The sequence below is a fragment of the Phyllobates terribilis genome, unplaced genomic scaffold, assembly GCF_046119375.1.
Source record: "Phyllobates terribilis strain yellow unplaced genomic scaffold, ASM4611937v1 Scaffold_4__5_contigs__length_816908805, whole genome shotgun sequence".
Classification (NCBI taxonomy): Eukaryota; Metazoa; Chordata; class Amphibia; order Anura; family Dendrobatidae; genus Phyllobates; species Phyllobates terribilis.
In genome coordinates this window covers 681,818,926-681,940,134 of record NW_027362764.1, presented here as the reverse complement: position 1 = coordinate 681,940,134, position 121,209 = coordinate 681,818,926, and the positions used below count along the sequence as shown (strand labels likewise).

At 42.7% G+C, this 121,209-nt stretch overlaps 4 non-coding genes and 22 pseudogenes across 4 annotated transcripts; all 26 read left to right on the top strand.

Moving 5' to 3' along the window:
- The first annotated feature begins 3,888 nt into the window (after positions 1–3,888).
- Positions 3,889–4,008, top strand: LOC141269819 (5S ribosomal RNA; annotated as a pseudogene).
- Positions 4,009–4,958: 950 nt separating this feature from the next.
- Positions 4,959–5,067, top strand: LOC141269941 (5S ribosomal RNA; annotated as a pseudogene).
- A 606-nt stretch (positions 5,068–5,673) lies between these two features.
- LOC141269577 (5S ribosomal RNA) lies at positions 5,674–5,793 on the top strand (annotated as a pseudogene).
- A 941-nt stretch (positions 5,794–6,734) lies between these two features.
- On the top strand, positions 6,735–6,853 carry LOC141267627 (5S ribosomal RNA; annotated as a pseudogene).
- A 620-nt stretch (positions 6,854–7,473) lies between these two features.
- On the top strand, positions 7,474–7,593 carry LOC141269415 (5S ribosomal RNA; annotated as a pseudogene).
- Positions 7,594–8,536: 943 nt separating this feature from the next.
- LOC141269618 (5S ribosomal RNA) lies at positions 8,537–8,655 on the top strand (annotated as a pseudogene).
- Positions 8,656–9,276: 621 nt separating this feature from the next.
- LOC141267281 (5S ribosomal RNA) lies at positions 9,277–9,396 on the top strand (annotated as a pseudogene).
- A 2,854-nt stretch (positions 9,397–12,250) lies between these two features.
- LOC141266356 (5S ribosomal RNA) lies at positions 12,251–12,369 on the top strand. The gene has a single exon (XR_012320396.1). It is a non-coding gene; the product is annotated as a 5S ribosomal RNA (ribosomal RNA).
- A 621-nt stretch (positions 12,370–12,990) lies between these two features.
- On the top strand, positions 12,991–13,110 carry LOC141269524 (5S ribosomal RNA; annotated as a pseudogene).
- A 941-nt stretch (positions 13,111–14,051) lies between these two features.
- LOC141266394 (5S ribosomal RNA) lies at positions 14,052–14,170 on the top strand. The gene has a single exon (XR_012320432.1). It is a non-coding gene; the product is annotated as a 5S ribosomal RNA (ribosomal RNA).
- Positions 14,171–21,516: 7,346 nt separating this feature from the next.
- LOC141268859 (5S ribosomal RNA) lies at positions 21,517–21,636 on the top strand (annotated as a pseudogene).
- An 8,563-nt stretch (positions 21,637–30,199) lies between these two features.
- Positions 30,200–30,319, top strand: LOC141267776 (5S ribosomal RNA; annotated as a pseudogene).
- An 8,570-nt stretch (positions 30,320–38,889) lies between these two features.
- On the top strand, positions 38,890–39,009 carry LOC141267775 (5S ribosomal RNA; annotated as a pseudogene).
- An 8,561-nt stretch (positions 39,010–47,570) lies between these two features.
- On the top strand, positions 47,571–47,690 carry LOC141268150 (5S ribosomal RNA; annotated as a pseudogene).
- Positions 47,691–60,776: 13,086 nt separating this feature from the next.
- Positions 60,777–60,896, top strand: LOC141267976 (5S ribosomal RNA; annotated as a pseudogene).
- A 941-nt stretch (positions 60,897–61,837) lies between these two features.
- On the top strand, positions 61,838–61,956 carry LOC141266733 (5S ribosomal RNA). The gene has a single exon (XR_012320760.1). It is a non-coding gene; the product is annotated as a 5S ribosomal RNA (ribosomal RNA).
- Positions 61,957–74,029: 12,073 nt separating this feature from the next.
- On the top strand, positions 74,030–74,149 carry LOC141268519 (5S ribosomal RNA; annotated as a pseudogene).
- A 921-nt stretch (positions 74,150–75,070) lies between these two features.
- LOC141268440 (5S ribosomal RNA) lies at positions 75,071–75,190 on the top strand (annotated as a pseudogene).
- A 621-nt stretch (positions 75,191–75,811) lies between these two features.
- On the top strand, positions 75,812–75,931 carry LOC141270095 (5S ribosomal RNA; annotated as a pseudogene).
- An 8,115-nt stretch (positions 75,932–84,046) lies between these two features.
- On the top strand, positions 84,047–84,165 carry LOC141266524 (5S ribosomal RNA). Its single transcript, XR_012320559.1, has one exon. It is a non-coding gene; the product is annotated as a 5S ribosomal RNA (ribosomal RNA).
- Positions 84,166–84,771: 606 nt separating this feature from the next.
- LOC141267716 (5S ribosomal RNA) lies at positions 84,772–84,891 on the top strand (annotated as a pseudogene).
- Positions 84,892–104,888: 19,997 nt separating this feature from the next.
- LOC141267808 (5S ribosomal RNA) lies at positions 104,889–105,008 on the top strand (annotated as a pseudogene).
- A 941-nt stretch (positions 105,009–105,949) lies between these two features.
- On the top strand, positions 105,950–106,068 carry LOC141268354 (5S ribosomal RNA; annotated as a pseudogene).
- A 615-nt stretch (positions 106,069–106,683) lies between these two features.
- On the top strand, positions 106,684–106,803 carry LOC141268220 (5S ribosomal RNA; annotated as a pseudogene).
- Positions 106,804–107,744: 941 nt separating this feature from the next.
- On the top strand, positions 107,745–107,863 carry LOC141268353 (5S ribosomal RNA; annotated as a pseudogene).
- Positions 107,864–108,478: 615 nt separating this feature from the next.
- Positions 108,479–108,598, top strand: LOC141268219 (5S ribosomal RNA; annotated as a pseudogene).
- The last annotated feature ends 12,611 nt before the right edge of the window (positions 108,599–121,209 follow it).

Genomic DNA, 121,209 nt, shown 5'->3' with positions numbered 1-121,209 from the left:
ATGATCACTTGGAGGACTCTGAGACAGACTGGTTCAAGGTTCTATGGTCTGATGAGACCAAGATCGAGATCTTTGGTGCCAACCACACACGTGACGTTTGGAGACTGGATGGCACTGCATACGACCCCAAGAATACCATCCCTACAGTCAAGCATGGTGGTGGCAGCATCATGCTGTGGGGCTGTTTCTCTGCCAAGGGGCCTGGCCATCTGGTCCGCATCCATGGGAATATGGATAGCACGGCCTACCTGGAGATTTTGGCCAAGAACCTCCGCTCCTCCATCAAGGATCTTAAGATGGATCGTAATTTCATCTTCCAACAAGACAACGACCCAAAGCACACAGCCAAGAAAACCAAGACCTGGTTCAAGAGGGAAAATGTCAAGGTATTGGAGTGGCCTAGTCAGTCTCCTGACCTTAACCCAATTGAAAACTTGTGGAAGGAGCTCAAGAATAAAGTCCACATGAGACACCCAAAGAACCTAGATAACTTGGAGAAGATCTGCATGGAGGAGTGGGCCAAGATAACTCCACAGACCTGTGCCGGCCTGATCAGGTCTTATAAAAGACGATTATTAGCTTTAATTGCAAACAAGGGTTATTCCACAAAATATTAAACATAGGGGTTGAATAATAATTGACCCACACTTTTATGTTTAAAATTTAGTAAAATTCAAATGAGCAACATAACTTTTTGGTTTGTAAGATTTATGCTTCTGTTCATAAAACCTACTCTCGTTTGCAGTTTGAAGGCTCTAACTTATTTGCATCTTATCAAACCAGCTAAATCTGCAGGGGGTTGAATACTACTTGTAGGCACTGTATATATATATATATTTTATAAACGTATATATAAATACAATTATACGCAATCTCTACTTAGACAAGTGTATATATATATATATATATATATATATATATATATATATGAACTATTAGAAACTATGTAACTACAATTTTACTGTATGAGATTATAAATAAATATTGAGACATTGTATTACATTTTGATACAACATTATAATTACAGTTTTTCCTTAGCCACTCCCTAAACCAAATCTTCTGTCTCTCTCAAATATCTCCAGGAACGCCCTATTTAGGAAAGACATTTTTCTATCCTTCAAAACCTCAGAGAACTGCCTGTTCTTCTGTCCACATTACATTACGTCACAGTGAGTTGGTCGTCTCACCTGTCTCTGTCCATCAGTTTCAGCCATTTTCCTTTTTAGAGAATCACAGTTCTGACTGAGAATTAACTCATTCTGTGGAGAGATGGATCTTTGCACTGGCTGATATGGCTTATAACATATATGAAATCTTCTGCGTATTTGATAGAGTTCACTATGGGGATGACTCAGTCTAGGAGAGTTTGATATTGGCTTTTGGTAAGATTTTACCTTTCCTGGTTTTATAAATTTAGCTTGATTTATTTTCTTTTCACGATTCTCATGTTTTCTAACAAAATCCAGCATCTGCGCAGATTCAAATAATGAATTTTTTTGTGATGCCATAACTTGGGAAACTGAATTTAGGAATTTGAATTTTTGTACAAAAGTTGTTATCATATGTTGTACTTTTCAATTTTTGATGAGAGCTTTGTACAACCATTCAAATATGGACATGCATGTATATGTACATTCCTTCCTACCAAACCTTAGTTTCTGCAGATCTTCTATGTTGGGAAAATCCTTTGTGACACAATAAATCAAATATCTTAATCTGTCCGAATCATTTTCCCATCCATTAGGAGAGTCATTTTCACAGGGCATTAAATGTAAACGTCTGGACAATGTCACAGGAATCCATATTTTAAATAATTGATTCCTCTCCTCATTGGATAAATCAAACTTATCAGAGAAGCTCTCAAATGTCTCTGAATTTCTACAGGCATGGATTTTGACATCATATTTTGGCATGATTTTGTATAATTTCAGCAAATTTTTCCTCATTTTAATTTGGAGTTGAGCCTGGGTAATTCCAGAACTCTCTGATATTTTTAGTGGCTCTTGTACGTCCGTTCCTCCTACGTCACTCACGTCTCCTCCCACATCACCTAGTATGTCGGTTTCTCGTATGTCAGTCATGTCTCCTCCCATGTCAGGTTTCTGTATGTCCGTCTCTTGGTCAGACCCAAGGTCACCTTCAGTTACAGACACGTGTCTTACTTCTTGTTCATTTTCCACATTACAGTCAGAATCAGTATCACCGTCTGACACTTCTACACTATTTTCCTGCTTAGAAATCTCTAACACAAGACTATGAAAAAAATCTACCAAATGTAGAATATTTCTCAATTTCTGTTTGTCTCTATTTACCAATTTAGAAGTTAACTGTAAATTCTGCAATTCACATTCTTTGTATAAACTGAGACACAAAACTTCTATGTCATCTCCTACATTACCTTTGAAATTAATATTACTTTGTTTAGCAAAAGAAGAAATTATATCCATATTTTGCTTACCTTAAGATTCCTTGGCTTCTCTTTATCAACACGTCCTGTCTTCAGTTCGTCTGATTCTTTTCCGGTGTGATTCTGTTCCTTGTTAGTACCTCTGCTTCCTGTCTTTCCTCAGTCTGTAGGTCCTTTCTGCTTCTCGTGACAAACTAGTGAATTTACTGACACGTGAACAACAGCTGTTCAGCTCGTCAGGACTCCCCCCTTGTTCACGGAAGAAATTCACTTACTTAATTTAAAAAACAAAAAAACAGGACTGGCTGGCTCACCATTGTAAAATAATAATCTTCCTGTATTTTTTTTTCTACTGAGGACTTCTCAAAGTATCAATATCACGATATTCTTATTAAAAATGTATCTATTTATTCTTGGATTGTCCATTAAAAAGAATCAGATTGCAGCAGGTACATACAATAATTAGTTATAAAGTAATTGTCCATTTGTCCATAATTAGCTTAATTGTTGAGATTCACCCATCTTTCCTTGGATCCTGGCTGGTAAATCATGTCTTTGTCCAGCATGTGTCCAGGCCTACATGTCATCTGCTTCTCAGCATGAAGATTCTGTGTCTTGTGGGGTGGGCAGAGCAAGAGAGCCCCCCCTTTCTGTACCATGGGCTTTTATAGCCAGTCGTATGGACACCTGTTCTACATATGGTAGTGAACCAAAAATACACACACAAATAGCGCATGTCAACTAGACACGATGGCTGAGGCATAGAACTCAGAAAAATGATTATCGATTAACATTCCAAATGAATTTCCATAAATAACCATTTAACAGAGACCGCCTGGGAATGCCAGGTGCTGTAGGCTTTTGCTTTTTCCTTCCTTCCACCAGCAGGGGGCACTCTCTTCTATGCCTTTTTTCCATTCCCTTTCACAAGTGCACACATTCATTCTCTTTTCTTTTTTTCATTTGCTTTCTCTCTTGTGCTATTTCATCTCTGCAAAATACCAGCATCCTTCTGATCACCGTGGGCCTCCAGCATTGTTGCTTCTTTACTTTTAATACTAGGCTCCTTTTCACCAGGACCAGCGTCTCCCGGGTGGCTGGAGGCAACCACCGGTAACCCCAAGCAGAAGGCCTTTGCAGGCAACACGACCCTCCCCCCTGAAGAGCAGCTCAAAGTCACTGGCAACCATCTCACCCTCTTCCTTCATTCACCCCTTGACGTCTCGCTCAGCCCCCAAGTTACGGGTCCAGCTTGCTCTTTCTGTCACATTACCGCGATGAAGGGTTTAGCCTGCAGGAGACCCTGCGCCGAGCCATTTTTGAAGACACCTGATGCGGCGGGTGAATCACTGCTAAATAAACCACACCTGTAGGGACGGCACAGCCTTTGCATGGACCCTTCGGAGCCCGCCCCGTCACGGCCAGATTGGTCGCCACCAAGCGATCCTGACAAAGGCTGGCCGGGTGATGGATCAAGCAGCGTCTACTGGCCATACCACCTTGGATACGCCTGATCTCGTCTGATCTCGGAAGCAATTCATGGCTGGGCTCGGACAGTTCTTGGATGGGATACCGCCTGGGAACACCGGGTGCTGTAGACCATTTTGACGACGTTTTTCCCTACTGCCCAGCTCGGCTAGCATGGAACGGCGCCTTACCGGACACCGACCTTAAGTAACTTAGATGATGGAAGCCCCAAGGCCTCTGAGCCAGTTGGCAGCTAAGTACGCTACCCTGCCGCCTTCACGCAGGCCTGACACCGAGCTCCTTGCCACGGCTAGGAGTGCTTATTGACTCCGCAGCTCGCCGTGTGGAAATGATGGCGTTAAAAGCACCCGGGGCCGTGAAGGGGCCAGGCTTTCAGCAGGTGCCCAGGGAAGGTTTTGGATGCCGGCCGCCTAGCGAGGGCCAGCAGAAGTAACATGTTTCTCTGCAAATAAGCTTGTGTAACCAAGCCAGACGGCTGTCAAAGAGCTAACCTCATTGCAAGGAAGGCAAGGAAGGAATTGGGGAGGGGGCGGGGGGTGATTCCTGCTAGGGCCCTGAAATCATAAAACAGGCAGGAGAGTCTGACGCATGGTGACGGAGAGGTTGTAGGGGCAGATAGGGGGTGTTGTCACGTGCGAGCACGTGTGTATGCTGGCTTGTGTGTGAGAGTGCTCTTCCTAGGTGTGGCGCGCTGCAGACAGTCAAAGGGATTGTTCCCTTTCATTAAAAGTTAATCCCCGGCTGCAGGCTATTAGAAAGCAACTAACCGCGCTCTACTCACCCTACCCGGGTCTACCGGTGAGTCTCGCCTCTGCTCCCGGCCTGTGGCATTGGCCGTGAAGCTGACGTTCCGTCGACAGCGCTGCAGCCGATCAGTGAGCTCAGTGGCTCTGAGTGGGGCGTTGTGTCTACAAGACCTTTTAAGGAAGCCAGCAAAAAAATTGATGAGAAGGGAAAGCACAAAAGGACCTGGTCTTGCTGAGCACTGGAAAGGGCAGCCGGCAGCCGGCAGCCGGCAGCCAGACGTCAAAGTAGAAAAACAGCAAGCTAGAGGCTTGTCTCTGCCTACGGCCACACCACCCTGAACACGCCTGGTCTCGGAAGCTAAGCAGAGATGGGCCTGGTTAGTACTTGGATAGGAGACCGCCTGGGAATACCAGGTGCTGCAGGCTTTTGCTTTTTCCTTCCTTCCACCAGCAGGGGGCACTCTCCTCTATGCCTTTTTTCCATTCCGTTTCACAAGTGCACACATTCATTCTCTTTTCTTTTTTTCATTTGCTTTCGCTCTTGCGCTATTTCATCTCTGCAAAATACCAGCATCCTTCTGATCATCGTGGGCCTCCAGCATTGTTGCTTCTTTACTATTAATACTAGGATCAACGTCTCACGCGTGGCTGGAGGCAACCACCGGTAACCCCAAGCAGAAGACCTTTGCAGGCAACACGACCCTCCCCCATGAAGAGCAGCTCAAAGTCACTGGCAACCATCTCACCCTCTTCCTTCATTCACCCCTGGACGTCTCGCTCCGCCCCCAAGTTACGGGTCCAGCTTGCTCTTTCTGTCACATTACCGCGATGAAGGGTTTAGCCTGCAGGAAACCCTGCGCCGAGACATTTTTGAAGACACCTGATGCGGCGGGTGAATCACTGCTAAACAAACCACACCTGTAGGGACGGCACAGCCTTTGCATGGACCCTTCGGAGCCCGCCCCGTCACGGCCAGATTGCTCGCCACCAAGCGATCCTGAGAAAGGCTGGCCGGGCGATGGATCGAGCAGCGTCTACTGGCCATACCACCTTGGATACGCCCGATCTCGTCTGATCTCGGAAGCAAAGCAGGGCTGGGCTCATACAGAACTTGGATGGGAGACCTCCTGGGAACTCCGGGTGCTATAGACCATTTTGATGAAGTTTTGCCCTACTGCCCAGCTCGGATAGCATGGAACGGCGCCTTGCCGGACACCGACCTTAAGTAACTTAGATGATGGAAGCCCCAAGGCCTCTGAGCCAGTTGGCAGCTACGTACGCTAAACCGCCGCCTTCACGCAGGCCTGACACCGAGCTCCTTGCCACGGGTAGGAGTGCTTATTGACTCCGCAGCTCGCCGTGTGGAAATGATGGCGTTAAAAGCACCCGGGGCCGTGAAGGGGCCAGGCTTTCAGCAGGTGCCCAGGGAAGGTTTTGGATGCCGGCCGCCTAGCGAGGGCCAGCAGAAGTAACATGTTTCTCTGCAAAGAAGCTTGTGTAACCAAGCCAGACGGCTGACAAAGAGCTAACCTCAGTGCAAGGAAGGCAAGGAAGGTGCGGAAGGAATTGGGGAGGGGGGGGTGATTCCTGCTAGGGCCCTGAAATCATAAAACAGGCAGGAGAGTCTGACGCATGGTGACGGAGAGGTTGTAGGGGCAGATAGGGGGTGTTGTCACGTGCGAGCACGTGTGCATGCTGGCTTGTGTGTGAGAGTGCGCTTCCTAGGTGTGGCGCGCTGCAGACAGTCAAAGAGATTGTTCCCTTTCATTAAAAGTTAATCCCCGGCTGCAGGCTATTAGAAAGCAACTAACCGCGCTCTACTCACCCTACCCGGGTCTACCGGTGAGTCTCGCCTCTGCTCCCGGCCTGTGGCATTGGCCGTGAAGCTGACGTTCCGTCGACAGCGCTGCAGCCGATCAGTGAGCTCAGCGGCTCTGAGTGGGGTGTTGTGTCTACAAGACCTTTTAAGGAAGCCAGCAAAAAAGTTGAAGAGAAGGGAAAGCACAAAAGAACCTGGTCTTGCTGAGCACTGGAAAGGGCAGCTGGCAGCCAGACGTCAAAGTAGAAAAGCAGCAAGTGAGAGGCTTTTCTCTGCCTGCGGCCAAACCACCCTGAACACACCCGATCTTGTCTTATCTCAGAAGCTAAGCAGGGTCAGGCCTGGTTAGTACTAGGATGGGAGACCACCTGGGAATACCAGGTGCTGTAGGCTTTTGCTTTTTCTTTCCTTCCACCAGCAGGGGGCACTCTCTTCTATGCCTTTTTCCATTCCCTTTCACAAGTGCACAAATTCATTCTCTTTTCTTTTTTTCATTTGCTTTCTCTCTTGCGCTATTTCATCTCTGCAAAATACCAGCATCCTTCTGATCACCGTGGGCCTCCAGCATTGTTGCTTCTTTACTTTTAATACTAGGCTCCTTTTCACCAGGACCAGTGTCTCCCGCGTGGCTGGAGGCAACCACCGGTAACCCCAAGCAGAAGACCTTTGCAGGCAACACGACCCTCCCCCCTGAAGAGCAGCTCAAAGTCACTGGCAACCATCTCACCCTCTTCCTTCATTCACCCCTGGACGTCTCGCTCCGCCCCCAAGTTACGGGTCCAGCTTGCTCTTTCTGTCACATTACCGCGATGAAGGGTTTAGCCTGCAGGAGACCCTGCGCCGAGACATTTTTGAAGACACCTGATGCGGCGGGTTAATCACTGCTAAACAAACCACACCTGTAGGGACGGCACAGCCTTTGCATGGACCCTTCGGAGCCCGCCCCGTCACGGCCAGATTGCTCGCCACCAAGCGATTCTGAGAAAGGCTGGCCGGGCGATGGATCGAGCAGCGTCTACTGGCCATACCACCTTGGATACACCCAATCTTGTCTGATCTTGAAAGCAAAGCAGGGCTGGGCTCTGACAGTACTTGGATGGGAGACTTCCTGGGAACACCGGGTGCTGTAGACCATTTTGATGACGTTTTGCCCTACTGGCCAGCTTGGCTAGCATGGAACGGCGCCTTGCCGGACACCGACCTTAAGTAACTTAGATGATGGAAGCCCCAAGGTCTCTGAGCCAGTTGGCAGCTAAGTACGCTACCCTGCCGCCTTCACGCAGGCCTGACACCGAGCTCCTTGCCACGGCTTGGAGTGCTTATTGACTCCGCAGCTCGACGTGTGGAAATGATGGCGTTAAAAGCACCCGGGGCCGTGAAGGGGCCAGGCTCTCAGCAGGTGCCCAGGGAAGGTTTTGGATGCCGGCCGCCTAGCGAGGGCCAGCAGAAGTAACATGTTTCTCTGCAAAGAAGCTTGTGTAACCAAGCCAGACGTCTGACAAAGAGCTAACTTCAGTGCAAGGAAGGCAAGGAAGGTGCGGAAGGAATTGGGGAGGGGGGGGGGTGATTCCTGCTAGGGCCCTGAAATCATAAAACAGGCAGGAGAGTCTGACGCATGGTGACGGAGAGGATGTTGGGGCAGATAGGGGGTGTTGTCACGTGCGAGCACGTGTGCATGCTGGCTTGTGTGTGACAGTGCGCTTCCTAGGTGTGGCGCGCTGCAGACAGTCAAAGGAATTGTTCCCTTTCATTAAAAGTTAATCCCCGGCTGCAGGCTATTAGAAAGCAACTAACCGCGCTCTACTCACCCTACCCGGGTCTACCGGTGAGTCTCGCCTCTGCTCCCGGCCTGTGGCATTGGCCGTGAAGCTGACGTTCCGTCGACAGCGCTGCAGCCGATCAGTGAGCTCAGCGGCTCTGCGTGGGGCGTTGTGTCTACAAGACCTTTTAAGGAAGCCAGCAAAAAAATTGAAGAGAAGGGAAAGCACAAAAGGACCTGGTCTTGCTGAGCACTGGAAAGGGCAGCCGGCAGCCAGACGTCAAAGTAGAAAAGCAGCAAGTGAGAGGCTTGGCTGTGCCTACGGCCACAGCACCCTGAATGCGCCCAATCTTGCCTGATCTTGGAACCTAAGCAGGGTTGGGTCTGGTTAGTACTTGGATGGGAGACTGCCTGGGAATACAAGGTGCTGTAGGCTTTTGCTTTTTCCTTCCTTCCACCAGCAGGGGGCACTCTCCTCTATGCCTTTTTTCCATTCCCTTTCACAAGTGCACACATTCATTCTCTTTTCTTTTTTTCATTTGCTTTCTCTCTTGCGCTATTTCATCTCTGCAAAATACCAGCATCCTTCTGATCAGCGTGGGCCTCCAGCATTGTTGCTTCTTTACTTTTAATACTAGGCTCCTTTTCACCAGGACCAGCGTCTCCCGCGTGGCTGGAGGCAACCACCGGTAACCCCAAGCAGAAGACCTTTGCAGGCAACACGACCCTCAACCCTGAAGAGCAGCTCAAAGTCACTGGCAACCATCTCACCCTCTTCTTTCATTCACCCCTGGATGTCTCGCTCCGCCCCCAAGTTACGGGTCCAGCTTGCTCTTTCTGTCACATTACCGCGATGAAGGGTTTAGCCTGCAGGAGACCCTGCGCCGAGACATTTTTGAAGACACAAGATGCGGCGGGTGAATCACTGCTAAACAAACCACACCTGTAGGGACGGCACAGCCTTTGCATGGACCCTTCGGAGCCCGCCCCGTCACGGCCAGATTCCTTGCCACCAAGCGATCCTGAGAAAGGCTGGCCGGGCGATGGATCGAGCAGTGTCTACTGGCCATACCACCTTGGATGTGCCCGATCTCGTCTGATCTCGGAAGCAAAGCAGGGCTGGGCTCGGACAGTACTTGGATGGGAGACCTCCTGGGAATACTGGGTGCTGTAGACCATTTTGATGAACTTTTGCCCTACTGCCCAGCTCGGCTAGCATGGAACGGCGCCTTGCCGGACACCGACCTTAAGTAACTTAGATGATGGAAGCCCCAAGGCCTCTGAGCCAGGTGGCAGCTAAGTACGCTACCCCTCCGCCTTCACGCAGGCCTGACACCGAGCTCCTTGCCACGGCTAGGAGTGCTTATTGACTCCGCAGCTCGCCGTGTGGAAATGATGGCGTTAAAAGCACCCGGGGACGTGAAGGGGCCAGGCTTTCAGCAGGTGCCCAGGGAAGGTTTTGGATGCCGGCCGCCTAGCGAGGGCCAGCAGAAGTAACATGTTTCTCTGCAAAGAAGCTTGTGTAACCAAGCCAGACGGCTGACAAAGAGCTAACCTCAGTGCAAGAAGGGTTATCCTTATCCTCTCTTGCTGACAACTTTATCTTCCAAAAGGTAGGGGAGAAAACAAGGGGATCTGCTACTTTGGATCTAATCCTTATAAACAGGGAGGAAGTGGTTGAGGAGGTAAAGGTGGCTGGGACCCTAGGAGGCAGCGATCATGCTATTATAGAATTTTGGATAACTAGAGGAGGAAGACATGTGAAGACTCAAACTTCAAGGTTAGATTTTAGAAAGTCAGATTTTAAGAGACTCAGAAAGAGAATAGGAAGGATCCAATGGCTGGATGTCCTTAAGGACAAAAATGTCCAGGAAGGATGGGAAATTTTTAAAAATGAGATTCTCAAAGCACAATCGTTAACAATCCCGAAAAGTAGGAAGAATGGGAAGCATTTAAGGAAACCAGGATGGATGAACACAGAACTTAAACACATGCTAAAAAGAAAGAAAGAAATGTTTATTAAATGGAAAGAGGGAGGCATATCTAAAGAAGATTATAATGCAGTCTACAGATCATGCAGGGCACGTATCAGGTTAGCTAAAGCTGACAATGAATTAAGGCTTGCAAGAGATGTCAAAAGCAATAAAAAAGGATTTTGGGGGTATGTCAAAAGTAAAAGAAAAGTCAAAGATGCTATAGGATTTTTACAGGATGAAAATGGAGAAATGGTAAGAGAGGATGTTGAGAAGGCCGAACTTTTTAATTCCTATTTTGCATCTGTTTTCTCTCAGAAAGAAAATGTAACATCAACTGATCTTCACGGTCCTTTTAAAGGAATAGAGGAATCCAAGTTATCTGTAAACAGAAAGATTGTGAGGGAATATTTAGCTAACATAAATGAGTTCAAGTCTCCAGGTCCAGATAAATTACACCCCAGAGTACTGAAGGAGATCGTAGAAGAAATTTTAGAACCACTCTCCATAATCTTTGAAAATTCTTGGAGAACAGGAGAAGTCCCAGAAGACTGGAGAAGAGCAAATGTTGTTCCTATCTTCAAAAAGGGGAAGAAGGTGGACCCAGGGAACTATAGGCCGGTGAGTCTGACTTCTATACCAGGAAAGATCTTTGAACAAATTATTAAACAACATGTATGTAAGTACATGGATAAGAATGAAGTGATTAACCAGAGTCAGCATGGGTTTGTAACTAACAAGTCATGTCAGACTAACTTAATTTCCTTCTATGACAGAATCACTGACTGGGTGGATCAGGGAAATGATGTAGATATAGTATATCTTGACTTCAGCAAAGCATTTGACAAAGTATCTCACACCATCCTTATTGAAAAAATGACCAAGTATGCAATGGACCAGGCAACTGTTAGGTGGATTCATAACTGGCTTAGTGATCGGACTCAAAGGGTGGTTGTAAATGGCTTCACATCCAGCTGGATGAATGTCTCAAGTGGGGTACCACAGGGCTCCGTCCTGGGACCTGTATTGTTCAACATCTTTATCAATGATTTAGATGAAGGAATTGAGGGTAAACTGATTAAATTTGCTGATGACACAAAGCTAGGAGGGATAGCTAATACTAGAGAAGAGAGAGAGAGGATTCAAAAAGACCTAAATAAACTGGAGCAGTGGGCAGCAACCAACAGAATGGTTTTTAACAGGGAAAAATGCAAAGTACTACATCTGGGCAATAAAAATGAAAAAAGCATATACAGAATGGGAGGAATAGAGCTAAGCAACAGTACATGTGAAAAAGACTTAGGTATACTAATAGATCATAGTCTGAACATGAGTCAACAGTGTGATGCAGCAGGAAAAAAGGCAAATACAATTCTGGGATGTATTAACAGAAGCATACAGTCTAGATCACGTGAAGTCATTATCGGTCTTTACTCCTCTTTGGTCAGACCTCATCTGGAATACTGTGTACAGTTTTGGGCACCACATTTTAAAAAAGACATAGACAAACTGGAGCAAGTTCAGAGAAGAGCGACCAGAATGGTGACTGGTCTGCAAACCATGTCCTATGAGGAACGGTTGCAGGATTTGGGAATGTTTAGCTTGCAAAAAAGAAGACTGAGAGGAGACTTAATAGCTGTCTACAAATATGTCAAGGGCTGTCACATTGTAGAAGGATGATCTTTATTCTCATTTGCACAAGGAAAAACTAGAAGCAATGGGATGAAACTAAATGGGAGGAGACACAGATTAGATATTAGAAAAAACTTTTTGACAGTTAGGGTGATTAATGAGTGGAACAGGCTGCCACGAGAGGTGGTGAGTTCCCCTTCAATGGACGTCTTCAAACAGAGGCTGGACAGACATCTGTCTGAGATGATCTAGTGAATCCTGCTTTGAGCAGGGGGTTGGACCAGATAACCCAGGAGGTCCCTTCCAACTCTACCATCCTATGATTCTATGATTCTATGAAAAGGACCTGGTCTTGCTGAGCACTGGAAAGGGCAGCCGGCAGCCAGACGTCAAAGTAGAAAAGCAGCAAGTGAGAGACTTGTCTCTGCCTACGGCCACACCACCCTGAACACACCCGATCTCATCTGATCTAGGAAGCTAAACAGGGTTGGGCCTGGTTAGTACTTGGATGGGAGACCGCCTGGGATTACCAGGTGCTGTAGGCTTTCACTTTTTCCTTCCTTCCACCAGCAGGGGGCACTCTCTTCTATGCCTATTTTCCATTCCCTTTCACAAGTGCACACATTCATTCTCTTTTCTTTTTTTCATTTGCTTTCTCTCTTGCGCTATTTCATCTCTGCAAAATACCAGCATCCTTCTGATCACCGTTGAACTCCAGCATTGCTGCTTCTTTACTTTTAATACTAGGCTCCTTTTCACCAGGACCAGCGTCTCCCGGGTGGCTGGAGGCAACAACCGGTAACCCCAAGCAGAAGACCTTTGCAGGCAACACGACCCTCCCCCCTGAAGAGCAGCTCAAAGTCACTGGCAACCATCTCACCCTCTTCCTTCATTCACCCCTGGACATCTCGCTCCGCCCCCAAGTTACGGGTCCAGCTTGCTCTTTCTGTCACATTACCGCGATGAGGGGTTTAGCCTGCAGGGGACCCTGCGATGAGCCATTTTTGAAGACACCTGATGCGGCGGGAGAATCACTGCTAAACAAACCACACCTGTAGGGACGGCACAGCCTTTGCATGGACCCTTCGGAGCCCGCCCCGTCACGGCCAGATTCCTTGCCACCAAGCGATCCTGAGAAAGGCTGGCCGGGCGATGGATCGAGCAGTGTCTACTGGCCATACCACCTTGGATTAGCCTGATCTCATCTGATCTCGGAAGCAAAGCAGGGCTGGGCTCCAACAGTACTTGGATGGGAAACCTCCTGGGAACACCGGGTGCTGTAGACCATTTTGATGACGTTTTGCCCTACTGCCCAGCTCGGCTAGCATGGAACGGCGCCTTGCCGGACACCGACCTTAAGTAACTTAGATGATGGAAGCCCCAAGGACTCTGAGCCAGTTGGCAGCTAAGTACGCTACCCCGCCGCCTTCACGCAGGCCTGACACCGAGCTCCTTGCCACGGCTAGGAGTGCTTATTGACTCCGCAGCTCGCCGTGTGGAAATGATGGCGTTAAAAGCACCCGGGGCCGTGAAGGGGCCAGGCTTTCAGCAGGTGCCCAGGGAAGGATTTGGATGCCGGCCGCCTAGCGAGGGCCAGAAGAAGTAACATGTTTCTCTGCAAAGAAACTTGTGTAACCAAGCCAGACAGCTGACAAAGAGCTAACCTCAGTGCAAGGAAGGCAAGGAAGGTGCGGAAGGAATTGGGGAGGGGGGGGTGATTCCTGCTAGGGCCCTGAAATCATAAAACAGGCAGGAGAGTCTGACGCATGGTGACGGAGAGGTTGTAGGGGCAGATAGGGGGTGTTGTCACGTGCGAGCACGTGTACATGCTGGCTTGTGTGTGAGAGTGCGCTTCCTAGGTGTGGCGCGCTGCAGACAGTCAAAGGGATTGTTCCCTTTCATTAAAAGTTAATCCCCGGCTGCAGGCTATTAGAAAGCAACTAACCGCGCTCTACTCACCCTACCCGGGTCTACCGGTGAGTCTCGCCTCTGCTCCCGGCCTGTGGCATTGGCCGTGAAGCTGACGTTCCGTCGACAGCGCTGCAGCCGATCAGTGAGCTCAGTGGCTCTGAGTGGGGCGTTCTGTCTACAAGACCTTTTAAGGAAGCCAGCAAAAAAATTGAAGAGAAGGGAAAGCACAAAAGGACCTGGTCTTGCTGAACACTGGAAAGGGCATCCGGCAGCCAGACTTCAAAGTAGAAAAGCAGCAAGTGAGAAGCTTGTTTCTGCCTACGGCCACACCACCCTGAACACGCCCAATCTCATCTGATCTTGGAAGCTAAGCAGGGTCAGGCCTGGTTATTACTTGGATGGGAGACCACCTGGGAATACCAGGTGCTGTAGGCTTTTGCTTTTTCCTTCCTTCCACCAGCAGGGGGCACTCTCTTCTATGCCTTTTTTCCATTCCCTTTCACAAGTGCACACATTCATTCTCTTTTCTTTTTTTCATTTGCTTTCTCTCTTGCGCTATTTCATCTCTGCAAAATACCAGCATCCTTCTGATCACCGTGGGCCTCCAGCATTGTTGCTTCTTTACTTTTAATACTAGGCTCCTTTTCACCAGGACCAGCGTCTCCCGTGTGGCTGGAGGCAACAACCGGTAACCCCAAGCAGAAGACCTTTGCAGGCAACACGACCCTCCCCCCTGAAGAGCAGCTCAAAATCACTGGCAATCATCTCACCCTCTTCCTTCATTCACCTCTGGACGTCTCGCTCCGCCCCCAAGTTACGGGTCCAGCTTGCTCTTTCTGTCACATTACCGCGATGAAGGGTTTAGCCTGCAGGAGACCCTGCGCCGAGACATTTTTGAAGACACCTGATGCGGCGGGTGAATCACTGCTAAACAAACCACACCTGTAGGGACGGCACAGCCTTTGCATGGACCCTTCGGAGCCCGCCCCGTCACGGCCAGATTTCTCGCCATCAAGCGATCCTGAGAAATGCTGGCCGAGCGATGGATTGAGCAGCGTCTACTGGCCATACCAACTTGAATACGCCTGATCTCATCTGATCTTGGAAGCTAAGCAGGGTTGGGCCTGGTTAGTACTTGGATGGGAGACTGTAAAATAATACTTTTCCTGTATTCTTTTTTTTCTACTGAGGACTTCTCAAAGTATCAATATCACGATATTCTTATAAAAAAATGTATCTATTTATTCTTGGATTGTCCATTAAAAAGAATCAGATTGCAGCAGGTACATACAATAATTAGTTATAAAGTAATTGTCCATTTGTTCATAATTAGCTTAATTGTTGAGATTCACCCATCTTTCCTTGGATCCTGGCTGGTAAATCATGTCTTTGTCCAGCATGTGTCCAGGCCTACATATCATCTGCTTCTCAGCATGAAGATTCTGTGTCTTGTGGGGTGGGCAGAGCAAGAGAGCCCCCCCTTTCTGTAGCATGGGCTTTTATAGCCAGTCGTATGGACACCTGTTCTACATATGGTAGTGAACCAAAAATACACACACAAATAGCGCATGTCAACTAGACACGTTGGCTGAGGCATAGAACTCAGAAAAATGATTATCGATTAACATTCCAAATGAATTTTCATAATTAACCATTTAACATTTCCCCCTTTTTTGAGAATAAAAGGACTTTAACTGAAACTTCTCAAAAGAAGATACATTCATCAATCATTTTTTCTTTCCTTCTTCCTTGGCAATATCATTAAATTTCCATAATAATAATAATAGTAATAATAGTATCAATATCGGATTATTGTTATATAATGATGTTAATTCATGTTATGGTAAGCCGTGACTAATATTCATTTAATATGTATAATTATACTTCCCTATATCTAAATTGAAGCAATCGCGGGTTCAATCGTCATCATCTGATGTCATCGGGTCGTCGTCTCGTCTTCTTCTTGGTTCTTTTATAACACAGTCTTTAGATGAAAACTCCTTTGAAATAAATTACAGCATGTAGATATTGTACAGTCCATAATTGTGCTCATTATTGTTCAGTCCATAAACTGTACTCTTTATTAGAAAGATCATGTGTGTCCGTTGATAAGAAAACAAAGTCCATGGATGAAATGTAGCTTTAATATCTGTGCAGTGTCACCTGGACTTACGTTGGATCGTCTTTGGAATCTTCCGTGTGTCCGCACTGGTCTCGTGTCACTTTTGGAACAGATGTGACGTCTTTGGTCAGTAAAGCAAGGGTTATCTTGACACTTTCCTGCTTGATATAGCACCATAACCAGTACTCAGTCCTTTATATACAGGACACATATGCCAGGTATTACCTGTTCACCAGCTTTCATTGAAGCGTTGCAGGTGATAAGAAACCACTTTAACGTGATGAAACTTGAACACAACACAGTACATATAGGATCATCGTCCTCTGCCATCCTGGTGATCAGTGGTGTGAATTGTATTGTATGTAATGGACACAGTCTATTATAACACTCAGCATTCACACCTGTTACCTTCTGAGACGTCCGGATATCAGTTGCTTCTTCTTGTAACTTTTGAGAATCTCTTTGATTTATAAAAATTAAAAGTCTTTATTAAGATAGAATTCATAATTGCGATGTCTTGATTGAAGTCTTCATTCCCTAATCTGATACCAAATCTGGCAGTTTTTCCTAACTTATAATATCACAGCGTACCATAGCAATCAGTAATATCCATCTAATTATTATCAAAATATTAAAATAAATTATGTTTGGAATAATAAACAATAATAGATAATAATTCATTATCAATCAAGTTCTCCATATGATAGAACATTTTTATGTCATAGGTGTAATTACCTTTTCCAACCCATAGGTGTCAGTGTATTTTGAAAAAACAAGTTTTTATATCTTTATTAAACCAATAATATCAAAGAATGTATACTCCTGAACCAAAATGAATAAATATATGAATGTATGAATGAATGAATGAATGAATAAATGAATGAAAGAATTGTTGTGTTTACTCAGAAAATGTAAACATTTTTTTCCTTAGCAATATATATTTAATGAAGCAATACTCTTGTATTAGACATTACTTTATTAAATATTAATGTGTTTTCTCAATTGAGATATTGAACTCAAATAAAATCAAATGAGAATTAAAAAATGAAAAAATAGAAAAATAAGAAGTATAAAGTAAGAATACAATTTTAAAAATGAAAAATAAAATTAAGAGTAAAAATAAGAATAAAAATAAAAATAAGGCCTTTAAATTTTAATGACAAATGCAGAGTAATTATATTCTCCATAAAAAATACCCTTATATCTCCATTATCTGGATGATTTCATATTTGTCATAACCTTGTACCACCAAAAAATATTAAATTATGCAACTTTGCATGTAATACCCTTCTTAATTATACCATAGTACCTTATTATTATTTCTTCTTTATTAAAATGTGTGGAAAATAAGTATTGATCAAAAGTCATTATGTAATCAGGATCAAAAACACATTTTCCCCCTTAATACCAAAAATATTATTTTATAAAATTTATGTATATATCAGAACCAAATTAAAAATAATTATTCTTCTAGAAATATTGTGCATAAATTTCATATCGATGAGTAGCATAGATTTGACTAAAGAGAGGTGTGTACCTATTTAGGTAACCATTAAAAATAATTTTATAGTTATTCAAGAATATTATCATGTGGAAAATTATTCTAAATATAAATTTGCTTTGTAAACCATTTTGATGTGTGGTTGCCCTTATCCACTATTAGTTAAATCAAGAAATAATAATTATTAAAGAAATATAGAAATATATATGTAGATAATACCTAATTATGTATTATAATTTCCTCAGAATTAAATATATTTTTGTACCTTCACATAAAGAAACTTTTTTTTTTTCAAACATACAAACATACGAGGCCTCTGTCACATCAATCACACTTAGCAGCTGCTGATTTACTCATCTGTCACCTTCACTCTGACATTCACAGATCTGTTCAACTCAAACATTCCACATATGAAGTTTTATATATATATATATATATATATATATTTAACCCAAAATTGTTGTATCCCAATTTATTAATGCGCATTGCCATATCAATTGAATATCTTTATATTTCTTTGAATATTCCCCAAGTACATATTATATAATATGAGAGTAAGTCACTGGAATTTCAGACACTTGAAAAAACTCTTGTCTTAGATTCTTTTTTCACTGGCTGCCCGGTCTTAAGTTACATCAGTTGAAAATAGAATGAATGGGATCCTATACTATGAGCTCAAAGTTCAAAGGCCGCAGCTGTCACACGTCATGCTGTAAAGCTACTTTAATTTGCACGAACACTTCATGCACAGAAAATATTAGCAACACAAAAGAATTAATAAGTATTACATATATATTATAGTTCAACTAGATATATTGTTATTATTTTAAAATGTTATACACATAAAGTCATGCAATTTTTTCACTTCCTGTGTGAATAAAGAAATAAATCCATTTTAAAGTTCTTTGATCAAATCCTGCTTTGGAAAGAAAACTCTAAGGAAATATAAGAAAATAAAATTAAATATCAAATTCATACAGAAACAGAATTATTTAAATATATTATACATATATTGGTTGGTTCTAATGTAATTCAAAATATTGCTACTTAAATTTATATATATGAAGCTCTAATTTATTAATTAATATATATATATATATTTTATAAACGTATATATAAATACAATTATACGCAATCTCCACTTAGACAAGTGTATATATATATATATATATATATATATATATATATATATGAACTATTAGAAACTATGTAACTACAATTTTACTGTTTAAGATTATAAATAAATATTGAGACATTGTATTACATTTTGATACAACATTATAATTACAGTTTTTCCTTAGCCACTCCCTAAACCAAATCTTCTGTCTCTCTCAAATATCTCCAGGAACGCCCTATTTAGGAAAGACATTTTTCTATCCTTCAAAACCTCAGAGAACTGCCTGTTCTTCTGTCCACATTCCATGACGTCACTGTGAGGTGAGTTGGTCGTCTCACCTGTCTCTGTCCATCAGTTTCAGCCATTTTCCTTTTTAGAGAATCACAGTTCTGACTGAGAATTAACTCATTCTGTGGAGAGATGGATCTTTGCACTGGCTAATATGGCTTATAACATATATGAAATCTTCTGCGTATTTGATAGAGTTCACTATGGGGATGACTCAGTCTAGGAGAGTTTGATATTGGCTTTTGGTAAGATTTTACCTTTCCTGGTTTTATAAATTTAGCTTGATTTATTTTCTTTTCACGATTCTCATGTTTTCTAACAAAATCCAGCATCTGCGCACATTCAAATAATGAATTTTTTTGTGATGCCATAACTTGGGAAACTGAATTTAGGAATTTGAATTTTTGTACAAAAGTTGTTATCATATGTTGTACTTTTCCATTTTTGATGAGAGCTTTGTACAGCCGCTCAAATATGGACATGAATGTATATGTACATTCCTTCCTACCAATCCTTAGTTTCTGCAGATCTTCTATGTTGGGAAAATCCTTTGTGACACAATAAATCAAATATCTTAATCTGTCCGAATCATTTTCCCATCCATTAGGAGAGTCATTTTCACAGGGCATTAAATGTAAATGTCTGGACAATGTCACAGGAATCCATATTTTAAATAATTGATTCCTCTCCTCATTGGATAAATCAAACTTATCAGAGAAGCTCTCAAATGTCTCTGAATTTCTACAGGCATGGATTTTGACATCATATTTTGGCATGATTTTGTATAATTTCAGCAATTTTTTCCTCATTTTAATTTGGAGTTGAGCCTGGGTAATTCCAGAATTCTCTGATATTTTTAGTGGCTCTTGTACGTCCGTTCCTCCTACGTCACTCACGTCTCCTCCCACATCACCTAGTATGTCGGTTTCTCGTATGTCAGTCATGTCTCCTCCCATGTCAGGTTTCTGTATGTCCGTCTCTTGGTCAGACCCAAGGTCACCTTCAGTTGCAGACACGTGTTTAACTTCTTGTTAATTTTCCACATTACAGTCAGAATCAGTATCACCGTCTGACACTTCTACACTATTTTCCTGCTTAGAAATCTCTAACACAAGACTATGAAAAAAATCTACCAAATGTAGAATATTTCTCAATTTCTGTTTGTCTCTATTTACCAATTTAGAAGTTAACTGTAAATTCTGCAATTCACATTCTTTGTATAAACTGAGCCACAAAACTTCTATGTCATCTCCTACATTAACTTTGAAATTAATATTACTTTGTTTAGCAAAAGAAGAAATTATATCCATATTTTGCTTACCTTAAGATTCCTTGGCTTCTCTTTATCAGCACGTCCTGTCTTCAGTTCGTCTGATTCTTTTCCTGTGTGATTCTGTTCCTTGTTAGTACCTCTGCTTCCTGTCTTTCCTCAGTCTGTAGGTCCTTTCTGCTTCTCGTGACAAACTAGTGAATTTACTGACACGTGAACAACAGCTGTTCAGCTCGTCAGGACTCCCCCCTTGTTCACGGAAGAAATTCACTTACTTAATTTAAAAAACAAAAAAACAGGACTGGCTGGCTCACCATTGTAAAATAATACTCTTCCTGTATTATTTTTTTCTACTGAGGACTTCTCAAAGTATCAATATCACGATATTCTAATAAAAAAATGTATCTATTTATTCTTGGATTGTCCATTAAAAAGAATCAGATTGCAGCAGGTACATACAATAATTATTTATAAAGTAGTTGTCCGTTTGTCCATAATTAGCTTAATTGTTGAGATTCACCCATCTTTCCTTGGATCCTGGCTGGTAAATCATGTCTTTGTCCAGCATGTCTCCAGGCCTACATGTCATCTGCTTCTCAGCATGAAGATTCTGTGTCTTGTGGGTTGGGCAGAGCAAGAGAGCCCCCCCTGTCTGTAACATGGGCTTTTATAGCCAGTCGTATGGACACTTGTTCAACATATGGTAGTGAACCAAAAATACACACACAAATAGCGCATGTCAACTACACACGATGGCTGAGGCATAGAACTCAGAAAAATGATTATCGATTAACATTTCAAATGAATTTCCATAATTAACCATTTAAAAGAGACCGCCTGGGAATGCCAGGTGCTGTAGGCTTTTGCTTTTTCCTTCCTTCCACCAGCAGGGGGCACTCTCTTCTATGCCTTTTTTCCATTCCCTTTCACAAGTGCACACATTCATTCTCTTTTCTTTTTTTCATTTGCTTTCTCTCTTGCGCTATTTCATCTCTGCAAAATACCAGCATCCTTCTGATCACCCTGGGCCTCCAGCATTGTTGCTTATTTACTTTTAATACTAGGCTCCTTTTCACCAGAACCAGCGTCTCCCGGGTGGCTGGAGGAAAACACCGGTAACCCCAAGCAGAAGACCTTTGCAGGCAACACGACCCTCCCCCCTGAAGAGCAGCTCAAAGTCACTGGCAACCATCTCACCCTCTTCCTTCATTCACCCCTGGACGTCTCGCTCCGCCCCCAAGTTACGGGTCCAGCTTGCTCTTTCTGTCACATTACCGCGATGAAGGGTTTAGCCTGCAGGAGACCCTGCGCCGAGCCATTTTTGAAGACAGCTGATGCGGCGGGTGAAACACTGCTAAACAAACCACACCTGTAGGGACGGCACAGCCTTTGCATGGACCCTTCGGAGCCCGCCCCGTCACGGCCAGATTGCTCGCCACCAAGCGATCCTGAGAAAGGCTGGCCGGGCGATGGATCGAGCAGTGTCTACTGGCCATACCACCTTGGATACGCCCGATCTCGTCTGATCTCGGAAGCAAAGCAGGGCTCGGCTCAGACAGTACTTGAATGGGAGACCTTCTGGGAACACCGGGTGCTGTAGACCATTTTGATGACGTTTTGCCCTACTGCCCAGCTCGGCTAGCATGGAACGGCGCCTTGCCGGATACCGACCTTAAGTAACTTAAATGATGGAAGCCCCAAGGCCTCTGAGCCAGTTGGCAGCTAAGTACGCTACCCCGCCGCCTTCACGCAGGCCTGACACCGAGCTCCTTGTCACGGCTAGGAGTGCTTATTGACTCCGTAGCACGCCGTGTGGAAATAATGGCGTTAAAAGCACCCGGGGCCGTGAAGGGGCCATGCTTTCAGCAGGTGCCCAGGGAAGGTTTTGGATGCCGGCCGCCTAGCAAGGGCCCGCAGAAGTAACATGTATCTCTGCAAAGAAGCTTGTGTAACCAAGCCAGACGGCTGCCAAAGAGCTTACCTCAGTGCAAGGAAGGCAAGGAAGGTGCGGAAGGAATTGGGGGGGGGGGTCATTCCTGATAGGGCCCTGAAATCAAAAAACAGGCAGGAGAGTCTGATGCATGGTGACGGAGAGGTTATAGGGGCAGATAGGGGGTGTTGTCACGTGCGAGCATGTGTGCATGCTGGCTTGTGTGTGAGAGTGCGCTTCCTAGGTGTGGTGCGCTGCAGACAGTCAAAGGGATTGTTCCCTTTCATTAAAAGTTAATCCCCGGATGCAGCCTATTAGAAAGCAACTAACCGCGCTCTACTCACCCTGAACATGCCCAATCTCGTCTCATCTTGAAAGCTAAGCAGGGTTGGGCCTCGTTAGTACTGGGATGGGAGACCGCCTGGGAATACCAGGTGCTGCAGGCTTTTGCTTTTTCCTTCCTTCCACCAGCAGGGGGCACTCTCTTCTATGCCTTTTTTCCATTCCCTTTCACAAGTGCACACATTCATTCTCTTTTCTTTTTTTCATTTGCTTTCTCTCTTGCGCTATTTCATCTCTGCAAAATACCAGCATCCTTCTGATCACCCTGGGCCTCCAGCATTGTTGCTTCTTTACTTTTAATGCTAGGCTCCTTTTCACCAGGACCAGCGTCTCCCGCGTTGCTGGAGGCAACCACCGGTAACCCCAAGCACAAGACCTTTGCAGGCAACACGGCTATGAGTGCTTATTGACTCCGCAGCTCGCCGTGTGGAAATGATGGCGTTAAAAGCACCCGGGGCCGTGAAGGGGCCAGGCTTTCAGCAGGTGCCCCGGGAAGGTTTTGGATGCCGGCCGCCTAGCGAGGGCCAGCAGAAGTAACATGTTTCTCTGCAAAGAATCTTTTGTAACCAAGCCAGACGGCTGACAAAGAGCTAACCTCAGTGCAAGGAAGTTGCGGAAGGAATTGGGGAGGGTAGGGGGTGATTCCTGCTAGGGCCCTGAAATCATAAAACAGGCAGGAGAGTCTGACGCATGGTGACGGAGAGGTTGTAGGGGCAGATAGTGGGTGTTGTCACGTGCGAGCACGTGTGCATGCTGGCTTTTGTGTAAGAGGGCGCTTCCTAGGTGTGGCGCGCTGCAGACAGTCAAAGGGATTGTTCCCTTTCATTAAAAGTTAATCCCCGGCTGCAGGCTATTAGAAAGCAACTAACCGCGCTATACTCAACCTACCCGGGTCTACCGGTGAGTCTCGCCTCTGCTCCCGGCCTGTGGCATTGGCCGTGAAGCTGACGTTCTGTCTACAGCGCTGCAGCCGATCAGTGAGCTCAGCGGCTCTGAGAGGGGCATTTTGTCTACAAGACCTTTTAAGGAAGCCAGCAAAAAAATTGAAGAGAAGGGAAAGCACAAAAGAACCTGGTCTTGCCGAGCACTGGAAAGGGCAGCCGGCAGCCAGACGTCATAGTAGAAAAGCAGCAAGTGAGAGGCTTGTCTCTGCCTACGGCCAAACCACCTTGAACACGCCTGATCTCATCTGATCTTGGAAGCTAAGCATGGTTGGGACTGGTTAGTACTTGGATGGGAGACTGTAAAATAAAACTCTTCCTGTATTTTTTTTTTCTTACTGAGGACTTCTCAAAGTATCAATATCACGATATTCTTATAAAAAAATGTATCTATTTATTCTTGGATTGTCCATTAAAAAGAATCAGATTGCAGCAGGTACATACAATAATTAGTTATAAAGTTATTGTCCATTTGTCCATGATTAGCTTAATTGTTTAATTGTTGAGATTCACCCATCTTTCCTTGGATCCTGGCTGGTAAATCATGTCTTTGTCCAGCATGTGTCCAAGCCTACATGTCATCTGCTTCTCAGCATGAAGATTCTGTGTCTTTTGGGGTGGGCAGAGCAAGAGAGCCCCCTCTTTCTGTACCATGGGCTTTTATTGCCAGTCGTATGGACACCTGTTCTACATATGGTAGTGAACCAAAAATACACACACAAATAGCGCATGTCAACTAGACACGATGGCTGAGGCATAGAACTCAGAAAAATGATTATCGATTAACATTCCAAATGAATTTCCATAATTAACCATTTAACATTTCCCCCTTTTTGAGAATAAAAGGACTTTAACTGAAATTTCTCAAAAGAAGATACATTCATCAATCATTTTTTCTTTCCTTCTTCCTTGGCAATATCATTAAATTTCCATAATAATAATAATAGTAATAATAGTATCAATATCGGATTATTGTTATATAATGATGTGAATTCATGTTATGGTAAGCCGTGACTAATATTCATTTAATATGTATAATTATACTTCCCTATATCTAAATTGAAGCAATCGCGGGTTCAATCGTCATCATCTGATGTCATCGGGTCGTCGTCTCGTCTTCTTCTTGGTTCTTTTATAACACAGTCTTTAGATGAAAACTCCTTTGAAATAAATTACAGCATGTAGATATTGTACAGTCCATAATTGTGCTCATTATTGTTCAGTCCATAAACTGTACTCTTTATTAGAAAGATCATGTGTGTCAGTTGATAAGAAAACAAAGTCCATGGATGAAATGTAGCTTTAATATCTGTGCAGTGTCACCTGGACTTACGTTGGATCGTCTTTGGAATCTTCCGTGTGTCCGCACTGGTCTCGTGTCACTTTTGGAACAGATGTGACGTCTTTGGTCAGTAAAGCAAGGGTTAACTTGACACTTTCCTGCTTTATATAGCACCATAACCAGTACTCAGTCCTTTATATACAGGACACATATGCCAGGTATTACCTGTTCACCAGCTTTCATTGAAGCGTTGCAGGTGATAAGAAACCAATGGAACGTGATGAAACTTGAAAACAACACAGTACATATAGGATCACCGTCCTCTGCCGTCCTGGTGATCAGTGGTGTGAATTGTATTGTATGTAATGGACACAGTCTATTATAACACTCAGCATTCACACCTGTTACCTTCTGAGATGTCAGGATATCAGTTGCTTCTTCTTGTAACTTTTGAGAATCTCTTTGATTTATAAAAATTAAGAGTCTTTATTAAGATAGAATTCAAAATTGCGATGTCTTGATTGAAGTCTTCATTCCCTAATCTGATACCAAATCTGGCAGTTTTTCCTAACCTATAATATCACAGCGTACCATAGCAATCAGTAATATCCATCTAATTATTATCAAAATATTAAAATAAATTATGTTTGGAATAATAAACAATAATAGATAATAATTCATTATCAATCAAGTTCTCCACATGATAGAACATTTTTATGTCATAGGTGTAATTACCTTTTCCAACCCATAGGTGTCAGTGTATTTTGAAAAAACAAGTTTTTATATCTTTATTAAACCAATAATATCAAAGAATGTATACTCCTGAACCAAAATGAATAAATATATGAATGTATGAATGAATGAATGAATGAATGAATAAATAAATGAATGAATGAATTGTTGTGTTTACTCAGAAAATGTAAACATTTTTTTCCTTAGCAATATATATTTAATGAAGCAATAATCTTGTATTAGACATTACTTTATTAAATAGTAATGTGTTTTCTCAATTGAGATATTGAACTCAAATAAAATCAAATGAGAATTAAAAAATGAAAAAATAGAAAAATAAGAAGTATAAAGTAAGAATAAAATTTTAAAAATGAAAAATAAAATTAAGAGTAAAAATAAGAATAAAAATAAAAATAAGGCCTTTAAATTTTAATAACAAATGCAGAGTAATTATATTCTCCATAAAAAATACCCTTATATCTCCATTATTTGGATGATTTCATATTTGTCATAACCTTGTACCACCAAAAAATATTAAATTATGCAACTTTGCATGTAATACCCTTCTTAATTATACCATAGTACCTTATTATTATTTCTTCTTTATTAAAATGTGTGGAAAATAAGTATTGATCAAAAGTGATTATGTAATCAGGATCAAAAACACATTTTCCCCCTTAATACCAAAAATATTATTTTATAAAATTTATGTATATATCAGAACCAAATTAAAAATAATTATTCTTCTAGAAATATTGTGCATAAATTTCATATCGATGAGTAGCATAGATTTGACTAAAGAGAGGTGTGTACCTATTTAGGTAACCATTAAAAATAATTTTATAGTTATTCAAGAATATTATCATGTGGAAAATTATTCTAAATATAAATTTGCTTTGTAAACCATTTTGATGTGTGGTTGCCCTTATCCACTATTAGTTAAATCAAGAAATAATAATTATTAAAGAAATATAGAAATATATATGTAGATAATACCTAATTATGTATTATAATTTCCTCAGAATTAAATATATTTTTGTACCTTCACATAAAGAAACTTTTTTTTTTTCAAACATACAAACATACGAGGCCTCTGTCACATCAATCACACTTAGCAGCTGCTGATTTACTCATCTGTCACCTTCACTCTGACATTCACAGATCTGTTCAACTCAAACATTCCACATATGAAGTTTTATATATATATATATATATATATATATTTAACCCAAAATTGTTGTATCCCAATTTATTAATGCGCATTGCCATATCAATTGAATATCTTTATATTTCTTTGAATATTCCCCAAGTACATATTATATAATATGAGAGTAAGTCACTGGAATTTCAGACACTTGAAAAAACTCTTGTCTTAGATTCTTTTTTCACTGGCTGCCCGGTCTTAAGTTACATCAGTTGAAAATAGAATGAATGGGATCCTATACTATGAGCTCAAAGTTCAAAGGCCGCAGCTGTCACACGTCATGCTGTAAAGCTACTTTAATTTGCACGAACACTTCATGCACAGAAAATATTAGCAACACAAAAGAATTAATAAGTATTACATATATATTATAGTTCAACTAGATATATTGTTATTATTTTAAAATGTTATACACATAAAGTCATGCAATTTTTTCACTTCCTGTGTGAATAAAGAAATAAATCCATTTTAAAGTTCTTTGATCAAATCCTGCTTTGGAAAGAAAACTCTAAGGAAATATAAGAAAATAAAATTAAATATCAAATTCATACAGAAACAGAATTATTTAAATATATTATACATATATTGGTTGGTTCTAATGTAATTCAAAATATTGCTACTTAAATTTATATATATGAAGCTCTAATTTATTAATTAATATATATATATATATATTTTATAAACGTATATATAAATACAATTATACGCAATCTCCACTTAGACAAGTGTATATATATATATATATATATATATATATATATATATATATGAACTATTAGAAACTATGTAACTACAATTTTACTGTTTAAGATTATAAATAAATATTGAGACATTGTATTACATTTTGATACAACATTATAATTACAGTTTTTCCTTAGCCACTCCCTAAACCAAATCTTCTGTCTCTCTCAAATATCTCCAGGAACGCCCTATTTAGGAAAGACATTTTTCTATCCTTCAAAACCTCAGAGAACTGCCTGTTCTTCTGTCCACATTCCATGACGTCACTGTGAGGTGAGTTGGTCGTCTCACCTGTCTCTGTCCATCAGTTTCAGCCATTTTCCTTTTTAGAGAATCACAGTTCTGACTGAGAATTAACTCATTCTGTGGAGAGATGGATCTTTGCACTGGCTAATATGGCTTATAACATATATGAAATCTTCTGCGTATTTGATAGAGTTCACTATGGGGATGACTCAGTCTAGGAGAGTTTGATATTGGCTTTTGGTAAGATTTTACCTTTCCTGGTTTTATAAATTTAGCTTGATTTATTTTCTTTTCACGATTCTCATGTTTTCTAACAAAATCCAGCATCTGCGCACATTCAAATAATGAATTTTTTTGTGATGCCATAACTTGGGAAACTGAATTTAGGAATTTGAATTTTTGTACAAAAGTTGTTATCATATGTTGTACTTTTCCATTTTTGATGAGAGCTTTGTACAGCCGCTCAAATATGGACATGAATGTATATGTACATTCCTTCCTACCAATCCTTAGTTTCTGCAGATCTTCTATGTTGGGAAAATCCTTTGTGACACAATAAATCAAATATCTTAATCTGTCCGAATCATTTTCCCATCCATTAGGAGAGTCATTTTCACAGGGCATTAAATGTAAATGTCTGGACAATGTCACAGGAATCCATATTTTAAATAATTGATTCCTCTCCTCATTGGATAAATCAAACTTATCAGAGAAGCTCTCAAATGTCTCTGAATTTCTACAGGCATGGATTTTGACATCATATTTTGGCATGATTTTGTATAATTTCAGCAATTTTTTCCTCATTTTAATTTGGAGTTGAGCCTGGGTAATTCCAGAATTCTCTGATATTTTTAGTGGCTCTTGTACGTCCGTTCCTCCTACGTCACTCACGTCTCCTCCCACATCACCTAGTATGTCGGTTTCTCGTATGTCAGTCATGTCTCCTCCCATGTCAGGTTTCTGTATGTCCGTCTCTTGGTCAGACCCAAGGTCACCTTCAGTTGCAGACACGTGTTTAACTTCTTGTTAATTTTCCACATTACAGTCAGAATCAGTATCACCGTCTGACACTTCTACACTATTTTCCTGCTTAGAAATCTCTAACACAAGACTATGAAAAAAATCTACCAAATGTAGAATATTTCTCAATTTCTGTTTGTCTCTATTTACCAATTTAGAAGTTAACTGTAAATTCTGCAATTCACATTCTTTGTATAAACTGAGCCACAAAACTTCTATGTCATCTCCTACATTAACTTTGAAATTAATATTACTTTGTTTAGCAAAAGAAGAAATTATATCCATATTTTGCTTACCTTAAGATTCCTTGGCTTCTCTTTATCAGCACGTCCTGTCTTCAGTTCGTCTGATTCTTTTCCTGTGTGATTCTGTTCCTTGTTAGTACCTCTGCTTCCTGTCTTTCCTCAGTCTGTAGGTCCTTTCTGCTTCTCGTGACAAACTAGTGAATTTACTGACACGTGAACAACAGCTGTTCAGCTCGTCAGGACTCCCCCCTTGTTCACGGAAGAAATTCACTTACTTAATTTAAAAAACAAAAAAACAGGACTGGCTGGCTCACCATTGTAAAATAATACTCTTCCTGTATTATTTTTTTCTACTGAGGACTTCTCAAAGTATCAATATCACGATATTCTAATAAAAAAATGTATCTATTTATTCTTGGATTGTCCATTAAAAAGAATCAGATTGCAGCAGGTACATACAATAATTATTTATAAAGTAGTTGTCCATTTGTCCATAATTAGCTTAATTGTTGAGATTCACCCATCTTTCCTTGGATCCTGGCTGGTAAATCATGTCTTTGTCCAGCATGTCTCCAGGCCTACATGTCATCTGCTTCTCAGCATGAAGATTCTGTGTCTTGTGGGTTGGGCAGAGCAAGAGAGCCCCCCCTGTCTGTAACATGGGCTTTTATAGCCAGTCGTATGGACACCTGTTCAACATATGGTAGTGAACCAAAAATACACACACAAATAGCGCATGTCAACTACACACGATGGCTGAGGCATAGAACTCAGAAAAATGATTATCGATTAACATTTCAAATGAATTTCCATAATTAACCATTTAAAAGAGACCGCCTGGGAATGCCAGGTGCTGTAGGCTTTTGCTTTTTCCTTCCTTCCACCAGCAGGGGGCACTCTCTTCTATGCCTTTTTTCCATTCCCTTTCACAAGTGCACACATTCATTCTCTTTTCTTTTTTTCATTTGCTTTCTCTCTTGCGCTATTTCATCTCTGCAAAATACCAACATCCTTCTGATCACCCTGGGCCTCCAGCATTGTTGCTTATTTACTTTTAATACTAGGCTCCTTTTCACCAGAACCAGCGTCTCCCGGGTGGCTGGAGGAAAACACCGGTAACCCCAAGCAGAAGACCTTTGCAGGCAACACGACCCTCCCCCCTGAAGAGCAGCTCAAAGTCACTGGCAACCATCTCACCCTCTTCCTTCATTCACCCCTGGACGTCTCGCTCCGCCCCCAAGTTACGGGTCCAGCTTGCTCTTTCTGTCACATTACCGCGATGAAGGGTTTAGCCTGCAGGAGACCCTGCGCCGAGCCATTTTTGAAGACAGCTGATGCGGCGGGTGAATCACTGCTAAACAAACCACACCTGTAGGGACGGCACAGCCTTTGCATGGACCCTTCGGAGCCCGCCCCGTCACGGCCAGATTGCTCGCCACCAAGCGATCCTGAGAAAGGCTGGCCGGGCGATGGATCGAGCAGTGTCTACTGGCCATACCACCTTGGATACGCCCGATCTCGTCTGATCTCGGAAGCAAAGCAGGGCTGGGCTCAGACAGTACTTGAATGGGAGACCTTCTGGGAACACCGGGTGCTGTAGACCATTTTGATGACGTTTTGCCCTACTGCCCAGCTCGGCTAGCATGGAACGGCGCCTTGCCAGATACCGACCTTAAGTAACTTAAATGATGGAAGCCCCAAGGCCTCTGAGCCAGTTGGCAGCTAAGTACGCTACCCCGCCGCCTTCACGCAGGCCTGACACCGAGCTCCTTGTCACGGCTAGGAGTGCTTATTGACTCCGTAGCACGCCGTGTGGAAATAATGGCGTTAAAAGCACCCGGGGCCGTGAAGGGGCCATGCTTTCAGCAGGTGCCCAGGGAAGGTTTTGGATGCCGGCCGCCTAGCAAGGGCCCGCAGAAGTAACATGTATCTCTGCAAAGAAGCTTGTGTAACCAAGCCAGACGGCTGCCAAAGAGCTTACCTCAGTGCAAGGAAGGCAAGGAAGGTGCGGAAGGAATTGGGGGGGGGGGTCATTCCTGATAGGGCCCTGAAATCAAAAAACAGGCAGGAGAGTCTGATGCATGGTGACGGAGAGGTTGTAGGGGCAGATAGGGGGTGTTGTCACATGCGAGCATGTGTGCATGCTGGCTTGTGTGTGAGAGTGCGCTTCCTAGGTGTGGTGCGCTGCAGACAGTCAAAGGGATTGTTCCCTTTCATTAAAAGTTAATCCCCGGCTGCAGCCTATTAGAAAGCAACTAACCGCGCTCTACTCACCCTGAACATGCCCAATCTCGTCTCATCTTGAAAGCTAAGCAGGGTTGGGCCTCATTAGTACTGGGATGGGAGACCGCCTGGGAATACCAGGTGCTGTAGGCTTTTGCTTTTTCCTTCCTTCCACCAGCAGGGGGCACTCTCTTCTATGCCTTTTTTCCATTCCCTTTCACAAGTGCACACATTCATTCTCTTTTCTTTTTTTCATTTGCTTTCTCTCTTGCGCTATTTCATCTCTGCAAAATACCAGCATCCTTCTGATCACCCTGGGCCTCCAGCATTGTTGCTTCTTTACTTTTAATGCTAGGCTCCTTTTCACCAGGACCAGCGTCTCCCGCGTTGCTGGAGGCAACCACCGGTAACCCCAAGCACAAGACCTTTGCAGGCAACACGGCTATGAGTGCTTATTGACTCCGCAGCTCGCCGTGTGGAAATGATGGCGTTAAAAGCACCCGGGGCCGTGAAGGGGCCAGGCTTTCAGCAGGTGCCCCGGGAAGGTTTTGGATGCCGGCCGCCTAGCGAGGGCCAGCAGAAGTAACATGTTTCTCTGCAAAGAATCTTTTGTAACCAAGCCAGACGGCTGACAAAGAGCTAACCTCAGTGCAAGGAAGTTGCGGAAGGAATTGGGGAGTTTAGGGGGTGATTCCTGCTAGGGCCCTGAAATCATAAAACAGGCAGGAGAGTCTGACGCATGGTGACGGAGAGGTTGTAGGGGCAGATAGTGGGTGTTGTCACGTGCGAGCACGTGTGCATGCTGGCTTTTGTGTAAGAGGGCGCTTCCTAGGTGTGGCGCGCTGCAGACAGTCAAAGGGATTGTTCCCTTTCATTAAAAGTTAATCCCCGGCTGCAGGCTATTAGAAAGCAACTAACCGCGCTATACTCAACCTACCCGGGTCTACCGGTGAGTCTCGCCTCTGCTCCCGGCCTGTGGCATTGGCCGTGAAGCTGACGTTCTGTCTACAGCGCTGCAGCCGATCAGTGAGCTCAGCGGCTCTGAGAGGGGCATTTTGTCTACAAGACCTTTTAAGGAAGCCAGCAAAAAAATTGAAGAGAAGGGAAAGCACAAAAGAACCTGGTCTTGCCGAGCACTGGAAAGGGCAGCCGGCAGCCAGACGTCATAGTAGAAAAGCAGCAAGTGAGAGGCTTGTCTCTGCCTACGGCCAAACCACCCTGAACACGCCTGATCTCATCTGATCTTGGAAGCTAAGCATGGTTGGGACTGGTTAGTACTTGGATGGGAGACTGTAAAATAAAACTCTTCCTGTATTTTTTTTTTCTACTGAGGAGTTCTCAAAGTATCAATATCACGATATTCTTATAAAAAAATGTATCTATTTATTCTTGGATTGTCCATTAAAAAGAATCAGATTGCAGCAGGTACATACAATAATTAGTTATAAAGTTATTGTCCATTTGTCCATGATTAGCTTAATTGTTTAATTGTTGAGATTCACCCATCTTTCCTTGGATCCTGGCTGGTAAATCATGTCTTTGTCCAGCATGTGTCCAAGCCTACATGTCATCTGCTTCTCAGCATGAAGATTCTGTGTCTTTTGGGGTGGGCAGAGCAAGAGAGCCCCCTCTTTCTGTACCATGGGCTTTTATTGCCAGTCGTATGGACACCTGTTCTACATATGGTAGTGAACCAAAAATACACACACAAATAGCGCATGTCAACTAGACACGATGGCTGAGGCATAGAACTCAGAAAAATGATTATCGATTAACATTCCAAATGAATTTCCATAATTAACCATTTAACATTTCCCCCTTTTTGAGAATAAAAGGACTTTAACTGAAAAATCTCAAAAGAAGATACATTCATCAATCATTTTTTCTTTCCTTCTTCCTTGGCAATATCATTAAATTTCCATAATAATAATAATAGTAAAAATAGTATCAATATCGGATTATTGTTATATAATGATGTGAATTCATGTTATGGTAAGCCGTGACTAATATTCATTTAATATGTATAATTATACTTCCCTATATCTAAATTGAAGCAATCGCGGGTTCAATCGTCATCATCTGATGTCATCGGGTCGTCGTCTCGTCTTCTTCTTGGTTCTTTTATAACACAGTCTTTAGATGAAAACTCCTTTGAAATAAATTACAGCATGTAGATATTGTACAGTCCATAATTGTGCTCATTATTGTTCAGTCCATAAACTGTACTCTTTATTAGAAAGATCATGTGTGTCAGTTGATAAGAAAACAAAGTCCATGGATGAAATGTAGCTTTAATATCTGTGCAGTGTCACCTGGACTTACGTTGGATCGTCTTTGGAATCTTCCGTGTGTCCGCACTGGTCTCGTGTCACTTTTGGAACAGATGTGACGTCTTTGGTCAGTAAAGCAAGGGTTAACTTGACACTTTCCTGCTTTATATAGCACCATAACCAGTACTCAGTCCTTTATATACAGGACACATATGCCAGGTATTACCTGTTCACCAGCTTTCATTGAAGCGTTGCAGGTGATAAGAAACCAATGGAACGTGATGAAACTTGAAAACAACACAGTACATATAGGATCACCGTCCTCTGCCGTCCTGGTGATCAGTGGTGTGAATTGTATTGTATGTAATGGACACAGTCTATTATAACACTCAGCATTCACACCTGTTACCTTCTGAGATGTCAGGATATCAGTTGCTTCTTCTTGTAACTTTTGAGAATCTCTTTGATTTATAAAAATTAAGAGTCTTTATTAAGATAGAATTCATAATTGCGATGTCTTGATTGAAGTCTTCATTCCCTAATCTGATACCAAATCTGGCAGTTTTTCCTAACCTATAATATCACAGCGTACCATAGCAATCAGTAATATCCATCTAATTATTATCAAAATATTAAAATAAATTATGTTTGGAATAATAAACAATAATAGATAATAATTCATTATCAATCAAGTTCTCCACATGATAGAACATTTTTATGTCATAGGTGTAATTACCTTTTCCAACCCATAGGTGTCAGTGTATTTTGAAAAAACAAGTTTTTATATCTTTATTAAACCAATAATATCAAAGAATGTATACTCCTGAACCAAAATGAATAAATATATGAATGTATGAATGAATGAATGAATGAATGAATAAATAAATGAATGAATGAATTGTTGTGTTTACTCAGAAAATGTAAACATTTTTTTCCTTAGCAAAATATATTTAATGAAGCAATAATCTTGTATTAGACATTACTTTATTAAATAGTAATGTGTTTTCTCACTTGAGATATTGAACTCAAATAAAATCAAATGAGAATTAAAAAATGAAAAAATAGAAAAATAAGAAGTATAAAGTAAGAATAAAATTTTAAAAATGAAAAATAAAATTAAGAGTAAAAATAAGAATAAAAATAAAAATAAGGCCTTTAAATTTTAATAACAAATGCAGAGTAATTATATTCTCCATAAAAAATACCCTTATATCTCCATTATTTGGATGATTTCATATTTGTCATAACCTTGTACCACCAAAAAATATTAAATTATGCAACTTTGCATGTAATACCCTTCTTAATTATACCATAGTACCTTATTATTATTTCTTCTTTATTAAAATGTGTGGAAAATAAGTATTGATCAAAAGTGATTATGTAATCAGGATCAAAAACACATTTTCCCCCTTAATACCAAAAATATTATTTTATAAAATTTATGTATATATCAGAACCAAATTAAAAATAATTATTCTTCTAGAAATATTGTGCATAAATTTCATATCGATGAGTAGCATAGATTTGACTAAAGAGAGGTGTGTACCTATTTAGGTAACCATTAAAAATAATTTTATAGTTATTCAAGAATATTATCATGTGGAAAATTATTCTAAATATAAATTTGCTTTGTAAACCATTTTGATGTGTGGTTGCCCTTATCCACTATTAGTTAAATCAAGAAATAATAATTATTAAAGAAATATAGAAATATATATGTAGATAATACCTAATTATGTATTATAATTTCCTCAGAATTAAATATATTTTTGTACCTTCACATAAAGAAACTTTTTTTTTTTCAAACATACAAACATACGAGGCCTCTGTCACATCAATCACACTTAGCAGCTGCTGATTTACTCATCTGTCACCTTCACTCTGACATTCACAGATCTGTTCAACTCAAACATTCCACATATGAAGTTTTATATATATATATATATATATATATATATTTAACCCAAAATTGTTGTATCCCAATTTATTAATGCGCATTGCCATATCAATTGAATATCTTTATATTTCTTTGAATATTCCCCAAGTACATATTATATAATATGAGAGTAAGTCACTGGAATTTCAGACACTTGAAAAAACTCTTGTCTTAGATTCTTTTTTCACTGGCTGCCCGGTCTTAAGTTACATCAGTTGAAAATAGAATGAATGGGATCCTATACTATGAGCTCAAAGTTCAAAGGCCGCAGCTGTCACACGTCATGCTGTAAAGCTACTTTAATTTGCACGAACACTTCATGCACAGAAAATATTAGCAACACAAAAGAATTAATAAGTATTACATATATATTATAGTTCAACTAGATATATTGTTATTATTTTAAAATGTTATACACATAAAGTCATGCAATTTTTTCACTTCCTGTGTGAATAAAGAAATAAATCCATTTTAAAGTTCTTTGATCAAATCCTGCTTTGGAAAGAAAACTCTAAGGAAATATAAGAAAATAAAATTAAATATCAAATTCATACAGAAACAGAATTATTTAAATATATTATACATATATTGGTTGGTTCTAATGTACTTCAAAATATTGCTACTTAAATTTATATATATGAAGCTCTAATTTATTAATTAATATATATATATATATATTTTATAAACGTATATATAAATACAATTATACGCAATCTCCACTTAGACAAGTGTATATATATATATATATATATATATATATATATATATATATATATATGAACTATTAGAAACTATGTAACTACAATTTTACTGTTTAAGATTATAAATAAATATTGAGACATTGTATTACATTTTGATACAACATTATAATTACAGTTTTTCCTTAGCCACTCCCTAAACCAAATCTTCTGTCTCTCTCAAATATCTCCAGGAACGCCCTATTTAGGAAAGACATTTTTCTATCCTTCAAAACCTCAGAGAACTGCCTGTTCTTCTGTCCACATTCCATGACGTCACTGTGAGGTGAGTTGGTCGTCTCACCTGTCTCTGTCCATCAGTTTCAGCCATTTTCCTTTTTAGAGAATCACAGTTCTGACTGAGAATTAACTCATTCTGTGGAGAGATGGATCTTTGCACTGGCTAATATGGCTTATAACATATATGAAATCTTCTGCGTATTTGATAGAGTTCACTATGGGGATGACTCAGTCTAGGAGAGTTTGATATTGGCTTTTGGTAAGATTTTACCTTTCCTGGTTTTATAAATTTAGCTTGATTTATTTTCTTTTCACGATTCTCATGTTTTCTAACAAAATCCAGCATCTGCGCACATTCAAATAATGAATTTTTTTGTGATGCCATAACTTGGGAAACTGAATTTAGGAATTTGAATTTTTGTACAAAAGTTGTTATCATATGTTGTACTTTTCCATTTTTGATGAGAGCTTTGTACAGCCGCTCAAATATGGACATGAATGTATATGTACATTCCTTCCTACCAATCCTTAGTTTCTGCAGATCTTCTATGTTGGGAAAATCCTTTGTGACACAATAAATCAAATATCTTAATCTGTCCGAATCATTTTCCCATCCATTAGGAGAGTCATTTTCACAGGGCATTAAATGTAAATGTCTGGACAATGTCACAGGAATCCATATTTTAAATAATTGATTCCTCTCCTCATTGGATAAATCAAACTTATCAGAGAAGCTCTCAAATGTCTCTGAATTTCTACAGGCATGGATTTTGACATCATATTTTGGCATGATTTTGTATAATTTCAGCAATTTTTTCCTCATTTTAATTTGGAGTTGAGCCTGGGTAATTCCAGAATTCTCTGATATTTTTAGTGGCTCTTGTACGTCCGTTCCTCCTACGTCACTCACGTCTCCTCCCACATCACCTAGTATGTCGGTTTCTCGTATGTCAGTCATGTCTCCTCCCATGTCAGGTTTCTGTATGTCCGTCTCTTGGTCAGACCCAAGGTCACCTTCAGTTGCAGACACGTGTTTAACTTCTTGTTAATTTTCCACATTACAGTCAGAATCAGTATCACCGTCTGACACTTCTACACTATTTTCCTGCTTAGAAATCTCTAACACAAGACTATGAAAAAAATCTACCAAATGTAGAATATTTCTCAATTTCTGTTTGTCTCTATTTACCAATTTAGAAGTTAACTGTAAATTCTGCAATTCACATTCTTTGTATAAACTGAGCCACAAAACTTCTATGTCATCTCCTACATTAACTTTGAAATTAATATTACTTTGTTTAGCAAAAGAAGAAATTATATCCATATTTTGCTTACCTTAAGATTCCTTGGCTTCTCTTTATCAGCACGTCCTGTCTTCAGTTCGTCTGATTCTTTTCCTGTGTGATTCTGTTCCTTGTTAGTACCTCTGCTTCCTGTCTTTCCTCAGTCTGTAGGTCCTTTCTGCTTCTCGTGACAAACTAGTGAATTTACTGACACGTGAACAACAGCTGTTCAGCTCGTCAGGACTCCCCCCTTGTTCACGGAAGAAATTCACTTACTTAATTTAAAAAACAAAAAAACAGGACTGGCTGGCTCACCATTGTAAAATAATACTCTTCCTGTATTATTTTTTTCTACTGAGGACTTCTCAAAGTATCAATATCACGATATTCTAATAAAAAAATGTATCTATTTATTCTTGGATTGTCCATTAAAAAGAATCAGATTGCAGCAGGTACATACAATAATTATTTATAAAGTAGTTGTCCATTTGTCCATAATTAGCTTAATTGTTGAGATTCACCCATCTTTCCTTGGATCCTGGCTGGTAAATCATGTCTTTGTCCAGCATGTCTCCAGGCCTACATGTCATCTGCTTCTCAGCATGAAGATTCTGTGTCTTGTGGGTTGGGCAGAGCAAGAGAGCCCCCCCTGTCTGTAACATGGGCTTTTATAGCCAGTCGTATGGACACCTGTTCAACATATGGTAGTGAACCAAAAATACACACACAAATAGCGCATGTCAACTACACACGATGGCTGAGGCATAGAACTCAGAAAAATGATTATCGATTAACATTTCAAATGAATTTCCATAATTAACCATTTAAAAGAGACCGCCTGGGAATGCCAGGTGCTGTAGGCTTTTGCTTTTTCCTTCCTTCCACCAGCAGGGGGCACTCTCTTCTATGCCTTTTTTCCATTCCCTTTCACAAGTGCACACATTCATTCTCTTTTCTTTTTTTCATTTGCTTTCTCTCTTGCGCTATTTCATCTCTGCAAAATACCAACATCCTTCTGATCACCCTGGGCCTCCAGCATTGTTGCTTATTTACTTTTAATACTAGGCTCCTTTTCACCAGAACCAGCGTCTCCCGGGTGGCTGGAGGAAAACACCGGTAACCCCAAGCAGAAGACCTTTGCAGGCAACACGACCCTCCCCCCTGAAGAGCAGCTCAAAGTCACTGGCAACCATCTCACCCTCTTCCTTCATTCACCCCTGGACGTCTCGCTCCGCCCCCAAGTTACGGGTCCAGCTTGCTCTTTCTGTCACATTACCGCGATGAAGGGTTTAGCCTGCAGGAGACCCTGCGCCGAGCCATTTTTGAAGACAGCTGATGCGGCGGGTGAATCACTGCTAAACAAACCACACCTGTAGGGACGGCACAGCCTTTGCATGGACCCTTCGGAGCCCGCCCCGTCACGGCCAGATTGCTCGCCACCAAGCGATCCTGAGAAAGGCTGGCCGGGCGATGGATCGAGCAGTGTCTACTGGCCATACCACCTTGGATACGCCCGATCTCGTCTGATCTCGGAAGCAAAGCAGGGCTGGGCTCAGACAGTACTTGAATGGGAGACCTTCTGGGAACACCGGGTGCTGTAGACCATTTTGATGACGTTTTGCCCTACTGCCCAGCTCGGCTAGCATGGAACGGCGCCTTGCCGGATACCGACCTTGAGTAACTTAAATGATGGAAGCCCCAAGGCCTCTGAGCCAGTTGGCAGCTAAGTACGCTACCCCGCCGCCTTCACGCAGGCCTGACACCGAGCTCCTTGTCACGGCTAGGAGTGCTTATTGACTCCGTAGCACGCCGTGTGGAAATAATGGCGTTAAAAGCACCCGGGGCCGTGAAGGGGCCATGCTTTCAGCAGGTGCCCAGGGAAGGTTTTGGATGCCGGCCGCCTAGCAAGGGCCCGCAGAAGTAACATGTATCTCTGCAAAGAAGCTTGTGTAACCAAGCCAGACGGCTGCCAAAGAGCTTACCTCAGTGCAAGGAAGGCAAGGAAGGTGCGGAAGGAATTGGGGGGGGGGGTCATTCCTGATAGGGCCCTGAAATCAAAAAACAGGCAGGAGAGTCTGATGCATGGTGACGGAGAGGTTGTAGGGGCAGATAGGGGGTGTTGTCACATGCGAGCATGTGTGCATGCTGGCTTGTGTGTGAGAGTGCGCTTCCTAGGTGTGGTGCGCTGCAGACAGTCAAAGGGATTGTTCCCTTTCATTAAAAGTTAATCCCCGGCTGCAGCCTATTAGAAAGCAACTAACCGCGCTCTACTCACCCTGAACATGCCCAATCTCGTCTCATCTTGAAAGCTAAGCAGGGTTGGGCCTCATTAGTACTTGGATGGGAGACCGCCTGGGAATACCAGGTGCTGTAGGCTTTTGCTTTTTCCTTCCTTCCACCAGCAGGGGGCACTCTCTTCTATGCCTTTTTTCCATTCCCTTTCACAAGTGCACACATTCATTCTCTTTTCTTTTTTTCATTTGCTTTCTCTCTTGCGCTATTTCATCTCTGCAAAATACCAGCATCCTTCTGATCACCCTGGGCCTCCAGCATTGTTGCTTCTTTACTTTTAATGCTAGGCTCCTTTTCACCAGGACCAGCGTCTCCCGCGTTGCTGGAGGCAACCACCGGTAACCCCAAGCACAAGACCTTTGCAGGCAACACGGCTATGAGTGCTTATTGACTCCGCAGCTCGCCGTGTGGAAATGATGGCGTTAAAAGCACCCGGGGCCGTGAAGGGGCCAGGCTTTCAGCAGGTGCCCCGGGAAGGTTTTGGATGCCGGCCGCCTAGCGAGGGCCAGCAGAAGTAACATGTTTCTCTGCAAAGAATCTTTTGTAACCAAGCCAGATGGCTGACAAAGAGCTAACCTCAGTGCAAGGAAGTTGCGGAAGGAATTGGGGAGGGTAGGGGGTGATTCCTGCTAGGGCCCTGAAATCATAAAACAGGCAGGAGAGTCTGACGCATGGTGACGGAGAGGTTGTAGGGGCAGATAGTGGGTGTTGTCACGTGCGAGCACGTGTGCATGCTGGCTTTTGTGTAAGAGGGCGCTTCCTAGGTGTGGCGCGCTGCAGACAGTCAAAGGGATTGTTCCCTTTCATTAAAAGTTAATCCCCGGCTGCAGGCTATTAGAAAGCAACTAACCGCGCTCTACTCAACCTACCCGGGTCTACCGGTGAGTCTCGCCTCTGCTCCCGGCCTGTGGCATTGGCCGTGAAGCTGACGTTCTGTCTACAGCGCTGCAGCCGATCAGTGAGCTCAGCGGCTCTGAGAGGGGCATTTTGTCTACAAGACCTTTTAAGGAAGCCAGCAAAAAAATTGAAGAGAAGGGAAAGCACAAAAGAACCTGGTCTTGCCGAGCACTGGAAAGGGCAGCCGGCAGCCAGACGTCATAGTAGAAAAGCAGCAAGTGAGAGGCTTGTCTCTGCCTACGGCCAAACCACCCTGAACACGCCCGATCTCATCTGATCTTGGAAGCTAAGCATGGTTGGGACTGGTTAGTACTTGGATGGGAGACTGTAAAATAAAACTCTTCCTGTATTTTTTTTTTCTACTGAGGACTTCTCAAAGTATCAATATCACGATATTCTTATAAAAAAATGTATCTATTTATTCTTGGATTGTCCATTAAAAAGAATCAGATTGCAGCAGGTACATACAATAATTAGTTATAAAGTTATTGTCCATTTGTCCATGATTAGCTTAATTGTTTAATTGTTGAGATTCACCCATCTTTCCTTGGATCCTGGCTGGTAAATCATGTCTTTGTCCAGCATGTGTCCAAGCCTACATGTCATCTGCTTCTCAGCATGAAGATTCTGTGTCTTTTGGGGTGGGCAGAGCAAGAGAGCCCCCTCTTTCTGTACCATGGGCTTTTATTGCCAGTCGTATGGACACCTGTTCTACATATGGTAGTGAACCAAAAATACACACACAAATAGCGCATGTCAACTAGACACGATGGCTGAGGCATAGAACTCAGAAAAATGATTATCGATTAACATTCCAAATGAATTTCCATAATTAACCATTTAACATTTCCCCCTTTTTGAGAATAAAAGGACTTTAACTGAAAAATCTCAAAAGAAGATACATTCATCAATCATTTTTTCTTTCCTTCTTCCTTGGCAATATCATTAAATTTCCATAATAATAATAATAGTAATAATAGTATCAATATCGCATTATTGTTATATAATGATGTGAATTCATGTTATGGTAAGCCGTGACTAATATTCATTTAATATGTATAATTATACTTCCCTATATCTAAATTGAAGCAATCGCGGGTTCAATCGTCATCATCTGATGTCATCGGGTCGTCGTCTCGTCTTCTTCTTGGTTCTTTTATAACACAGTCTTTAGATGAAAACTCCTTTGAAATAAATTACAGCATGTAGATATTGTACAGTTCATAATTGTGCTCATTATTGTTCAGTCCATAAACTGTACTCTTTATTAGAAAGATCATGTGTGTCAGTTGATAAGAAAACAAAGTCCATGGATGAAATGTAGCTTTAATATCTGTGCAGTGTCACCTGGACTTACGTTGGATCGTCTTTGGAATCTTCCGTGTGTCCGCACTGGTCTCGTGTCACTTTTGGAACAGATGTGACGTCTTTGGTCAGTAAAGCAAGGGTTAACTTGACACTTTCCTGCTTTATATAGCACCATAACCAGTACTCAGTCCTTTATATACAGGACACATATGCCAGGTATTACCTGTTCACCAGCTTTCATTGAAGCGTTGCAGGTGATAAGAAACCAATGGAACGTGATGAAACTTGAAAACAACACAGTACATATAGGATCACCGTCCTCTGCCGTCCTGGTGATCAGTGGTGTGAATTGTATTGTATGTAATGGACACAGTCTATTATAACACTCAGCATTCACACCTGTTACCTTCTGAGATGTCAGGATATCAGTTGCTTCTTCTTGTAACTTTTGAGAATCTCTTTGATTTATAAAAATTAAGAGTCTTTATTAAGATAGAATTCATAATTGCGATGTCTTGATTGAAGTCTTCATTCCCTAATCTGATACCAAATCTGGCAGTTTTTCCTAACCTATAATATCACAGCGTACCATAGCAATCAGTAATATCCATCTAATTATTATCAAAATATTAAAATAAATTATGTTTGGAATAATAAACAATAATAGATAATAATTCATTATCAATCAAGTTCTCCACATGATAGAACATTTTTATGTCATAGGTGTAATTACCTTTTCCAACCCATAGGTGTCAGTGTATTTTGAAAAAACAAGTTTTTATATCTTTATTAAACCAATAATATCAAAGAATGTATACTCCTGAACCAAAATGAATAAATATATGAATGTATGAATGAATGAATGAATGAATGAATGAATAAATAAATGAATGAATGAATTGTTGTGTTTACTCAGAAAATGTAAACATTTTTTTCCTTAGCAATATATATTTAATGAAGCAATAATCTTGTATTAGACATTACTTTATTAAATAGTAATGTGTTTTCTCAATTGAGATATTGAACTCAAATAAAATCAAATGAGAATTAAAAAATGAAAAAATAGAAAAATAAGAAGTATAAAGTAAGAATAAAATTTTAAAAATGAAAAATAAAATTAAGAGTAAAAATAAGAATAAAAATAAAAATAAGGCCTTTAAATTTTAATAACAAATGCAGAGTAATTATATTCTCCATAAAAAATACCCTTATATCTCCATTATTTGGATGATTTCATATTTGTCATAACCTTGTACCACCAAAAAATATTAAATTATGCAACTTTGCATGTAATACCCTTCTTAATTATACCATAGTACCTTATTATTATTTCTTCTTTATTAAAATGTGTGGAAAATAAGTATTGATCAAAAGTGATTATGTAATCAGGATCAAAAACACATTTTCCCCCTTAATACCAAAAATATTATTTTATAAAATTTATGTATATATCAGAACCAAATTAAAAATAATTATTCTTCTAGAAATATTGTGCATAAATTTCATATCGATGAGTAGCATAGATTTGACTAAAGAGATGTGTGTACCTATTTAGGTAACCATTAAAAATAATATTATAGTTATTCAAGAATATTATCATGTGGAAAATTATTCTAAATATAAATTTGCTTTGTAAACCATTTTGATGTGTGGTTGCCCTTATCCACTATTAGTTAAATCAAGAAATAATAATTATTAAAGAAATATAGAAATATATATATGTAGATAATACCTAATTATGTATTATAATTTCCTCAGAATTAAATATATTTTTGTACCTTCACATAAAGAAACATTTTTTTTTTTCAAACATACAAACATACGAGGCCTCTGTCACATCAATCACACTTAGCAGCTGCTGATTTACTCATCTGTCACCTTCACTCTGATATTCACAGATCTGTTCAACTCAAACATTCCACATATGAAGTTTTAGATATATATATATATATATATATTTAACCCAAAATTGTTGTATCCCAATTTATTAATGCGCATTGCCATATCAATTGAATATCTTTATATTTCTTTGACTATTCCCAAAGTACATATTATATATTATGAGAGTAAGTCACTGGAATTTCAGACACTTGAAAAAACTCTTGTCTTAGATTCTTTTTTCACTGGCTGTCCGGTCTTAAGTTACATCAGTTGAAAATAGAATGAATGGGATCCTATACTATTAGCTCAAAGTTCAAAGGCCGCAGCTGTCACACGTCATGCTGTAAAGCTACTTTAATTTGCACGAACACTTCATGCACAGAAAATATTAGCAACACAAAAGAATTAATAAGTATTACATATATATTATAGTTCAACTAGATATATTGTTATTATTTTAAAATGTTATACACATAAAATCATGCAATTTTTTCACTTCCTGTGTGAATAAAAAAATAAATCCATTTTAGAGTTCTTTGATCAAATCCTGCTTTGGAATGAAAACTCTAAGGAAATATAAGAAAATAAAATTAAATATCAAATTCATACAGAAACAGAATTATTTAAATATCTTATACATATATTGGTTGGTTCTAATGTAATTCAAAATATTGCTTCTTAAATTTATATATATGAAGTTCTAATTTATTAATTAATATATATATATATATCTTATAAACGTATATATAAATACAATTATACGCAATCTCTACTTAGACAAGTGTATATATATATATATATATATATATATATATATATATATATATGAACTATTAGAAACTATGTAACTACAATTTTACTGTATAAGATTATAAATAAATATTGAGACATTGTATTGCATTTTGATACAACATTATAATTACAGTTTATCCTTAGCCACTCCCTAAACCAAATCTTCTGTCTCTCTCAAATATCTTCAGGAACGCCCTATTTAGGAAAGACATTTTTCTATCCTTCAAAACCTCAGAGAACTGCCTGTTCTTCTGTACACATTCCATGACGTCACTGTGAGTTGGTCGTCTCACCTGTCTCTGTCCATCAGTTTCAGCCATTTTCCCTTTTATAGAATCACAGTTCTGACTGAGAATTAACTCATTCTGTGGAGAGATGGATCTTTGCACTGGCTGATATGGGTTATAAGATATATGTAATCTTCTGCGTATTTGATAGAGTTCACTATGGGGATCACTCAGTCTAGGAGAGTTTGATTTTGGCTTTTGGTAAGATTTTACCTTTCCTGGTTTTATAAATTTAGCTTGATTTATTTTCTTTTCACGATTCTCATGTTTTCTAACAAAATCCAGCATCTGCGCTCATTCAAATAATGAGTTTTTTTGTGATGCCATAACTTGGGAAACTGAATTTAGGAATTTGAATTTTTGTGCAAAAGTTGTTATCATATGTTGTACTTTTCCATTTTTGATGAGAGCTTTGTACAACCGTTCAAATATGGACATGAATGTATATGTACATTCCTTCCTACCAATCCTTAGTTTCTGCAGATCTTCTATGTTGGGAAAATCCTTTGTGACACAATAAATCAAATATCTTAATCTGTCCGAATCATTTTCCCATCCATTAGGAGAGTCATTTTCACAGGGCATTAAATGTAAACGTCTGGACAATGTCACAGGAATCCATATTTTAAATAATTGATTCCTCTCCTCATTGGATAAATCAAACTTATCAGAGAAGCTCTCAAATGTCTCTGAATTTCTACAGGCATGGATTTTGACATCATATTTTGGCATGATTTTGTATAATTTCAGCAAATTTTTCCTCATTTTAATTTGGAGTTGAGCCTGGGTAATTCCAGAATTCTCTGATATTTTTAGTGGCTCTTGTATGTCCGTTCCTCCTACGTCACTCACGTCTCCTCCCACATCACCTAGTATGTCGGTTTCTCGTATGTCAGTCATGTCTCCTCCCATGTCAGGTTTCTGTATGTCCGTCTCTTGGTCAGACCCAAGGTCACCTTCAGTTACAGACACGTGTCTTACTTCTTGTTCATTTTCCACATTACAGTCTGAATCAGTATCACCGTCTGACACTTCTACACTATTTTCCTGCTTAGAAATCTCTAACACAAGACTATGAAAAAAATCTACCAAATGTAGAATATTTCTCAATTTCTGTTTGTCTCTATTTACCAATTTAGAAGTTAACTGTAAATTCTGCAATTCACAATCTTTGTAAAAACTGAGCCACAAAACTTCTTTGTCATCTCCTACATTAACTTTGAAATTAATATTACTTTGTTTAGCAAAAGAAGAAATTATATCCATATTTTGCTTACCTTAAGATTCCTTGGCTTCTCTTTATCAGCACGTCCTGTCTTCAGTTCGTCTGATTCTTTTCCTGTGTGATTCTGTTCCTTGTTAGTACCTCTGCTTCCTGTCTTTCCTCAGTCTGTAGGTCCTTTCTGCTTCTCGTGACAAACTAGTGAATTTACTGACACGTGAACAACAGCTGTTCAGCTCGTCAGGACTCCCCCCTTGTTCACGGAAGAAATTCACTTACTTAATTTAAAAAACAAAAAAACAGGACTGGCTGGCTCACCATTGTAAAATAATACTCTTCCTGTATTATTTTTTTCTACTGAGGACTTCTCAAAGTATCAATATCACGATATTCTTATAAAAAATGTATCTATTTATTCTTGGATTGTCCATTAAAAAGAATCAGATTGCAGCAGGTACATACAATAATTAGTTATAAAGTAATTGTCCATTTGTCCATAATTAGCTTAATTGTTGAGATTCACCCATCTTTCCTTGGATCCTGGCTGGTAAATCATGTCTTTGTCCAGCATTTGTCCATGCCTACATGTCATCTGCTTCTCAGCATGAAGATTCTGTGTCTTGTGGGGTGGGCAGAGCAAGAGAGCCCCCCCTTTCTGTACCATGGGCTTTTATAGCCAGTCGTATGGACACCTGTTCTACATATGGTAGTGAACCAAAAATACACACACAAATAGCGCATGTCAAATAGACACGATGGCTGAGGCATAGAACTCAGAAAAATCATTATCGATTAACATTCCAAATGAATTTCCATAATTAACCAATTAACAGAGACCGCCTGGGAATGCCAGGTGCTGTAGGCTTTTGCTTTTTCCTTCCTTCCACCAGCAGGGGGCACTCTCTTCTATGCCTTTTTTCCATTCCCTTTCACAAGTGCACACATTCATTCTCTTTTCTTTTTTTCATTTGCTTTCTCTCTTGCGCTATTTCATCTCTGCAAAATACCAGCATCCTTCTGATCACCGTGGGCCTCCAGCATTGTTGCTTATTTACTTTTAATACTAGGCTCCTTTTCACCAGGACCAGCGTCTCCCGGGTGGCTGGAGGCAACCACCGGTAACCCCAAGCAGAAGACCGTTGCAGGCAACACGACCCTCCCCCCTGAAGAGCAGCTCAAAGTCACTGGCAACCATCTCACCCTCTTCCTTCCTTCACCCCTGGATGTCTCGCTCCGCCCCCAAGTTATGGGTCCAGCTTGCTCTTTCTGTCATATTACCGCGATGAAGGGTTTAGCCTGCAGGAGACCCTGCGCCGAGCCATTTTTGAAGACACCTGATGCGGCGGGTGAATCACTGCTAAACAAACCACACCTGTAGGGACGGCACAGCCTTTACATGGAACCTTCGGAGCCCGCCCCATCACGGCCAGATTGCTCGCCATCAAGCGATCCTGAGAAAGGCTGGCCGGGCGATGGATCGAGCAGCGTCTACTGGCCATACCACCTTGGATTCGCCCGATCTCGTCTGATCTCGGAAGCAAAGCAGGGCTGGGTTCGGACAGTACTTGAATGGGATACCTCCTGGGAACACCGGGTGCTGTAGACCATTTTGATGACATTTTGCTCTACTGCCCAGCTCGGCTAGCATGGAACGGCACCTTGCCGGACACTGACATTAAGTAACTTAGATGATGGAAGCCCCAAGGCCTCTGAGCCAGTTGGCAGCTAAGTACGCTACCCCGCCGCCCTTCACGCAAGCCTGACACCGAGCTCCTTGCCACGGCTAGGAGTGCTTATTGACTCCGCAGCTCGCCGTGTGAAAATGATGGCGTTAAAAGCACCCAGGGCCGTGAAGGGGCCAGGCTTTCAGCAGGTTCCCAGGGAAGGTTTTGGATGCTGGCCGCCTAGCGAGGGCCAGCAGAAGTAACATGGTTCTCTGCAAAGAAGTTTGCGTAACCAAGCCAGACGGCTGACAAAGAGCTAACCTCAGTCCAAGGAAGGCAAGGAAGGTGCGGAAGGAATTGGGGAGGGGCGGTGATTCCTGCTAGGGCCCTGAAATCATAAAACAGGCAGGAGAGTCTGACGCATGGTGACGGAGAGGTTGTAGGGACAGATAGGGGGTGTTGTCACGTGCGAGCATGTGTGCATGCTGGCTTGTGTGTGAGAGTGCGCTTCCTAGGTGTGGCGCGCTGCAGACAGTCAAAGGGATTGTTCCCTTTCGTTAAAAGTTAATCCCCGGCTGCAGCCTATTAGAAAGCCACTAACCGTGCTCTACTCATCCTACCCGGGTCTACCGGTGAGTCTCGCCTCTGCTCCCGGCCTGTGGCATTGGCCATGAAGCTGACGTTCCGTCGACAGCGCTGCAGCCGATCAGTGAGCTCAGCGGCTCTGAGTGGGGCGTTGTGTCTACAAGACCTTTTAAGGAAGCCAGCAAAAAAATTGAAGAGAAGGGAAAGCACAAAAGGACCTGGTCTTGCTGAGCACTGGAAAGGGCAGCCGGCAGCCAGACGTCAAAGTAGAAATGCAGCAAGTGAGAGGCTTGTCTCTGCCTACGGCCACACCACCCTGAACACACCGGATCTCATCTGATCTTGGAAGCTAAGCAGGGTCGAGCCTGGTTAGTACTTGGATGGGAGACTGTAAAATAATACTCTTCCTGTATTATTTTTTTCTACTGAGGACTTCTCAAAGTATCAATATCACGATATTCTTATAAAAAAATGTATCTATTTATTCTTGGATTGTCCATTAAAAAGAATCAGATTGCAGCAGGTACATACAATAATTAGTTATAAAGTAATTGTCCATTTGTCCATAATTAGCTTAATTGTTTAATTGTTGAGATTCACCCATCTTTCCTTGGATCCTGGCTGGTAAATCATGTCTTTGTCCAGCATGTGTCCAGGCCTACATGTCATCTGCTTCTCAGCATGAAGATTCTGTGTCTTGTGGGGTGGGCAGAGCAAGAGAGCCCCCCCTTTCTGTACCATGGGCTTTTATAGCCAGTCGTATGGACACCTGTTCTACATATGGTAGTGAACCAAAAATACACACACAAATAGCGCATGTCAACTAGACACGATGGCTGAGGCATAGAACTCAGAAAAATGATTATCGATTAACATTCCAAATGAATTTCCATAATTAACCATTTAACATTTCCCCCTTTTTTGAGAATAAATGGACTTTAACTGAAACTTCTCAAAAGAAGATACATTCATCAATCATTTTTTCTTTCCTTCTTCCTTGGCAATATCATTAAATTTCCATAATAATAATAATAGTAATAATAGTATTAATATCGGATTATTGTTATATAATGATGTGAATTCATGTTATGGTAAGCCGTGACTAATATTCATTTATATGTATAATTATACTTCCCTATATCTAAATTGAAGCAATCGCGGGTTCAATCGTCGTCATCTGATGTCATCGGGTCGTCGTCTCGTCTTCTTCTTGGTTCTTTTATAACACAGTCTTTAGATGAAAACTCTTTTGAAATAAATTACAGCATGTAGATATTGTACAGTCCATAATTGTGTTCATTATTGTTCAGTCCATAAACTGTACTCTTTATTAGAAAGATCATGTGTGTCAGTTGATAAGAAAACAAAGTCCATGGATGAAATGTAGCTTTAATATCTGTGCAGTGTCACCTGGACTTACGTTGGATCATTTTTGGAATCTTCCGTGTGTCTGCACTGGTCTCGTGTCACTTTTGGAATAGATGTGACGTCTTTGGTCAGTAAAGCAAGGGTTAACTTGACACTTCCCTGCTTTATATAGCACCATAACCAGTACTCAGTCCTTTATATACAAGACACATATGCCAGGTATTACCTGTTCACCAGCTTTCATTGAAGCGTTGCAGGTGATAAGAAACCACTAGAATGTGATGAAACTTGAACACAACACAGTACATATAGGATCATCATCCTCTGCCGTCCTGGTGATCAGTGGTGTGAATTGTATTGTATGTAATGGACACAGTCTATTATAACACTCAGCATTCACACCTGTTACCTTCTGAGACGTCCGGATATCAGTTGCTTCTTCTTGTAACTTTTGAGAATCTCTTTGATTTATAAAAATTAAAAGTCTTTATTAAGATAGAATTCATAATTGCGATGTCTTGATTGAAGTCTTCATTCCCTAATCTGATACCAAATCTGGCAGTTTTTCCTAACCTATAATATCACAGCGTACCATAGCAATCAGTAATATCCATCTAATTATTATCAAAATATTAAAATAAATTATGTTTGGAATAATAAACAATAATAGATAATAATTCATTATCAATCAAGTTCTCCATATGATAGAACATTTTTATGTCATAGGTGTAATTACCTTTTCCAACCCATAGGTGTCAGTGTATTTTGAAAAAACAAGTTTTTATATCTTTATTAAACCAATAATATCAAAGAATGTATACTCCTGAACCAAAATGAATAAATATATGAATGTATGAATGAATGAATGAATGAATAAATGAATGAATGAATTGTTGTGTTTACTCAGAAAATGTAAACATTTTTTTCCTTAGCAATATATATTTAATGAAGCAATACTCTTGTATTAGACATTACTTTATTAAATATTAATGTGTTTTCTCAATTGAGATATTGAACTCAAATAAAATCAAATGAGAATTAAAAAATTAAAAAAGAGAAAAATAAGAAGTATAAAGTAAGAATAAAATTTTAGAAATGAAAAATAAAATTAAGAGTAAAAATAAGAATAAAAATAAAAATAAGGCCTTTAAATTTTAATGACAAATGCAGAGTAATTATATTCTCCATAAAAAATACCCTTATATCTCCATTATCTGGATGATTTCATATTTGTCATAACCTTGTACCACCAAAAAATATTAAATTATGCAACTTTGCATGTAATACCTTTCTTAATTATACCATAGTACCTTATTATTATTTCTTCTTTATTAAAATGTGTGGAAAATAAGTATTGATCAAAAGTGATTATGTAATCAGGATCAAAAACACATTTTCCCCCTTAATACCAAAAATATTATTTTATAAAATTTATGTATATATCAGAACCAAATTAAAAATAATTCTTCTTCTAGAAATATTGTGCATACATTTCATATCGATGAGTAGCATAGATTTGACTAAAGAGAGGTGTGTACCTATTTAGGTAACCATTAAAAATAATATTATAGTTATTCAAGAATATTATCATGTGGAAAATAATTCTAAATATAAATTTGCTTTGTAAACCATTTTGATGTGTGGTTGCCCTTATCCACTATTAGTTAAATCAAGAAATAATAATTATTAAAGAAATATAGAAATATATATATGTAGATAATACCTAATTATGTATTATAATTTCCTCAGAATTAAATATATATTTGTACCTTCACATAAAGAAACATTTTTTTTTTTCAAACATACAAACATACGAGGCCTCTGTCACATCAATCACACTTAGCAGCTGCTGATTTACTCATCTGTCACCTTCACTCTGACATTCACAGATCTGTTCAACTCAAACATTCCACATATGAAGTTTTATATATATATATATATTTAACCCAAAATTGTTGTATCCCAATTTATTAATGCGCATTGCCATATCAATTGAATATCTTTATATTTCTTTGAATATTCCCCAAGTACATATTATATAATATGAGAGTAAGTCACTGGAATTTCAGACACTTGAAAAAACTCTTGTCTTAGATTCTTTTTTCACTGGCTGCCCGGTCTTAAGTTACATCAGTTGAAAATAGAATGAATGGGATCCTATACTATTAGCTCAAAGTTCAAAGGCCGCAGCTGTCACACGTCATGCTGTAAAGCTACTTTAATTTGCACGAACACTTCATGCACAGAAAATATTAGCAACACAAAAGAATTAATAAGTATTACATATATATTATAGTTCAACTAGATATATTGTTATTATTTTAAAATGTTATACACATAAAATCATGCATTTTTTTCACTTCCTGTGTGAATAAAGAAATAAATCCATTTTAGAGTTCTTTGATCAAATCCTGCTTTGGAATGAAAACTCTAAGGAAATATAAGAAAATAAAATTAAATATCAAATTCATACAGAAACAGAATTATTTAAATATCTTATACATATATTGGTTGGTTCTAATGTAATTCAAAATATTGCTACTTAAATTTATATATATGAAGTTCTAATTTATTAATTAATATATATATATATATTTTATAAACGTATATATAAATACAATTATACGCAATCTCTACTTAGACAAGTGTATATATATATATATATATATATATATGAACTATTAGAAACTATGTAACTACAATTTTACTGTATAAGATTATAAATAAATATTGAGACATTGTATTACATTTTGATACAACATTATAATTACAGTTTTTCCTTAGGCACCCCCTAAACCAAATCTTCTGTCTCTCTCAAATATCTCCAGGAACGCCCTATTTAGGAAAGACATTTTTCTATCCTTCAAAACCTCAGAGAACTGCCTGTTCTTCTGTCCACATTCCATGACGTCACTGTGAGTTGGTCGTCTCACCTGTCTCTGTCCATCAGTTTCAGCCATTTTCCTTTTTAGAGAATCACAGTTCTGACTGAGAATTAACTCATTCTGTGGAGAGATGGATCTTTGCACTGGCTGATATGGCTTATAACATATATGAAATCTTCTGTGTATTTGATAGAGTTCACTATGGGGATGACTCAGTCTAGGAGAGTTTGATATTGGCTTTTGGTAAGATTTTACCTTTCCTGGTTTTATAAATTTAGCTTGATTTATTTTCTTTTCACGATTCTCATGTTTTCTAACAAAATCCAGCATCTGCGCACATTCAAATAATGAATTTTTTTGTGATGCCATAACTTGGGAAACTGAATTTAGGAATTTGAATTTTTGTACAAAAGTTGTTACCATATGTTGTACTTTTCCATTTTTGATGAGAGCTTTGTACAACCGTTCAAATATGGACATGAATGTATATGTACATTCCTTCCTACCAATCCTTAGTTTCTGCAGATCTTCTATGTTGGGAAAATCCTTTGTGACACAATAAATCAAATATCTTAATCTGTCCGAATCATTTTCCCATCCATTAGGATAGTCATTTTCACAGGGCATTAAATGTAAACGTCTGGACAAGGTCACAGGAATCCATATTTTAAATAATTGATTCCTCTCCTCATTGGATAAATCAAACTTATCAGAGAAGCTCTCACATGTCTCTGAATTTCTACAGGCATGGATTTTGACATCATATTTTGGCATGATTTTGTATAATTTCAGCAAATTTTTCCTTATTTTAATTTGGAGTTGAGCCTGGGTAATTCCAGAATTCTCTGATATTTTTAGTGGCTCTTGTACGTCCATTCCTCCTACGTCACTCACGTCTCCTCCCACATCACCTAGTATATCGGTTTCTCGTTTGTCAGTCATGTCTCCTCCCATGTCAGGTTTCTGTATGTCCGTCTCTTGGTCAGACCCAAGGTCACCTTCAGTTACAGACACATGTCTTACTTCTTGTTCATTTTCCACATTACAGTCAGAATCAGTATCACCGTCTGACACTTCTACACTATTTTCCCGCTTAGAAATCTCTAACACAAGACTATGAAAAAAATCTACCAAATGTAGAATATTTCTCAATTTCTGTTTGTCTCTATTTACCAATTTAGAAGTTAACTGTAAATTCTGCAATTCACATTCTTTGTATAAACTGAGCCACAAAACTTCTATGTCATCTCCTACATTAACTTTGAAATTAATATTACTTTGTTTAGCAAAAGAAGAAATTATATCCATATTTTGCTTACCTTAAGATTCCTTGGCTTCTCTTTATCAGCACGTCCTGTCTTCAGTTCGTCTGATTCTTTTCCTGTGTGATTCTGTTCCTTGTTAGTACCTCTGCTTCCTGTCTTTCCTCAGTCTGTAGGTCCTTTCTGCTTCTCGTGACAAACTAGTAAATTTACTGACACGTGAACAACAGCTGTTCAGCTCGTCAGGACTCCCCCCTTGTTCACGGAAGAAATTCACTTACTTAATTTAAAAAACAAAAAAACAGGACTGGCTGGCTCACCATTGTAAAATAATACTCTTCCTGTATTATTTTTTTCTACTGAGGACTTCTCAAAGTATCAATATCACGATATTCTTATAAAAAAATGTATCTATTTATTCTTGGATTGTCCATTAAAAAGAATCAGATTGCAGCAGGTACATACAATAATTAGTTATAAAGTAATTGTCCATTTGTCCATAATTAGCTTAATTGTTGAGATTCACCCATCTTTCCTTGGATCCTGGCTGGTAAATCATGTCTTTGTCCAGCATGTGTCCAGGCCTACATGTCATCTGCTTCTCAGCATGAAGATTCTGTGTCTTGTGGGGTGGGCAGAGCAAGAGAGCCCCCCCTTTCTGTACCATGGGCTTTTATAGCCAGTCGTATGGACACCTGTTCTACATATGGTAGTGAACCAAAAATACACACACAAATAGCGCATGTCAACTAGACACGATGGCTGAGGCATAGAACTCAGAAAAATGATTATCGATTAACATTCCAAATGAATTTCCATAATTAATCATTTAACATTTCCCCCTTTTTGAGCATAAAAGGACTTTAACTGAAATTTCTCAAAAGAAGATACATTTATCAATCATTTTTTCTTTCCTTCTTCCTTGGCAATATCATTAAATTTCCATAATAATAATAATAGTAATAATAGTATCAATATCGGATTATTGTTATATAATGATGTGAATTCATGTTATGGTAAGCCGTGACTAATATTCATTTAATATGTATAATTATACTTCCCTATATCTAAATTGAAGCAATCGCGGGTTCAATCGTCATCATCTGATGTCATCGGGTCGTTGTCTCGTCTTCTTCTTGGTTCTTTTATAACACAGTCTTTAGATGAAAACTCCTTTGAAATAAATTACAGCATGTAGATATTGTACAGTCCATAATTGTGTTCATTATTGTTCTGTCCAAAACTGTACTCTTTATTAGAAAGATCATGTGTGTCAGTTGATAAGAAAACAAAGTCCATGGATGAAATGTAGCTTTAATATCTGTGCAGTGTCACCTGGACTTACGTTGGATCGTCTTTGGAATCTTCCGTGTGTCCGCACTGGTCTCGTGTCACTTTTGGAACAGATGTGACGTCTTTGGTCAGTAAAGCAAGGGTTAACTTGACACTTCCCTGCTTTATATAGCACCATAACCAGTACTCAGTCCTTTATATACAGGACACATATGCCAGGTATTACCTGTTCACCAGCTTTCATTGAAGCGTTGCAGGTGATAAGAAACCACTGGAACGTGATGAAACTTGAACACAACACAGTACATATAGGATCATCGTCCTCTGCCGTCCTGGTGATCAGTGGTGTGAATTGTATTGTATGTAATGGACACAGTCTATTATAACACTCAGCATTCACACCTGTTACCTTCTGAGACGTCCGGATATCAGTTGCTTCTTCTTGTAACTTTTGAGAATCTCCTTGATTTATAAAAATTAAAAGTCTTTATTAAGATAGAATTCATAATTGCGATGTCTTGATTGAAGTCTTCATTCCCTAATCTGATACCAAATCTGGCAGCTTTTCCTAACCTATAATATCACAGCGTACCATAGCAATCAGTAATATCCATCTAATTATTATCAAAATATTAAAATAAATTATGTTTGGAATAATAAACAATAATAGATAATAATTCATTATCAATCAAGTTCTCCATATGATAGAACATTTTTATGTCATAGGTGTAATTACCTTTTCCAACCCATAGGTGTCAGTGTATTTTGAAAAAACAAGTTTTTATATCTTTATTAAACCAATAATATCAAAGAATGTATACTCCTGAACCAAAATGAATAAATATATGAATGTATGAATGAATGAATGAATAAATGAATGAATGAATTGTTGTGTTTACTCAGAAAATGTATACATTTTTTTCCTTAGCAATATATATTTAATGAAGCAATACTCTTGTATTAGACATTACTTTATTAAATATTAATGTGTTTTCTCAATTGAGATATTGAACTGAAATAAAATCAAATGAGAATTAAAATATGAAAAAATAGAAAAATAAGAAGTATAAAGTAAGAATAAAATTTTAAAAATGAAAAATAAAATTAAGAGTAAAAATAAGAATAAAAATAAAAATAAGGCCTTTAAATTTTAATGACAAATGCAGAGTAATTATATTCTCCATAAAAAATACCCTTATAGCTCCATTATCTGGATGATTTCATATTTGTCATAACCTTGTACCACCAAAAAATATTAAATTATGCAACTTTGCATGTAATACCCTTCTTAATTATACCATAGTACCTTATTATTATTTCTTCTTTATTAAAATGTGTGGAAAATAAGTATTGATCAAAAGTGATTATGTAATCAGGATCAAAAACACATTTTCCCCCTTAATACCAAAAATATTATTTATAAAATGTATGTATATATCAGAACCAAATTAAAAATAATTATTCTTCTAGAAATATTGTGCATAAATTTCATATCGATGAGTAGCATAGATTTGACTAAAGAGAGGTGTGTACCTATTTAGGTAACCATTAAAAATAATATTATAGTTATTCAAGAATATTATCATGTGGAAAATTATTCTAAATAAAAATTTGCTTTGTAAACCATTTTGATGTGTGGTTGCCCTTATCCACTATTAGTTAAATCAAGAAATAATAATTATTAAAGAAATATAGAAATATATATATGTAGATAATACCTAATTATGTATTATAATTTCCTCAGAATTAAATATATTTTTGTACCTTCACATAAAGAAAAATTTTTTTTTTTCAAACATACAAACATACGAGGCCTCTGTCACATCAATCACACTTAGCAGCTCCTGATTTACTCATCTGTCACCTTCACTCTGACATTCACAGATCTGTTCAACTCAAACATTCCACATATGAAGTTTTAGATATATATATATATATTTAACCCAAAATTGTTGTATCCCAATTTATTAATGCGCATTGCCATATCAATTGAATATCTTTATATTTCTTTGAATATTCCCCAAGTACATATTATATAATATGAGAGTAAGTCACTGAAATTTCAGACACTTGAAAAAACTCTTGCCTTAGATTCTTTTTTCACTGGCTGCCCGGTCTTAAGTTACATCAGTTGAAAATAGAATGAATGGGATCCTATACTATTAGCTCAAAGTTCAAAGGCCGCAGCTGTCACACGTCATGCTGTAAAGCTACTTTAATTTGCACGAACACTTCATGCACAGAAAATATTAGCAACACAAGAGAATTAATAAGTATTACATATATATTATAGTTCAACTAGATATATTGTTATTATTTTAAAATGTTATACACATAAAATCATGCAATTTTTTCACTTCCTGTGTGAATAAAGAAATAAATCCATTTTAGATTTCTTTGATCAAATCCTGCTTTGGAATGAAAACTCTAAGGAAATATAAGAAAATAAAATTAAATATCAAATTCATACAGAAACAGATTAATTAAATATCTTATACATATATTGGATGGTACTAATGTAATTCAAAATATTGTTACTTAAATTTATATATATGAAGTTCTAATTTATTAATTAATATATATATATATTTTATAAACATATATATAAATACAATTATACGCAATCTCTACTTACACAAGTGTGTATATATATATATATATATATATATATATATGAACTATTATAACCAAGTAACTACAATTTTACTGTATAAGATCATAAATAAATATTGAGACATTGTATTACATTTTGATACAACATTATAATTACAGTTTTTCCTTAGCCACTCCCTAAACCAAATCTTCTGTCTCTCTCAAATATCTCCAGGAACGCCCTATTTAGGAAAGACAGTTTTCTATCCTTCAAAACCTCAGAGAACTGCCTGTTCTTCTGTCCACATTCCATGACGTCACTGTGAGTTGGTCGTCTCACCTGCCTCTGTCCATCAGTTTCAGCCATTTTCCTTTTTAGAGAATCACAGTTCTGACTGAGAATTAACTCATTCTGTGGAGAGATGGATCTTTGCACTGGCTGATATGGCTTATAACATATATGAAATCTTCTGCGTATTTGATAGAGTTCACTATGGGGATGACTCAGTCTAGGAGAGTTTGATATTGGCTTTTGGTAAGATTTTACCTTTCCTGGTTTTATAAATTTAGCTTGATTTATTTTCTTTTCACGATTCTCATGTTTTCTAACAAAATCCAGCATCTGCGCACATTCAAATAATGAATTTTTTTGTGATGCCATAACTTGGAAAACTGAATTTAGGAATTTGAATTTTTGTACAAAAGTTGTTATCATATGTTATACTTTTCCATTTTTGATGAGAGCTTTGTACAACCGTTCAAATATGGACATGAATGTATATGTACATTCCTTCCTACCAATCCTTAGTTTCTGCAGATCTTCTATGTTGGGAAAATCCTTTATGACACAATAAATCAAATATCTTAATCTATCCGAATCATTTTCCCATCCATTAGGAGAGTCATTTTCACAGGGCATTAAATGTAAACGTCTGGACAATGTCACAGGAATCCATATTTTAAATAATTGATTCCTCTCCTCATTGGATAAATCAAACTTATCAGAGAAGCTCTCAAATGTCTCTGAATTTCTACAATCATGGATTTTGACATCATATTTTGGCATGATTTTGTATAATTTCAGCAAATTTTTCCTCATTTTAATTTGGAGTTGAGCCTGGGTAATTCCAGAATTCTCTGATATTTTTAGTGGCTCTTGTACGTCCATTCCTCCTACGTCACTCACGTCTCCTCCCACATCACCTAGTATATCGGTTTCTCGTATGTCAGTCATGTCTCCTCCCATGTCAGGTTTTTGTATGTCCGTCTCTTGGTCAGACCCAAGGTCACCTTCAGTTACAGACACGTGTCTTACTTCTTGTTCATTTTCCACATTACAGTCAGAATCAGTATCACCGTCTGACACTTCTACACTATTTTCCTGCTTAGAAATCTCTAACACAAGACTATGAAAAAAATCTACCAAATGTAGAATATTTCTCAAGTTCTGTTTGTCTCTATTTACCAATTTAGAAGTTAACTGTAAATTTTGCAATTCACATTCTTTGTACAAACTGAGCCACAAAACTTCTATGTCATCTCCTACATTAACTTTGAAATTAATATTACTTTGTTTAGCAAAACAAGAAATTATATCCATATTTTGCTTACCTTAAGATTCCTTGGCTTCTCTTTATCAGCACGTCCTGTCTTCAGTTCGTCTGATTCTTTTCCTGTGTGATTCTGTTCCTTGTTAGTACCTCTGCTTCCTGTCTTTCCTCAGTCTGTAGGTCCTTTCTGCTTCTCGTGACAAACTAGTGAATTTACTGACACGTGAACAACAGCTGTTCAGCTCGTCAGGACTCCCCCCTTGTTCACGGAAGAAATTCACTTACTTAATTTAAAAAACAAAAAAACAGGACTGGCTGGCTCACCATTGTAAAATAATACTCTTCCTGTATTATTTTTTTCTACTGAGGACTTCTCACAGTATCAATATCACGATATTCTTATAAAAAAATGTATCTATTTATTCTTGGATTGTCCATTAAAAAGAATCAGATTGCAGCAGGTACATACAATAATTAGTTATAAAGTAATTGTCCATTTGTCCATAATTAGCTTAATTGTTGAGATTCACCCATCTTTCCTTGGATCCTGGCTGGTAAATCATGTCTTTGTCCAGCATGTGTCCAGGCCTACATGTCATCTGCTTCTCAGCATGAAGATACTGTGTCTTGTGGGGTGGGCAGAGCAAGAGAGCCCCCCCTTTCTGTGCCATGGGCTTTTATAGCCAGTCGTATGGACACCTGTTCTACATATGGTAGTGAACCAAAAATACACACACAAATAGCGCATGTCAACTAGACACGATGGCTGAGGCATAGAACTCAGAAAAATGATTATCGATTAACATTCCAAATGAATTTCCACAATTAACCATTTAACAGAGACCGCCTGGGAATGCCAGGTGCTGTAGGCTTTTGCTTTTTCCTTCCTTCCACCAGCAGGGGGCACTCTCTTCTATGCCTTTTTTCCATTCCCTTTCACAAGTGCACACATTCATTCTCTTTTCTTTTCTTCATTTGCTTTCTCTCTTGCGCTATTTCATCTCTGCAAAATACCAGCATCCTTCTGATCACCGTGGGCCTCCAGCATTGTTGCTTATTTACTTTTAATACTAGGCTCCTTTTCACCAGGAAAAGCGTCTCCCGGGTGGCTGGAGGCAACCACCGGTAACCCCAAGCAGAAGACCTTTGCAGGCAACACGACCCTCCCCCCTGAAGAGCAGCTCAAAGTCAGTGGCAACCATCTCACCCTCTTCCTTCATTCACCCCTGGACGTCTCGCTTCGCCCCCAAGTTACGGGTCCAGCTTGCTCTTTCTGTCACATTACCGCGATGAAGGGTTTAGCCTGCAGGAGACCCTGCGCCGAGTCATTTTTGAAGACACCTGATGCGGCGGGTGAATCACTGCTAAACAAACCACACCTGTAGGGATGGCACAGCTTTTGCATGGACCCTTCGGAGCCCGCCCCGTCACGGCCAGATTGCTCGCCATCAACCGATCCTGAGAAAGGCTGGCCGGGCGATGGATCGAGCAGCGTCTATTGGCCATACCACCTTGGATACGCCCGAACTCGTCTGATCTCGGAAGCAAAGCAGGGCTGGGCTTGGACAGTACTTGAATGGGAAACCTCCTGGGAACACCGGGTGCTGTAGACTATTTTGATGACGTTTTGCCCTACTGCCCAGCTCGGCTAGCATGGAACGGCGCCTTGCCGGACACCGACCTTAAGTAACTTAGATGATGGAAGCCCCAAGGCCTCTGAGCCAGTTGGCAGCTAAGTACGCTATCCCGCCGCCTTCACGCAGGCCTGACACCGAGCTCCTTACCACGGCTAGGAGTGCTTATTGACTCCGCAGCTCGCCGTGTGGAAATGATGGCGTTAAAAGCACCCGGGGCCGTGAAGGGGCCAGGCTTTCAGCAGGTGCCCAGGGAAGGTTTTGGATGCCAGCTGCCTAGCGAGGGCCAGCAGAAGTAACATGTTTCTCTGCAAAGAAGCTTGTGTAACCAAGCCAGACAGCTGCCAAAGAGCTAACCTCAGTGCAAGGAAGGCAAGGAAGGTGCGGAAGGAATTGGGGAGGGGGGGGTGATTCCTGCTAGGGCCCTGAAATCATAAAACAGGCAGGAGAGTCTGACGCATGGTGACGTAGAGGTTGTAGGGGCAGATAGGGGGTGTTGTCACGTGCGAGCACGTGTGCATGCTGGCTTGGAGGTGAGAGTGCGCTTCCTAGTTGTGGCGCGCTGCAGACAGTCAAAGGGATTGTTCCCTTTCATTAAAAGTTAATCCCCGGCTGCAGGCTATTAGAAAGCAACTAACCGCGCTCTACTCACCCTACCCGGGTCTACCGGTGAGTCTCGCCTCTGCTCCCAGCCTGTGGCATTGGCCGTGAAGCTGACGTTCCGTCGACAGCGCTGCAGCCGATCAGTGAGCTCAGCGGCTCTGAGTGGGGCCTTCTGTCTACAAGACCTTTTAAGGAAGCCAGCAAAAAAATTGAAGAGAAGGGAAAGCACAAAAAGACCTGGTCTTGCTGAGCACTGGAAAGGGCAGCCGGCAGCCAGACTTCAAAGTGGAAAAGCAGCAAGTGAGAGGCTTTTTTCTGCCTACGGCCACACCACCCTGAACACGCTCAATCTCGTCTGATCTTGGAAACTAAGCAGGGTTGGGCCTGGTTAGTACTTGGATGGTAGACCGCCTGGGAATGCCAGGTGCTGTAGGCTTCTGCTTTTTCTTTCCTTACACCAGCAGGGGGTATTCTCTTCTATGCCTTTTTTCCATTCCCTTTCGCAAGTGCACACATTCATTCTCTTTTCTTTTTTTCATTTGCTTTCTCTCCTGCGCTATTTCATCTCTGCAAAATACCAGCATCCTTCTGATCACCGTGGGCCTCCAGCATTGTTGCTTCTTTACTTTTAATACTAGGACCAGGGATCCCGCGTGGCTGGAGGCAACCACCGGTAACCCCAAGCTGAAGACCTTTGCAGACAACACGACCCTCCTCCCTGAAGAGCAGCTCAAAGTCACTAGCAACCATCTCACCCTCTTCCTTCATTCACCCCTGGACGTCTCGCTCCGCCCCCAAGTTACGGGTCCAGCTTGCTCTTTCTGTCACATTACCGCGATGAAGGGTTTAGCCTGCAGGAGACCCTGCGCCGAGACATTTTTGAAGACACCTGATGCGGCGGGTGAATCACTGCTAAACAAACCACACCTGTAGGGATGGCACAGCCTTTGCATGGACCCTTCGGAGCCCGCCCCGTCACAGCCAGATTGCTCGCCACCAAGCGATCCTGAGAAAGGCTGGCCGGGTGATGGATCGAGCAGCGTCTACTGGCCATACCACCTTGGATACGCCCGATCTAATCTGATCTCGGAAGCTAAGCGGCGTTGGGCCTGGTTAGTAGTTGGATGGGAGACTAGTGTTGAGCCACCCCCGTAGTGTTCGTGTTCGGTTCGGTTCGTCGAACACCTTCGAACACCGTTAAAAACAATGGCAGGCAAACAAAAACACATAGAAACACATAGAAAACACCTTCAAAGGTGTCCAAAAGCTGACAAACTGCTCAGAAGACATAACTAACACATGGAAAAGTGACAAGTACATATAGTCATGCGAAAATAAAAGAGGTGGAGGAATAAAAGGAGGGGGAGACACAGATATAGGCATGTCATGCCCTTCTAAAATCCAAAAAGTGAGAAGCCGACACGGCCAGTCCGCTCCTGCCCGTGCCACCTCCGTGTCGCCGGGTTTGTGCCAGAGCCGCGGTGAACCCTGACGGCCAGCCCCCCTCCCCCAATACTGGTGCCTGTCCGCTGGTGGGTCGAGCGAGCCCCCCTGTGGTGGAGGCAGCTCTAAGCTTTTTAATTTAAATTGTCTCTCTAATTTGAATGAATACACTTTAAATCCATTTACAAGGATCTATTGGAGGGCAAGTCTCATGCCAGCAGCCGCGTAATTCCAGCTCCAGTAGCGTCCACTAAAGCTGCTGCAGTTAAAAAGCTTTTATAAGGATCGAGCTCGGCTGTCCACCGCAAGGCATCCTAATGCCAGTCCCAGCCCCTATGCCTTGGGGTGCCTGCTGATGCTCTTCACTAAGTATCCCATGGTCCCGAATCATTTCCTTTGAAAAAATTAAGTGTCTAAACTACAGGTGGTGTAGCTTGCTTAACAGCCGGGATAATCCGCTGACTAGCAGACACTGCTACTAGGCACAAAGTATTTGATGGGCTAGATGCAGTTAAAAATTTGTAATTAGATACTCTCGTTGGATGCTGAGAAAGCATTCCATAGAGTCTCCTGGCACGCCATATATGATTCTCTTAAAAAGCTTGGGGTAGGGGTCTAGGGGACCCTTTTATAGCCAAAATCACGGTTCTGTATCGCAATACGTCACCTAGGCTGAAGATAAATGGAACTGTAGCACCCTGAGGGCTCGGTTGCTACAGACGTATTGCACCTCACCCAGAGGTGTGATATCTCACTCTCAGGTAAGGATGGAGTGTGGATCAGGACCCGACACCTGCATGCATTACACCACATTGCCGTGGGGCAGGGCGACCAATATGCCCCTGAGATGGGCACGACAGTCCCTGTCCCTGGCTGGAGTGGGGGGAGGGAACACTGAGGAAGGGGAACCCTGTAGTGCAGGAGCAGGGAGGAAGCAGTTCCTGGGTGCATTGAGAAGGGAGTATAAAAGGTGGGCACCATCTTAGTTCAGTGCAGAGAAGTCTGAGCAGAAGTGGCAGGGAGCAGGGGCTCTGCATGAGCTCTGCTCCGGAGGCGGGCCTAGTAACAGAGGCCCAGGCTTGGAAGAGGGAGAAGGAAGGAAGAGGAGCGGAGAAGGCTCCAGGAACGAGGAATGAAGGGATCCCAGGGGTGTGGACGGGCGAGTCGCCACCGCACGCCCGAATCCACCTGCGTGGAGGGGTCAGGCCAAAGGGGGAGACCGGTCCCCGACCTAGTGGAGGCAGGAAACGACCCTCAGCTAGAAACCGGAGGCTCTGACATTTTATGTGGCGCAGCCCCTCGCTACACCCGCTAGGAAGGCACCACATAGGGTCAGGGAAACTGGCGCCAAGTTTACCAAGAGGAGGCCCGAGGCAGCCGGACAGAAGTGTTGGTAAGAAAGGCCAGACAAAGGACACACAAAGGGGGTCCTGTGAAGTGCTCCAAAGTTATCTGGGAGTTGTCTGAGCCCCTCACCTGGTGAGCACAGTACGACGTGGGCAGCCGTTACCTGCAGACGTGGTCTGGATAATAAGAACTGTGAGTAAAGGCCCTGGACTGCATCACTGACTCCGTGTCGTTACTGCTGCTGCCCTGCACCATCACCCCCATCCTCCGCATACACTGCCCTGAGGCTATACTCCTCCCGTGGGGAGTTATGCTACGCTCTGCTGCACCCACAACACCAGCCTCAGCGGTCTGCCCTGTAGCAGCGGTTCACTCTGACCGCAATCCACGGGTGGCGTAGTCGGACATTTAAACATCAAAACCATATAAATAGTTCCGCCACTGGTTTGACCGCCCTGAGCCACGGAACCGGGTCGCCGCCACGAAGACTACAACCACCAGCATCCACCAAAAAGGGTCCGGCTCCGGGTGTCCCAAGGCCCAGGGGGTGCGTCAGAACATTTTCATCACCTTTCACAATCACCAATGGGACAAGGCAGGGATGTCCTCTGTCCCCTCTCTTATACATCCTAGTGACGGAGCACCTGCTCTCATCAATTCGCCATAACCCCAATATTAGGTGGATTGAGGTGGGAGGCACCGAGTACAAGTGCTCTCTATTTGCTGATGATGTCCTAGTATATATCACTCAATCACATATATCCATCCCTGCTGTTATGGCTGAAATAGATCACTTTGTTACATGGTCAAATTTTAAAATCAATGCAGCGAAGTCTGAGGCCCTCGATGTCTCCCTCCCCAAATCCATATAGGATTCCATCCAGTCCAACTTTCCCTTTGCCTGTCCCTCACAGGGTATCAAATACTTAGGAATTCCTATTCATAGAGACCTCTCCCATCTATGTTATCTTAATTTTGGGCCCTTTATTGAACAACTCCATACAGACCACGGTTGGCAAGTTAGAACTGTAAGATTCACTACGTGAACCGCTGGTGTTTTGTGGAAAAGCACATGTACACTGCGTTCCAAATTATTATGCAAAAAGTGTTTAGGAGTGATAAGGGAAGAATTTGTTTGTCAGTTAAACTCATTGATGGTGATGTGTGTCAGGGCTCTTTATATCACTGTAAGCAATTGCAGACACCTGTGCTAATTAGTTTGGCAGGTGTGTCCAATGAAAGGCAAGACTACTTAAGAAGGCTCTCTCACATTATTAAGCAGCCTACATTTTCTGCCAAAATGGGAAAGAAAAAGGATGTGTCGGCTGCTGAGAAGCAACAAATTGTGGAGTGTTTAGGTCAAGGCATGACTACAATCAACATTGTGCGATGATCAGGATGAAGTGTCTTGGCAATCAAGAAGTATGTAGCTGATTCACAGTACACACGTGTGCGTGCTGATAAGGGCAAATTGAGGACTTTTTCCTACAGGCAATTACGTCAGGTTGAAAGAGCAGCGGCCAAAAAGCCTTGTCATAGCAGCAGACAAGTTTTTGAAGCTGCTTGTGCCTCCAACGTCCCCCGAACAACAAGATGCAGGGTCCTTCAGAGGTTTGCAGCTGTGCATACGCCATCCTGTTGACCTCCTCTATCCACTTCACACAAGCAGAAACGGCTCCAGTGGGCCAAACATTACATGAAGACTGATTTCAAAACAGTTTTGTTCACGGATGAGTGCCGTGCAGCGCTCGATGGTCCAGATGGATGGAGTAGAGGATGGCTGGTTGATGGACACCCCACGCAAACACGGCTACAGCGCCAACAAGGAGGAGGTGGAGTAATGTTTTGGGCTGGAATCATGGGGAGAGAGATTGTCGGCCCCTTTAGGATCCCTGAAGGCGCTAAAGATGAACTCCATAATGTATGTGGATTTTCTCAAACAGCACTTCCTGCCATGGTTCAAGAAGAAGAACCGTGTATTTCACAGCAAGATCATTTTTCTGCATGATAATGCACCATCTCATGCTGCACATAAAACATCTGCATCTCTGGCTGATATGGGCATAAAAGGGGACAAACTTATGGTGTGACCCCCATGCTCCCCTGACCTCTACCCCATTCAGAACCTTTGGAGCATCATTAAAAGGAGTGTCTATGATGGCGGGAGGCAGTTCACATCTAAGCAACAGCTCTGGGAGGGTATTCTGTCCTTATGCAAAACAATTGAAGCAGAAACCATCCAAAACCTGACAAATTCAATGGGCGAGAGAGTTCAGAAGCTCCTTTCGAACAAGGGGTCCTATGTGAAAATGTAACATCACCTAGAATAAAGTTTTGAGTTGAAAACTGTTTGATTTCAGTTTCTAACAACCTGCTAATGCTTATAATTTCAAAAATGACCATTTTTTTGGTCTTTATTAAAATGAAAAGGTTGATCGAAAAGTTTGGGGGATCTAAGAGTGTGGCAACCCAGTAGTCATGATTACTTCGAATTCTGACAATATGAGGGTCATGCTGCAGGTAGTGCAGCAAGAAGGCACTTATGTGTCTTGCGCATCTCGGAGCCCCAAAATTATTTTCCGGGCTAGATGCAGCTAAAAATTATTTTTAATTTTAAATCTGGTGAAGCTTTAGTATAGATGGCCTAATAGGATCAGTGCTGCACACTGCTACAAAGCCCAAATTATTTTCCAGTCAAGATACAGATAAACATGATTAGTAATTTGAAAGCTTAAAATGGTTGGTAGGGTGAATTTAACCAATCATCAAGCTTTTACTCTCCCCAGAATGACACAGGGGTAGAAAAGTCGTTTCGGATCCATGATTTGTTCATCTTTATGAACGTGAGTCTGTCTACATTATCAGTGGAGAGCCGCGTGCGCTTATCTGTCAGCACACCACCAGCAGCGCTGAACACACGTTAAGACAGAACGCTGGCTGCGGGGCATGACAAGATCTCCAAGGCGTAAGTGGCTAGCTCCGGCCATTTATCCAGATTGGAAGCCCAAAAAGAGCAAGGGTCCAGTAACACAGTCGTGGCTTCAATGTTTACTTGGAGATACTCCTGTACCATCGTCTCTAGGCGTTGACTATGTGTCAGACTTCTTGTCTCCTGTGGCCTTGCAAAGGATGGGCTAAAAAAGTGGTGAAATGATTCCGCAAAATTGATGTTACCAGCAGATACTGTGGTTCTGTTACGGTTTGAGTGCTGAACACTTGACGGTCCCACGGTTGGCAAGTTGGAACTGTGAGATTCACTACGTGCACCACTGGTATTTTGTGGAAAAGCACATGTAAGATTCTGCAACAGTCTCTGCTGATACTCCTGCATGCGTGCATCCCTTTCTATGGCAGGAATAATTTCTGCAAATTTACTTTTGTACCGGGGATCTAACAGTGTGGCAACCCAGTAGTCAGGATTATTTCTAATTCTCACAATTCGAGGGTTATGTTGCAGGTAGTGCAGCAAGAAGGCACTCATGTGTGTTGCGCATCCAGGAGCACCAAGTCTCTGTTGTGTTGGTGGCGAGGTAACAATCATGCTTCCTTCCTTTGTCCTCTCCCCCCAACCTCGCACAACAGAAATGTGATCAAGGTCTCCCTCATCTGATGAGTCTTCCATTAGTTCGTCCTCCACTTCTTCCTGGGCTCCTGCACTTTCCTCACTAGTTTGGCTGCTACCATGCGCCCTAGTAAAACCATCTCCCCCACCCTCACATGCCTGCCGCCTTGGTGCTGCCGACCGTCTGGACCTTGCAGATGTTTGCCCTTCCGCATACAACTCCTCCTCCTCTACTTCCTCCACCTCCTCTTGTGCCACCACCTGACTCCGAATTCTGTTTAACATGTGCTCCAGCATGTAAATCACCGGAATAGTCATGCTGATAATGGCATCGTCAGCACTAAACATCTTCGTCGCCATTTCAAAACTGTGCAGAAGGGTGCATAGGTCCCTGATCTGAGACCACTCCTCCAGCGTGATTTGCCCCACCTCTGAATCTCGTTGGCCCAGGCTATATGTCAGAACGTATTGCACCAGGGCTTGTCGGTGCTGCCACAGTCGCTGCAACATGTGCAGAGTTGAATTCCACCGGGTAGGCACATCGCATTTTAGCCGGTGAAGTGGCAGGCCCAACGACTTCTGTAGAGATGTAAGTCGCTGAGCTGCGGGATGCGAACGGCGGAAGTGAGCACACAGCGACTGTGCCCTCTGCAGAAGGCCATCTAGTCTGGGATAGTGGGCTAAAAATTGCTGGACAACCAGGTTCAACACGTGAGCCATACAAGGCACGTGTGTGACATTGCCCCGGCGAAGGGCCGCACCCAGGTTTGCAGCATTATCGCACACGGCCTTCCCTGGTTTCAGGTCCAGTGGAGACAACCATTCATGAAATTGGTTCTCCAGAGCTGACCACAACTCCTCAGCTGTGTGACTCACATTTCCCAGACATTTCAATGTAAAAACCGCCTGATGACGTTGAGCCCTACTGCCAGCATAGTAAGGAGGTGTGCAGGATCCCTTCTGCGCAGTTAGAAAGCTTGTGGCATGACCAGACAGGCTTTGGGTGCAGGTGGAAGACCGAGAGGAGGTTGAGGAGGCAGAAGCAGTGGAGGGACTTTGACATAAAGAGGATTGACGCACAACTCGTGGGGACGGCAAGACTTGGACAGCAGCCCCTTGTCCTGCTGTCACCATAGTTACCCAGTGCCCAGTCAGCGACATGTAACGCCCCTGTCCATGCCTACTCGTCCAAGTGTCTGTGGTGAAATGCACCCTGTCACACACAGAGTTTCTCAAAGAAGCGGTGATGTTATGTGCGACATGCTGGTGGAGCGCAGGCACACCTTTCTTTGAGAAGTAGTGCCGACTGGGCATCTGGTACTGGGGCACTGCGACGGACATAAGGTCTCGAAAATCCTCTGTGTCCACCAGGCGGAAAGGCAGCATTTCTGTAGCCAAGAGCTTGCAGATGGTGAAATTCAACCTCTTAGCTTTCTCATGGCTAGGAGGAAATGGTCTTTTACTTGTCCACATCTGAGGGACCGAGGGCTGGCTATTGTGCTTAGACGGGGTTGATAAGGGTGTCCCCGGCAAACTGCCGGTCTGTGAGGAAGATGCAAGTGGACATGTTAGGTTGCCTTGATCCAAAGGTGGTGCTATCGATGTCGGACAGCGCTCAACACCAGCTAGTGTTCCCACCTCCAAAGAAAATGATGACCTGCCAATCACGCTGGCTGTTGCGGGTAAAGAGGTGGCAGGTCTGCGCCCCAAAACAGGTGTGACTGCTGTACCCCCAGTCACAGAGGATGAAGAGGCCGCGGATGCACAAGATATGGCAGACGGTGGTTGGCCCGGCCGGCTAGGCCGCATTGTAGCACACTGAGCTTCCCACTGCAACTTATGCTTCATGTCCATGTGCCGGTTCATGCATGAAGTACTCAAACTATGTATTTTTTGGCCTCTACTTAGCTTTTGCTGACAAATGTTACAGATAACACGAGTTGGGTCATCTTTATCGATCTGAAAAAATGCCCAGGCTATGCAAGGCTTAGCACCCATGCGACCTGAAGAGCCACCACGACTTGTGGTGAGAGGCAGAGTTATGTTTGAGGATGCAGTTGTTGACGCGCTTCCAGTACTACGTCTCTGTCCAGGAAGGCGCAACCTGACCTCGTCGTCACTAGCATCTTCCTCCACCTCCTCTGCTGACCTCATCTCTTGGCTGACTGTGGGTTGACAGTAAGTGGGATCTCCAACCTCATCATCATTACCCTGTGTGTTATCACACCCGTCGTCCTCAGAGCCAACCTGTTCCTGCCCTGACAAAAAACTAAAGTTGTCGCTCCAATCAGGTATTTGAGTCTTATCATCGTCTTCCTCATTGTCTCCACCAACAGGAGTTACAGTTTGGGAATGAGGGTCTACATTATGGTCAGAACCTTCTGCGTCTGGTCCTGGATCCGACTCATAAAGATTCTGGGCATCAGTGCAGATCATTTCCTCGTCTGGATTCACAGAAGCGCTGGAGTCGACCTCTGATTCCCAGGCTATAGTATGAGTAAACAGCTCTGCAGACTCAACCATCTGTTCTACCTCATACTCAGACGGGCAGCTGGAGATTTGGGAGCTGTGAGGAAGCAAGTGCGATTTGGGTGACACCTTTGAGGACTGGAGTATTTGTGATGTTGAAGTTGATGTGGAGGAGAGCCCACTTAAAGGAGCACTTGATATCCGTTGAAGCACCTGCTGTTTTTGTGCCTCATCTGGAATTTGTAGCGATTGGCGTGGCCGTAAGAAAGTGATCTTATCACATTGTCCGCTAAAAGAAGTAGACATTTTAGTTTGGCTGGAAGATGGTCTTTCTTCTGCAGATGTTACTGTTGCTTTAACACCTACCCCACGGACACAACCTTTTTTACCCTTCCCAACACGCCTATTCCCCTTTCCACCAGCAGCAGGCCTTTTTCCACTCATTTTGGTGGTTAACTAATTCACAACTCTGGAGTTGTTTGCACAAAAAAACAATGGATGGTAACCGAGCAGAGCTGAGTGGCCAAACTGTGGTATTAGGCCAAAACTACTGGCTGGGTTAGATGCAGAAAAAAATTATATTCAATTTGCAACCTGATGGAGGTCAGTATAGATGGACTAATACAACAAGTCCCACACACAGCTAGAAGCCCAATATTTTTTCAGAGGTAGATGCAGAAAAAATTATATTCAGTTTGCAACCTGATGGAGGTCAGTATAGATGGATTAATAGAACAAGACCCACACACAGCTAGAAGCCCAATATTTTTTCAGAGCTTGATGCAGAAAAAAATTATATTCAGTTTGCAACCTGATGGAGGTCAGTATAGATGGATTAATAGAACAAGACCCACACACAGCTAGAAGCCCAATATTTTTTCAGAGGTAGATGCAGAAAAAAATTATATTCAGTTTGCAACCTGATGGAGGTCAGTATAGATGGATTAATAGAACAAGACCCACACACAGCTAGAAGCCCAATATTTTTTCAGAGCTAGATGCAGAAAAAAATTATATTCAGTTTGCAACCTGATGGAGGTCAGTATAGATGGATTAATAGAACAAGACCCACACACAGCTAGAAGCCCAATATTTTTTCAGAGCTAGATGCAGAAAAAAATATATTCAGTTTGCAACCTGATGGAGGTCAGTATAGATGGACTAATACAACAAGTCCCACACACAGCTAGAAGCCCAATATTTTTTCAGAGGTAGATGCAGAAAAAAATATATTCAGTTTGCAACCTGATGGAGGTCAGTATAGATGGATTAATAGAACAAGACCCACACACAGCTAGAAGCCCAATATTTTTTCAGAGCTAGATGCAGAAAAAAATTAGATTCAGTTTGCAACCTGATGGAGGTCAGTATAGATGGATTAATAGAACAAGACCCACACACAGCTAGAAGCCCAATATTTTTTCAGAGCTAGATGCAGAAAAAAATTAGATTCAGTTTGCAACCTGATGGAGGTCAGTATAGATGGATTAATAGAACAAGACCCACACACAGCTAGAAGCCCAATATTTTTTCAGAGCTAGATGCAGAAAAAAATTATATTCAGTTTGCAACCTGATGGAGGTCAGTATAGATGGATTAATAGAACAAGACCCACACACAGCTAGAAGCCCAATATTTTTTCAGAGCTAGATGCAGAAAAAAATATATTCAGTTTGCAACCTGATGGAGGTCAGTATAGATGGACTAATACAACAAGTCCCACACACAGCTAGAAGCCCAATATTTTTTCAGAGGTAGATGCAGAAAAAAATATATTCAGTTTGCAACCTGATGGAGGTCAGTATAGGTGGACTAATAGAACAAGTCCCACACACTGCTAGAAGGCCAAATATTTTTTCAGAGCTAGATGCAGAAAAAAATTATATTCAGTTTGCAACCTGATGGAGGTCAGTATAGATGGATTAATAGAACAAGACCCACACACAGCTAGAAGCCCAATATTTTTTCAGAGCTAGATGCAGAAAAAAATTATATTCAGTTTGCAACCTGATGGAGGTCAGTATAGATGGATTAATAGAACAAGACCCACACACAGCTAGAAGCCCAATATTTTTTCAGAGCTAGATGCAGAAAAAAATTAGATTCAGTTTAGAATGATGCTATGCCCAAAAGATTTTACTTCACTAGGTGCAGTAAAAAAATTGGTATTCTATACACAGGTGGTATATCTTGCAACACAGATAGGCTACTCCACTGACTAACACACTCTGCAATAGGCCAAAAAGGATTAGCTTTGCTAGATTCAGCCAAATGCTGTGAAAAAAACTTGCACAGCACTGGCACAGACCTGCCTGGCAAAAACTGATAGGAACTGATGTAACCTAGTCCTGAAAAGGACTCCAATTACAATTAGTCTTTACTCCCACAACCTATCTATTTAAGAGCACAGACCTGCCTGATAAAAGTCGTAGGAAATGCTGTAACCTAGTCCTTAAAAGGACTGCAATCACAACTATTCCCTACTCCCAAGCTATCTGTATATTTGTGCGAAAATTGGCTTGAAATTAACAAGGTATAGTGCACACAGCAACAGCGGTGCCGTCTAACACGCAGCTGCAGCAGTGAGAAAATGGTGGCGACGGGGAAAATGGCTTGGTCTTATAGGGCAAGGACATGTGACATACACTGCCAATGACACATGCCCTTGCTTGTGTGAAAAAAAACACTTCGCTCCGTGTGTGCGCTGCTGATAGGCTGACAGATTGCACCTCCCCACTGTAAATGCGGGAAAGAGAAAAAAAAATGGAGATCTTCATTGTTCCTGCAGAGATCCATCCCCTGCCCCTCCCCCCACCCCGCTGTACACTCAAACTGCGTATTAACATTAATTTTCATCATTACTGAGAAAAAATCCAGTTATGATTTTGGTGCACGAACAGTTATCGAACATAACCTCGAACAGCCGAATTTTTCTCAAATTGTTCGTGTTCGCCGAACGGCTCGAACACCGTCCAAAACAGCTCGAATTTGAGATTGCCGAACAGTTCGAGTAGAACAACGCTCATCTCTATGGGAGACCACCTGGGAATTCCAGGTCCAGTAGGCTTTTTCTTTTTCCTTCTTTCCACCAGCAGGGGGCACTCTCTTCTATGCCTTTTTTCCATTCCCTTTCACAAGTGCACACATTCATTCTCTTTTCTTGTTTTCATTTGCTTTCTCTCTTGCGCTATTTCATCTCTGCAAAATACCAGCATCCTTCTGATCACCGTGGGCCTCCAGCATTGTTGCTTCATTACTTTTAATACTAGGCTCCTTTTCACCAGGGCCAGCGTCTCCCGCGTGGCTGGAGGCAACCACCGGTAACCCCAAGAAGAAGACCTTTGCAGGCAACACGACCCTCCCCTCTGAAGAGCAGCTCAAAGTCACTGGCAACCATCTCACCCTCTTACTTCATTCACCCCTGGACGTCTCGCTCCACCCCCAAGTTACGGATCCAGCTTGCTCTTTCTGTCACATTACCGCGATGAAGGGTTTAGCCTGCAGGAGACCCTGCGCCGAGACATTTTTGAAGACACCTGATGCGGCGGGTGAATCACTGCTAAACAAACCACACCTGTAGGGATGGCACAGCCTTTGCATGGACCCTTCGGAGCCCGCCCCGTCACGGCCAGATTGCTCGCCACCAAGCGATCCTGAGAAAGGCTGGCCGGGCGATGGATCAAGCAGCGTCTACTGGCCATACCACCTTGGATACGCCCGATCTTGTCTGATCTTAGAAGCAAAGCAGGGCTGGGCTTGGACAGTACTTGGATGGGAGACCTCCTGGGAACACCGGGTGCTGTAGACCATTTTGATGACGTTTTGCCCTACTGCCCAGCTCGGCTATCATGGAACGGCGCCTTGCCGGACACCGACCTTAAGTAACTTAGATGATGGAAGCCCCAAGGCCTCGGAGCCAGTTGGCAGCTAAGTACGCTACCCCGCCGAATTCACGCAGGCCTGACACCGAGCTCCTTGCCACGGCTAGGAGTGCTTATTGACTCCACAGCTCGCCGTGTGGAAATAATGGCGTTAAAAGAACCCGGGGCCGTGAAGGGGCCAGGCTTTCAGCAGGTGCGCAGGGAAGGATTTGGATGCCGGCCACCTAGCGAGGGCAAGCAGAAGTAACATGTTTCTCTGCAAAGAAGCTTATGTAACCAAGCCAGATGGCTGACAAAGAGCTAACCTCAGGGCAAGGAAGGAATTGGGGAGGGGGGGTGATTCCTGCTAGGGCCCTGAAATCATAAAACAGGCAGGAGAGTCTGACGCATGGTGACGGAGAGGTTGTAGGGCAGATAGGGGGTGTTGTCACGTGCGAGCATGTGTGCATGCTGGCTTGTGTGTGAGAGTGCGCTTCCTAGGTGTGGCGCGCTGCAGACAGTCAAAGGGATTGTTCCCTTTCATTAAAAGTTAATCCCCGGCAGCAGGCTATTAGAAAGCAACTAACCGCGCTCTACTCACCCTACCCGGGTCTACCGGTGAGTCTCGCCTCTGCTCCCGGCGTGTGGCATTGGCCGTGAAGCTGACGTTCCGTCGACAGTGCTGCAGCCGATTAGTGAGCTCAGCGGCTCTGAGTGGGGCGTTGTGTCTACAAGACCTTTTAAGGAAGCCAGCAAAAAAATTGAAGAGAAGGGAAGGCACAAAAGGACCTGGTCTTGCTGAGCACTGGAAAGGGCAGCCGGCAGCCAGACGTCAAAGTAGAAAAGCAGCAAGTGAGAGACTTGTCTACGTCTACGGCCACACCACACTGGACACGCCCTGATCTTGTCTGATCTTGGAAGCTAAGCAGGGTTGGGCCTGGTTAGTACTTGGATGGGACACTGCCTGGGAATACCAGGTGCTGTAGGCTTTTGCTTTCTCCTTCCTTCCACCAGCAGGGGGCACTCTCCTCTATGCCTTTTTTCCATTCCCTTTCACAAGTGCACACATTCATTCTCTTTTCTTTTTTTCATTTGCTTTCTCTCTTGCGCTATTTCATCTCTGCAAAATACCAGCATCCTTCTTATCAACGTGGGCCTCCAGCATTGTTGCTTCTTTACTTTTAATACTAGGCTCCTTTTCACCAGGACCAGCGTCTCCCGCGTGGCTGGAGGCAACAACCGGTAACCCCAAGCAGAAGACCTTTGCAGGCAACACGACCCTCCCCCCTGAAGAGCAGCTCAAAGTCACTGGCAACCATCTCACCCTCTTCGTTCATTCACCCCTGGACGTCTCGCTCCGCCCCCAAGGTACGGGTCCAGCTTGCTCTTTCTGTCACATTACCGCGATGAAGGGTTTAGCCTGATGGAGACTCTGCGCCGAGACATTTTTGAAGACACCTGATGCGTCGGGTGAATCACTGCTAAACAAAACACACCTGTAGGGATGGCACAGCCTTTGCATGGACCCTTCGGAGCCCGCCTCGTCGCGGCCAGATTGCTCGCCACCAAGCGATCCTAAGAAAGGCTGGCCGGGCGATGGATCGAGCAGCGTCTACTGGCCATACGACCTTGGATACACTTGATCTCATCTGATCTCGGAAGCAAAGCAGGGCTGGGCTCAGACAGAACATGGATGGGAGACCTCCTGGGAACACCGGGTGCTGTAGACCATTTTGATGACGTTTTGCCCTACTGCCCAGCTCGGCTAGCATGGAACGGCGCCTTGCCGGACACCGACCTTAAGTAACTTAGATGATGGAAGCCCCAAGGCCTCTGAGCCAGTTAGCAGCTAAGTACGCTACCCCGCCGCCTTCACGCAGGCCTGACACCGAGCTCCTTGCCACGGCTCGGAGTGCTTATTGACTCCGCAGCTCGCCGTGTGGAAATGATGGCGTTAAAAGCACTCGGGGCCGTGAAGGGGCCAGGCTTTCAGCAGGTGCCCAGGGAAGGTTTTGGATGCCGGCCGCCTAGCGAGGGCCAGCAGAAGTAACATGTTTCTCTGCAAAGAAGCTTGTGTAACCAAGCCAGACGGCTGACAAAGAGCTAACCTCAGTGCAAGGAAGGCAAGGAAGGTGCGGAAGGTGCGGAAGGAATTGGGGAGGGGGGGGGATGATTCCTGCTAGATCCCTGAAATCATAAAACAGGCAGTAGAGTCTGACGCATGGTGACGGAGAGGTTGTAGGGGCAGATAGGGGGTGTTGTCACGTGCGAGCACATGTGCATGCTGGCTTGTGGGTGAGAGTGCGCTTCCTAGGTGTGGCGCGCTGCAGACAGTCAAAGGGATTGTTCCCTTTCATTAAAAGTTAATCCCCGGCTGCAGACTATTAGAAAGCAACTAACCGCGCTCTACTCACCCTACCCGGGTCTACCGGTGAGTCTCGCCTCTGCTCCCGGCCTGTGGCATTGGCCGTGAAGCTGACGTTCCATCGACAGCGCTGCAGCCGATCAGTGAGCTCAGCGGCTCTGAGTGGGGCGTTGTGTCTACAAGACCTTTTAAGGAAGCCAGCAAAAAAATTGAAGAGAAGGGAAAGCACAAAATGACCTGGTCTTGCTGAGCACTGGAAAGGGCAGCCGGCAGCCAGACGTCAAAGTAGAAATGCAGCAAGTGAGAGGCTTGTCTCTGCCTCCGGCCACACCACGCTGAACATGCCTTATCTCATCTCATCTTGGAAGCTAAGCAGGGTCAGGCCTGGTTAGTACTTGGATGGGAGACTGTAAAATAATACTCTTCCTGTATTATTTTTTTCCACTGAAGACTTCTCAAAGTATCAATATCACAATATTCTTATAAAAAAATGTATCTATTTATTCTTGGATTGTCCATTAAAAAGAATCAGATTGCAGCAGGTACATACAATAATTAGTTATAAAGTAATTGTCCATTTGTCCATAATTAGCTTAATTGTTGAGATTCACCCATCTTTCCTTGGATCCTGGCTGGTAAATCATGTCTTTGTCCTGCATGTGTCCAGGCCTACATGTCATCTGCTTCTCAGCATGAAGATTCTGTGTCTTGTGGGGTGGGCAGAGCAAGAGAGCCTCCCCTTTCTGTACCATGGGCTTTTATAGCTAGTCGTATGGACACCTGTTCCACATATGGTAGTGAACCAAAAATACACACACAAATAGCGCATGTCAACTAGACAACATGGCTGAGGCATAGAACTCAGAAAAATGATTATCGATTAACATTCCAAATGAATTTCCATAATTAACCATTTAACATTTCCCCCTTTTTTGAGAATAAAAGGACTTTAACTGAAATTTCTCAAAAGAAGATACATTCATCAATCATTTTTTCTTTCCTTCTTCCTTGGCAATATCATTAAATTTCCATAATAATAATAATAGTAATAATAGTATCAATATCGGATTATTGTTATATAATGATGTGAATTCATGTTATGGTAAGCCGCGACTAATATTCATTTAATATGTATAATTATACTTCCCTATATCTAAATTGAAGCAATCGCGGGTTCAATCGTCATCATCTGATGTCATCGGGTCGTCGTCTCGTCTTCTTCTTGGTTCTTTTATAACACAGTCTTTAGATGAAAACTACTTTGAAATAAATTACAGCATGTAGATATTGTACAGTCCATAATTGTGTTCATTATTGTTCAGTCCATAAACTGTACTCTTTATTAGAAAGATCATGTGTGTCAGTTGATAAGAAAACAAAGTCCATGGATGAAATGTAGCTTTAATATCTGTGCAGTGTCACCTGGACTTACGTTGGATCGTCTTTGGAATCTTCCGTGTGTCCGCACTGGTCTCGTGTCACTTTTGGAACAGATGTGACGTCTTTGGTCAGTAAAGCAAGGGTTAACTTGACACTTTCCTGCTTTATATAGCACCATAACCAGTACTCAGTCCTTTATATACAGGACACATATGCCAGGTATTACCTGTTCACCAGCTTTCATTGAAGCGTTGCAGGTGATAAGAAACCAGTGGAACGTGATGAAACTTGAACACAACACAGTACATATAGGATCATCGTCCTCTGCCGTCCTGGTGATCAGTGGTGTGAATTGTATTGTATGTAATGGACACAGTCTATTATAACACTCAGCATTCACACCTGTTACCTTCTGAGACGTCCGGATATCAGTTGCTTCTTCTTGTAACTTTTGAGAATCTCTTTGATTTATAAAAATTAAAAGTCTTTATTAAGATAGAATTCATAATTGCGATGTCTTGATTGAAGTCTTCATTCCCTAATCTCATACCAAATCTGGCAGTTTTTCCTAACCTATAATATCACAGCGTACCATAGCAATCAGTAATATCCATCTAATTATTATCAAAATATTAAAATAAATTATGTTTGGAATAATAAACAATAATAGATAATAATTCATTATCAATCAAGTTCTCCATATGATAGAACATTTTTATGTCATAGGTGTAATTACCTTCTCCAACCCATAGGTGTCAGTGTATTTTAAAAAAACAAGTTTTTATATCTTTATTAAACCAATAATATCAAAGAATGTATACTCCTGAACCAAAATGAATAAATATTTGAATGTATGAATGAATGAATGAATGAATAAATGAATGAATGAATTGTTGTGTTTACTCAGAAAATGTAAACATTTTTTTCCTTAGCAATATATATTTAATGAAGCAATACTCTTGTATTAGACATTACTTTATTAAATATTAATGTGTTTTCTCAATTGAGATATTGAACTGAAATAAAATCAAATGAGAATAAAAAAATGAAAAAAATAGAAAAATAAGAAGTATAAAGTAAGAATAAAATTTTAAAAATGAAAAATAAAATTAAGAGTAAAAATAAGAATAAAAATAAAAATAAGGCCTTTAAATTTTAATGACAAATGCAGAGTAATTATATTCTCCATAAAAAATACCCTTATATCTCCATTATCTGGATGATTTCATATTTGTCATAAAATTGTACCACCAAAAAATATTAAATTATGCAACTTTGCATGTAATACCGTTCTTAATTATACCATAGTACCTTATTATTATTTCTTCTTTATTAAAATGTGTGGAAAATAAGTATTGATCAAAAGTGATTATGTAATCAGGATCAAAAACACATTTTCCCCCTTAATACCAAAAATATTATTTTATAAAATTTATGTATATATCAGAACCCAATTAAAAATAATTATTCTTCTAGAAATATTGTGCATAAATTTCATATCGATGAGTAGCATAGATTTGACTAAAGAGAGGTGTGTACCTATTTAGGTAACCATTAAAAATAATATTATAGTTATTCAAGAATATTATCATGTGGAAAATTATTCTAAATATAAATTTGCTTTGTAAACCATTTTGATGTGTGGTTGCCCTTATCCACTATTAGTTAAATCAAGAAATAATAATTATTAAAGAAATATAGAAATATATATATGTAGATAATACCTAATTATGTATTATAATTTCCTCAGAATTAAATATATTTTTGTACCTTCACATAAAGAAACATTTTTTTTTTTTTAAACATACAAACATACGAGGCCTCTGTCACATCAATCACACTTAGCAGCTGCTGATTTACTCATCTGTCACCTTCACTCTGACATTCACAGATCTGTTCAACTCAAACATTCCACATATGAAGTTTTAGATATATATATATTTAACCCAAAATTGTTGTATCCAAATTTATTAATGCGCATTGCCATATCAATTGAATATCTTTATATTTCTTTGAATATTCCCCAAGTACATATTATATAATATGAGAGTAAGTCACTGGAATTTCAGACACTTGAAAAAACTCTTGTCTTAGATTCTTTTTTCACTGGCTGCCCGGTCTTAAGTTACATCAGTTGAAAATAGAATGAATGGGATCCTATACTATTAGCTCAAAGTTCAAAGGCCGCAGCTGTCACACGTCATGCTGTAAAGCTACTTTAATTTGCACGAACACTTCATGCACAGAAAATATTAGCAACACAAAAGAATTAATAAGTATTACATATATATTATATTTCAACTAGATATATTGTTATTATTTTAAAATGTTATACACATAAAATCATGCAATTTTTTCACTTCCTGTGTGAATAAAGAAATAAATCCATTTTAGAGTTCTTTGATCAAATCCTGCTTTGGAATGAAAACTCTAAGGAAATATAAGAAAATAAAATTAAATATCAAATTCATACAGAAACAGAATTATTTAAATATCTTATACATATATTATTTGGTTCTAATGTAATTCAAAATATTGCTACTTAAATTTATATATATGAAGTTCTAATTTATTAATTAATATATATATATGTATTTTATAAACGTATATATAAATACAATTATACGCAATCTCTACTTAGACAAGTGTATATATATATATATATATATATATAAACTATTAGAAACTATGTAACTACAATTTTACTGTATGAGATTATAAATAAATATTGAGACATTGTATTACATTTTGATACAACATTATAATTACAGTTTTTCCTTAGCCACTCCCTAAACCAAATCTTCTGTCTCTCTCAAATATCTCCAGGAACGCCCTATTTAGGAAAGACATTTTTCTATCCTTCAAAACCTCAGAGAACTGCTTGTTCTTCTGTCCACATTCCATGACGTCACAGTGAGTTGGTCGTCTCACCTGTCTCTGTCCATCAGTTTCAGCCATTTTCCTTTTTAGAGAATCACAGTTCTGACTGAGAATTAACTCATTCTGTGGAGAGATGGATCTTTGCACTGGCTGATATGGCTTATAACATATATGAAATCTTCTGCGTATTTGATAGAGTTCACTATGGGGATGACTCAGTCTAGGAGAGTTTGATATTGGCTTTTGGTATGATTTTACCTTTCCTGGTTTTATAAATTTAGCTTGATTTATTTTCTTTTCACGATTCTCATGTTTTCTAACAAAATCCAGCATCTGCGCTCATTCAAATAATGAATTTTTTTGTGATGCCATAACTTGGGAAACTGAATTTAGGAATTTGAATTTTTGTACAAAAGTTGTTATCATATGTTGTACTTTTCCATTTTTGATGAGAGCTTTGTACAACCGTTCAAATATAGACATGAATGTATATGTACATTCCTTCCTACCAATCCTTAGTTTCTGCAGATCTTCTATGTTGGGAAAATCCTTTGTGACACAATAAATCAAATATCTTAATCTGTCCGAATCATTTTCCCATCCATTAGGAGAGTCATTTTCACAGGGCATTAAATGTAAACGTCTGGACAATGTCACAGGAATCCATATTTTAAATAATTGATTCCTCTCCTCATTGGATAAATCAAACTTATCAGAGAAGCTCTCAAATGTCTCTGAATTTCTACAGGCATGGATTTTGACATCATATTTTGGCATGATTTTGTATAATTTCAGCAAATTTTTCCTCATTTTAATTTGGAGTTGAGCTGGGTAATTCCAGAATTCTCTGATATTTTTAGTGGCTCTTGTACGTCCGTTCCTCCTACGTCACTCACGTCTCCTCCCACATCACCTAGTATGTCGGTTTCTCGTATGTCAGTCATGTCTCCTCCCATGTCAGGTTTCTGTATGTCCGTCTCTTGGTCAGACCCAAGGTCACCTTCAGTTACAGACACGTGTCTTACTTCTTGTTCATTTTCCACATTACAGTCAGAATCAGTATCACCGTCTGACACTTCTACACTATTTTCCTGCTTAGAAATCTCTAACACAAGACTATGAAAAAAATCTACCAAATGTAGAATATTTCTCAATTTCTGTTTGTCTCTATTTACCAATTTAGAAGTTAACTGTAAATTCTGCAATTCACATTCTTTGTATAAACTGAGCCACAAAACTTCTATGTCATCTCCTACATTACCTTTGAAATTAATATTACTTTGTTTAGCAAAAGAAGAAATTATATCCATATTTTGCTTACCTTAAGATTCCTTGGCTTCTCTTTATCAGCACGTCCTGTCTTCAGTTCGTCTGATTCTTTTCCTGTGTGATTCTGTTCCTTGTTAGTACCTCTGCTTCCTGTCTTTCCTCAGTCTGTAGGTCCTTTCTGCATCTCGTGACAAACTAGTGAATTTACTGACACGTGAACAACAGCTGTTCAGCTCGTCAGGACTCCCCCCTTGTTCACGGAAGAAATTCACTTACTTAATTTAAAAAACAAAAAAACAGGACTGGCTGGCTCACCATTGTAAAATAATACTCTTCCTGTATTATTTTTTTCTACTGAGGACTTCTCAAAGTATCAATATCACGATATTCTTATAAAAAAATGTATCTATTTATTCTTGGATTGTCCATTAAAAAGAATCAGATTGCAGCAGGTACATACAATAATTAGTGATAAAGTAATTGTCCATTTCTCCATAATTAGCTTAATTGTTGAGATTCACCCATCTTTCCTTGGATCCTGGCTGGTAAATCATGTCTTTGTCCAGCATGTGTCCAGGCCTACATGTCATCTGCTTCTCAGCATGAAGATTCTGTGTCTTGTGGGGTGGGCAGAGCAAGAGAGCCCCCCCTTTCTGTACCATGGGCTTTTATAGCCAGTCGTATGGACACCTGTTCTACATATGGTAGTGAACCAAAAATACACACACAAATAGCGCATGTCAACTAGACACGATGGCTGAGGCATAGAACTCAGAAAAATGATTATCGATTAACATTCCAAATGAATTTCCATAATTAACCATTTAACAGAGACGGCCTGGGAATGCCAGGTGCTGTAGGCTTTTGCTTTTTCCTTCCTTCAACCAGCAGGGGGCACTCTCTTTTATGCCTTTTTTCCATTCCCTTTCACAAGTGCACACATTCATTCTCTTTTCTTTTTTTCAGTACTTGAATGGGAGACCTCCTGGGAACACCGGGTGCTGTAGACATTTTTGATGACGTTTTACCCTACTGCCCAGCTCGACTAGCATGGAACGGCGCCTTGCCGGACACCGACCTTAAGTAACTTAGATGATGGAAGCCCCAAGGCCTCTGAGCCAGTTGGCAGCTAAGTACGCTACCCCACCGAATTCACTCAGGCCTGACACCGAGCTCCTTGCCACGGCTAGGAGTGCTTATTGACTCCGCAGCTTGCCGTGTGGAAATGATGGCGTTAAAAGCACCCGGGGCCGTGAAGGGGCCAGGCTTTCAGCAGGTGTCCAGGGAAGGATTCGGATGCCGGCCGCCTAGCGAGGGCCAGCAGAAGTAACATGTTTCTCTGCAAAGAACCTGGTGTAAACAAGCCAGACGCTGACAAAGAGCTAACCTCAGGGCAAGGAAGGCAAGGAAGGTGCGGAAGGAATTGGGGAGGGGGGGGGTGATTCCTGCTAGGGCCCTGAAATCATAAAACAGGCAGGAGAGTCTGACGCATGGTGACGGAGAGGTTGTAGGGGCAGATAGGGGGTGTTGTCACGTGCGAGCACGTGTGCATGCTGGCTTGTGTGGGAGAGTGCGCTTCCTAGGTGTGGCGCGCTGCAGACAGTCAAAGGGATTGTTCCCTTTCATTAAAAGTTAATCCCCGGTTGCAGGCTATTAGAAAGCAACTAACCGCGCTCTACTCACCCTACCCGGGTCTAACGATGAGTCTCGCCTCTGCTCCCGGCCTGTGGCATTGGCCATGAAGCTGACGTTCCGTCGACAGCGCTGCAGCCGATCAGTGAGCTCAGCGGCTCTGAGTGGGGCGTTGTGTCTACAAGACCTTTTAAGGAAGCCAGCAAGAAAATTGAAGAGAAGGGAAAGCACAAAAGGACCTGGTCTTGCTGAGCACTGGAAAGGGCAGCCGGCAGCCAGACGTCAAAGTAGAAAAGCAGCAAGTGAGAGGCTAGTCTCTGCATACGGCCACACCACCCTGAACACGCCCAATCTCGTCTGATCTTGAAAGCTAAGCAGGGTTGGGCCTGGTTAGTACTTGGATGGGAAACCACCTGGGAGTACCAGGTGCTGTAGGCTTTTGCTTTTTCCTTCCTTCCACCAGCAGGGGGCACTCTCTTCTATGCCTTTTTTCCATTCCCTTTCACAAGTGCACACATTCATTCTCTTTTCTTTTTTTCATTTGCTTTCTCTCTTGCGCTATTTCATCTCTGCAAAATACCAGCATCCTTCTGATCATCGTGGGCCTCCAGCATTGTTGCTTCTTTACTTTTAATACTAGGACCAGCGCCTCCCGCGTGGCTGGAGGCAACCACCGGTAACCCCAAGCAGAAGACCTTTGCAGGCAACACGACCCTCCCCCCTGAAGAGCAGCTCAAAGTCACTGGCAACCATCTCACCCTCTTCCTTCATTCACCCCTGGACGTCTCGCTCCGCCCCCAAGGTACGGGTCCAGCTTGCTCTTTCTGTCACATTACCGCGATGAAGGGTTTAGCCTGCAGGAGACCCTGCGCCGAGCCATTTTTGAAGACACCTGATGAGGCGGGTGAATCACTGCTAAACAAACCACACCTGTAGGGACGGCACAGCCTTTGCATGGACCCTTCGGAGCCCGCCCCGTCACGGCCAGATTGCTTGCCACCAAGCGATCCTGAGAAAGGCTGGCCGGGCGATGAATCGAGCAGCGTCTACTGGCCATACCACCTTGGATACGCCTGATCTTGTCTGATCTCGGAAGCAAAGCAGGGCTGGGCTCGGACAGTACTTGGATGGGAGACCTCCTGGGAACACCGGGTGCTGTAGACCATATTGATGACGTTTTGCCCTACTTCCCAGCTCGGCTAGCATGGAATGGCACCTTGCCGGACACCGACCTTAAGTAACTTAAATCAGGGTTCCCCAACTCCTGTCCTCAAGGCCCACCAACAGGTCATGTTTTCAGGATTTCCTTAGTATTACACAGGTGATAATTGCATCACCTGCACAGGCAATAATTCCATCACCTGTGCAATACTAAGGAAATCCTGAAAACATGACCTGTTGGTGGGCCTTGAGGACTGGAGTTAGGGAACCCTGACTTAAATGATGGAAGCCCCAAGGCCTCTGAGCCAGATGGCAGCTAAGTACGCTACCACACAGGTCTGACACCGAGCTCCTTGCCACGGCTAGGAGTGCTTATTGACTCCGCAGCTCGCTTTGTGGAAATGATGGTGTTAAAAGCACCCGGGGCCGTGAAGGGGCCAGGCTTTCAGCAGGTGCCCAGGGAAGGTTTTGGATGCCGGCGGCCTAGCGATGGCCAGCAGAAGTAACATGTTTCTCTGCAAAGAAGCTTGTGTAACCAAGCCAGACGGCTGCCAAAGAGCTAACCTCAGTGCAAGGAAGGCAAGGAAGGTGCGGAAGGAATTGGGGAAGGGAGGGGTGGGTGATTCCTGATAGGGCCCTGAAATCAAAAAACAGGTAGGAGAGTCTGATGCATGGTGACGGAGAGGTTGTAGGGGCAGATAGGGGGTGTTGTCACGTGCAAGCACGTTGTGCATGCTGGCTTGTGTGTGAGAGAGCGCTTTCTAGGTGTGGCGCGCTGCAGACAGTCAAAGGGATTGTTCCCTTTCATTAAAAGTTAATCCCCGGCTGCAGGCTATTAGAAAGCAACTAACCGCGCTCTACTCACCCTACCCGGGTCTACCGGTGAGTCTTGCCTCTGCTCCCGGCCTGTGGCATTGGCCGTGAAGCTGACGTTCCGTCGACAGCGCTGCAGCCGATCAGTGAGCTCAGCGGCTCTGAGTGGGGCGTTGTGTCTACAAGACCTTTTAAGGAAGCCAGCAAGAAAATTGAAGAGAAGGGAAAGCACAAAAGGACCTGGTCTTGCTGAGCACTGGAAAGGGCAGCCGACAGCCAGACGTCAAAGTAGAAAAGCAGCAAGTGAGAGGCTAGTCTCTGCCTATGGCCACACCACCCTGAACACGCCAGATCTCATCTGATCTCGGAAGCTAAGCAGGGTCGGGCCTGCTTAGTACTTGGATGGGAGACTGTAAAATAATACTCTTCCTGTATTATTTTTTTCTACTGAGGACTTCTCAAAGTATCAATATCACGATATTCTTATAAAAAAATGTATCTATTTATTCTTGGATTGTCCATTAAAAAGAATCAGATTGCAGCAGGTACATACAATAATTAGTTATGAAGTAATTGTCCATTTGTACATAATTAGCTTAATTGTTGAGATTCACCCATCTTTCCTTGGATCCTGGCTGGTAAATCATGTCTTTGTCCAGCATGTGTCCAGGCCTACATGTCATCTGCTTCTCAGCATGAAGATTCTGTGTCTTGTGGGATGGGCAGAGCAAGAGAGCCCCCCCTTTCTGTACCATGGGCTTTTATAGGCAGTCGTATGGCACACCTGTTCTACATATGGTAGTGAACCAAAAATACACACACCACTAGCGCATGTCAACTAGACACGATGACTGAGGCATAGAACTCAGAAAAATGATTATCGATTAACATTCCAAATGAATTTCCATAATTAACCATTTAACATTTCCCCCTTTTTTGAGAATAAAAGGACTTTAACTGAAATTTCTCAAAAGAAGATACATTCATTAATCATTTTTTCTTTCCTTCTTCCTTGGCAATATCATTAAATTTCCATAATAATAATAATAGTAATAATAGTATCAATATCGGTTTATTGTTTTATAATGATGTGAATTCATGTTATGGTAAGCCGCGACTAATATTCATTTAATATGTATAATTATACTTCCCTATATCTAAATTGAAGCAATCGCGGGTTCAGTCGTCATCATCTGATGTCATCGGGTCGTCGTCTCGTCTTCTTCTTGGTTCTTTTATAACACAGTCTTTAGATGAAAACTCCTTTGAAATAAATTACAGCATGTAGATATTGTACAGTCCATAATTGTGTTCATTATTGTTCAGTCCATAAACTGTACTCTTTATTAGAAAGATCATGTGTGTCAGTTGATAAGAAAACAAAGTCCATGGATGAAATGTAGCTTTAATATCTGTGCAGTGTCACCTGGACTTACGTTGGATCGTCTTTGGAATCTTCCGTGTGTTCGCACTGGTCTCGTGTCACTTTTGGAACAGATGTGACGTCTTTGGTCAGTAAAGCAAGGGTTAACTTGACACTTTCCTGCTTTATATAGCACCATAACCAGTACTCAGTCCTTTATATACATGACACATATGCCAGGTATTACCTGTTCACCAGCTTTCATTGAAGCGTTGCAGGTGATAAGAAACCACTGGAACGTGATGAAACTTGAACACAACACAGTACATATAGGATCATCGTCCTCTGCCGTCTTGGTGATCAGTGGTGTGAATTGTATTGTATGTAATGGACACAGTCTATTATAACACTCAGCATTCACACCTGTTACCTTCTGAGACGTCCGGATATCAGTTGCTTCTTCTTGTAACTTTTGAGAATCTCTTTGATTTATAAAAATTAAAAGTCTTTATTAAGATAGAATTCATAATTGCGATGTCTTGATTGAAGTCTTCATTCCCTAATCTGATACCAAATCTGGCAGTTTTTCCTAACCTATAATATCACAGCGTACCATAGCAATCAGTAATATCCATCTAATTATTATCAAAATTTTAAAATAAATTATGTTTGGAATAATAAACAATGATAGATAATAATTCATTATCAATCAAGTTCTCCATATGATAGAACATTTTTATGTCATAGGTGTAATTACCTTTTCCAACCCATAGGTGTCAGTGTATTTTGAAAAAACAAGTTTTTATATCTTTATTAAACCAATAATATCAAAGAATGTATACTCCTGAACCTAAATGAATAAATATATGAATGTAGGAATGAATGAATGAATGAATGAATAAATGAATGAATGAATTGTTGTGTTTACTCAGAAAATGTAAACATTTTTTTCCTTAGCAATATATATTTAATGAAGCAATACTCTTGTATTAGACATTACTTTATTAAATATTAATGTGTTATCTCAATTGAGATATTGAATAGAGATGAGCGGTGTTCGACTAGAACTGTTCGCCAATCTCAAATTCGAGCTGTTTTGGGCGGTGTTCGAGTTGTTCGACGAACCCGAACGATTTGCAAAAAATTCGGCTGTTCGAGGTTATGTTCGATAACTGTTCGTGCACCAAAAGCGTGTCCTGCATGTCTGGCGCTATTTAGAGCACCAATCATGCAGGGATTGTCTGCCACTCACTGTAATGCCACAGCCATGGTGGTTGTGGCATTACAGTGATTGCCCAAATCGATGGGAACAGTGCCAACAGTGAAACATGAAAAGCCGGCAATTCAGCAGCGGCATACACCTGTACCCGACAATTTAGAACCGAAAGAATAGAGCTTCACACATAGATTAGATAGATATAAACATGTCAGCCACATATATACGAAGTACAGTGAAAGTGCTGCTTACTGTACTTGTCATTTAGCGTAAAGGATTTATAAAAAAAAATAATAGTGTTTTCATGCACCGTCTCTTTAAAAAAGCCGGCCGGCAATTCAGCAGCGGTACCCGACAATTTATAACAGACAGAATAGAGCTTCACACATAGATTAGATAGATAGAAACATGTCAGCCACATATATACGAAGTACAGTGACAGTGTTGCTTACTGTACTTGTCATTTAGCGTAAAGGATTTATCAAAAAAAATAATAGTGTTTTCATGCACCGTCTCTTTAAAAAAGCCGGCTGGCAATTCAGCAGCGGTACCCGACAATTTATAACAGACAGAATAGAGCTTCACACATAGATTAGATAGATAGAAACATGTCAGTCACATATATATGAAGTACAGTGATAGTGTTGGTTACTGTACTTGTCATTTAGTATTAAAATAAAGGATTTATTATTAAAAAAATTGGCGTGGGGTTCCCCTTAATTTTAGGCTCTAGCGGAGGTTAAGCAGACGGCTGGGGCAGATGTTTGAAGCCTGGGAAGGGGGTAATACCCACGGAGCTTCCCAGGCTACTAATATCAGCCCCCAGCTGAATACATAGCCTTTACTAGCTATTAAAATGGGGGACACCCCAAAAAAAATGACGTGGGGTCCCCCCTAATTTAATAGCTAGCAAGGGCTAGGCAGACAGCTGGGGGCTGATATTAATAGCCCAGGAAGGGAGCCATGAATATTGGCCCCCTCCCAGGCTAGAAACACCAGCCGTCAGCCGCCCCAGAAATGGCGCATTCATAGGATGCGCCAATTCTGGCACTTAGCCTCGCTCTTCCACGCTGCCCTGGTGCGGTGGCAGGGGGTAATAGGGTTGGGGTTGATGTCAGCTTATAATGCCAGCTGACATCAAGCCCAGGTTAGTAATGGAGAGGCGTCTATAAGACACCCCCATTACTAACCCCATAGTCAAAGTTAAAAAAAACACAAACACCCAGAATAAAGTCCTTTAATTGAAATAAAGACACAATCCTTTATTGTTCTAAATTAAACCATACTTACCGTCACGCCCATTCCAGCTGAAGCAAACGATCTCCTGCAATAAAAGAAAAATAATAAAGCAACCTCATCCTTACCTTTCCATGGTTCCCACGACAGCTTCAGCTCTGCTACATCGAGATGACAGGCTGGACCGCAGCAGAACGCTGCCATCCAGCCTCTCATCCCGCAGACACTGAGAAGCGCAGGCTTGCTTGCGCTGCTCACCGTCTCTCTGTGACGACATCCAGATGAGCCGAGTTCATGTCCAATGAACTCGGCTCACCTCATGCACGTCACTGACAGCGTGGGAAAATTCTCACGCTGAAGCGGTGAGTGCAGGAGAATTCTCCCACGCTGTCAGTGACGTGCATAAGGTGAGCTCATGTCCAATGAACTCAGCTCACCTCCTGCACGTCACTGACAGGGTGGGAGAATTCTCCTGCACTCAGCGCTTCAGCGTGAGAATTCTCCCACGCTGAAGCGCTGAGTGCAGGAGAATTTTCCCACGCTGTCAGTGACGTGCATAAGGTGAGCTCATGTCCAATGAACTCAGCTCACCTCCTGCACGTCACTGACAGCGTGGGAGAATTCTCCTGCACTCAGCGCTTCAGTGTGAGAATTCTCCCACGCTGAAGCGCTGAGTGCAGGAGAATTTTCCCACGCTGTCAGTGACGTGCATGAGGTGAGCCGAGTTCATTGGACATTAACTCGGCTCATCTGGATGCCCTCACAGAGAGACACTGTGGAGCGCAAGCAAGCCTGCGCTTCTCAGTGTCTGCGGGATGAGAGGCTGGATGGCAGCGTTCTGCTGCGGTCCAGCCTGTCATCTCGATGTAGCAGAGCTGAAGCTGTCATGGGAACCATGGAAAGGTAAGGATGATGTTGCTTTATTATTTTTCTTTTATTTCAGGAGATTGTTGGCTTCAGCTGGAATGGGCGTGATGGTAAGTATGGTTTAATTTAGAACAATAAAGAATTGTATGTTTATTTCAATTAAAGGACTTTATTCTGGGTGTTGTGTTTTTTTTAAATACTTTACTAGAAATTCATGGTGGTCATGTCTAATATTGGCGTGACCCCATGAATTTCGGGCTTAGGGCCAGCTGATAATGCCAAGCTCACCCTAACCCCTTTATTACCCAGTGAGCCACCGCATCAGGGCCCTGGATGAGTTGGGTACAGCGCCAGAAGAAGGCGCTTCTATGAACGCGCCATTTTCCGGGGTGGCTGCGGACTGCAATTTGCAGCGGGGGTGGCCCAGAAAGCTTGGGCCTCCCTGCGCTGCGGATTCCAGCCCCCAGCTGCCTAGTTGTACCTGGCTGGACACAAAAACAGGGCGAAGCCCCACGTCAATTTTCTTTAAATTATTTCATGAAATAATTAAGAAAAAAAGGGCTTCCCTATATTGTTGTGTCCGGCCAGGTACAAATAGGCAGCTGGTGGTTGGGGGCAGCCCGTTCCTGCCTGCTGTACCTGGCTGGACACAAATATAGTGCGAAGCCCCACGTCAATTTTTTTTAAATTATTTCATGAATTTCCTGAAATAATTTAAAAAAATTGAAGTGGGGCTTCGCACTATATTTGTGTCCAGCCAGGTACAGCAGGCAGGAACGGGCTGCCCCCCTCCACCAGCTGCCTATTTGTACCTGGCCGGACACAACAATATACGGAAACCCTTTTTTTCTTAATTATTTCATGAATTTCATGAAATAATTAAAAAAAAAGTACGTGGGGCTTCGCCCTATTTTTGTGTCCAGCCAGGTACAACTAGGCAGCTGGGGGCTGGAATCTGCAGCGCAGGGAGGCCCAAGCTTTCTGGGCCCCCCCCGCTACAAATTGCAGTCCGCAGCCACCCCGGAAAATGGCGCGTTCATAGAAGCGCCATCTTCTGGCGCTGTACCCAACTCATCCAGGGCCCTGGTGCGGTGGCTCACTGGGTAATAAAGGGGTTAGGGCCAGCTTGGTATTATCAGCTGGCCCCAAGCCCAAAATTCATGGGGTCACGCCAGTATTAGACATGACCGCCATGAATTTCTAGTAAAGTATTTAAAAAAAACACAACACCCAGAATAAAGTCCTTTAATTGAAATAAAGACACAATTCTTTATTGTTCTAATTTAAACCATACTTACCATCACACCCATTCCAGCTGAAGCCAACGATCTCCTGCAATAAAAGAAAAATAATAAACCAACCTCATCCTTACCTTTCCATGGTTCCCACGACAGCTTCAGCTCTGCTACATCGAGATGACTGGCTGGACCGCAGCAGAACGCTGCCATCCAGTCTGTCATCCCGCAGACACTGAGAAGCGCAGGCATGCTTGCGCTCCTCACTGTCTCGCTGTGACGGCATCCAGATGAGCCGAGGTCATGTCCAATGAACTCGGCTCACCTCATGCACGTCACTGACAGCGTGGGAAAATTCTCACGCTGAAGTGCTGAGTGCAGGAGAATTCTCCCACGCTGTCAGTGATGTGCATGAGGTGAGCTCATGTCCAATGAACTCAGCTCACCTCCTGCACGTCACTGACAGCGTGGGAAAATTCTCCTGCAATCAGCGCTTCAGCGTGAGAATTTTCCCACGCTGTCAGTGACGTGCATGAGGTGAGCCGAGTTCATTGGACATGAACTCGGCTCATCTGGATGTCGTCACAGAGAGACGCTGAGCAGCGCAAGCAAGCCTGCGCTTCTCAGTGTCTGCGGGATGACAGGCTGGATGGCGGCGTTCTGCTGCGGTCCAGCCTGTCATCTCGATGTAGCAGAGTTGAAGCTGTCGTGGGAACCATGGAAAGGTAAGGATGAGGTTGCTTTATTATTTTTCTTTTATTGCAGGAGATCGTTGGCTTCAGCTGGAATGGGCGTGATGGTAAGTATGGTTTAATTTAGAACAATAAAGGATTGTGTCTTTATTTCAATTAAAGGACTTTATTCTGGGTGTTTGTGTTTTTTTAACTTTGACTATGGGGTTAGTAATGGGGGTGTCTTATAGACGCCTCTCCATTACTAACATGGGCTTGATGTCAGCTGGCATTATAAGCTGACATCAACCCCAACCCTATTACCCCCTGCCACCGCACCAGGGCAGCATGGAAGAGCGAGGCTAAGTGCCAGAATTGGCGCATCCTATGAATGCGCCATTTCTGGGGCGGCTGACGGCTGGTGTTTCTAGCCTGGGAGGGGGCCAATATTCATGGCTCCCTTCCTGGGCTATTAATATCAGCCCCCAGCTGTCTGCCTAGCCTTTGCTAGCTATTAAATTAGGGGGGACCCCACGTCATTTTTTTTGGGGGGTCCCCCATTTTAATAGCTAGTAAAGGCTATGTATTCAGCTGGGGGCTGATATTAGTAGCCTGGGAAGCTCCGTGGGTATTACCCCCTTCCCAGGCTTCAAACATCTGCCCCAACCATCGGCTTAACCTCCGCTAGAGCCTAAAATTAAGGGGAACCCCACGCCAATTTTTTTAATAATAAATCCTTTATTTTAATACTAAATGACAAGTACAGTAACCAACACTATCACTGTACTTCATATATATGTGACTGACATGTTTCTATCTATCTAATCTATGTGTGATGCTCTATCTTTCTGTTCTAAATTGTCGGGTACCGCTGCTGAATTGCCGGCCGGCTTTTTTAAAGAGACAGTGCATGAAAACACTATTATTTTTTTAAATAAATCCTTTACACTAAATGACAAGTACAGTAAGCAACACTATCACTGTACTTATTATATATGTGACTGACATGTTTCTATCTATCTAATCTATGTGTGAAGCTCTATTCTTTCTGTTCTAAATTGTCGGGTACAGATGCTGAATTGCCGGCCGGCTTTTTTAAAGAGACAGTGCATGAAAACACTATTATTTTTTTTAATAAATCCTTTACACTAAATGACAAGTGCAGTAACCAACACTGTCACTGTGCTTCTTATATGTGTGACTGACATGTTTCTATCTATCTAATCTATGTGTGATGCTCTATTCCTTCTTGTCTAAATTGTCGGGTACCGGTGTATGCCGCTGCTGAATTTGCCGGCCGGCTTTTTTAAAGAGAGTGTCTTCTGAGCAGTTTGTCAGCTTTTGGACACCTTTGCAGGTGTTTTCTATGTGTTTCTATGTGTTTTTGTTTGCCTGCCATTGGTTTTAACGGTGTTCGACGGTGTTCTAAGGTGTTCGACGAACAGTTCGACGAACAGTTCCTCGAACATCCCGGTGTTCGACGAACCGAACCGAACCCGAACACTACGGGGGTGGCTCAACACTAATATTGAGCTCAAATAAAATCAAATGAGAATTAAAAAATTAAAAAATAGAAAAATAAGAAGTATAAAGTAAGAATAAAATTTTAAAAATGAAAAATAAAATTAAGAGTAAAAATAAGAATAAAAATAAAAATAAGGCCTTTAAATTTTAATGACAAATGCAGAGTAATTATATTCTCCATAAAAAATACCCTTATATCTCCATTATCTGGATGATTTCATATTTGTCATAACCTTGTACCACCAAAAAATATTAAATTATGCAACTTTGCATGTAATACCCTTCTTAATTATACCGTAGTACCTTATTATTATTTCTTCTTTATTAAAATGTGTGGAAAATAAGTATTGATCAAAAGTGATTATGTAACCAGGATCAAAAACACATTTTCCCCCTTAATACCAGAAATATTATTTTATAAAATTTATGTATATATCAGAACCAAATTAAAAATAATTATTCTTCTAGAAATATTGTGCATAAATTTCATATCGATGAGTAGCATAGATTTGACTAAAGAGAGGTGTGTACCTATTTAGGTAACCATTAAAAATAATATTATAGTTATTCAAGAATATTATCATGTGGAAAATTATTCTAAATATAAATTTGCTTTGTAAACCATTTTGATGTGTGGTTGCCCTTATCCACTATTAGTTAAATCAAGAAATAATAATTATTAAAGAAATATAGAAATATATATATGTAGATACAGTAATACCTAATTATGTATTATAATTTCCTCAGAATTAAATATATTTTTGTACCTTCACATAAAGAAACATTTTGTTTTTTTTCAAACATACAAACATACGAGGCCTCTGTCACATCAATCACACTTAGCAGCTGCTGATTTACTCATCTGTCACCTTCATTCTGACATTCACAGATCTGTTCAACTCAAACATTCCACATATGAAGTTTTATATATATATATATTTAACCCAAAATTGTTGTATCCCAATTTATTAATGCGCATTGCCATATCAATTGAATATCTTTATATTTATATACTGGATTTTGGCTGTTGGAGCTGAAAAGAGGACATCGGTAAACCAGGGGAGGAGTCCTGAGGAGATAATTTGCATATTCCCACTGCATTTTTGGGTAAGTGAAGAGTCTCCGCGAGCTCAAAGAACACTGGATTTTGGCTGTTGGAGCTGAAAAGAGGATATCGGTAAACCAGGGGAGGAGTCGTGAGGAGATAATATGCATATTCCCACTGCATTTTGGGGTAAGTGAAGAGTCTCCGCGAGCTCAAAGAACACTGGATTTTGGCTGTTGGAGCTGAAAAGAGGACATCGGTAAACCAGGGGAGGAGTGATGAGGAGATAATTTGCATATTCCCACCGCATTTTGGGGTAAGTGAAGAGTCTCCGCGAGCTCAAAGAACACTGGATTTTGGCTGTTGGAGCTGAAAAGAGGACATCGGTAAACCAGGGGAGGAGTCCTGAGGAGATAATTTGCATATTCCCACTGCATTTTGGGGTAAGTGAAGAGTCTCCGCGAGCTCAAAGAACACTGGATTTTGGCTGTTGGAGCTGAAAAGAGGACATTGGTAAACCAGGGGAGGAGTCCTGAGGAGATAATTTGCATATTCCCACTGCATTTTGGGGTAAGTGAAGAGTCTCCGCGAGCTCAAAGAACACTGGATTTTGGCTGTTGGAGCTGAAAAGAGGACATCGGTAAACCAGGGGAGGAGTCCTGAGGAGATAATTTGCATATTCCCACTGCATTTTGGGGTAAGTGAAGAGTCTCCGCGAGCTCAAAGAACACTGGATTTTGGCTGTTGGAGCTGAAAAGAGGACATCGGTAAACCAGGGGAGGAGTCCTGAGGAGATAATTTGCATATTCCCACTGCATTTTGGGGTAAGTGAAGAGTCTCCGTGAGCTCAAAGAACACTGGATTTTGGCTGTTGGAGCTGAAAAGAGGACATCGGTAAACCAGGGGAGGAGTCCTGAGGAGATAATTTGCATATTCCCACTGCATTTTGGGGTAAGTGAAGAGTCTCCGCGAGCTCAAAGAACACTGGATTTTGGCTGTTGGAGCTGAAAAGAGGATATCGGTAAACCAGGGGAGGAGTCGTGAGGAGATAATATGCATATTCCCACTGCATTTTGGGGTAAGTGAAGAGTCTCCGCGAGCTCAAAGAACACTGGATTTTGGCTGTTGGAGCTGAAAAGAGGACATCGGTAAACCAGGGGAGGAGTGATGAGGAGATAATTTGCATATTCCCACCGCATTTTGGGGTAAGTGAAGAGTCTCCGCGAGCTCAAAGAACACTGGATTTTGGCTGTTGGAGCTGAAAAGAGGACATCGGTAAACCAGGGGAGGAGTCCTGAGGAGATAATTTGCATATTCCCACTGCATTTTGGGGTAAGTGAAGAGTCTCCGCGAGCTCAAAGAACACTGGATTTTGGCTGTTGGAGCTGAAAAGAGGACATCGGTAAACCAGGGGAGGAGTCCTGAGGAGATAATTTGCATATTCCCACTGCATTTTGGGGTAAGTGAAGAGTCTCCGTGAGCTCAAAGAACACTGGATTTTGGCTGTTGGAGCTGAAAAGAGGACATCGGTAAACCAGGGGAGGAGTCCTGAGGAGATAATTTGCATATTCCCACTGCATTTTGGGGTAAGTGAAGAGTCTCCGCGAGCTCAAAGAACACTGGATTTTGGCTGTTGGAGCTGAAAAGAGGATATCGGTAAACCAGGGGAGGAGTCGTGAGGAGATAATATGCATATTCCCACTGCATTTTGGGGTAAGTGAAGAGTCTCCGCGAGCTCAAAGAACACTGGATTTTGGCTGTTGGAGCTGAAAAGAGGACATCGGTAAACCAGGGGAGGAGTGATGAGGAGATAATTTGCATATTCCCACCGCATTTTGGGGTAAGTGAAGAGTCTCCGCGAGCTCAAAGAACACTGGATTTTGGCTGTTGGAGCTGAAAAGAGGACATCGGTAAACCAGGGGAGGAGTCCTGAGGAGATAATTTGCATATTCCCACTGCATTTTGGGGTAAGTGAAGAGTCTCCGCGAGCTCAAAGAACACTGGATTTTGGCTGTTGGAGCTGAAAAGAGGACATTGGTAAACCAGGGGAGGAGTCCTGAGGAGATAATTTGCATATTCCCACTGCATTTTGGGGTAAGTGAAGAGTCTCCGCGAGCTCAAAGAACACTGGATTTTGGCTGTTGGAGCTGAAAAGAGGACATCGGTAAACCAGGGGAGGAGTCCTGAGGAGATAATTTGCATATTCCCACTGCATTTTGGGGTAAGTGAAGAGTCTCCGCGAGCTCAAAGAACACTGGATTTTGGCTGTTGGAGCTGAAAAGAGGACATCGGTAAACCAGGGGAGGAGTCCTGAGGAGATAATTTGCATATTCCCACTGCATTTTGGGGTAAGTGAAGAGTCTCCGTGAGCTCAAAGAACACTGGATTTTGGCTGTTGGAGCTGAAAAGAGGACATCGGTAAACCAGGGGAGGAGTCCTGAGGAGATAATTTGCATATTCCCACTGCATTTTGGGGTAAGTGAAGAGTCTCCGCGAGCTCAAAGAACACTGGATTTTGGCTGTTGGAGCTGAAAAGAGGACATCCTGCTACATGTTCACAGACTTGCCAGTGGAAAAGCCAAACTTCACATGCCAGAAATGCAAGCTTGTGTCCCTGTTGGAGGAGAAGTTGCGAAATCTAGAAGAGAGGTTAGCTACCTTGAAAATCATTAAGGAAGGTTAAGAGTTCTTAGACAGAGCAGAATTATCTCTTCATGATTCAGAAAGAGAAGAAATTTGAACTGCACCTGACGAAACAGAGGAATGGAAGCATGTGACCCAGAGAAGCAGGAGGATCGAGAGGCAGTCAGCACCCATACTGCTCAGGAACCAGTACCAGGCTCTCACGCAGGAGAACCATGAAGAAATACAGCAAAATAAGACTTTGCCAGCAATGAATAACCTTGTAAGCCCTCAGAATCCTCCTGGATGGAAAAAGAAGAATGTTGTGAAGAAAAAACGGAGAGTGGTGGTCATGGAGGATTCCCTGTTAAGAGGAAAAGAGGCCGCTATCTGCAGACCAGACATAACCTCAAGAGAAATGTGCTGTCTTCCAGGAGCAAAAATTAAAGATGTGTCTGACAGGATATCAAGACTCTTCAGACCTACAGATCACTACCCATTCCTGCTAATACATGTGGGGACAAATGACACCGCAAGATAGGACCTGGAAACCATCTGCAGTGACTTTGAAGACTTAGGCAAGAAAGTGAAAGAATTGGGAGCGCAGGTGGTGTTCTCATCCATCCTCCCAGTGGATGGCCATGGAACAATGAGGTGGAATAAGATTCTACAGGTGAACAACTGGCTACGTCGATGGTGCCGTCAACAAGGATTTGGATTTCTGGATCACGGAATGAATTACCTATACGATGGACTACTTGCTAGAGATGGGGTGCACCTTACGAAGACTGGAAAACATGTATTTGGAAGTCGCCTTGCTACACTCATCAGAAGAGCTTTAAACTAGAACAATGTGGGAAGGGAAGCAAAAGGCCAGAAAAAGCCATACAGCTGACAAATACTATTGAGATCTCTGCTACTGGAAGTGGAAAGGAAGAACAAAGACAAAACAATTTAAATAATAAAAATATGGGAGGAAGATAAACCAATCACAAACTAAAATGTTTTTATACAAATGCACAAAGCATGGGCAACAAACAAGGAGAATTGGAACTACTAACGCAGGAAAAGGAATATGATGTCATTGGAATCACTGAAACTTGGTGGGACGATACACATGATTGGAATAAAAGGCTAAAAGGATACAACTTATTTGCAAGAAACAGACTTGATAAACGAGGAGGAGGTGTTGCATTGTATGTTAGAAAAGCGTATATCTGCACAGAGATTGAAGCTTCAGAGACTGGGAGTTCTGTGGAAACTGTTTGGGTAAGAATACAAGGAGAGAACAACGGAAAGGACACCATTGTAGGCATTTACTACAGGCCACCTGGGCAAGCTGAAGATATGGATGAACTCTTCATGTATCAAATGACCAAGTTCTCCAAAAAATATGACGTAGTGGTCATGGGAGATTTCAACTATCCAGACATTTGTTGGGAATCTCTCTCAAGTAAAACTAACAGGTCAAGCAAATTCTTATCCTCTCTTGCTGACAACTTTATCTTCCAAAAGGTAGGGGAGAAAACAAGGGGATCTGCTACTTTGGATCTAATCCTTATAAACAGGGAGGAAATGGTTGAGGAGGTAAAGGTGGCTGGGACCCTAGGAGGCAGCGATCATGCTATTATAGAATTTTGGATAACTAGAGGAGGAAGACATGTGAAGACTCAAACTTCAAGGTTAGATTTTAGAAAGGCAGATTTTAAGAGACTCAGAAAGAGAATAGGAGGGATCCAATGGCTGGATGTCCTTAAGGATAAAAATGTCCAGGAAGGATGGGAAATTTTTAAAAATGAGATTCTCAAAGCACAATCGTTAACAATCCCGAAAAGTAGGAAGAATGGGAAGCATTTAAGGAAACCAGGATGGATGAACACAGAACTTAAACACATGCTAAAAAGCAAGAAAGAAATGTTTATTAAATGGAAAGAGGGAGGCATATCTAAAGAAGATTATAATGCAGTCTGCAGATCCTGTAGGGCACGTATCAGGTTAGCTAAAGCTGACAATGAATTAAGGCTTGCAAGAGATGTCAAAAGCAATAAAAAAGGATTTTGGGGGTATGTCAAAAGTAAAAGAAAAGTCAAAGATGCTATAGGATTTTTACAGGATGAAAATGGAGAAATGGTAAGAGAGGATGTTGAGAAGGCCGAACGTTTTAATTCTTATTTTGCATCTGTTTTCTCTCAGAAAGAAAATGTAACATCAACTGATCTCCACTGTCCTTTTAAAGGAATAGAGGAATCCAAGTTATCTGTAAACAGAAAGATTGTGAGGGAATATTTAGCTAACATAAATGAGTTCAAGTCTCCAGGTCCAGATGAATTACACCCCAGAGTACTGAAGGAGATCGTAGAAGAAATTTTAGAACCACTCTCCATAATCTTTGAAAATTCTTGGAGAACAGGAGAAGTCCCAGAAGACTGGAGAAGAGCAAATGTTGTTCCTATCTTCAAAAAGGGGAAGAAGGTGGACCCAGGGAACTATAGGCCGGTGAGTCTGACTTCTATACCAGGAAAGATCTTTGAACAAATTATTAAACAACATGTATGTAAGTACATGGATAAGAATGAAGTGATTAACCAGAGTCAGCATGGGTTTGTAACTAACAAGTCATGTCAGACTAACTTAATTTCCTTCTATGACAGAATCACTGACTGGGTGGATCAGGGAAATGCTGTAGATATAGTATATCTTGACTTCAGCAATGCATTTGACAAAGTATCTCACACCATCCTTATTGAAAAAATGACCAAGTATGCAATGGACCAGGCAACTGTTAGGTGGATTCATAACTGGCTTAGTGATCGGACTCAAAGGGTGGTTGTAAATGGCTTCACATCCAGCTGGATGAATGTCTCAAGTGGGGTACCACAGGGCTCCATCCTGGGACCTGTATTGTTCAACATCTTTATCAATGATTTAGATGAAGGAATTGAGGGTAAACTGATTAAATTTGCTGATGACACAAAGCTAGGAGGGATAGCTAATACTAGAGAAGAGAGAGAGAGGATTCAAAAAGACCTAAATAAACTGGAGCAGTGGGCAGCAACCAACAGAATGGTTTTTAACAGGGAAAAATGCAAAGTACTACATCTGGGCAATAAATATGAAAAAAGCATATACAGAATGGGAGGAATAGAGCTAAGCAACAGTACATGTGAAAAAGACTTATGTATACTAATAGATCATAGACTGAACATGAGTCAACAGTGTGATGCAGCTGCAAAAAAGGCAAATACAATTCTGGGATGTATTAACAGAAGAATACAGTCTAGATCACGTTTTAAAAAAGACATAGACAAACTGGAGCAAGTTCAGAGAAGAGCGACCAGAATGGTGACTGGTCTGCAAACCATGTCCTATGAGGAACGGTTGCAGGATTTGGGAATGTTTAGCTTGCAAAAAAGAAGACTGAGAGGAGACTTAATAGCTGTCTACAAATATGTCAAGGGCTGTCACATTGTAGAAGGATGATCTTTATTCTCATTTGCACAAGGAAAGACTAGAAGCAATGGGATGAAACTAAATGGGAGGAGACACAGATTAGATATTAGAAAAAACTTTTTGACAGTTAGGGTGATTAATGAGTGGAACAGGCTGCCACGAGAGGTGGTGAGTTCCCCTTCAATGGACATCTTCAAACAGAGGCTGGACAGACATCTGTCTGAGATGATCTAGTGAATCCTGCTTTGAGCAGGGGGTTGGACCAGATGACCCAGGAGGTCCCTTCCAACTCTACCATTCTATGATTCTATGATTCTATTTCTTTGAATATTCCCCAAGTACATATTATATAATATGAGAGTAAGTCACTGGAATTTCAGACACTTGAAAAAACTCTTGTCTTAGATTTTTTTTTTACTGGCTGCCCGGTCTTAAGTTACATCAGTTGAAAATAGAATGAATGGGATCCTAAACTATTAGCTCAAAGTTCAAAGGCCGCAGCTGTCACACGTCATGCTGTAAAGCTACTTAAATTTGCACGAACACTTCATGCACAGAAAATATTAGCAACACAAAAGAATTAATAAGTATTACATATATATTATAGTTCAACTAGATATATTGTTATTATTTTAAAATGTTATACACATAAAATCATGCAATTTTTTCACTTCCTGTGTGAATAAAGAAATAAATCCATTTTAGAGTTCTTTGATCAAATCCTGCTTTGGAATGAAAACTCTAAGGAAATATAAGAAAATAAAATTAAATATCAAATTCATACAGAAACAGAATTATTTAAATATCTTATACATATATTGGTTGGTTCTAATGTAATTCAAAATATTGCTACTTAAATTTATATATATGAAGTTCTAATTTATAAATTAATATATATATATATATATTTTATAAACGTATATATAAATACAATTATACGCAATCTCTACTTAGACAAGTGTATATATATATATATATATATATATATATATATATGAACTATTAGAAACTATGTAACTACAATTTTACTGTATAAGATTATAAATAAATATTGAGACATTGTATTACATTTTGATACAACATTATAATTACAGTTTTTCCTTAGCCACTCCCTAAACCAAATCTTCTGTCTCTCTCAAATATCTCCAGGAACGCCCTATTTAGGAAAGACATTTTTCTATCCTTCAAAACCTCAGAGAACTGCCTGTTCTTCTGTCCACATTCCATGACGTCACTGTGAGTTGGTCGTCTCACCTGTCTCTGTCCATCAGTTTCAGCCATTTTCCTTTTTAGAGAATCACAGTTCTGACTGAGAATTAACTCATTCTGTGGAGAGATGGATCTTTGCACTGGCTGATATGGCTTATAACATATATGAAATCTTCTGTGTATTTGATAGAGTTCACTATGGGGATGACTCAGTCTAGGAGAGTTTGATATTGGCTTTTGGTAAGATTTTACCTTTCCTGGTTTTATAAATTTAGCTTGATTTATTTTCTTTTCACGATTCTCATGTTTTCTAACAAAATCCAGCATCTGCGCACATTCAAATAATGAATTTTTTTGTGATGCCATAACTTGGGAAACTGAATTTAGGAATTTGAATTTTTGTACAAAAGTTGTTATCATATGTTGTACTTTTCCATTTTTGATGAGAGCTTTGTACAACCGTTCAAATATGGACATGAATGTATATGTACATTCCTTCCTACCAATCCTTAGTTTCTGCAGATCTTCTATGTTGGGAAAATCCTTTGTGACACAATAAATCAAATATCTTAATCTGTCCGAATCATTTTCCCATCCATTAGGAGAGTCATTTTCACAGCTCATTAAATGTAAACGTCTGGACAATGTCACAGGAATCCATATTTTAAATAATTGATTCCTCTCCTCATTGGATAAATCAAACTTATCAGAGAAGCTCTCAAATGTCTCTGAATTTCTACAGGCATGGATTTTGACATCATATTTTGGCATGATTTTGTATAATTTCAGCTAATTTTTCCTCATTTTAATTTGGAGTTGAACCTGGGTAATTCCAGAATTCTCTGATATTTTTAGTGGCTCTTGTACGTCCGTTCCTCCTACGTCACTCACGTCTCCTCCCACATCACCTAGTATGTCGGTTTCTCGTATGTCAGTCATGTCTCCTCCCATGTCAGGTTTCTGTATGTCCGTCTCTTGGTCAGACCCAAGGTCACCTTCAGTTACAGACACGTGTCTTACTTCTTGTTCATTTTCCACATTACAGTCAGAATCAGTATCACCGTCTGACACTTCTACACTATTTTCCTGCTTAGAAATCTCTAACACAAGACTATGAAAAAAATCTACCAAATGTAGAATATTTCTCAATTTCTGTTTGTCTCTATTTACCAATTTAGAAGTTAACTGTAAATTCTACATTTCACATTCTTTGTATAAACTGAGCCACAAAACTTCTATGTCATCTCCTACATTAACTTTGAAATTAATATTACTTTGTTTAGCAAAAGAAGAAATTATATCCATATTTTGCTTACCTTAAGATTCCTTGGCTTCTCTTTATCAGCACGTCCTGTCTTCAGTTCGTCTGATTCTTTTCCTGTGTGATTCTGTTCCTTGTTAGTACCTCTGCTTCCTGTCTTTCCTCAGTCTGTAGGTCCTTTCTGCTTCTCGTGACAAACTAGTGAATTTACTGACACGTGAACAACAGCTGTTCAGCTCGTCAGGACTCCCCCCTTGTTCACGGAAGAAATTCACTTACTTAATTTAAAAAACAAAAAAACAGGACTGGCTGGCTCACCATTGTAAAATAATACTCTTCCTGTATTATTTTTTTCTACTGAGGACTTCTCAAAGTATCAATATCACGATATTCTTATAAAAAAATGTATCTATTTATTCTTGGATTGTCCATTAAAAAGAATCAGATTGCAGCAGGTACATACAATAATTAGTTATAAAGTAATTGTCCATTTGTCCATAATTAGCTTAATTGTTGAGATTCACCCATCTTTCCTTGGATCCTGGCTGGTAAATCATGTCTTTGTCCAGCATGTGTCCAGGCCTACATGTCATCTGCTTCTCAGCATGAAGATTCTGTGTCTTGTGGGGTGGGCAGAGCAAGAGAGCCCCTCCTTTCTGTACAATGGGCTTTTATAGCCAGTCGTATGGACACCTGTTCTACATATGGTAGTGAACCAAAAATACACACACAAATAGCGCATGTCAACTAGACACGATGGCTGAGGCATAGAACTCAGAAAAATGATTATCGATTAACATTCCAAATGAATTTCCATAATTAACCATTTAACAGAGACCGACTGGGAGCGCCAGGTGCTGTAGGCTTTTGTTTTTTCTTTCCTTCCACCAGCAGGTGGCACTCTCTTCTGTGCCTTTTTTCTATTCCCTTTCACAAGTGCACACATTCATTCTCTTTTCTTTTTTTCATTTGCTTTCTCTCTTGCGCTATTTCATCTCTGCAAAATACCAGCATCCTTCTGATCACCGTGGGCCTCCAGCATTGTTGCTTCTTTACTTTTAATACTAGGCTCCTTTTCACCAGGACCAGCGTCTCCCGCGTGGCTGGAGGCAACCACCGGTAACCCCAAGCAGAAGACCTTTGCAGCCAACACGACCCTCCCACCTGAAGAGCAGCTCAAAGTCACTGGCAACCATCTCACCCTCTTCCTTCATTCACCCCTGGACGTCTCGCTCCGCCCCCAAGTTACGGGTCCAGCTTGCTCTTTCTGTCACATTACCGCGATGAAGGGTTTAGCCTGCAGGAGACCCTGCGCCGAGACATTTTTGAAGACACCTGATGCGGCAGGTGAATCACTGCAAAAACAAACCACACCTGTAGGGACGGCACAGCCATTGCATGGACCCTTCGGAGTCCGCCCCGTCACGGCCAGATTGCTCGCCACCAAGTGATCCTGAGAAAGGCTGGCCGGGCTATGGATCAAGCAGCGTCTACTGGCCATACCACCTTGGATACGCCCGATCTCGTCTGATCTCGAAAGCAAAGCAGGGCTGGGCTCAGACAGTACTTGGATGGGAGACCTCCTGGGAACACCGGGTGCTGTAGACCATTTTGATGACGTTTTGCCCTACTGCCCAGCTCGGCTAGCATGGAACGGCGCCTTGCAGGACACCGACCTTAAGTAACTTAGATGATGGAAGCCCCAAGGCCTCTGAGCCAGTTGGCAGCTAAGTACACTACCCCGCCGCCTTCACGCAGGCCTGACACCGAGCTCCTTGCCACGGCTAGGAGTGCTTATTGACTCCGCAGCTCGCCATGTGGAAATGATGGCGTTAAAAGCACCCGGGGCCGTAAAGGGGCCAGGCTTTCAGCAGGTGCCCAGGGAAGGTTTTGGATGCCGGCCGCCTAGCGAGGGCCAGCAGAAGTAACATGTTTCTCTGCAAAGAAGCTTGTGTAACCAAGCCAGACGGCTGACAAAGAGCTAACCTCAGTGCAAGGAAGGCAAGGAAGGTGCGGAAGGAATTGGGGAGGGGGGGGTGATTCCTGCTAGGGCCCTGAAATCATAAAACAGGCAGGAGAGTCTGACGCATGGTGACGGAGAGGTTGTAGGGGCAGATAGGGGGTGTTGTCACGTGCGAGCACGTGTGCATGCTGGCTTGTGTGTGAGAGTGCGCTTCCTAGGTGTGGCGCGCTGCAGACAGTCAAAGGGATTGTTCCCTTTCATTAAAAGTTAATCCCCGGCTGCAGGCTATTAGAAAGCAACTAACCGCGCTCTGCTCACCCTACCCGGGTCTACCGGTGAGTCTCGCCTCTGCTCCCGGGCTGTGGTATTGGCCGTGAAGCTGACGTTCCGTCGACAGCGCTGCAGCCGATCAGTGAGCTCAGCGGCTCTGAGTGGGACGTTGTGTCTACAAGACCTTTTAAGGAAGCCAGCAAAAAAATTGAAGAGAAGGGAAAGCACAAAAGGACCTGCTCTTGCTGAGCACTGGAAAGGGCAGCCGGCAGCCAGACGTCACAGTAGAAAAGCAGCAAGTGAGAGGCTTGTCTCTGCTTATGGCCACACCACCCTGAACACGCCTGATCTCATCTGATCTCAGAAGCAAAGCAGGGTTGCACCTGGTTAGTACTTGGATGGGAGACCCCTTGGGGATACCACGTGCTGTAGGCTTTTTCCTTCCTTCCACCAGCAGGGGGCACTCTCTTCTATGCCTTTTTTCCATTCCCTTTCACAAGTGCACACATTCATTCTCTTTTCTTTTTTTCATTTGCTTTCTCTCTTGCGCTATTTCATCTCTGCGAAATACCAGCATCCTTCTGATCACCGTGGGCCTCCAGCATTGTTGCTTATTTACTTTTAATACTAGGCTCCTTTTCACCAGGACCAGCGTCTCCCGCGTGGCTGGAGGCAACCACCGGTAACCCCAAGCAGAAGACCTTTGCAGGCAACACGACCCTCCCCCCTGAAGAGCAGCTCAAAGTCACTGGCAACCATCTCACCCTCTTCCTTCATTCACCCCTGGACGTCTCGCTCCACCCCCAAGTTACGGGTCCAGCTTGCTCTTTCTGTCACATAACCACGATGAAGGGTTTAGCCTGCAGGAGACCCTGCGCCGAGACATTTTTGAAGACACCTGATGCGGCGGGTGAATCACTGCTAAACAAACCACACCTGTAGGGACGGCACAGCCTTTGCATGGACCCTTCGGAGCCCGCCCCGTCACGGCCAGATTGCTCGCCACCAAGCGATCCTGAGAAAGGCTGGCCGGGCGATGGATCAAGCAGCGTCTACTGGCCATACCACCTTGGATACGCCCGATCTCGTCTGATCTTGGAAGCAAAGCAGGGCTGGGCTCAGACAGTACTTGGATGGGATACCTCCTGGGAACACCGGGTGCTGTAGACCATTTTGATGACGTTTTGCCCTACTGCCCAGCTCGGCTAGCATGGAGCGGCGCCTTGCCGGACACCGACCTTAAGTAACTTAGATGATGGAAGCCCCAAGGCCTCTGAGCCAGTTGGCAGCTAAGTACGCTACCCCGCCGCCTTCACGCAGGCCTGACACCGAGCTCCTTGCCACGGCTAGGAGTGCTTATTGACTCCGCAGCTCGCCGTGTGGAAATGATGGCGTTAAAAGCACCCGGGGCCGTAAAGGGGCCAGGCTTTCAGCAGGTGCCCAGGGAAGGTTTTGGATGCCGGCCGCCTAGCGAGGGCCAGCAGAAGTAACATGTTTCTCTGCAAAGAAGCTTGTGTAACCAAGCCAGACGGCTGACAAAGAGCTAACCTCAGTGCAAGGAAGGCAAGGAAGGTGCGGAAGGAATTGGGGAGGGGGGGGTGATTCCTGCTAGGGCCCTGAAATCATAAAACAGGCAGGAGAGTCTGACGCATGGTGACGGAGAGGTTGTAGGGGCAGATAGGGGGTGTTGTCACGTGCGAGCACGTGTGCATGCTGGCTTGTGTGTGAGAGTGCGCTTCCTAGGTGTGGCGCGCTGCAGACAGTCAAAGGGATTGTTCCCTTTCATTAAAAGTTAATCCCCGGCTGCAGGCTATTAGAAAGCAACTAACCGCGCTCTGCTCACCCTACCCGGGTCTACCGGTGAGTCTCGCCTCTGCTCCCGGGCTGTGGTATTGGCCGTGAAGCTGACGTTCCGTCGACAGCGCTGCAGCCGATCAGTGAGCTCAGCGGCTCTGAGTGGGACGTTGTGTCTACAAGACCTTTTAAGGAAGCCAGCAAAAAAATTGAAGAGAAGGGAAAGCACAAAAGGACCTGCTCTTGCTGAGCACTGGAAAGGGCAGCCGGCAGCCAGACGTCACAGTAGAAAAGCAGCAAGTGAGAGGCTTGTCTCTGCTTATGGCCACACCACCCTGAACACGCCTGATCTCATCTGATCTCAGAAGCAAAGCAGGGTTGCACCTGGTTAGTACTTGGATGGGAGACCCCTTGGGGATACCACGTGCTGTAGGCTTTTTCCTTCCTTCCACCAGCAGGGGGCACTCTCTTCTATGCCTTTTTTCCATTCCCTTTCACAAGTGCACACATTCATTCTCTTTTCTTTTTTTCATTTGCTTTCTCTCTTGCGCTATTTCATCTCTGCGAAATACCAGCATCCTTCTGATCACCGTGGGCCTCCAGCATTGTTGCTTATTTACTTTTAATACTAGGCTCCTTTTCACCAGGACCAGCGTCTCCCGCGTGGCTGGAGGCAACCACCGGTAACCCCAAGCAGAAGACCTTTGCAGGCAACACGACCCTCCCCCCTGAAGAGCAGCTCAAAGTCACTGGCAACCATCTCACCCTCTTCCTTCATTCACCCCTGGACGTCTCGCTCCACCCCCAAGTTACGGGTCCAGCTTGCTCTTTCTGTCACATAACCACGATGAAGGGTTTAGCCTGCAGGAGACCCTGCGCCGAGACATTTTTGAAGACACCTGATGCGGCGGGTGAATCACTGCTAAACAAACCACACCTGTAGGGACGGCACAGCCTTTGCATGGACCCTTCGGAGCCCGCCCCGTCACGGCCAGATTGCTCGCCACCAAGCGATCCTGAGAAAGGCTGGCCGGGCGATGGATCAAGCAGCGTCTACTGGCCATACCACCTTGGATACGCCCGATCTCGTCTGATCTTGGAAGCAAAGCAGGGCTGGGCTCAGACAGTACTTGGATGGGATACCTCCTGGGAACACCGGGTGCTGTAGACCATTTTGATGACGTTTTGCCCTACTGCCCAGCTCGGCTAGCATGGAGCGGCGCCTTGCCGGACACCGACCTTAAGTAACTTAGATGATGGAAGCCCCAAGGCCTCTGAGCCAGTTGGCAGCTAAGTACGCTACCCCGCCGCCTTCACGCAGGCCTGACACCGAGCTCCTTGCCACGGCTAGGAGTGCTTATTGACTCCGCAGCTCGCCGTGTGGAAATGATGGCGTTAAAAGCACCCGGGACCGTGAAGGGGCCAGGCTTTCAGCAGGTGCCCAGGGAAGGTTTTGGATGCCGGCCGCCTAGCGAGGGCCAGCAGAAGTAACATGTTTCTCTGCAAAGAAGCTTGTGTAACCAAGCCAGACGGCAGACAAAGAGCTAACCTCAGTGCAAGGAAGGCAAGGAAGGTGCGGAAGGAATTGGGGAGGGGGGGGTGATTCCTGCTAGGGCCCTGAAATCATAAAACAGGCAGGAGAGTCTGACGCATGGTGACGGAGATGTTGTAGGGGCAGATAGGGGGTGTTGTCACGTGCGAGCACGTGTGCATGCTGGCTTGTGTGTGAGAGTGCGCTTCCTAGCTGTGGCTCGCTGCAGACAGTCAAAGGGATTGTTCCCTTTCATTAAAAGTTAATCTCCGGCTGCAGGCTATTAGAAAGCAACTAACCGCGCTCTACTCACCCTACCCGGGTCTACCGGTGAGTCTCGCCTCTGCTCCCGGCCTGTGGCATTGGCCGTGAAGCCGACGTTCCGTCGACAGTGCTGCAGCCGATCAGTGAGCTCAGCGGCTCTGAGTGGGGCCTTCTGTCTACAAGACCTTTTAAGGAAGCCAGCAAAAAAATTGAAGAGAAGGGAAAGCACAAAAGGACCTGGTCTTGCTGAGCACTGGAAAGGGCATCCGGCAGCCAGACGTCAAAGTAGAAAAGCAGCAATTGAGAGGCTTGTCTCTGTCTATGCCCACAGCACCCTGAACAGGCCAAATGTCGTCTGATCTTGGAAGCTATGCATGGTTGGGCCTGGTTAGTACTTGGATGGGAGACCGCCTGGGAATACCAGGTGCTGTAGTCTTTTGCTTTTTCCTTCCTTCCACCAGCAGGGGGCACTCTCTTCTATGCCTTTTTTCCATTCCCTTTCACAAGTGCACACATTCATTCTCTTTTCTTTTTTTCATTTGCTTTCTCTCTTGTGCTATTTCATCTCTGCAAAATACCAGCATCCTTCTGATTAGTGTTGAGCCACCCCCGTAGTGTTCGAGTTCGGTTCGTCGAACACCCGTGTGTTCGCCGAACTGTTCGTCGAACTGTTCGTCGAACACCTTCGAACACCGTTAAAAACAATGGCAGGCAAACAAAAACACATAGAAACACATAGAAAACACCTTCAAAGGTGTCCAAAAGCTGACAAACTGCTCAGAAGACATAACTAACACATGGAAAAGTGACAAGTACATATAGTCATGCGAAAATAAAAGAAGTGGAGGAGTAAAAGGCGGGTGAGACACAGATATAGGCATGTCATGCCCTTCTAAAACCCAAAAAGTGAGAAGCCGACAGGGCCAGTCCGCTCCTGCCCGTGCCACCTCCGTGTCGCCGGGTTTGTGCCAGAGCCGCGGTGAACCCTGACGGCCAGCTCCCCTCTCCCAATACTGGTGCCTGTCCGCTGGTGGGTCGAGCGAGCCCCCCTGTGGTGGAGGCAGCTCTAAGCTTTTTAATTTAAATTGTCTCTCTAATTTGAATGAATACACTTTAAATCCATTTACAAGGATCTATTGGAGGGCAAGTCTCATGCCAGCAGCCACGTAATTCCAGCTCCAGTAGCGTCCACTAAAGCTGCTGCAGTTAAAAAGCTTTTATAAGGATCGAGCTCGGCTGTCCACCGCAAGGCATCCTAATGCCAGTCCCAGCCCCTATGCCTTGGGGTGCCTCCTGATGCTCTTCACTAAGTATACCATGGTCCCGAATCATTTCCTTTGAAAAAATAAAGTGTCTAAACTACAGGTGGTGTAGCTTGCTTAACAGCCGGGATAATCCGCTGACTAGCAGACACTGCTACTAGGCACAAAGTATTTCCTGGGCTAGATGCAGTTAAAAATTTGTAATTAGATACTCTCGTTGGATGCTGAGAAAGCATTCCATAGAGTCTCCTGGCATGCCATATATGATTCTCTTAAAAAGCTTGGGGTAGGGGTCTAGGGGACCCTTTTATAGCCAAAATCACGGCCCTGTATCGCAATACGTCACCTAGGCTGAAGATAAATGGAACTGTAGCACCCTGAGGGCTCGGTTGCTACAGACGTATTGCACCTCACCCAGAGGTGTGATATCTCACTCTCAGGTAAGGATGGAGTGTGGATCAGGACCCGACACCTGCATGCATTACACCACATTGCCGTGGGGCAGGGCGACCAATATGCCCCTGAGATGGGCACGACAGTCCCTGTCCCTGGCTGGAGTGGGGGGAGGGAACACTGAGGAAGGGGAACCCTGTAGTGCAGGAGCAGGGAGGAAGCAGTTCCTGGGTGCATTGAGAAGGGAGTATAAAAGGTGGGCACCATCTTAGTTCAGTGCAGAGAAGTCTGAGCAGAAGTGGCAGGGAGCAGGGGCTCTGCATGAGCTCTGCTCCGGAGGCGGGCCTAGTAACAGAGGCCCAGGCCTGGAAGAGGGAGAAGGAAGGAAGAGGAGCGGAGAAGGCTCCAGGAACGAGGAATGAAGGGATCCCAAGGGTGCGGACGGGCGAGTCGCCACCGCACGCCCGAATCCACCTGCGTGGAGGGGTCAGGCCAAAGGGGGAGACCGGTCCCCGAACTAGTGGAGGCAGGAAACGACCCTCAGCTAGAAACCGGAGGCTCTGACATTTTATGTGGCGCAGCCCCTCGCTACACCCGCTAGGAAGGCACCACATAGGGTCAGGGAAACTGGCGCCAAGTTTACCAAGAGGAGGCCCGAGGCAGCCGGACAGAAGTGTTGGTAAGAAAGGCCAGACAAAGGACACACAAAGGGGGTCCTGTGAAGTGCTCCAAAGTTATCTGGGAGTTGTCTGAGCCCCTCACCTGGTGAGCACAGTACGACGTGGGCAGCCGTTACCTGCAGACGTGGTCTGGATAATAAGAACTGTGAGTAAAGGCCCTGGACTGCATCACTGACTCCGTGTCGTTACTGCTGCTGCCCTGCACCATCACCCCCATCCTCCGCATACACTGCCCTGAGGCTATACTCCTCCCGTGGGGAGTTATGCTACGCTCTGCTGCACCCACAACACCAGCCTCAGCGGTCTGCCCTGTAGCAGCGGTTCACTCTGACCGCAATTCACGGGTGGCGTAGTCAGACATTTAAACATCAAAACCACATAAATAGTTCCGCCACTGGTTTGACCGCCCTGAGCCACGGAACCGGGTCGCCGCCACGAAGACTACAACCACCAGCATCCACCAAAAAGGGTCCGGCTCCGGGTGTCCCAAGGCCCAGGGGGTGCGTCAGAACATTTTCATCACCTTTCACAATCACCAATGGGACAAGGCAGGGATGTCCTCTGTCCCCTCTCTTATACATCCTAGTGACGGAGCACCTGCTCTCATCAATTCGCCATAACCCCAATATTAGGTGGATTGAGGTGGGAGGCACCGAGTACAAGTGCTCTCTATTTGCTGATGATGTCCTAGTATATATCACTCAATCACATATATCCATCCCTGCTGTTATGGCTGAAATAGATCACTTTGTTACATGGTCAAATTTTAAAATCAATGCAGCGAAGTCTGAGGCCCTCGATGTCTCCCTCCCCAAATCCATATAGGATTCCATCCAGTCCAACTTTCTCTTTGCCTGTCCCTCACAGGGTATCAAATACTTAGGAATTCCTATTCATAGAGACCTCTCCCATCTATGTTATCTTAATTTTGGGCCCTTTATTGAACAACTCCATACAGACCACGGTTGGCAAGTTAGAACTGTAAGATTCACTAAGTGAACCGCTGGTGTTTTGTGGAAAAGCACATGTACACTGCGTTCCAAATTATTATGCAAAAAGTGTTTAGGAGTGATAACGGAAGAATTTGTTTGTTTGTCAGTTAAACTCATTGATGGTGATGTGTGTCAGGGCTCTTTATATCACTGTAAGCAATTGCAGACACCTGTGCTAATTAGTTTGGCAGGTGTGTCCAATGAAAGGCAAGACTACTTAAGAAGGCTCTCTCACATTATTAAGCAGCCTACATTTTCTGCCAAAATGGGAAAGAAAAAGGATGTGTCGGCTGCTGAGAAGCAACAAATTGTGGAGTGTTTAGGTCAAGGCATGACTACAATCAACATTGTGCGATGATCAGGATGAAGTGTCTTGGCAATCAAGAAGTATGTAGCTGATTCACAGTACACACGTGTGCGTGCTAATAAGGGCAAATTGAGGACTCTTTCCTACAGGCAATTACGTCAGGTTGAAAGAGCAGTGGCCAAAAAGCCTTGCAGCAGACAAGTTTTTGAAGCTGCTTGTGCCTCCAACGTCCCCCGAACAACAAGATGCAGGGTCCTTCAGAGGTTTGCAGCTGTGCATACGCCATCCTGTCGACCTCCTCTATCCACTTCACACAAGCAGAAACGGCTCCAGTGGGCCAAACATTACATGAAGACTGATTTCAAAACAGTTTTGTTCACGGATGAGTGCCGTGCAGCGCTCGATGGTCCAGATGGATGGAGTGGAGGATGGCTGGTTGATGGACACCCCACGCAAACACGGCTACAGCGCCAACAAGGAGGAGGTGGAGTAATGTTTTGGGCTGGAATCATGGGGAGAGAGATTGTCGGCCCCTTTAGGATCCCTGAAGACGCTAAAGATGAACTCCATAATGTATGTGGATTTTCTCAATCAGCACTTCCTGCCATGGTTCAAGAAGAAGAACCGTGTATTTCACAGCAAGATCATTTTTCTGCATGATAATGCACCATCTCATGCTGCACATAAAACATCTGCATCTCTGGCTGATATGGGCATAAAAGGGGACAAACTTATGGTGTGACCCCCATGCTCCCCTGACCTCTACCCCATTCAGAACCTTTGGAGCATCATTAAAAGGAGTGTCTATGATGGCGGGAGGCAGTTCACATCTAAGCAACAGCTCTGGGAGGGTATTCTGTCCTCATGCAAAACAATTGAAGCAGAAACCATCCAAAACCTGACAAATTCAATGGACGAGAGAGTTCAGAAGCTCCTTTCGAACAAGGGGTCCTATGTGAAAATGTAACATCACCTAGAATAAAGTTTTGAGTTGAAAACTGTTTGATTTCAGTTTCTAACAACCTGCTAATGCTTATAATTTCAAAAATGACCATTTTTTTGGTCTTTATTAAAATGAAAAGGTTGATCGAAAAGTTTGGGGGATCTAAGAGTGTGGCAACCCAGTAGTCATGATTAGTGTTGAGCCACCCCCGTAGTGTTCGAGTTCGGTTCGGTTCGTCGAACACCCGTGTGTTCGCCGAACTGTTCGTCGAACTGTTCGTCGAACACCTTCGAACACCGTTAAAACCAATGGCAGGCAAACAAAAACACATAGAAACACATAGAAAACACCTTCAAAGGTGTCCAAAAGCTGACAAACTGCTCAGAAGACACAACTAACACATGGAAAATTGACAAGTACATATAGTCATGCGAAAAGAAAAGAGGTGGAGGAGTAAAAGGAGGGGGAGACACAGATATAGGCATGTCATGCCCTTCTAAAATCCAAAAAGTGAGAAGCCGAGACGGCCAGTCCGCTCCTGCCCGTGCCACCTCCGTGTCGCCGGGTTTGTGCCAGAGCCGCGGTGAACCCTGACGGCCAGCCCCCCTCTCCCAATACTGGTGCCTGTCCGTTGGTGGGTCGAGAGAGCCCCCCTTTGGTGTAGGCAGCTCTAAGCTTTTTAATTTAAATTGTCCCTCTAATTTGAATGAATACACTTTAAATCCATTTACAAGGATCTATTGGAGGGCAAGTCTCATGCCAGCAGCCGCATAATTCCAGCTCCAGTAGCGTCCACTAATGCTGCTGCAGTTAAAAATCTTTTATAAGGATCGAGCTCGGCTGTCCACCGCAAGGCATCCTAGTGCCAGTCCCAGCCCTTATACCTTGGGGTGCCTCCTGATGCTCTTCACTGACTATCCCGTGGTCCCGAAGCATTTCCTTTGAAAAAATGAAGTGTCCAAACTACAGGTGGTGTAGCTTGCTTAACAGCCGGGATAATCCGCTGACTAGCAGACACTGCTACTAGGCACAAAGTATTTCCTGGGCTAGATGCAGTTAAAAATTTGTAAGTAGATACTCTCGTTGGATGCTGAGAAAGCATTCCATAGAGTCTCCTGGCACGCCATATATGATTCTCTTAAAAAGCTTGGGGTAGGGGTCTAGGGGACCCTTTTATAGCCAAAATCACGGCCCTGTATGACAATACGTCACCTAGGCTGAAGATAAATGGAACTGTAGCACCGAGGGCTCGGTTGCTACAGACGTATTGCACCTCACCCAGATGTGTGATATCTCACTCTCAGATAAGGATGGAGTGTGGATCAGGACCCGACACCTGCATGCATTACACCACATTGCCGTGGGGCAGGGCGACGAATATGCCCCTGAGATGGGCACGACAGTCCCTGTCCCTGGCTGGAGTGGGGGGAGGGAACACTGAGGAAGGGGAACCCTGCAGTGCAGGAGCAGGGAGGAAGCAGTTCCTGGGTGCATTGAGAAGGGAGTATAAAAGGTGGGCACCATCTTAGTTCAGTGCAGAGAAGTCTGAGCAGAAGTGGCAGGGAGCAGGGGCTCTGCATGAGCTCTGCTCCGGAGGCGTGCCTAGTAACACAGGCCCAGGCCTGCAAGAGGGAGAAGGAAGGAAGAGGAGCGGAGAAGGCTCCAGGAACGAGGAATGAAGGGATCCCAGGGGTGCGGACGGGCGAGTCGCCACCGCACGCCCGAATCCACCTGCGTGGAGGGGTCAGGCCAAAGGGGGAGACCGGTCCCCGAACTAGTGGAGGCAGGAAACGACCCTCAGCTAGAAACCGGAGGCTCTGACATTTTATGTGGCGCAGCCCCTTGCTCCACCCGCTAGGAAGGCACCACATAGGGTCAGGGAAACTGGCGCCAAGTTTACCAAGAGGAGGCCCGAGGCAGCCGGACAGAAGTGTTGGTAAGAAAGGCCAGACAAAGGACACACAAAGGGGGTCCTGTGAAGCGCTCCAAAGTTATCTGGGAGTTGTCTGAGCCCCTCACCTGGTGAGCACAGTACGACGTGGGCAGCCGTTACCTGCAGACGTGGTCTGGATAATAAGAACTGTGAGTAAAGGCCCTGAACTGCATCACTGACTCCGTGTCGTTACTGCTGCTGCCCTGCACCATCACCCCCATCCTCCGCATACACTGCCCTGAGGCTATACTCCTCCCGTGGGGAGTTATGCTATGCTCTGCTGCACCCACAACACCAGCCTTAGCGGTCTGCCCTGTAGCGGCAGTTCACTCTGACCGCAATCCAAGGGTGGCGTAGTCGGACATTTAAACATCAAAACCACATAAATAGTTCCGCCACTGGTTTGACCGCCCTGAACCACGGAACCGGATCGCCGCCACGAAGACTACAACCACCAGCATCCACCAAAAAGGGTCCGGCTCCGGGTGTCCCAAGGCCCAGGGGGTGCGTCAGAACATTTTCATCACCTTTCACAATCACCAATGGGACAAGGCAGGGATGTCCTCTGTCCCCTCTCTTATACATCCTAGTGACGGAGCACCTGCTCTCATCAATTCGCCATAACCCCAATATTAGGTGGATTGAGGTGGGAGGCACCGAGTACAAGTGCTCTCTATTTGCTGATGATGTCCTAGTATATATCACTCAATCACATATATCCATCCCTGCTGTTATGGCTGAAATAGATCACTTTGTTACATGGTAAAATTTTAAAATCAATGCAGCGAAGTCTGAGGCCCTCGATGTCTCCCTCCCTAAATCCATATAGGATTCCATCCAGTCCAACTTTCCCTTTGCCTGGCCCTCACAGGGTATCAAATACTTAGGAATTCCTATTCATAGAGACCTCTCCCATCTATGTTATCTTAATTTTGGGCCCTTTATTGAACAATTCCATACAGACCACGGTTGGCAAGTTAGAACTGTAAGATTCACTACGTGAACCACTGGTGTTTTGTGGAAAAGCACATGTACACCGCGTTCCAAATTATTATGCAAAAAGTGTTTAGGAGTGATAAGGGAAGAATTTGTTTGTTTGTCAGTTAAACTCATTGATGGTGATGTGTGTCAGGGCTCTTTATATCACTGTAAGCAATTGCAGACACCTGTGCTAATTAGTTTGGCAGGTGTGTCCAATGAAAGGCAAGACTACTTAAGAAGGCTCTCTCACATTATTAAGCAGCCTACATTTTCTGCCAAAATGGGAAAGAAAAAGGATGTGTCGGCTGCTGAGAAGCAACAAATTGTGGAGTGTTTAGGTCAAGGCATGACTACAATCAACATTGTGCGATGATCAGGATGAAGTGTCTTGGCAATCAAGAAGTATGTAGCTGATTCACAGTACACACGTGTGCGTGCTGATAAGGGCAAATTGAGGACTCTTTCCTACAGGCAATTACGTCAGGTTGAAAGAGCAGCGGCAAAAAAGCCTTGTCATAGCAGCAGACAAGTTTTTGAAGCTGCTTGTGCCTCCAACGTCCCCCGAACAACAAGATGCAGGGTCCTTCAGAGGTTTGCAGCTGTGCATACGCCATCCTGTCGACCTCCTCTATCCACTTCACACAAGCAGAAACGGCTCCAGTGGGCCAAACATTACATGAAGACTGATTTCAAAACAGTTTTGTTCACGGATGAGTGCCGTGCAGCGCTCGATGGTCCAGATGGATGGAGTGGAGGATGGCTGGTTGATGGACACCCCACGCAAACACGGCTACAGCGCCAACAAGGAGGAGGTGGAGTAATGTTTTGGGCTGGAATCATGGGGAGAGAGATTGTCGGCCCCTTTAGGATCCCTGAAGGCGCTAAAGATGAACTCCATAATGTATGTGGATTTTCTCAAACAGCACTTCCTGCCATGGTTCAAGAAGAAGAACCGTGTATTTCACAGCAAGATCATTTTTCTGCATGATAATGCACCATCTCATGCTGCACATAAAACATCTGCATCTCTGGCTGATATGGGCATAAAAGGGGACAAACTTATGGTGTGACCCCCATGTTCCCCTGACCTCTACCCCATTCAGAACCTTTGGAGCATCATTAAAAGGAGTGTCTATGATGGCGGGAGGCAGTTCACATCTAAGCAACAGCTCTGGGAGGGTATTCTGTCCTCATGCAAAACAATTGAAGCAGAAACCATCCAAAACCTGACAAATTCAATGGACGAGAGAGTTCAGAAGCTCCTTTCGAACAAGGGGTCCTATGTGAAAATGTAACATCACCTAGAATAAAGTTTTGAGTTGAAAACTGTTTGATTTCAATTTCTAACAACCTGCTAATGCTTATAATTTCAAAAATGACCATTTTTTTGGTCTTTATTAAAATGAAAAGGTTGATCGAAAAGTTTGGAGGATCTAAGAGTGTGGCAACCCAGTAGTCATGATTACTTCGAATTCTGACAATATGAGGGTCATGCTGCAGGTAGTGCAGCAAGAAGGCACTTATGTGTCTTGCGCATCTCGGAGCCCCAAAATTATTTTCCGGGCTAGATGCAGCTAAAAATTATTTTTAATTTTAAATCTGGTGAAGCTTATTATAGATGGCCTAATAGGATCAGTGCTGCACACTGCTACAAAGCCCAAATTATTTTCCAGTCAAGATACAGATAAACATGATTAGTAATTTGAAAGCTTAAAACGGTTGGTAGGGTGATTTTAACCAATCATCCAGCTTTTACTCTCCCCAGGATGACACAGGGGTAGAAAAGTCGTTTCGGATCCATGATTTGTTCATCTTTATGAACGTGAGTCTGTCTTCATTATCAGTGGAGAGCCGCGTGCGCTTATCTGTCAGCACACCACCAGCAGCGCTGAACACACGTTCAGACAGAACGCTGGCTGCGGGGCATGACAAGATCTCCAAGGCGTAAGTGGCTAGCTCCGGCCATTTATCCAGATTGGAAGCCCAAAAAGAGCAAGGGTCCAGTGACACAGTCGTGGCTTCAATGTTTACTTGGAGATACTCCTGTACCATCGTCTCTAGGCGTTGACTATGTGTCAGACTTCTTGTCTCCTGTGGCCTTGCAAAGGATGGGCTAAAAAAGTGGTGAAATGATTCCGCAAAATTGATGTTACCAGCAGATACTGTGGTTCTGTTACGGTTTGAGTGCTGAACACTTGACGGTCCCACGGTTGGCAAGTTGGAACTGTGACATTCACTACGTGCACCACTGGTATTTTGTGGAAAAGCACATGTAAGATTCTGCAACAGTCTCTGCTGATACTCCTGCATGTGTGCATCCCTTTCTATGGCAGGAATAATTTCTGCAAATTTACTTTTGTACCGGGGATCTAACAGTGTGGCAACCCAGTAGTCAGGATTATTTCTAATTCTCACAATTCGAGGGTCATGTTGCAGGTAGTGCAGCAAGAAGGCACTCATGTGTGTTGCGCATCCAGGATCACCAAGTCCCTGTTGTGTTGGTGGCGAGGTAACAATCATGCTTAGTTCCTCTGTCCTCTCCCCCCAACCTCGCACAACAGAAATGTGATCAAGGTCTCCCTCATCTGATGAGTCTTCCATCAGTTCGTCCTCCACTTCTTCCTGGGCTCCTGCACCTTCCTCACTAGTTTGGCTGCTACCATGCGCCCTGGTAAAATCATCTCCCCCACCCTCACATGCCTGCCGCCTTGGTGCTGCCGACCGTCTGGACCTTGCAGATGTTAGCCCTTCCGCATACAACTCCTCCTCCTCTACTTCCTCCACCTCCTCTTGTGCCACCACCTGACTCCGAATTCTGTTTAACATGTGCTCCAGCATGTAAATCACCGGAATAGTCATGCTGATAATGGCATCGTCAGCACTAAACATCTTCGTCGCCATTTCAAAACTGTGCAGAAGCGTGCATAGGTCCCTGATCTGAGACCACTCCTCCAGCGTGATTTGCCCCACCTCTGAATCTCGTCTATACGTCAGAACGTATTGCACCAGGGCTTGTCGGTGCTGCCACAGTCGCTGCAACTTATGCAGAGTTGAATTCCACCGGGTAGGCACATCGCATTTTAGCCGGTGAAGTGGCAGGCCCAACGACTTCTGTAGAGATGTAAGTCGCTGAGCTGCGGGATGCGAACGGCGGAAGTGAGCACACAGCGACCGTGCCCTCTGCAGAAGGCCATCTAGTCTGGGATAGTGGGCTAAAAATTGCTGGACAACCAGGTTCAACACGTGAGCCATACAAGGCACGTGTGTGACATTGCCCCGGCGAAGGGCCGAACCCAGGTTTGCAGCATTGTCGCACACGGCCTTCCCTGGTTTCAGGTCCAGTGGAGACAACCATTCATGAAATTGGTTCTCCAGAGCTGACCACAACTCCTCAGCTGTGTGACTCACATTTCCCAGACATTTCAATGTAAAAACCGCCTGATGACGTTGAGCCCTACTGCCAGCATAGTAAGGGGGTGTGCAGGATCCCTTCTGCGCAGTTAGAAAGCTTGTGGCATGACCAGACAGGCTTTGGGTGCAGGTGGAAGACCGAGAGGAGGTTGAGGAGGCAGAAGCAGTGGAGGAACTTTGACATAAAGAGGATTGACGCACAACTCGTGGGGACGGCAAGGCTTGGACAGCAGACCCTTGTCCTGCTGTCACCATAGTTACCCAGTGCCCAGTCAGCGACATGTAACGCCCCTGTCCATGCCTACTCGTCCAAGTGTCTGTGGTGAAATGTACCCAGTCACACACAGAGTTTCTCAAAGAAGCGGTGATGTTGTGTGCGACATGCTGGTGGAGCGCAGGCACACCTTTCTTTGAGAAGTAGTGCCGACTGGGCATCTGGTACTGGGGCACTGCGACGGACATAAGGTCTCGAAAATCCTTTGTGTCCACCAGGCGGAAAGGCAGCATTTCTGTAGCCAAGAGCTTGCAGATGGTGAAATTCAACCTCTTAGCTTTCTCATGGCTAGGAGGAAATGATCTTTTACTTGTCCACATCTGAGGGACCGAGGGCTGGCTATTGTGCTTAGACGGGGTTGATAAGGGTGTCCCCGGCAAACTGCCGGTCTGTGAGGAAGATGCAGGCGGACATTTTAGGTTGCCTTGATCCAAAGGTGGTGCTATCGATGTCGGACAGCGCTCAACACCAGCTGGTGTTCCCACCTCCAAAGAAAATGATGACCTGCCAATCACGCTGGCTGTTGCGGGTAAAGAGGTGGCAGGTCTGCGCCCCAAAACAGGTGTGACTGCTGTCCCCCCAGTCACAGAGGATGAAGAGGCCGCGGATGCACAAGATATGGCAGACGGTGGTTGGCCCGGCCGGCTAGGCCGCATTGTAGCACACTGAGCTTCCCACTGCAACTTATGCTTCATGTCCATGTGCCGGTTCATGCATGAAGTACTCAAACTCTGTATTTTTTGGCCTCTACTTAGCTTTTGCTGACAAATGTTACAGATAACACGAGTTGGGTCATCTTTATCGATCTGAA